Below are 144179 nucleotides of genomic sequence, written 5' to 3'. Positions count from 1 at the left end.
CATATGCTATATTCTTAGATACTTGATATGCCTACTCTTAGCATACTTAAAGAAGAATCAAGGAAAAAATAAAAGATTAACTAAAACATCAAGAGATCTGAATTTCCACTGAACTTGGCATTAAAGGCTAAGCAAACTGCTTCCATTATCAACACATTTTTCTTTCAATGGATTCAGGACAACCAAGAACTGATAATTCAGTCCCCAAGAGATGATGATTGTAGCATCTTTCTTCCAGCCATTCTTCCTCATGTGGCCCCCACATTCATCTCAGAGTCAGTTTTCACTGTTATTTCACATCATTATGTAGTCACCAACCTCATGTAGGATTTGTTCTTGACGTGCTGTTAGATTAAGCTTTCCCATAAAATTTGTCTGTCTTTCCTGCTCATTTCTTATGTTCTGGACTTAACAGCAGCAAAATAGATTTGAATCATTTACTGAAGTATAGGCAGAGCAGCGACTGTACGTCCATTGTCAATATTTCCGCACATACACCTACACTTCATGCACAAGGTTTTCACTCCTCAGTGAAAGAATTAACAACATCGTTTTATTAATGACATGATTTCTGGAAGGCCCTGCTTTTAAGCAACACAGTTGCTATACATTATTTAGGTTACACAACTTCTTTGATTTTTCTGATTACATCTGTATAGATTTCTTTCTCAGGCCTAGCATCCATAAACAAAGGATAAGTGATGTTTTCTTTTAAGAGTATTCTTATGTCAACACATATTCTTTATCAGCATCCCTAGAATTTTCTCTTATTTTCTGAAAACTAACTTGGAGCCTAATCTTTCTGGAATAGAACTGTCTTAAGGGTGGTGCATTATTTATAATTTTAATCTTTAAACCAACTGCTTTGCTCACAAAAACATATGACTCATTCTGAAAAGTATAAAAGAAAGCTGCCTGTAAGAAGTCCCATCCTCCAGATACATCTCCAATGAGGTACTAAAATTAGATTGTTAGCTGCACAGGGTGAGGACTTTCTCTTGTTTGTTCTCAAAAGCACCTAATAGATTCTGAATATTATGAAAATATTACTATGAAACAATAGGACTTAAAAAACCTGATGTACTTGGGAACACTCGCTGACACAACCACATACAAAACCAAGATATGAGTTACCAACTTAAGAGTGCCCAGCAGAAAACAGACTGCAGGGAATGGCAGAGGTATTGTCTATAAACCTGCCACCCCATTCAGAGTGATGCAAACTACTGAATTCTCTACCCACCCAAAAGATTTTCTTCTACTTGAAGTCCTCATCACAACCCACAGTCCCTCAAAAAGTTCAGTTAAAGAGCCATCAGCAAAGAGAATATTGTAACAGAAACAGAGCAGACTATGTTTGGTAAAACTAAGCTACTGATTAATCTCAGATGTTAGTTACAGAAAAGGTAGAAATCTATTGCCAGAATTCAGTGTCCTGTTCCTTCCTTTCACAGCAATGCCAAATGAGGTGCAAAAACCTGTCAGATGCACCAACACTTCAATGCTGTGCTTTAGGGGAGAGAAAGGTATATTTTCCTGTTGCTAACTGGAGATTAATAATGGCCCAGAGTACAGAAACTGATGACCCTTATTCTTTTAATGCCTAGATGTGCACCTTGTTTGTATATTCTACAAGGGTAAGAGTTAGTTGGTATGGAAAGATGCTTCTGTTTTCTCTTTCCGGGATCTTTGCAGGGATCTGCTCCCTGGCTGTTACTCAGGCTACACTTTGTGATGGGTTTAGTCTAAGCACCAGGTAGGATAAATAATGCCAATAATAGCAATCAATAGTGTAACCCTATGCCTAAATTAACTAAAAAACCATCTAAAGTATTATTTGCATACTAAGCCAGCACATAAAGCGCTAGTCCTTCTGATGTTAAATTGTCTTCTTTATGTCTTTATGTCTTTAGATTATATGAGGGCCACAGATTTCTTGCCTCTGGGTTTCCAACTCTTAACCCTAAGTATGGGTTTCATATATGCAAAACCACCCCCAAAGTATGAGACATTATCTCCTACTAACATCAAACCACTGCTTAAGCGTACAGTGTCTGTGTAATACAATACGGTGCTAAAATGACTAAAAAACGAAACAATTCCTAATCCAAGTATAGTTTTACCCCTCTATGTTTTTAACAGATAAAAGGGGCATGAAATTTTTCATACTGCTACCACAGCCCACTGTAACTCAGTTTTCGGACTCAATTTTCTGGGACTCATTCAAACCTTGAAAGAAAACATAAGATGCTAGGCACTTACTGGTACCAGACAACTTCTGGAGAAGATTTGGTTTCTGAAAGTTTTCAGAAACCTTTTTTCAGCTCCCACCACCCACTGATTCCGGAAGGACAACAGATTTTTCCTTCTTAGATTTCTCTTGTCTAACCCTATCTCTGAAGTCCCCCGATAACGTATATATTGATGTGTTGGATTGTTAAATCCTTGAAACCTAAACTCAGTCTTGTTTATAGCCAGAGACTAATCCCTTTATAAAAATAAAATACCTGGCTGTGGTTCGTGTCTGCCCATGCTCATTGGTTCTTAAAGCTGTAGATGACTAAATATTAGCTCCAGTCCACATCCTTATGCTAACCTCGATTATAAGAATAAGGCCAGTCTTTACAGTAAGTGACATGGGAAGCAACAGAAACACACAAATATCTGAAAACATAGATTGAAACTGAAACACATAAATTGAACATTAATGAAATACAGGGAAATGCTACTACTAAACTTATACTGAACATAGCCATAAATGAGGGTCCTAATAGCATGAACCCCCAAAGTGGAATTTTACTTTGGAGATCAATTACTACCAAAACATAAAAGATCCCCATCAGTCCTCGGCCCTCCTTTTAACCTTTTAGTACATGAGCTTCAGAACCAGAAGCCCTAACTCTGAGCCCAAATATATGCTTAGTAATATCAATATATCGATCAATCTCTAAAGTACATGGGAGTAAACAGGCCCTGCCAGACACCTTCCTAAACCCAAAAACCACAAAGCTGAATCACTAGTTATAATCTAAATGTAATTCAAACCATAAACTTAGTTTGAAGTCTAGAAGGGGGATGAATCATTTAAACAGAAAAAAAAAAAGTATCCTCACTACTGCCAGGTCTCTTTAACCCTTAGGGCTTTTAAAATCCTAGTTCTTGAAGACTCATCTTTTCAAAGTTTGACCTTGACCCCAACCTCAAGCATAGTCACACCTGAGGAAGGATATGGGGACTAATTCAGACCCTCAACCCTAACAGTAGCTTTTAATTATGGTAGTCCACACTGTGAAAAAGGATTGTTTAGGGGAGATAAAGAACTAAATGCCCTATCAGAATGGAGCTCCTGCCATTCATGCTCCCAGCTAGCTGTGCCCTTGAGAAACAGGTAATTAAGTGGACTTCCACTTTTAGATTTATAAAACCTAAAACTTGTAAGTTTTAACCTCGGACTTAATTATGGGTAAACAGGGACCAATGCCTAGAAATTTCCTCATACAGCAGAAAGACAATTAGATCATAAAAAACTAAAGCTGGTTATTTTCATTTTGCCTTGTTATTCCCTCAGCAGATCAGATTAAGATTCTGGCCTTTGTTGCAGATTATTCCTTTTCAGACTTGATCAGCACTGCAGAACCTGTGATGTACTATAGCCTTGATGAATAATTTACATTTTTGCAATCATTTTATTTGTTGGAAGAATCTTCCTGTTATATTTAAACTGCAAATGGACTGCTGTGTTCTTAGTGCCCTGTTTTGAGCTGCTGCAGTCACGCTGTGTGTGTGCAACTCTTGCAGGAGGATAGAGAAGAAAACTGATTTCTCAGAGGCAGAGTTCATTTTGAAAGCACTTAAAAGAGAACACAACTATATCCAAGGTCATTGAAACTGAAGGGCAAATGAGTATTTTTCCATTTTTTTATATCTTTACTTTTGACAAAGAAAAGGGGATTTATCATGCTGAGACAATCCACTCTGCCAAATACCCAGTTGCCTCTTATTCACTGTAGGTGTCTTTTACACAACAGAATCCTAATAGGCAGAAGCAAAGTACTGAACATTTCAGATGAATAATTCAGATTCTTGTAAAAACTATGAATGATCAAAACCAGGTGTTTACAATAAGAAGAAAAAAAGGTGGCTTCCACAGGCCTTTGGCAGCTTTAACTAAAGCTTTCTCTACTACCATTAATATACAGTATTCAATACTGACACGAGATTTTTTGTATATGAACTTATTATTTGACCTTCAAGACCTTCCTGTTGAATACACATCAAAAATATTACTGTTAATTTCTCAGTCTGTAGTCAAGTAACAGCAGAAAAGTTCCAAAAAAGAAAAAAAAAATCTTCTTGGAGAAGTATAAATTAACCACTACTTGTTGCTTTTACGTACCATTATGCTGATCTAGCAAGTCTTTCCCCCTTGAATATACACACTTAAGCAGTCCATTTTTGCTAGAATACATAGGAGGTGAAAGCTTGAGAATGTGTTAAAAGGATTATTTATAGTAGCCTGAGTGTGATGTCTAAGAAAGATGATTCTTCATGTTACAAGAAAATTACTTCATACCAAGTCTGAAAAAAAGAAAACCACCTCGCAATACTGTCTGACACCTTTTCACTGCTATTTTGCCAAAGCAAGGGTGTTATTCTTCAGTCATATAAAAAGTGGTGACTGTTTCTGGGAATCTTTATTAACAGTCCTGTAGGTGGTAATGAAATAACTGCAGTCTGAAAGAATTTTGTACATCTTTCATTCACAAATTAACCAGGAGTCAGTGCTAATTCACCTCCTACTGTTTAATTGGGATTCCATATATAACTTTTAAGCATAATTTCTTATGTTAAAACAGACATGTATAACTTCTTGCTTTACTAGTTTTACCTCTTTTTGCTGCTTGAAGCACAATATCTTTCTCATGTTCATTTTCCTTATTCTTATCATATGCCATCCTTCATATTAATCAAATCTTGCATGAAAATATTTTCTTCCTATAGTTGAATCTCTTGTTTTCTTCCTGTTGTTATTCAGTACGAGAATTAGTCCATACACTGTATTAATAAAAAAAAACACAACAAAACAAACAATATAGAATATAATTCGTTTTGTGAGACATTTTTGTGAGGCAGTAGTCACTTTTTAATCAGGCTATCTGGATCCAAATCAGATCCAAATGGTGTCCAGTTTGGGGCTCCCCAGTTCAAGAGGGACAGGGAACTGCTGGAGCGAGTCCAGCGAAGAGCAACTAAGATGATTAAGGGCTTGGAGCATCTGCCTTATGAGGAAAGGCTGAGAGAGCTGGGACTCTTTAGCCTGGAGAAGAGAAGGCTGAGGGGAGACCTTATTATGGCATACAAGTATCTAAAGGGTGGGTCGAAGGAGGATGGAGCCAGGCTCTTTTCAATGGTTCCCAGTGACAGGATGAGGGGTAATGGGCACAAGTTAGAACACAGGAAGTTCCGTTCAAATACGCGGAAAAACTTCTTTACGGTGAGGGTGACAGAGCACTGGCACAGGCTGCCCAGGGAGGTTGTGGAGTCCCCTTCTCTGGAGATTTTCAAGACCCGCCTGGATGCATTTCTGAGTAATGTGCTCTAGGCAATCCTGCTTTAGCAGGGGAGTTGGACTAGATGATCTCTAGAGGTCCCTTCCAACTCTGAAAATTCAGTGATTCCGTGATCAATAACCATATTACTATCCTCAAGTTATGACGGGAATAATTCACACACTAGGAAAGAACGAAAAGTTTAATATTTCTGATTTGGTAAGATCCTGTTCTGACAGACATTCTCTGAAAGATTTCTCCCTGTAACACTCTGTCATTAAAAGTCTGCCCTGTTGTATGAATCAGAACATGTATTCCACACAAAATGAGATTCCAGCCTAGTTCAAGTAGATCCATGCTCCAGCTTTGGGAGGAGGTCTTTCAGAGGGAATTGTTAGGACCAACTTAGAAATTTTATGACAGCTATGAAGTGATGGTCTTAGGGTCATAGCTCCAGAGGAAGTAAAGTTATGTACATTTGTTGATGTAAACATCCAACAGACCTTCTCCTCCTCCTCCTCTTCAAGATATACAGTAACGTCTGCAGCTGTGCTGAGTATAAAGCTCTTCTGGAATAAAAAGATGTCTCCTACTGGTTTTGATGGTACTGTAAAAATAACACAAATATGCAGATTCTATCCTTCATCTTCCACCTATCATTATCAGCTCATCTGTTATCACCATGTGGACAAATATAATTTCTAAGTCATATTTTTCTCTCTACTTTTACTTTTAAACAATTCTGTCAACTTTTTTAGAAATTGGAAATACAATAAATCTATATTTAACTGGATGATGCATGTGACCATCTGACCCCTATTACAGCAGCTTGCTACAGCGGAATTCATTGCAATACTACTGCTACTTATACTACGCATAAATCACAGAAAAGCAATGGTATTAATATTCCTTTGTCTTAAAATCAGCATATTTAAGTGCTCTTCAAAAGTAACTTTTTTTTTTTGCTATAATCAAATAAAATATGCCAATAAAATGTAGCCAGTTCTGGCATGGAAGAAAGTGACTGATTGTAGAAAGCAATAAAGGGACGTGTCCTTCGGTCAATTATCAGATACTCCAGAAGAATTAATTGTAATTAATTGTAATGCCCTTCCCACATTAGGGCTTCTACTTCCTCTACATCATTCTCCTTCCTTGCCCCTCCAAAACCATAAGCCTGGAAGCATGTCAGTCCTTCCTGCAACAACAAAAGTTTTCTGCACTTCTTCATAATTATTCATAGTAACTCATTTAATGAGACTTCCAGCACTCTCACTTAACTTTCAATTAAATTCCTTCTATGATTCCTTCTAGGTTAAACAGGTACACTAATCAATGGTTATTTATCAGACCAACACCACTCTAAATACATGCTTTTTTCTTTTCTTTTGACTTTCTTCACTCTTGCTCAGCTGTTTCTCTATGTAACTTCTGCTGGGACACCCCGACTGCTCTTATAATCACAGTTCTCACAGGGATTCAGATCGCTTAAAATGTAGCTTAATTTTATATGAAAATTACATTATATTTTTAGGATACTGATGGGTAGCAATGATGGGACTGAATGGGGATCAATGATGGGACTGAAAAGCAATGAGGCATCTGTCAGACCAGACCCAGATTAACACAATGACCATTTTCCAGAATTACATTTTCCGTGTGACCCCCAGTGGATATGAACACATCCCAAAGCCACTATCATAAATATGACTGACTGATGAGCATCCAAAAAAGCCAAGGCCTGAAAAGATGTAAGAATACAGCTGAGTCATGGGCATCAATGTAAGGAATTCATTAATTCAGAAATAAAAGATACTAATAATAGTACTGTAACTGTGATGATCTCAATAAAAAAGCAAAGCAGGGTTTGTAGGAAAAGGCTTATTTTTTCATCTTTTTTTTTTTTTTAATTCAATCAACTAATGAAGTTACGAAATACAGATAAGATTTTGGATACACCTGACAAGATTTAATGAGTGGTTTATGTTGCCTGAAACCCTTGCCAAATTAAATGACTGGTCAGTTGATACCTAACTGAAGCAACCAAGTATCAGACAAAAAGTAGTTATCACTTTCCAGTTGGAGTGGCTGACCACAATATTAGGTCCTGTATGTTGCTCCAAGATGAAGAAAAATGGTGGTGAAGTCAAGTATCTTTATTTACTCACCAAGAATATAATGAGTCCTGTTTCCCTAAGTGTGGCAGAAATAAAAATAAGCAAATGGAATATTTTGCATTATTCCTTTTTTTACAACTCCAAGTCCATTTCAGATGGAGCTCAACCCAAAAATGGTTGAGAGGTGTCCCCATCTCACCCTCCCCTATCCGTGCAGCTCCCTGCTTACTGTTTCACTGTTACTCTTATGGTCCTTTTTACTGGCACACAAACATTTGCAAAACATTAGCAAGTAAACTCTGTCCATCAAGAGTGCCCTGACTGTGTTCATATTTGAGCATACATCTTACTGCCTCCCAGAAACCATGACAATAATTTAAAGCAGGATTTTGAAGTCCCTCCCTGAAAATAAAGGGAAGACCAGCAGAAGGTGGTCGTGATACAAATCCCACTCTACTGTTGCCTGATCACACACTGTGAAGTGCCATCATAAATACCACTTAAATGCAGCTGTGACACTACAATTTAAAGGTGTCTTTTCATGTCCTGTTAATCCACTTATGGAATTATCCCATGCAGCATTACATGGAGGTTAGACCTACCTGCAGAAGTGGCTTAATAATATGCATGTTATGAAAAAAGAGATTTTTATGAAAGTATTTAACTGGCACTTCTGAAAATCCTGTTTTACCCTTTAGCATAAATGACTTGACTAAAACTCGGGCACTAAGCCTGTCACAGAACTGGAAATCAATCTGAACTCATTTTCTGCTCAAGTACCTTAATCTCCAAAAAAGCCTTCCTATTTCATCTTCAACCAGTCTTTCAAAAAGTATTTCTTCTATATTAATATTTAATTATGTATAAAAATGTACTATAAAGAAGAGCCATACAGAGATTTTCAAATGTATTTTTTTTCTGCACAGGGCACAGCATATTTATGCCAACTTCAGTTTTCATATATCACAAAAGTAAATGGAATCCATACAGGTTGGTAAAAATCCAGCACATGTTGTCAGATGCTGCTACCTAAAATTACATTGACCTGAAGGAAAAGAAACACTGTGCAGTATCAGTTTCTATTCAGAGCTTGTATAACTAATACTAAAGAAACTTTAATGACCACCTAACAGTCATTCAACTACAACAAACACACACTCCAAATGGAGATAGATAAGTGCAATTGAAATCCAGTAACTGCAGTTTGGGAACTCATCTCATCACTCAAACTTTGCAACCCCACATCACCTTTAACAATCCAAAACTTAATTCGTAAGAGAAATAAAACAATACAACCCTACCAAAATGAACATATCCCTAACACATAATAAATGTATCAGCCAATCATGACACCAATATTTTCAAGTTTTGTATGTAACTAATTGTCTTCATATGACTTAATTGAGTACTGACATGTTAACAGAAGCATGATAATAATTTTGAGCTTCTGCTACTTTTTATTTACTCCTTAATATATATATATTTTTACCTCAGGTGGCTAGCCAGTCTTAACTGGGAATCACAGCTGTATTGGCTGTGAAATTATGGAAGAGTCAACAAACCTCCTCCATATCATGGCTATCAAAGTACAGATATAATCAATAATGTAGTCTTAAATGTCTTGCTTGATCAAATAATAAATTAAGTTATGAGGATTTAAATACTTTTCTAGAAAACCAGCCTCATCATGTTGATCCTGTTTAGCTACTCTAAAAAGTACTTCTTCTGTAGGTTTTAAATATCCATCAACAGGTACCTTTCTTCTCAAACCACAGAGTTTCTTTATCAAGCTTATAGTCAGCTCCACTAAAGACAGTATTGAGGTTCTTGTTATAAGACGTGTAATATATATTTCCTTATGTGTATTACCTTGAATAAACTCCACAAAATCTCAGAGCTTCATGTTCCCTTTTCCACAGAGTAGAGTAATAACTACATCATGAGTAGGTTGGCAGTGGGTAGAGAACCTCAAATAGCAAATCAACACTATGTAAGTGCTCCCACTTAACACTTGTCTAAATAACTCCACAAACTTTTACAAAGATCATGTGTGTTCCTACAGCAATGAAAGAGCACTCTTTTATTCACTGGAATTGATTAACTGAAGTGTGGCTGTGATATGAAAGCAATTAGAAGTGTCCACAGTGCAGAAAGATTGAATGAAACTGCGTCTACTGCGATAAGACGTAAATTAGAATGAAAATCTAGCATAAAAATACTAAAGCTGCACAATCATTGGACAAAATGAGGAAAATATTCAAACATGTGTCTAAACTGACTCCGTTTCAGAGGTACCTATATTACTTTCCTTAAGATACTCAAGCTTATGCTTAAGCACTTTCCTCAATAGGGATCAATGTGTATTATATCATATTTATTTTTTTGGTACAACACAACTACTTTGGGATTCAAGTAATATCATAAGACAGAAGTATCAAAGTTCCCTGACCTTTAGGATAGCTTCTGTATAAAAAATCACCCCCAAACTCTGAGAGTCAGGACCATTACAAGATTCAATGGGAACCTCCATTAGCTCTGAGACGGAGTTGCAGATGCCCATTTCCAGCACCTTGAATCTAGAACCAGACCATTACAACAATTTACGTCTCTTTCATTCATTTTGATGCTTTATATATACTATATTTAATAAATTTGAGATTAGACCAAATTCTTTGATTTCTAGCCAATACCTTGGCAAAATTTCCATTCTGTTCAGGGAGAAGTACTATATATTCAGTGCAGAACTGGCAAATTACTTATGACTGCGTGAATTAGGTCTTAAAACTTTTTGGAAAAGATACACCATCAGTAGCAGATACTACTGCATAATTTTAGGCTATTGTCACCTAAGCTACATTTGACAAGAAAGAAAATACACTCACCATTTGCCTATAATGATTTTTTATTGCTATGCAATAATATCTAATGAATTCCAGATGCATTCAGGACAATTTGTTCATTTCACTCAGTAATCAAAATGTGTTTTGACTAGTAAGTCCCTATTTAGTTTTTTCTGTAATCATTTTTCTTAATGGGAGTATTTTCCAGATGTTGTGTTAGTCTAGTCATCTGGGACCTCTTCCAACTCATGTGGAAAGTTTGCTGTCATAAGCTGTCATTGGCGGTTTTGTTTAACAAGCTAATTAGTTAACCCCAGCATAGTTACAAAGCAATATATAAGGCATCTGAAACATCACTGAGAGCAGACATATTCTTTGTTAGGTAAGTATAATACCGATCTCTGCTCTGACGGCTTTGATCAAAGTGCTCTTCTTCAAAAGCCAACTGATGAACTAGAACAGAAAAAACAGACAAGTTTTCCTTTTGAAAGAAGATATACTTTTATCCTACATTTCCATTTGACATATTTAAACTCTAATATTTCAATGATAGATTATGGTTTATAAAATTATGTTGCTAAACAACTAATATTTTGACAGTATTTCTTTTACTTTATGTTTATATTCATCAGTATTATAACCTTAGAAACTGTTGTGCTGAAGTGCACCCATGTTAAAAGACTGTGACTGTAGTTTTCATGTAAAAGAATTCTGCAAAAAATTGCTTCTGTTATTTGCTAATAATGAATTTGCTTAGTCTTATTACAAAATTTTACAGCTAATTGGCTAATAACCAAGAGAGAATTTATGCTGTAATTCCAAATTAGCAATTTTTCCTTGAATAATTTTAGCATTAATTTTATATTGTTATTAAACTAGTATTATGTATGAAGATATGCACTGCAATTTTTTTAAAATTCTGAGCTAATAAGTTGAATTGCATGTAGTGATGTGAGATTATTCCTTTTTAGGGATGATGTCGTACCTGAAAGTAATGATCATATGGAACATACTTTGTGCATCCGTGGTGATCCTTTCACTGTCCTTGATTCAAGAAGTGTCTTCTGAAGGTACTGTAACATACAAAGTGGAAGGGAGGATGTCTAGAATATCTGACAAATACTAAGAATGCTTCAAATGCATCTTCATAAAAATACTAAGTTTTAGAACTTTATATTTATTCTGACAGGCATTATGATTTGGTTTTATCATCATTGAATATTTTCATAAACATATTTTGGTACAGCATGGTCTTTTTTTTGAGGAATAACATAAATATGAACATCATGCAAAATGTGTATGAACCTACTTCTTTTTCTGTAGACATATCTACAGATCCTGTTGCCCTCAGACTAACATATTTTCTCAAATTATTTGCAGTATGATTCAAGGAAGAATCTAAATTACAAGATCCACATAATTTGATTAGAAATATTTTATTACTTTAGGCTGAATGAAAGGAATGTCTATACTGTGCTAAGTGCTTTGCCATTAAATGCGCTGTTATTACCATCACTGAGGCAAATTTTGGCAATTATTTTTCTAATACTACAGAGTTTTATTTACTCTCAAAGCTCTGTAAATTATTTCTAACTAAAGTAGCACACTTATGAAGAAACAGAAGAACTTGCAGCCTGGCAAGTCCTGTGTTGTCACAGTTCTCAAGTAGCTATCAAGTTGCTATAGTGTTAACATTATGTGTTACTTGCTGGTAGAAAATAATTTATTACTACTTGATAGTAGAAGACATAACATTTGTATATCTGAGCAGTTTGTCAGGGCACAGCAGATGTCAGATTTGACCTGCAGGCAGAGCAGTCTGATACTGCACCCTCTGTAGTTGATGGGAGCCTTTCCGCTATTTTCAGCAACAATCAAGACTCTTGCCAACAGCAACTAGAACCATTTAGGTATTTTCCTTAGAAGTAACTTCATAACTTACAAGTCATAAACTTAAAACAAATAAATGAATGAAAAGGTGGTACTTTTTGGACTTACCTATATTTTCTTCCCATAAGGGAAGAAGGGTGCAATATATTGGCCACATATCCATACAGGAAGATGCCTAGCTTCTCTTTTCAGCTCCCCTATTAAGAGCCCGGTAACTTCTCCATTTACTCCCTAGTCCTCATTCGTTATCTGTAAAGAAGTGGTAATGAACATTATACCTAACTGCCAAAAATACACAATACACATAATTGTTTGTTATTCTATAGTCTTCCTTCATAGACACACACGTAGTGTGTGCTGTTAGAAGTTGTCTTTGTTGTTGTCTTGTGTTATACGTTATTTCTTGTTATTTTCTTGTTGTTCCTCAGTGTTTCAGCTGATTATCTTAACTCTGTTTTAGCTTGCTGATTGTTCAGCTTCTTTGTTTATATTTAGGGACGCTTCACTTGTGGTCCTGCATGTTTCATTTCCAGAAGAAGCTGTTTTAGCACGTTATGTTACATGAGATTTCACATAGGAAGGGAAGTTGTTCCAGGGTGAATATCTGATCTGGCAGTAGAGGGTAACAAACCGCTGCCAAGCTTGAATGTGTGCAGTTTGAAAGCAGACCTCCTGACGTCTTGCTGACCACCTGTAACCTGCACCATTTATTATTATCTAACATTTTATACAGGAGTCTAGCAGTAAAGCCATCATGGGATGAGTTTTTATGTTACTCTGCTAATAAGTAATCTCCTAATTAACAAACAGAAAGTAAATTATAGAAGATTCCAGGACTAGATCCCAGCTCTTCCTAACCTCAGAGCTGATATCAAATTTCTCTCTGACCTCAGGGAAAAAAATAATGTAGATGGCAGGGAGATTTTTTAAAACTGCAAATAAAAATGGCCCCAGGGACCTCTATTTATTATGACAGTGCTCACCAGTTTGCAAGCTAACCTGGTTTTATTTGGTTATTATATAGAATATTACAAAAAATAAAATAAGTCTGTCAGGTATGGCAGTGGGGGCACACATCTATAACCATATGTAGGGAGAATAAGTCTGCAAAACAATTTGCTGCCTGGCTGATATACTGCTTAAGGTAAATCTGCACGGGCTAGTTTTGATGCCAGAACTGTTGCGGCCATATTACTAAACCCGTCCTCAGGGATTCATTAACCTTCAGGAGAAACAGGATAAGTTATCCTCTAACCTGAGCACACTGCTGCCGGTCCTCAGGTTGGCTCAGAGTAAACCTCTGATGTGCATGCCTTCAGGTGGCGTACCAGGCCCACAGTTTCTGCAATACCAAGTGAAGAAACAGCATTCCATAAAAAAAAAAAAAAAAGATAAATCTTACTACTTTTTGCTGTTCAGCATTTCCTTATGTATCATTTTGGTTTGGCAATGTTTACACCAGTGTTGTGTGATTTTAGATTTATCAAGCTGTACAGGGAGATGTGGGGAAGGGTATTCTAGAGAGCATGACTGCCACTGTGATTTTAGCTGTCAACACTACATGGAGTGCTGCCCTGACTTCAAGAAAGTCTGCACAGTGGGTAAGTTCCCAAACACAGCCAGTTCCTATCGCCAAGACTTCCCCTCCTGTTTGCTCCAACTCCCTACCACACCAGTGTCTCTCCTCTGAATGTTTAAATGTCTCTTTTAATTCGCTGCGTCCTTGTTCTCTTCTCGTACATCTGTTGTTCTCCCCCCCAAAAACTCAGTGATAACTTCTCTCAACCCATTCAGAGAAAACTGTGCATCCACAGGTTATCACCGAGAAAAGGATTTTGCTTTTCAGAAGAGCAGAGGAGGCAAAAGTGGGGAAACAGCTTACCTACTGTTTGTTTTCTTCTCCTTAGTGCATTTGTAGTATACCTGTTTGTCTCTCGTACAAAAAATTGGTAAAAGCAAATTCAGGGTTTTCCAGGAAGAAATTCTGTGACATTCCAACTCAAATTTAAGAAGTATGGAGGCTGTAGGGGTTCATCCAAAGTCAGAAGATGTCCTTCCACAGATAGAAATTGACTCTGGATCAGAACCACATCAACAGCTTGATCAAAAAGATGCTTGGATGAGTATTCTTCTATATGCGTTATTTATACACAAAACTGTATAGTATAAATAAATACAGGTGTTTCAAACTGTTTTACTTAGAGTTAAAAAAAATAATCTTATGAATCACCAATGTCAAAAATATCAGTGTTTTAGATAACTGCAGTGTGTTACACTACACTGTAGTGCTAGTAAGATTACAGACGTAAGATAAGACTTCTCAGATCCAGCAACACAGGCCAAACGTTGTTCAAAACGCAGATGCAGTGCTTCATAAAACGTAAATTCTGACACACGCCAGAAACATTCGCACTTCAGTCTTCCCTGTCTTCATTTTGGCTTATGAGGGGACATCAACATTTTTCCTAATGGAAAGTACATACTGAGACATTTTAATTGTGTAGGCTATTTATTTATTTTGGGCCAGATTCTAAAGTTATTCTGGCATCTACATAACTTCTAATAAAATGTTTAAGGCTAGAGGAAGTCTTCCCCGTTCTACCCAAAATCACTGAATTCAGGCAACCACAGTAGGCACCATCCTTAAAGGATGAAGGCACTCTGACCAAGGACTGTTGTCCAGCTACTGTGTGATAAATGCTGACTAAATTAGAGAAATGCCAGACATTGTTTATGAATAAAAACTGCCCTAACATCATAAAATAAAAACAATCCCCATCTATGCATGCGGGATGAATCCACTGGCATCAACAGACTCACTCCATATATACACTGGTGAAGAGGTATTCAGAATTTGCCTATACAGTAACCTTAATTTTGCTAGAGAGTGATTTAATTATAAAATACGATTTTACGCTCTGTGTGCCACAAAGACAATGGATTCAATAGAGACATATGTACAGAAAAGATACAAGACAGGAACAACAAATCATATGATAAATTCTGGAAATACCAAGTGATAGTTAATTGCTGGTTCAATTCTGTGAAATGCTAAGCATCCTCAAAAAATACCCACTTCATGTTTAAGATAATCACTTCAATTTAACAGTTAACTAAGAACATATTAAAGGTATTACTGAATGTTAATAAATATTAGATTGTAATGTGAATGTTTAGGGTCAAATTTTGTCCTTGAAAAATACAGCAAGCATGTTTTGCTGAAGTCTGTAATAGCTGTGCATACAGTTTCCAAAACAATTTGGTCATTATTTGATATTAAACAGAAGAACTGTAGTGTCTGAAGTTGTCAGAAGTTAACCAATAATGAAATACTAAAAGTATGTGGTTATCAATCATGTCAAAACATGGTAGATACTCCTTTAGCAATAATACACATTGTGTATATAATAATTTAAGAACTGCATTAAATAGACTGACCTAACATTTCAAAAATAGTCACTATGTGAAACTTCATTAACTCATTCACACAATTAAGTTGCAGTATTTGCCCAGAGACACCAGGTACACTTGGTCATGACCTATTTAGGTAAATTATTGTTCAGAAATGTTTTGGTAGACACATCACTTTTGATGCAAAGTGGTACCCTGATGAATACCTTTTTGAAAACCCAACACAGAATTTAAATACTATTCTTGAGATAACTGCTATTTGATTAGGAAAATTGGAGCCATCTATGATGGGACCTAGCTAAAGTGAACTATGAGGTTGCATATTTTATCCCACTACAAATTGTAAATGGTCTCAATGTACTGCAATGGCAAAGTGCAGTTATGGTTGTACGGCCTGATCCAAACCCCACAATTATACAAACAAGTTCTGGATCAGACCAGAATAACCACCTGATTTTATGAAGCTGTTCTTTACATCAGCATAAGCAAATGACTCCACTGTAGAAAGGTCTCAGAGTTAGACATGAGCTAGCCAAAAATCCTAACTCTTTTGTTCTGCCTTATGCAGCAGTCTCCTGCAGAGGACGTTGCTTTGAAGCCTTTGAAAGAGGAAGAGAGTGTGACTGTGATGCAGACTGTGAAAGATATGGCAAATGTTGCCCAGACTACACAGCACAGTGTAAAGAGGGTAAGAAATTTCTTTATCGCTATATTTTTCCTAGAAATATTTAAATATAGATGGTTTGCATTATCATAAAACATTAACTGTGCAGGCTTCTTAGAACATACGAAGTTAGCTATGTTGAACAACCACCAAAACAAAAAATAACAAAACCTAATTTCAAAAATAAATTGGCCATTTTCTCAAGCATGAACACTTTACGGATGAATAAAGGTAAATATACTGGAAGCCATCACCAAGATATGAATTCTGAGGGTAAAGTTTTATTTTGCATTACCATCTTTTGGCACTAGCCATACTCTAATTTACTATGAGAACCGCCACCCAGAATAATATGTGTAAGCCCAGGGTTTGCATGTGCACTTCCACTCATGCTGTTTAATTTACATCAATAACAGAATTCAAGGACAGAAGCTGGGGGGAATGAACAACACATTGCAGTAAAAAGTATAGATCATCTTATGAAAAAAAGTAGTAATGAAGGAAGGTCCAAATCCCTTAAATTCCCCAACCCATCCAAAAGTAGATTATACCTATACCCTTCATTGGGATAGCACTACCTCCAGACCACATGCTTTGGGTTACTGCAGTCACTGGCAGCGTATATATAGAGAGATTTCCTAGATCCTCCACACCTCAAATCCAAAATGGGAAGAGCAGCCCAACGCAGAAACCCATTCTCTGGGGCGACAGGGAGGAATTGCAGGATCTGCCTGGTTAGAAGTAGTTACACATTCACACTGCAGAAAGAGGAATTTTAATGTATATTTAACCTTTAGGCTACATATTCAGTTCAGGGAAGGATTACTCTGACCCACAGTCACTTTTGTTTATTCTGTCTTTCACTGCAGAACCTAATGTTTTTTTTTCTTGTTGACCACTAAGGCACAGATATGGAGGAGCAGTTTCACCTTCACGCAGCTTTAATGACATCAGCTATTAAGTTCTAGTGTAGAAAACACCAACACAATATGTTTAATTTCATCATGTCCTTAAACTTTCTGCTGCTTTCGGACCTAAATTCATTTCTGTGAACGCACTTGGCAAATATGGCTTGGCGCTGGGTTGCTGCATTCACAAACCAGACAACCTCCAAGGCAGCGAACTTCCAAAGTCTGCAGTTTAACAAACAAGATGAGTTGCGGATTATCGTTTGGTTCCCATTACTAACCACTCCCAGTCCCCAAGTGCTGGTATAGCAGCTTGGTTTTGCTACTCCATTGCATAGTAATTTATATGGAAATAGACTCTGTATTTAGCATTTTTAACTGGATGTCTAGAAAAGAATAAATGTCTTGTGTGTCTTGAGGTGAATTTGCTGCCTTTGAGGTTACTTAATTCCTCCCTCTTTCTGCTGGAGGGGAACATGCATGAACGCTCACAAAAGAGAGTTAGCTCTTTCACTTGTTCTTCAGTTCAAATCTAATGAAAAGTTAACCAACCACTCCTAATCTTAGAGAGTTTCTTCTAGTATTTTACTTATTGGATTTGCTATTAATTTAAAAAAAAAAAAAAAACAACAACAACCAAACCACAGCAAAACCCAACAAAAAAATCCCTGAAATCCAGCCTACAACTGTACTCAGTATTTTGGTATTTCTCTATGTGTGAGTAACTGAGAAATCTGTTAAACCTTTTGGAAGAACGAAATAACTTAATGCCATGTAGTGAATTTTGATTTTGCTGTTTCTGCATATTCTGTATGATGAAGCTATGTTTACAATGTATATCTAGAGATCATTTTTGTCTTTCCTATCCTCCAGAAGCCCTATATCCCCAGAATACACAAGCACACACAGTTAAGGACCGGTTAAACATTTCCCACCCACCACTATTGACTCCTCTGAAAGCTGATTCAGCTCCCAAAGTGGTTTTATTCAACAATTACAATTTCTCTCTCTTTCTCAATAAAAGCTTCAGTATATAGTCCACCACCCAACCTCATTTGCTTTGAGTACTAGCTTGCTATGAACATAAATCCTTTGATACTACGGTCATCACCTTATGAGACAAAAAATACCAGTCCTTTTGTGAAATGCTTGTTACACATACCTATGGTAGTTACCAGCTCCTTTAGTTGGAGCAAAAAGATCCTGCAGGTACCCTGAGTTCCATCATGCTTTTTTTACAACTAACAATATCCTTCTACAAGGCTACACTAGTGGGAAAAGAGGGTCTCACTTCCAATTGTACAATTTGACCCCACAATAAATCAAAAAATATTTTCTGGCTCTTACTGGATGCAAGTGAAATTCCATGCAGTCTTCAGAGTTGGAAAATCTGAACACAGACCTCCAGTTTCTCCTAAAACTCGGCCTACTAGAACATAGTAGGCAGGAGTGGTGGGAAGGAAATGTTTAACCAGTCCTTAAGTGTTATACTTAGACCTTGCATTGTTTCTTTGGTCCATACCTATTTTGTAGCTTCTGTCTCTTTCAAGGAAACAATTGCTTTTAAGATGTCTCTCTGAAAGAATCAATTACGTGCAGATTTATCACACGTCTGAAGAACTAAAATATAGCAAAATCTTCAGGGGATTATCAAAGTAAATGCTTGGCTAATACAGTAGCTCTCAGAGATACACTATAATGGGATAGCCCCAAGACATCTGTAGCCAAAAAATAAGCTGAAAAAAAAAAAAAACCAGACAAATTTTCAGAATGTAGAGCTCCTCTCGGAATTTATCTTTTTCCCACCTCAAACTTCATGTTAGCAAAGAATGCTGCACCTCAGACTTCAAGAAAAAACATTTCTCCCGTCTATGATGAAACACATCAGGATTCAAAGCATATTTTTCTTCTTTCCCCTGAATAATAATTTAAAGAATTCTATAGAGTCAAAGGAACTTATATTTGTATGGAAGATGGTCATTGAAATTTTGTAATCCCTTTCTTGTAATACAGTTGACACCAAGCACCTATAAAGAAAAACATTCCTATTAACAGACTATTTTATTTCTTCCAGCACACAGAGAAAAGCCATCACCTAAGACTCCTCCACCAAACAAATCAACATCTAAAAGGTCATCCAAAAATGAGGAAAAGAAGCCAGAGGAAGTAACACAGCCCCATGAAGTTATGAAAGGTAAGAAAGCGTATGAATGAAACAGGATGGGTGTTACCTGAAGGAACATTAAAGACCATTTTCCTGCTCTGGAAATAGAAAGCCGATGTGAGACATTACCAGACAGTTACCAAGCTTGGAACTGCTCAGTTTATAAACTAATTACCTCACCTAGACCTCAGGATACTGACTTTTGAGAGATTACTTAACACAGATTTAGGAGTGTGGTGATGTCTCCTGCGTCTCTATTGGATTTTCACACACATCTTCCAAAAATATGTTACATGCCATTGTCAGTTTTGGACCAAATCCACAGCTGGAACAGGAAGGGTGTTGTATTTTGGGACAGTGATGAACTGGCAGGACCAGGACAGGAAAGTCTCCTAGCAGGTTTCTCTAGCTTTAATCAAGCCAGCCCACATGCAGCTTCAGAAAACACATATAACTTATTTTTCCTGAATGGAAAATATGTTGCTTTCCTATGTTCTTTGATATTTTGTTCCAGCATTTTAAGTGATAACTTGGGAGATCAGTTTGAATTTGAAACCTGAAGTAACAAGCATGAAAAGAGACTAAAAGTCAATTTTGGCCATATTTTAATCCTTACATTTTTCAATTTTTATTTTAAATTTGGAGTGGTTACCTTTCTGCTGTGGCAATTTCCTATTACAAAAATCCACATGGCAGGTCAAACGAAACAAAATTAAGGAAATTCAAATAACAATTAACAGGATCCCACTTGGCTTACAGTATTTCAGACACATTGGGTGGGAGGAAAACCTATTCTGTAACACACTGCTCATACTGCACTTTTTCTACAATACATTTACACAGGGATTATTTCTCACACTGCAGTATTCTAAGTTCTTCCAGTCTGATGGGAGAGACACTGCATTTGTGCTGCTGACAGTCACCAGGCCGTGACCATCAGTGTAGGCTCAGATCTTTTTATATCTGTAGATTTGTTCAAAAGCTGAACAACATGGCCCCAAACCACATGATGCTGCACTTGGTTTTTTCAGGTTTTCTAGAAACAAATGCCAATTCAGTTGTAATGGTAGACAGCAACACAGCAGGAATCATAGAAAAAAAAATCAAAACACAAAACCTACATGAAAACAGAATTAAATGGCAAAACTTCAGAGAGAAGACGCTTAGTGAGAGATTAAAATGCAGAAGCATTTACTGTTACTTTTTGCTGAATATAGCTATATTAACAATTTGACTCAAGTTAATGTAACTATATATACAAGTAAAGAGAGTCTTAAAGCCATAAATCACAAACAAGAATATCCAGGATATAAAAAGATACAGTAGGAGATGCAGGCAGGTGTCTGTATTCAGAAAGTTTGTTTCTCTCCCATTTCCCTACCTCTCTCCTTCAAGTCCAGGTCATTGGTAGGGGCTATGTTATAATTAAGGTCAGAGGAATAAATAAAAAGAACAGACCAAGAAGGAAAGTGTCTTATTAGAAGGACTATATTTAATACTGTGGTTCCCTTTCCATGAAAACGGATGGAAACACCAGGTAGCCTCACCTACAAACACCAAACTAAAATCTGCCATGCTGTACTTGAAGTTGTGACAAGTTAGCCAAAAGGATTACTACAACGTAGCTAAGCTACTGCAACATCCCATGCAGAAAAAAGGAATTCACATTTAACCCAGTCCAGCTTAGTTTGGCTATTCTAAATTATTTATGGTTTTACCTTTACATGAGTCCATAAACTCACACTTATCAATTTAACTTAGGTTTCCACATATCCTCCCCCCCCCCCCCCCGCTTAAAAAAATGTTTTAACTACATTAAAGCTAATTAAGTGCTATTTTACACAGACTCTCCCACCACCCCCAAACCTGAAAACACAACTCCAGAGCCACCAACAACAAAGGCAGACTCTCCCACCACCCCCAAACCTGAAGAGGCAACCCTTGATGCCACAGAGGCACCGATGACAGAGGCAGACTCTCCCACCACCGCTAAGGTTGAAGATATAACCCCTGAGGTCACAGAGGAACCAGTGACTGAAGAAGACACTCCCACCACCCCAAAAGCAGAAGAGCCAACCCCAGAAGCCACAGAGGCACCAACGACCAAGGCAGGCCCTCCGACCACCCCCAAAGCTGAAGAGCCAACACTTGAAGCCACAGAGACACCAATGATGGAGACTGATTCTCCAACCAAACCCACAGAAGATGAAGAGAAAACTGGTGTGCCCACAGAGGCACCAACAACCAAGGCAGATTCTCCCACCACTCCTAAACTTGAAGACACAACCCCAGAGGCCACAGATGCACCAACAACCAAGGCTGACTCTCCAACTACTCCAAAACTGGAAGACACAACCCCAGAGGCCACAGAGGCACCAACAATCAAGGCTGACTCTCCCACTACTCCCAAACCTGAAGACACAACCCCAGAGGCCACAGAGGCACCAACAACCATGTCTGACTCTCCCACCACCCCCAAACCTGAAGACACAACCCCAGAGGCCACAGAGGCACCAACAACTAAGGCAGACTCTCCCACTACCCCCAAACCTGAAGACACAACCCCAGAGGCCACAGAGGCACAAACGACCAAGGCAGACTCTCCCACCACCCCCAAACCTGAAGACACAACCCCAGAGGCCACAGAGGCACCAACAACTAAGGCAGACTCTCCCACTACCCCCAAACCTGAAGACACAACCCCAGAGGCCACAGAGGCACCAACGACCAAGGCAGACTCCCCCACTACCCCCAAACCTGAAGACACAACCCCTGAGGCCACAGAGGCACCAACGACCAAGGCAGACTCCCCCACTACCTCCAAACCTGAAGACACAACCCCTGAGGCACCAACGACCATGGCTGACTCTCCCACCACCCCCAAACCTGAAGACACAACCCCAGAGGCCACAGAGGCACCAACAACCATGGCTGACTCTCCCACCACCCCCAAACCTGAAGACACAACCCCTGAGGCCACAGAGGCACCAACAACTAAGGCAGACTCTCCCACTACCCCCAAACCTGAAGACACAACCCCTGAGGCACCAACGACCATGGCTGACTCTCCCACCACCCCCAAACCTGAAGACACAACCCCAGAGGCCACAGAGGCACCAACAACTAAGGCAGACTCTCCCACTACCCCCAAACCTGAAGACACAACCCCAGAGGCCACAGAGGCACCAACAACTAAGGCAGACTCTCCCACTACCCCCAAACCTGAAGACACAACCCCTGAGGCACCAACGACCATGGCTGACTCTCCCACCACCCCCAAACGTGAAGACACAACCCCAGAGGCCACAGAGGCACCAACAACTAAGGCAGACTCTCCCACTACCCCCAAACCTGAAGACACAACCCCAGAGGCCACAGAGGCACCAACGACCAAGGCAGACTCCCCCACTACCCCCAAACCTGAAGACACAACCCCTGAGGCCACAGAGGCACCAACGACCAAGGCAGACTCCCCCACTACCTCCAAACCTGAAGACACAACCCCTGAGGCACCAACGACCATGGCTGACTCTCCCACCACCCCCAAACCTGAAGACACAACCCCTGAGGCCACAGAGGCACCAACGACCATGGCTGACTCTCCCACCACCCCCAAACCTGAAGACACAACCCCTCAGGCACCAACGACCATGGCTGACTCTCCCACCACCCCCAAACCTGAAGACACAACCCCTGAGGCACCAACAACCAAGGCAGACTCTCCAACTACTCCCAAACCTGAAGACACAACCCCTGAGGCACCAACGACCATGGCTGACTCTCCCACCACCCCCAAACCTGAAGACACAACCCCTGAGGCACCAACAACCAAGGCAGACTCTCCAACTACTCCCAAACCTGAAGACACAACCCCTGAGGCACCAACGACCATGGCTGACTCTCCCACCACCCCCAAACCTGAAGACACAACTCCTGAGGCACCAACAACCAAGGCAGACTCTCCAACTACTCCCAAACCTGAAGACACAACCCCTGAGGCACCAACAACCAAGGCAGACTCTCCCACCACTCCTAAACCTGAAGACACAACCCCTGAGGCACCAACAACCAAGGCAGACTCTCCAACTACTCCCAAACCTGAAGACACAACCCCTGAGGCACCAACAACCAAGGCAGACTCTCCAACTACTCCCAAACCTGAAGACACAACCCCTGAGGCACCAACAACCAAGGCAGACTCTCCAACTACTCCCAAACCTGAAGACACAACCCCTGAGGCACCAACAACCAAGGCAGACTCTCCAACTACTCCCAAACCTGAAGACACAACCCCTGAGGCCACAGAGGCACCAACAACCAAGGCAGACTCTCCAACTACTCCCAAACCTGAAGACACAACCCCTGAGGCACCAACAACCAAGGCAGACTCTCCAACTACTCCCAAACCTGAAGACACAACCGCAGTGGCCACAGTGGCACCAACAACCATGGCTGACTCTCCCACCACCCCCAAACCTGAAGACATAACCCCAGAGGCCACAGAGGCACCGATATCCAAGGCTGACTCTCCCACTACCCCCAAAGCTGAAGACACAACCCCAGAAGCACCAACAACCAAGGCAGAATCTACTACTGTCTCTGGATTAGTAACGACTGCTGAAGAAGACACAACCACTCAAAGCACTGAGGCACTCACAACAACTAGAAAGGAAACAGCCATACTTGAAGCAGACATAACAGTTTCAGAACCAACATCAGAAAAGAAAATTACAACTCCTGCACCTGAAGTAGCAACCAGCACAACTGCAAAAGACACAAGTATAGCAGGACAAAGGACAGTGGCAACTGCAGCTAGTATTACTGAGATTGCAACAACAACTGACAAAAAAGACAAAACAGCTAAAGCTGTTACTGTTCCTATAACCGAAGAGCCGACAACTAAAATAGAGACAACCACAGTGAACAAAGGGATAACAACACCCAAGAAAGACAAAACAACTGTGCTTAAAGACATTTTAACAAGTATGAAAGACACAATTACTGTAACTACAGTGATAACACCTAAACCAGTTGACTCCAGTAAGGACGATATTCCAAATACAACTCCTACAGCCAAGCAAGCTGCCACTACAGCAGCTGAGTCAGAAGCAACTACTGCAGACAAAAAGACTGCAACAACAGCTGCAGAAGAAGAAGTAACCCCAGATAAACAAGACAAAACTCCCATACCAAAAGAGACTTTAACAGCTAAAAAAGAAGAAAGCTCTGTGAGAACAGCAACTGTAACAACAGCAGCTGCAGCAGCTACAACTCCTATGCCCAAGCCCGCTGTGTTGACAGTAACTGCCAAAACAGATTCAACTCCTAAACCCAGGGAGACTGTGACAACAACTAGAGACACAACTATGGAAACTAAGCAGACTGTAACAGCAGCAGCTAAAGAGAGCACAAGTACTACTTGTGGTGTTGTAGAGACAGTAACAGCTGGTGAAAAAGAGGTAACGACCATCAAAGAAACTGAAAAAGAAATGGAAGATGCCACTGAGCAGGCCCCTAATACTGACAACAGAGAGGAAACTACAGTTACCAGAGAGGCCACTACAAGACCTAAAAAAGACACGATAGAAGAAATGTTTATTGTTTCTAAAGGGACATCCAAGCCAACTATACACTTCCAGGAGGTTACCGACACGAGAGATGAGCCTCGTCCATCTGACCCTGAAACTCTACCAGTAAAAGAAGAGCCTGAGATAATCAACAAGCCTTTAATACAAACTGCGGAATTGCCAATTTTAACTGGAGAAACACAAGGTAATTGCATTCCAGTAGGTACAAAAGCACGAGTAACTCAACCAGAGGGCATAACAGAACACGTGAGTAAAGGACATGCAAGACCTTTCTATCTGGTGCCAGAAGAATGTGGCACTCTTGTCTGGGTGGTCAACTATGACCTGAATACTGGTACCTGTTTTCAATTATGGTGTTATAGAAATTCTCCATGTAGTTTAGAGTGTGATCCTGTTTCAGTAATTTGTTTCAGTAATTGGTTCAGCTGAAAAACATTTGCTGTTAAGTTCTGTGGAAGATGCAAACACAAAAAGTCAAGGACAAAGAAGATACATTTCTAAGTCCCACGAAAGCATTGCTAGGGAGTCAGGCTGAATATCCACCTTTACTCATGGTACCTAACCTGTCACATACAAAAAATGACACATAAGACAGACAAGAAGTCTTTTCCATGTGTTCTCTTTCATTTGTGCTATCTGCCACAACACTTTTCATGTCCTCACAGTTTATTTTAATCCAATATAGCCCCTAAGTTCTTGGGCAATTTTTTAATCATATATTGGCATATATTTTGGAAAAAAAAAAAAAAGTTTTTTAGATAGAAAATACTTGGGGTTTTATCCAAAACTTATTCATCCTTTCTTTATACTTCAATAAAAATAAATGTAAATGCTTTTTTTAAGAGATAAGGAGGGGGAGGGGAACCCACTAGAGCAGCCTGGAGAAACATCAAGTAAACATCCCGGAGCACTAAGAAATTAAATGAGGAACATGGCATACAATGCATTTATAGGTCTTTTTCTGAATTACAGGTACGCAGGTAAGCAACAAGTGGTGATATCTCTACCTAGTCAGGTAAACTGGTGGTCTTGCACTTCAGGAACCAAAACATGAAAGCCAAATTTCCAATAATCTCTCTCAAACGAGTTATTAAACCCTTTGCATGACAAGTGGCAGGCAGAGAGGCCTGAAGGAGCACCCTGAGCATCGCCCAGCACAAGCGACCACATTAACCAGCCGCAGTGCTGCCGGCGGCGGGCAGGGGGGAGACCGCGCTTTCTGGTGAATGTTAAACCCGAACCACCCGTGTTTTGCAGCCGAGAAGGACCTGTGCAGTGGGAAGCCGGCAGACGGCATGGTGGCCCTGCAGAACGGCACCCTGGCCGTCTTCCGAGGTAGGCCACCCCCGGATCTCCCCTTCCGCCCTCGCTGCCCTCACCTGCCCCGGCCCGGCCTGCCTCTGGCCCCACCAAGCGACACCCAAGCCCGGTGGCCTGCCCGCCTGGCCCGAAGGCCTGGCTGCGCCTCAGGGGTGCCGCCGGGGTGGGAGCCGCCTGTTACCCCCTCAGCCATGTCCTGAGGGCAGGAGCGAGGAAAGACGGGAGGAGCATCCTCATTTCCAGCGCCTTTCTCCCTGCCTCTGTCTATCCATTGGGCCACACGCGTTTCACCGTGTCTCCTTCCCGCCGTGCAGGTCACTACTACTGGCTGCTGAACGGCAGGAGCCCGCCGACGACCAGCCCCCGTCGCATCAGCGATGGCTGGGGCATCCCATCCCCCATCAACGCCGTCTTCTCCCGGTGCAACTGCGATGGCAAGACCTTCTTCATCAAGGTGGGGAACCCTCCCTCTGGGCAGCGAGCGTGGCAGGCAGCCGGGAGGGTGTGTGAGGCAGGTCAGCTTAAAGAAAGGTCCAGGTTTTGGAATGCAGCCTCTCAGCGTCACTTACGGAAGGGGAGCATTGTTGTGTTGCTCATTTTATAGAAAGAAAACAGCATTTTCAAACAGCGTGGTGGGTTTGAAACTCTGTGGGTGAAGTTCAGTGTCTCTTCCCCAGCCTCCCCTCCCATGCCTTGAGAGCATGCTTCTCAGGAAAAACTTCAGTTCAGTGTTTTTTCCCCCTGTGATTAGCTAGGTAGTATTTACATGAGCCACACTTCAAAAAACCCCGGCTGTTTAAAATACGGGTATTTTAGCATGTCTTTCCCCTGCCCAACCATGGCTCAAAATTGTTCCTAATCCTATTTCCATTCCTGGAAGATGATGATAATGAACTGCAAACACTTCATTAAAGACATTATATGGTTATTTCCCAATTAATCATTCAGCCCTGGAGTTCAAGCAGCTTTTTCTACTTGTGAAAATGTAGAGATTTATCAACGCCTTGTTCAGTAACCACTCTTACAGTTCATTTCTAAGGTAACCCATCCGTATTCAAAGGCAGTGTTAGAAGACTGCAGGAAGTATTTGATGAAGTTGTAATATTTTTTTCCTGGTTTAATGGATGTAGGAGGAGTGCTTCCAGTCAGTTTTGCGATGTCGTTATCAAAATGCCAGTGTTATAATTATTTTTCAGGTCTGCATTGAAGCTGAATTATCAAGAATGAACTTCCTCTAAAGCTTAACTCTTCCTTAAATCATTAGGGTCCTCTGTACTGGCGTTTCACTAATGGTGTTATGGATAAAGGCTATCCCAAACCTCTTGCAAACGGATTTGCAGGGCTAAGTGGGAAAATAGTAGCAACCCTGCCTGTGGCAAGATACAACAACAGACCGGAATCTGTTTATTTTATCAAAAAAGGTATGTCTCACACTTAAGAAGTTCACAGATGATAAAAAGGTGCTTGAATTGCCTTAGTCAGAAATAAAACAGTTTCTCTCGACTGGAAGATGTATTTCTTTCAAAAACAGAAACAAAGGATGTCAGAGTGTGCTAGGTGGTGAAAAAATAACCTGAACCTTAAAAATTTTGTATTATTACATTCATATCTTTAAGTGCATTTTAAAATAAATAAGACTGTAAGGGACAGAATCCAGCACTGTAACAGATTAAAGTAAGTTTTATCTGGTGGTAAAACTATTTTAGTCTCAAGTTAATTAGAGAAGGGAAGACTTTAATCTTACTAGTTTATAACTATATATGGAAATCTCTCTCCCTATTTCTTTGTATTTTGTATTAATGTAACTTCCTTATCTTATAAGAATGATGTACTGCCAACATAAGAATTGTTATCTGAATTTAAAAAACAGAGGTTAACGAAATGGAAATTATTTTCTGAACTCTAGCCCTCTTATCATGCAGCCTAAAATGGTAAGTCTTACCCTCTCCTTTATAAATAGGAATAACGGCAGCAAAAGCAGTTCCCCTGGAATTGTACTTACTACAATAGCTGTAATGAGATTGCAGGTGGTCTGCTCACTACATCTAGAAGCACATGTTGGATTTAGAGAGCAAGGCTTTTTTTTTTTTTTTTAATCTCAAAATGTAGGAATGGATATAAAAAGCTGAAGGCTGCCACAGTTGTAGATGTATTAAAATGATGCTATTGATTTCCTGCATGTAATACAGATATTAATGACATTTTCATATATGGTCGTTTGGGTTTTTGTTGTTTTTGTTGTTTTTTTGTGTTTTAACCAAATGAAACTAATGTCTGTTTTAGATGGCAACATGCAACAATATGTGTACAGACAAGAACCAGCCAAGAAATGTCAAAGAAGAACCCAGGTTACCATAAAATACCCAGCTTATGTCCCAAGACTTGTAATAAGGAGACGCTTTCAACGTGCAGTGAGAATGCCAACCATTATTCAGAATGTCAGAATCAACCCATATCCATCTGGTAACTTATGTTTATTCAGTTTCTTTTATACAACCATTTTAATTTTAGTAGTTTCTGAAACACAACATTCTGTTCCATTGTTTTAAAAATATAGTACTTTTAAAATTTTTTAATCCAATAGATCTTGCTTGCTGTAGATTACACAAAGAAATGATAGCGTACAGCAAACACACTATGACACCTCCTAACTTAAGTTTTCTTTTGCTTGCAGGAGTTTTGCGTAAGGAAATCAAAATGACTACCTACTGGAGAGGGCTCCCGAAAGTAATTCATTCAACTATATCACTACCCAACCACAATAAGCCAGATGGCTATGACTATTATGCCTTCTCTTACAGTAAGTTAAAGCTAATGCAAGTTACTATGTATCTCAAAAGACTAAGGGATGGGGAAAGAAAGAAGCCCATGTATCTCAGAGCTTTCCAAAGCATGAGGCTACCACTTGGGATTCTGCAAGACTAATTTTAAGCACTACTAAAAAGTCCTGAGAATTAAAATGTTGCCTGCAATCGAGAGATGTTTCTATTAAAGAAATCAAGAGTTACAGGACAACTAGCAGCAATGAGGTACACTGATTCAAGCGAGCCAGTTGTGGAATACGTTGCTGTAAGAGTTCAGGCTTATAAAGTGATAAAAAAACCTGACACTTAAATGCAGAATTATATTAATGATAGGTTGAAATCCTTGGACCACTGCACATTGATAAGTTTTTTCACTGGCTTCCATAGAACTGTTTCTGATAAAACAAAACCCTCTAGCCAGGATCATGCAAAAGCATTCCTCAGAATTTTCTGGATTATTCAGAAAAAATGACTCTTTAAGAACTATCCGTATCCAAACACAGGATACTGAAGTAAGTCTCTGCCAGTGTGACCTAATTCCTAACCTTAACGTAGGACAATTCACACTTGGGGACCAGAGAGTTCCCACTTTTGCAATCAGTGCAGGATTGTTTTGTTTCATTTCCAAATTCTTAAAACTATTTTTGTGTTCTAGCAGTATAAAAGTATTCTTCCCTACTCCCTGTTCTTGGGACAGTTTTAATTATTAGCAGTACTGTAAAACTTAGCTCCAAAAGAAGGACATGTAAAAGATAAAGTTGAGGACTCTCAACTCCATGTATGTATGTATATATGTGGAATGAAAAATCTGTTATTTATGCCTAAATGAAATCAAAAGGAGGCTTTAACTTCAAGATTCTTTCCATGTACTAAATGTAGTTTTTGAATTTTAATTCTGACATATCTTCATTTCAGATCGGTACTACAGTTTGGACATCGGCAAAAGAATAGCAAGACCTGTTACTGCTCTCACAGGAAAGACTGTATCCAAAGACTGGTACAACTGTCCTAGCAAGTGATGCACAGCAGAGGATTTTTAAAAAACGATGCCATTTGAATGTTGACATTTTGTCTAATTTTATTAATAAGGACATTGAAATGTGTGCACACAAATCTAAGTATAAAATGCTGCTTTAAGCTCTGGCTTCATTACACTAAAGCAACCACAGGCAAACTGGCACTTTTGTATACACAACTGTAATTACTTTACAGGTCATTTAACTAATATTTCCTCTGTTCAGGCCTCCTCTGCCTCCCATTGCATGAGTTACACCTGCGTTGGGAAAGAAAACAAATGCATTAATAGACATCCTTTTCATCCTTTTAATCAACCATTGGTACATGTGATACTTCATCCTTCTGTAAGGAATTGCTACTGCAGTGGAGCACTTCCTTTCTGATAAAACTCAAGCTCCCCCTCCCTCCCCTAGAGGCTGGTGATACAGATACATTATACTTCTGTCGTTTAAAAAAAGTTGTTGACTTGTGATCCTATCTCAGACTCTATGCCAAAAGAACAAGTATAGCATTCTTACACCTCCTCCCTTTTTTTTTTTTTGTCCTTTAAAATACCAGATACTTGTAACTTCAATGCTTGTATCAAATCTTCTACAACGTTAAAATAATGCCAACAATACAATTCATCTGTGGATTTTTCTTAATACCAAAGCTGGAAAGAATAATTTATTGTCATGGTTTAACTCTATATTACATTACAAAAACCTGTTATACTTCCATAAACTTTTTTTTTTTTTTAAATCAGTCTAAGAAATAGTGAGATAATAACTGGAATTCCTACGTACCAAATGGGAAACTGATATGTAATGTTAAAACCAAAGATTTCTACACTTATGTCCTAACATTATTTTTTAAATCCTCTTTTAAAACTTTGCTTAGTTTAGGATCTACCCTCTCTCTACTGGTAAGAACCAAGTGCTACATAAGAAGAAAGTCTGCCTAGCTAAAACATGCTCAAACTAACGCACTAAAGCAAAACTACAGAGCTCTTAGGGTAACATATTGAAAGATAGGGCAGGGATGCTGTATTATTTAATGTCACACAAGCAATCACATGCTTATAAAGTAGTATTTCATATATGGTCCCCACAGGAAGAAAGTACTAAAAACATTTTTTAAAGAGTCTCAATTTGAGCAACCATGAACACTTACCCCTTTGTCTGTTGAACTGACGACCACGAACACCAGTTCTTAAAGTTGGTGGCTGAAGTCTGACACGTCGAAATGGCTTAGGCTGATTACTGCTTGTGTCTGTGAAGGAGTGGAAATGCAAGAAAGAATGCCTGTGTCTAGTACAGTTTCTCAGTGTTAATGTTTACATGATTTGATATCTATTATGCTCTTGAATTTACTTTAAAATTATGAAGGTGCATCCTTATTTCATTGACATCTCTGATACAAATAAAAGCCTCACAACAAGTTTGGGACTTCTCTCATCACTTGTGCTAGCTTGTAAATTGGTAACTCAACAGTGATTTACTTACTGTTCTTTGCCAATTTAATTGAATGAAAAAATATTTTTAAATCTTATATCAAACATAACAGTGGATAGAATTACCATAGTATCAGTAACTGTTGCTCCTTGAAGCATTATTCTTACTATGGCCTACGGTTATTGCAGTACAAGTAAAAATTGATGTCTATAGTCTTAATGGCAAAAAAAAAATGTGGCCTTGCTCAATGAGTTCCATCTTATTTTGTGTATCTTGGCTATCAGCAGTGCATGACGCTGGTCCAGAAAGTTCCCACGTGTAATGAAATGGTACGAAACAACTGTTTCCAGCAATTAACCCATACCTGCAGATGAACTAGAAGGAGGATCTTGACTAGTAGAAGGAAGATCTGACTCATCAGATGCTTGAACAGATTCTTCTTCTTGCTGGCTATCAATTTCTAGGCCTGCTTCTGAAGTAATTCTAGAAGAGAATGAAGGGAAGGAAAAATATCCAAGTTTATTCACATAATGTCAAAAAGCTCAGGAAAAGAAGCATTATCTTGGAGCAGAAAGATTTGTATGCAAACGTCTTTACCCAGAAACTTGCACAGGTTTTACTCTGTTTTGTTGTGTCCCGCCTGCCCCAATCATGAGAGATTTATCTGGCTTTCAGAAAAATAACCATGTAATTTCCTTGATATGCAGCCCAACTCCAGATGCATATCCAACATATTGTCTTTCACAGGTCATAGAAGCTATTTGACAAAAATAATTAAAAAACTTAATGTGATAGTGCATATGCTTAGGCAGTGGAAGAATTAAGTGGAGGGATCACCACTGACTGGTTATGCCTAAAGATCACTCATTGGTGCAATAGCATAGTCATTTGGACTCTATCTTCAAAAGATAGAAACCAAAAAGCATTATAGGGCTGGAAAAATATTAAACTTTCAATGTAGTTTAACTGCAGATCTCTTTTTGGTATACATTTTATTTACTTCAATTAGTATATAAAAACTGTTAGGAGACCGTAACTAAAACTCAAATTGTGGGAACCATCTGTTCTCTATTAGCAAGAGTGACTCGCTCTGCTATCAAGCTAAAAGCCTGTTCCAAACTACAGATTGTTCTGTGAACCATTTAGTTCCTCTATGGGTATATTTCTAAAGGTTAGATGGTTCTGTAACAAACAAATTTGAGACCTTAACGTGAGAATACCCACCCTATGCTCTACCTACTCATAGGCAGACTATTGCAGTCCAAGTTGTTGCTCCATCAAGAAAAACATGTGGCATATTTAACTCACAGCAGTAACATTTAATTTTCTTACTACCAGATCTCCTATGCCTAGCAATCAGTACATAAATTGTGAACTATGCATCTTTTACTATTATGGAACCAATAAAAATTAAGGTAAACGATAGCATAGAACGATTATCTATCCCCTTGTAGATTTGTAATGTATTTGGTCATAATAAAAAATAAAGCAACTATTATAAGTATTAAATATTGCACTTGCAAAGTAGAAAACAAAATCATTTGTCTACCAAATTTTTTTAAGAACTGCTTATTCCCCCCCCTTGTGCTACATCTTTCGTACTTGCACTGCCTTAACTGAATAACTTCTTTGTAGATGCTTGCTTTGTAACAAGGAGTGATTTTCTCTATTAGCAAACAGGAAAGCTTTAGCCTTTATTCTCCAAAACCCACTGGGGCCTTTACCATCAGTATTTGACTAGTACAGAACCCTTTGCACTCTGAAAAAATACAGAAATCTTTTTTTTGTGTGTGACTTTTATATTACCTGTGTTAAATGAGAAGGAGAAAGTCAGAAGAAAAATCTTTGGTTTTAGACAAAAAGGTCAGATTGTACTTCACAAAATTACTAAATCCTATTTGAGCTGTCCTTTCTACAAGAACAGGTTAAATCGAAAATGAATCGCAGACACATTTGGATGAAAACAAGTCATTAAAACTAACATGAAATCTAGCTCTAGTGAACCAAACAAGTCACAGTTTACCCTTCAGATTCTGCCTCTGCAAAAACTTCATCCCCATCATCACCAGCTCCAGCCTCTGTAGTGGTGGACAGATTGCCAGTAGATGTTGTAACCATGGGAACAGACTGAGAAGCATGCTCTGAAGCGTCAGCTGATGCACTTTCAGTAAAAACTGTCACTGTACAGGAAAGGCAGTTTAATAAACATAGAGTTAGTTTCAATTTCCTAGAGAAAATTTATGGAAATCTTTGGCACGTAGGGGAAAGGGCTACTGGAATACTCCTGATGTAGCAATAAGCACTATAACAATAATAATAAAATTCTTTCCTGGAAAGTCAAGGTTTCCAGATCTTACTTTAGCCCGCAAATTTCTTGCCACTTACCTGGTGCTGCTACTTGTAATGGTGTTGTTGGAACGCTACGACCACCTGATTCTTCCTCATGAGCAAGGAATAGTGGAGTTTCATACATTCCTAAACCTGCAACACAAAGTTTTAGCAACAATTAAAATAACCAGCTAAAAACCAGATTAACTGCTGTCTTCTCTCTGTACACTTGATGAAATCCAGTGATTTGTACTTAAATATGGAGATTTTTGTTGTTTTAAGTTGTTTTGACTTACTGCCAGAGCTAATTATAATTTATTGAAAGGTAAAACCTTGACGAAAATATTATTGCTTGTTTTACTTTCATCCTTTTCTTACACTATTACTTTGCTGTGAGCTTTCTTCAAAGAATAGCATACTGTTCCATGGTGGCAGGGATGCAGGGGAAAGGGACTGATTCAGGAACAACAAAGACAACATTATGCAAATTTCCTGGCCATCTCTTAGCAGGTAAGGAGATATCCCAAAGTTTTCTTTGCATTTGATGTTCCCCCCTATTATTTTACTACAGCTACAATCAACAGTAAAATTAAAGTTAAAAGCCATTCCTTCAATATTTAATTTCTCCTTAAATGAAGTTTCTTGTGCCTGGCAGGCAATTTGTCCTACACAAAATGTCAGTTTCTCTGGTCCACAAGCCTGTTGTTCCCACCCACAGAAGCATCATACTCGTTAAATCATATTACAAATAGAAGTACTGCATCTTGAAGGAAACACCTTTTTACTTTCTGTTAAGTCTCTCTCTGCTGACAATTATTTAAGAGTTGCGGGTTTCCACACTTTAATGAGTACTCGAAGTAGAACTGCATTTTATTGACTGCATTATTTGTTTTTCATTCGAACTACCATGGAAAAGAAAGTACAGAAGTTTACCTCCTTGGGATGCAAGCTGACCAAGATCAGAGTGACTTGAGCTAGTTTGTGGCATATCTTCAGGGGGTCCAAATCTGAATCTAGGAACTCCAGCTACCTGGGGGGAACTATCAAAATCAAGATTTAAGGAATTCTGCAATTTTTCCAATGCTCAGGCGTGGGGAGGGTTGAAGAAGAAAAAAAGATAACTTTCTGACCAAAACAAGAGAATAAATTATGCATGAGACAAAATAAACTAATACTGACCATAAAAACCAGCTAAACTACTGCTAATTAAATAGCAATTACTTTTTCAAACTTATTTGGACTACATCTGAAATCTGTAAAACAGTCCTGAAGAGAATATTCTTTACTTTATTCTTTAACTTTCAGAGCACTGGAACAGGCTGCCCAGGGAGGTTGTGGAGTCTCCTTCTCTGGAGACATTCAAAACTCGCCTGGACGCCTTCCTGTGCAACCTCATCTAGGTGCTCCTGCTCCGACAGGGGGATTGGACTAGATGATCTTTTGAGGTCCCTTCCAATCCCTAGCATACTGTGATACATTATTCATTCTATGAATTCTCACAGTTTTAAGTGGATTGCGGAACATGTCCAGAACCATCCCAGATCTGAAAACAGAGATAACTTTTCCTACTTTTATTGTTAACAATTGGGGGGGGGAGGGGGGAGGATGGCGGAGAGAAAGGAATTGAAACAGAAGAACCTATTTTTTTTGATCAATTTCCTAAGTCAGTATGTTACAATACATTTGAGATTATCTGCTTCCTAATTTGCTGGTACGTTTCATGATACGCAGTTCAAACAACAATTACTTATTTGTAGATGCAGTCATCTATCACACTACTTAACATGTTTTATCATGTTACTCCAATCACAAGTTCATTTCATTTGAATTTATCTTTGTTACAATGAAAAATGGGAAGAAATAGATGTCTCATTTTCTTTTTTTTCTTTACATCTACTCACTGAATGGCTTCTGCAAATCCATCTGTACGATGTGGAACTACAAGAGTTGGTGTGCTTGGAACTGTTCTGTCCTCATCATCAAAGAAGTGCTGCTGCTGGAAAAAAACAGATTGATATGAGAGCCTACAATGTCTTTCCAGTTTCTATCAAAACGAGTTCAAGGTTGGTTTGCTTCTTCCAGATTGTCCAGCAAAACAAAGATACATTTAGTTCCAACAAAATTCTTGTCTAATTTCAGACTTCTGAATCTGAGCTCGTTAGATAGATCGTCTGTACAGGCAATAAAACAACCCAAATAAAACCAAAATAAAAACCATACACTTGCAGGGCACCCATCTTTCAAAGGATTTTTAAACATCTACTCCATGAGATCATTCCACCATGAAAGTGCCACACCTCCCTGTTGACTACAAAGGAATCTTAGGGTGATGTATTCATAAACAGATAGGAATCATCTGTCTTAATCTGGACTGCTGCAATGTACCTAGCATATGGGGTTTTTCAAAATGTTAATCTGTTCCCTATAGACTTGTGTTCTCTGTTCCTGCATTGCCTACAAAGCCAGAAGCCTCAGCTCCCTCTTCCCTCGCCCTCCATGAGTCACTGTCTTCATCTCCCTGTGTTTCTCCCGTATCTTTCAAACCTTTCTCTCTGTAGTACCCGTAAGGTCCCTCCCATGTGCTTAGTTACTGTGCAGGCAAAAAGCAGTAAAGTACTGAGCCCAGCTCCAACAAGAAATTGAGTAGCACATACATGTAAGCCAATCAGAATCAACAAATCTGAGCTGATGCCTTTGATCTCAAAAAAGATACTTTTTTTAGTCAGTCTCTCTCCCCTCCCTCACTGAACTTGCATTCATTCTGTCAAATACAGCTGAAGTTGACTAAAGGCTTCAAAATTAGCTGAAAAAGACAGACAGAAAGCATAAATTAGCCTTGTTCCTTTAGAATGAGGCTGAGAACGTTTTATTGATTTTTCCCGTAACATATCCACATTAAAAGACTGATTCTAAAAACAAGTAATTGAAACTGCCTTGGACAAAACCAATTTAATCTCTTTTGAAGAGCTTTACCTTCCTGGGACTTGTCTAGTATTTGCCTTCCATTAGTACAGAAACTAACAGGACTAAGATATTATCTGCAAGGCTACAGCCACCATCCCACCCCTGAAGTCAGTAGCTAGACTTGTTTAAAAAAAAAAAACCAAACACCCAAACAAAAACACGCCAAGAGTTATCAACATTCCCTCAATGCAGACTTTTAGTAGGAGACTTTTGTGTACTTACCATCCCACCTATACCAGGAGTCAGCTGAAGTCCACGCCCCACCGACTGTCTTCGAGTCATCTGGATTCTCTTCAGAGTAAAATAAAAATAGTGTGAATGCTTTCCTGGTATTCTAATAACATACAATTGTTCAATAAGAGCCAAGGATAGTAGCTAAACTAGTAAGCTAACAATTACATGCCAGTGTACAACACTGCTCAGTACAGCATCATCCCTTCTTAAAGAATAGACCATGGCAGCAGCTAAGCCACATCTCGTATCTGCTGCCTGGTCTAACCATGAAAGAGAACCATGTGGGTTTAAATTCTGGGTAAGTAACATTACTATTTTACTCAACTTTCTACTGAGGACAGAAAACTTGAACGCAGAAATATTGTGGCCCCACGCCTTAGAGCAAATTAATGGTAAAGGATAATTTCAGTCAGGATATTTTTGCAAAATTCAGCTTGTGATGTTTTAATTTACAAAACCTATAGGTCTACATCAAAAAATCATGGGCTGTGAATCAGTGAATCATAATCACTGACTGTGAAAGGTTTAGCTTAGAAAATGAATGGCAACATTCCTCTGCCCAATCTGCATTGGGGTAGAGACTAATAAAAACCCCTGCCAATCTGCCTGAGTTACAACCTGACAAACAGTCACCGAAGAATTTCAAGACAAAAATCCATCACAAGTGCCTTACTGCTTTTAATGTTCCCTGTCCAGCCATAATCTGCAGGATGAGACACGTTAAGTCAGTTTGCTCAGCTACCATTTTTAGGATTCTAAATAGATGTCACCTATTTTTACAATAGGCAGAGCACCTAAGTTTTATTTAGAAGAAGTCATACCGTTTTTGGGTTTTTTTTTTTTTTTTAAAGTGTTCTGAAACACTAGAGAGAGTTTATACCTGTACTGGGGGACCCAGTTCTTGAGGAGGAGCATGAATAGTTAGTCGTGGGGGCAGTGGATGTGGTGGTCTGCGTGGTGACTGTGGGGGGCGAGGGGTCTGTCTCTCTGAGGCAGACGATGGCTGCTGTTCTCTTGAATTTTCATGAGGAAAAGTGGACTCCGCAGCACTTGTACTCCCTTCTCCTAAAACATACGGAAGTATAAAGGACTAAATACATGCTCTCCCAGCTGAGTTAAAAACATGAAGGCAAATCTTCAAATTCTGCTACCACATTAACACAGACATTTTTACTGTTGCAAGAGTGAGGACAGGTCAGTACTGTTATTTAAAATTACTTAAAATAAGACTTGTGCAAGCTATGAAGCACTGAAAACACCAGCACTGAAACAAACTTTTGATTATTCAAGTGCTGATTTAGAGAGAGGAGATTAATCTACTGAGCCATCAACAGCAGTTTTCACAGCAACCAGAGCTTGAAGTGTTTTCAAAGAATTGCAGAATATACCCAGAAAAGAACACTTCAAAAGAACCTACATTTCAGGTTAAAATGGTCGTTAGTGCATATTTTAACACATGCAAACCAGCTTCTACATTTTCCCCTTTACAAACATAGACTTTGAAGAAACATGGAATAACCATACCACTGTTTTGAGAATCTGCTGCCCTCTGGTTGCTTTCACCTCCTCCCATGCTTTCCTCAGTTTCTGTTCCGGGATCTGTACCATCAGCACCCTAAAAAACCACATAAACATAATATGACTTAGCACTAAACAACTTACAGGCCGTAAAGAGAATATAAAAGCAGCAAAAAAGCATTCACAAAGTAAACAAAGTAAAATATATTAAAATCTTAAATTATTTCTGTAAATATATACAGTCAGGTAAACATATAGAAGTATGAAATTTCAGATGTTTTGCATATCTGTATATATACAAACGTGAACAATGTAGCCATCATGATTTAATAGTAATAGACAATGAAATATAAAGCTTCTGAAGAAACTGCCTTACTAGCTCTGCAACTACAGTATTTGTTGCTGGCTCTTGTACTTTGCATTTTCATTCAGCCATCTGAAACATTCAAAGTTGGCTTTTATTTTGAAAACACCAGTTATAACAGAAGTTACCAGCAATCTCAATTTTCTGGGATGAATTCATACTAAGATTTTCTCTTTCAAGTATTTAAAACTCTGCAGATTCATTACAATACCAATTTATTCCAAGAAATATAACAAGCTATTAACAAAGGTAAGGTACAAATCTCACCTCAGCATCATCGGCTTCATATCCATCATTGCCATCAGCACTACCAGTTCCTTCATTACTGTCATCACCTTCATCTCCCATCCCTGTGTCTTCATCATCATCCTCATCTTCCTCTTCCTCATCCTCATAGTCCTATGATATGACCATAAAAAAGCCTTAAAGAAGTGCAGGAAGGATAGTGGAATAATTTCCATTCTTGAAGTGGTACATTTCACTTTGTGTTACATAGACCACCTCTGTCTGTGGATCTCTTTCTGAAGATGTTCAGCATTTATAATCCACAAAGTAGATGTATGTATTTTTTGATTGCTGTGGTAAGTTACCTTGGCTGGTTGCCAGACCCCGACCCAGCCACTCCCTCCCTCTTCAACAGGACAAGGGTAGAAAATAAGATGGAAAAGCTTGAGGGTCAAGATAAAGCCAGGCAGATCACTTACCAATTACTGTTACAGGTAAAACAGATTTAACTCATATTAAATTAATTTATTTTGTTGCCAATTAAAAATGGAGTTGGATGGCGAGAAACTGACAAAACTATAACACCTTCCACCCACCCCCTTCTTCTTCCCAGGCTCAACTTCACTCCCTCTTTCCCAGCTCCTCCTCTTCCTTCCCCACCCCAAGCAGGGCAGAGGGGACAAGGAATGGGAGACTGTGGTCAGTCCATAACAGTTTCTTTCTGCTGGTCCTTCCTCATGCTTTTTCCCCTGCTCCAGTGTGAGTCCTCTCCATAGACTGCAGTCCTTCAAGAACTAGTCCAGTGGGTCCTTCCTACTGAAGGGCTGCCATCCATCAGGATAAACCTGCTCCTGCATTGGCTCCTCTTCGTGGGCCACAGTTCCTGCCAGTAGAGCCTACTCCACCATGGGCTGCAGTTTCCTCCAGGGAATATCCTCCTCTCCACAGGCTGCAGGGAAATACCCGGTCTGTTGTGGACTACAGAACTATCTGCTCCAATGCCTGGAGCACTTCCTCCTCCTCCTCCTTATTCTTCTTTGACTTTTGTGTTCTCAGGATTGTTTCTCACATTTTTTTTTCCCCTCCTCACACTAACACTGCCATGCAGCGTTTTGCCCTTTCTTATATACGTATTCACTAGCTGATGGGCTCAGCTGTGTCCTGCAGTGGGGCCACTGTGGAAGCAGCTGGAACAGACTTTTCCCAGCACAGGGCAGCCCCCAGCCTCTCCTCAGAGGCCACCCTTGTATGTCGAATAGTCACAGATAATCTAGAGGCACTGTGGAATTTTATGACTTCAAATATATCAAGCTGAATTAGCAAGTATCTTTAAAACACTAGAATCTCAGGCTACATAAATACAGCAAAAATAAAAATAAAAATTGATTAAGTCAGTCCTGCCAGGTGAGCTTTACATGTGATCACAGACAAAATCATAAATAAAGTAGTTCATAAACAAAGTAATTCCATATACATACTTCCTGCTCGCCTTCATTTTCTTCATCATCATCATCTTCATCATCACTATCAATTACAATGACATCATCTCTCTTGGACTGACCATCCTGAGAGGATGAAGTATTTTGTTGATCTGACTGAAGAGGTCCAAGATCTATTGGGATAGACTGGGAAGTTTCTTCACTATCCTCCATAGGAGTGTACTCTCCCTGTGTGACACCCTATAAAAGATAAAAGTAAATTACCAGAAGGAACAAAATGAAATGCAGCATATACAATTCTTAAAATGCTCTTCAGAGAGTTTTTATAAGAGTTTCCTGTTTCCACTCCTAGCTCTCAACCTCAACCAAATGGAGAGCTGCTCTGCAACAAGTATTTTGTCCTTCACTTCCAAATCTGATTTGGGATGGGTGCCATCATTAGGGATACTTTACTCATGTATGATGCATTTGAATGCACATCAATAAAAAGCTGCTATCTAATTGCTTACCCATCTATTTCAGATAACCACGGAGGTATCACCAACACCTGCACAATAAGCAAATGCAGATACACTGAGCATTGTTGACAGCTAAGGACGCACTCTGCCCTTACTTCACATCCAGCCAGAACAATTGCCTGGTTACTCAGAGGCACCCTCTGAACACTCCACCAATACTGCAGTTACTGTCAGTGCACAAGACTGCTGATGGGACAACAAGAAGAGAAACAGAAACAGACTTTGATGCTTAAAAAAGAAACACTAGTTATTGCTGTTTATTAATACCTAACTAATATAGGAGAGGACAAAAGAGAATGCTACAGATGATTGTCACCAATCAATCAATCACAGACAACTAAAAGTCTCCCCAGGATCAAGGAACAACCGTCTCTCTGTTCTAAGCATGAACTCTGAGCTGCTGGTTTAGAGTTCTTTTGGTCTGGAGGAACAGTGATGCAATTCACATGATAGCCAGACACAGATCAATTAAATAGTTCTCTTTCCGTTCAGCATGTATGTACATTCAAAATATTTGAACTAAACCTGGCAAGTATGACTAGAAGTGTTCAGAAAAATATGCATCAGGGAGAGTCCTCAAAACCTCTTTTGAAAAAAAAAAAAAAAAAAAAAAAAAAAAAAATCGGGACTCTACCACATATATTCTGCAACATTCAAGACTTCTGGTTTAGGTACGATAACTAGGTTCTCTTATTTTCTGAACATGCCACTTTAATGGTCCAGCAGAGGGCTGTCTAGCAGCAGAATTCAAGTAACCACACTGAGTACTACAACTGTTAAAGAACATTTAAAGATACCTGTGGAATAGAAAGCACACAGCTGGGATTTAATGGGGAGATAAATGTTTGTCAGACCTTTTAAACATGTAAAGGTTATGAGGGAAAAAATGACTGACTAAAGACTCAGTGCCCACCAATGCTTCAAGAAAATAGATTCCACAACTCAACAGGAGGTTTTGCCAAGTTAGAGAATTACTGTAACTTTTGCTCATTTCTGAGGTAAGAGGAGATTAAATTAATGGTTTTCACTTGTATTTGGCTTTCCTAACACAGCTAAAATGGGCATTTTACAGAACTAGAACAAAACCAACTTCTTTTTCCTTTATCGTATCATGACCTAACACTAAGCTTGCTCAAGGATTTGTCAAATCTTTCTGTAAAAGAAAAGCCAGAAAGCCAAGAGAAGTACAGAAAACTCAGTCCTCTACATCTCAGTTTCACTACAGAAAAACTGGGGTTAAGGACACTAGGATTTCTAAAACAACATACGGAATCACAATTCAAAATTGCAAAGCTTCATTAACATTCTGAATGTTACTTATATAGGTATATACAGAGTGCAATAAAAATTGGGTACCTATCCTTGAACATTACAAGTCTAAACTTTAAAAGGTTATAAGTGGTTACCACTGGAAACCTGCAGGATTTGATTTGAGATTTCACTTCTAAAAATATTGAGAGCTGGGCAGGGGGAGGGGAGGAGAAGACAGCTATTTCTCCTGAGATGAAAATTTTCTTCTTTTCAAATATGCTTACTTCTCCAATTGAGTCTTGCGAGTCTTGATTGTATGTTTGAGCTTCTACCTCACCATCAGTGCTCTCTTCTGCTGTTACTTCCTCCTGAAAGAGCATATATTTTTCTTGTTTAAAACACATCATTAGCCCTAAAGTTTGGTTCTTTACCGTGTTTGAGATTTTTTTTACTTTTTAAAAAAATTATCTTTTCCACAAAGATCATGGGCTACGTTTTGTTCCCCTTTCACTATTATTCCTTAGCTCTGCTTTTATCTAGCACCCCATCGCTCTGCTCTGGAGAAATACAACTTTCCCATTGCATTCCACTGGACCTCAGTGTCTCTAAATATTTTCATAACCAAAACACAAACCCTCAAGGTTTCCCATTCCACCTCCATCCTCTCAGCTAATTAAGTGACAATGTTCTTATACAATCTTACCCTTTTCTGGACATCCCAAATTCCTCACACCAATACTTCATATGCATCTCCTGTAAGCTTTTCCATGGAACTCATCTTTGCTTCCCTGCCATCTCCTCAAGTACACTGTATTTTATTCCAGAATAACCAAAGATAATGACCTTCCAGACCACACTGAAAAATGTTTTAACTTCCTCCTCCTCAATGCTAGGACACAGGCCCTTTCTCTTCCATCCTACAGTTCACTAAGATTTGCATCATTCATTGCAAGCGTTATAACTTCTGCCTCTTATGATACCCAAACATAACTGCTTCCTCCCTGACAGATTATAAAGTCACATTAAGAATTAACTGACTTGCTCTGAAGTAATATACTTGCTCTTTCCATTAAAATCTTCCAAAGGGACAAAGTAGTCCCAAAGTAGAACATTTTATGTTCTTGCAAACCTCAGGTCCAACTCTCTGTATGCTTCTCAGTTTCTTTGGAAGTGGTACATCCACTGTTTCCTCTGAAATTTGGTCTGAATTTTCCACAGTGTTATCCTCCTCTTCCTCTCGTGGACGTTTAGACAGTGAAGAACTTGGGGTAGCTGAAACTTAAAAGAGCCTCTCAGTTATTTTCAGAACAACAAATGCACAAAAAAGAAAATCAAAAGGTTTGGTATTTTACTCTGGAAGACTGCAGTGAATGATAACAGAATGAGAGAATCACCTTGTGCCGTTTCCTAGTACGTGAAAACATCAGCCTCTTGTTACAAGTCTTATACTCTTGGACCTGTATGCACAACCTAACTGACATAAAATGTAAGCTTTAGGGCACAACTGAAATATTTTTTGCAACATCTTTGCTTTTGACAAGTACACCTAAAAGTTTAACAGCTGGGAAACAAAAAAAAGCAGTTTACAAAAGTGTATTTTGGGAAATAAACATTCTACACCAAAATCTACACTATGTAGGGCAAACAGATGTGCAACAGTGTATCACACTGAGTGGCTTTAGAGTTCTCTATATTTTACATTCCAACTTAAGCAGCTTACTCACAACTCCTAAAATTAATATTGCTCCAACAGCACCATAGAAACAGGGGCAGCAAGGTTTAATGTATTAAACCCCAGTACTGCTCTTGAATAGATAAACAAACATGTGAGTTTTTCTTTGCTACTTTAAGGAATGAGTGACACAGCATTCCAGAGATACCATTTCTGAAGGTTTAAGAAAGCAGCCTAACCTCAGAAGTTTGTAAAACAGGCAATAAACTAAGGGGGGGGGGGGAGGAAAGAAAGAGCCAATTCTTTTGCTGAAGTTAGGCCTGGTTTGACAAGGGTCCAAATGGAGCTACTTAAAAGGAACTACTCAAAAAGGTAGGCCTATAAATAAAACCAACCTGTGCCAAACACTGCTGTAGAAGTGGAGGGCCTCTCTATTTGAGAGCTCTGTACAACTTCTACAATGGTAGGGGATGGCTCTTGATTAGCGGGCTCAATCTGAGGATGACTTTGCTGAGTGGGCTGCACAAAAGCAGTCGCTTGCGTCTGCTGCTGAACAGTCAAGATGGGCTGAGAGAGAGATGTCTGAACATTGGGACTGGTGGAACGCACAGACCCACTAGTGCTTCCAAAGACTGGAACATGCTCCACAGGTCCTTCTGATTGCATAGCTGAAAGGCAAACAGCAGCACATTCAACTCTCTTCATATTATCTAATGCAGTTCACATTCTCCTTTTCAGAATGCCCTAAATAAGCTGATTCAATGTTTTGCAGACTGAGTTAACATTGCTTATACCCATCTTCAGTTGAGGAATCATGAATTTTGTTGCAACAGAAGTAGTCATAAACATGCAATATTGAAAGACAATAAAACTTTTTGAGGTACTTTCAAATTAGTAATTCCCAAGATTTCAAAGCAAAGGTAGCATTTGTGTTTACTGTAGGTCCTTATACTATACTAAAACGCTTACCTTCCTGAGTCTCCACCTGCGTTGTAGGCATAACTGTAGCTGTTGGAGTAGTGGTAGGATTAGTGACTGTAGCAGGAGTAACCATTGGACGGATACTGGCTCTTGGAGTAGACTTATTCCCAGCTATTGCAGCAGCAGTCACTTTACTTGGAGTTGACACAACAGGAGTTGGTTTAATATTTGCTGTTGGTGGATCTGAAGTGCTAGCACTGAAAAACAGGATGTTGGTTTCATCATGGTAGTACAGAAAGCAGATTTTAAAAATACTAAATGCAAATATATCATCATCACTGGAAATAATAATTTTTAAAGGTTTAAAATTTAAAAGTCTGACAAGGGCATAATTGTCTTCCAAAACTTGTTTATAGTTAAAAAAAAGAAAAAAGAAACCCACTATGCCATCAGTAGCATTTTGTCCAGCTTAGAGGTTCGACAGGTTTCTTCAAAGGTAATCAACTAGAAATCTGTAAGCAGATCTAAAGGAGTAGTGCGTAGCTTGTACTGTTAGCTGTGCTGGGTCTTTGTTCCAGTGAGTAAATACATCCTACGCTAAAACTAACTGATTTACTCAACATCACATCTTGGTTGAGACAAGAATAAGCCAAATTTTAAGAGTCATTTTTTAAAGCCTTCCTTTCAAAAGGATGCTGTCATAAAAAGTGAAAGGGAGTTTGTCATCTAAACTTAGTAATACAGTAGTATTTCCCATTTTAGAGCTTAGTCATTTGACTATTTTTTCTGTTGTTAGAATTACTGTCTGTTTAGTCCATTTCTCATTTTTGAGATTCTTGCACAAAGAGGCTCCCTCCACAAAACCAAAAAGGTTAAAGGTAACAATCAAAACTATACAACTTCAAGAACCTTGAAGTCTGAAAACATTTGAAAAATCTTTTGTGTTTCCTGGATACCATGTTCCTGGTAGTTAGTATGACAATATAAAAACTTAAAAGCTTTATTGATTAACTGTAGCTGAGAAAACAGGAGGATCATATTACATCAATCAGTATATTCAAAGGTGCTTAAGAAAAATTGTGAAAAGCCAGTGGTTTACTAAAAAGAAGAGCAACTAGATAAAGACAAAACCAAGAAACACCAATCACAGAAATTCCGCAAAACCCCCAAACCGTTCAACTCACATTCCTCTTTCACCTGAAGCTGGAGTAGACTTGAGTGAGATTTGCCTCTGCTGTTCTGGGACCTATCAAGTAAGAAACAGTATCATGCCACATACACACAAAAAAGAGCAAGCAATTTGGTAAATTACTTTAGCAGACAGATCTCTTTATTAACACTAGTTTCTCTAAAAGACTTGTTAAAGTATCTAGTCAGACCCCATGATTATTGAAAATTCTCCAAAACAAATCATGTGTAAACCAATTCAGTAATTTCTCAGGTATCTTCTGAAGCTACTGACACAATACAAGTTAGAACCCATTACACTGAATACATGGATAAAAATACAAAAATAGAGAGCAGAGTGCAAACAGTTCACTGGCTGATTCACAGTCCGTGATATAACTGTAGACTTGTTAGCACTGGGAATTCTGACTATGTCAGGAAATAAGTTTTAAATTAAGTTCTGAATTCTTACTAAAGCCAACTTGTATATTTCCAAAACCAGCAAACAGTGGGACTTGAATAGCGCACAGTTTCATAGATTCAGACTGGCTTGCACTGGCAGGGACCTTAAAGATCATCTGGTTCCAACCCCCCCCCGCCATGGGCAGTGACACCTTCCACTAGACCTGGTTACTTAATGTCGCATCCAACCTGGCCTTGAACGCTTCCAGGGATGGGGCTTCCACAACTTCCCTAGGCAACCTGTGACAGTATCTCACCACCCTCATTGTAAAGAACATCTTCCCATTAATATAAAAATCTAAATCTACCCTCTTTCAGTTTTAAACCATTACACCTCATCCTATCACTACACTGCCTGATAAAGAATCCCTCCCCTTCCTTCCTGTAAGCCCCCTCTATGTACTGAAAAGCTGCTATAAGGTGTCCCCAGAGCCTTCTCTTCTCCAGGCTCAACAATCCCAACTCTCTCAGCCTGTCCACATAGGAGAGGTGCTCCAGCCCTCTGATGATCTTCATGGCCCTCCTCTGGACTTGATCCACCAGGTCCATGTCCTTCTTATGTTGGGGGCTCCAGAGCTGGATGCACTACTCCAGGTGGGGTCTCACCAGAGTAGAGTAAAGGGGCAGAATCACCTCCCTTGACCTGCTGGCCACACTTGTTTTGATGCAGCCCAGGATATGGTTGGAGTTCTGGGCTGCGAGTGCACATTGCTGGGTCATATTGAGCTTCTCTTTAACCAACACCCCCAAGTCCTTCTCCTCTGGGCTGCTCTCAAATCCATTCTCTGCCTGGCCTGTATTTGTGCTTCAGATTGTCCCAACCCACGTGCAGGACCTTGCACTTGGCCTTGTTGAAATGCATGAGGTTCGCACAGTCCTACCTCTCAAGCCTGTCCACATCCCTTGATGGCATTGCTTCCCTCCAGCGTTTTGACTGCACCACACAGCTTACTGTCACCAGCAAACTTGCTGAGGGTGCACTCAATCCCACTTGTCCATGTTGCCAACAAAGATGTTAAACAGCACTGGTCCCAGTACTGACCCCTGAGGAATGCCACTCATCATTGGTCTCCACTCCAACACCGAACTGTTGACCTCAACTCTTTGAGTGCAACCATCCAGCTAATTCCTTATCCACCGAGTAATCCATCCATCAAATCCATGTCTCTCCAATTCAGAAACAAGGATTTCATGTGAGACAGTGTCAAACACTTTGCACACGTTCAGGTAGGCAATGTCAGTTGCTCTTCCCTTATCCACCAATGTCATAATCCTATTGTAGAAAGCCACCAAATTTGTCAGGCACAATTTGCCCTTAGTGAAGCCATGCTGGCTGTCACCGATCACTTCCTTATTTTCCATGTCTTAGCAGAGTTTCCAGGAGAATCTGCTCTGTGATCTTGCCAGGCACAGAGGTGAGACTGACTGGCCTGTAGTTCCTCCGGTCTTCCTTTTATTCCTTTTTAAAAAACTGGGGCTGTTTGCCCTTTCCCACTCAGCAGGAACTTCACTGGACTGCCATGACTTCTCAAACATAGATGGATAGTGGCACGGCAACTTCATCCATAAATTCTCTCAGGATCCACAGATGTTACCTCTTCAGGTCCTATGGATTTGTACACCTTCAGGCTCCTGAAATGGTCTTGAACCTGGTCCTCTCCTACAGCGGGTGGTTCCTCATGCTCCCAGACCCTGCCTTTGCCTTCTGTGACTTGAGCAGTGTGACTAGAGCCCTTGCCAGTGAAGACCAAGGCAAAAAAGTCACTGAGTACCTCAGCCTTGTCCACATCCTGGGTGACCAAGTCTCCTATTTCCTTCCAGAGAGGGCCCACATTTTCCCTAGTCTTCCTTTTATCACTCACATACCTATAGAAGCTTTTCTTGACATCCCTGGCCAGATTTAATTCTACTTGGTCTTTAGCTTTCCTAACCTGATCCCTGGCTGCTCAGACAATTTTTCTGTATTCCTCCCAAGATACCTGTCCTTGCTTCCACCCTCTGTAGGCTTCCTGTTTGAGTTTGTCCAGGAGCTCCTTGTTCATCCATGCAGGCCTCCTAGCATTTTTGGCCAACTTCATCTTTGTTGGGATGCATCGATCCTGAGCTTGGAGGAGGTGATCCTTGAATATTAACCAGCTTTCTTGGGCCCCTCTTCCCTCTAGGGCTTTGTAACCTGGTACTCTGCCAAGCAGATCCCTGAAGAGACCAAAGTCTGCTCTCCTGAAGTCCAGGGTAGAGAGCTTACTGTGTGTCCTCCTTGCTGCCCTGAGGATCTTGAATTCCATCATTTCATGGTCACCACAGCCAGGGCTGCCCTTGAGCCTCATATTCCCCACCAGCTCCTCCTTGTTGGTGAGAAGAAGGTCCAGCATGACACCTCTTCTCATTGGCTCCTCTATCAGTTAGAGATGGAAGTTTTAATCAACGCATTCCAGGAACCTCCTGGATGACTTGCTGTGTTGTCCCTCCAACAGATATCAGGGTAGTTGAAGTCCCCCATGAGGACCAGGACTTGCGAATGTGAAACTGCTCCTATCTGTCTCTCCCACTCAGTCTTCCTGGTTGGATGGCCTGTAGCAGACCCTCACTGTAACATCACCTGCCCCTGCCCTCCCTTTAATCCTGACCCATAAGCTCTTGGTCAGGTCATACACCCCCAGGCAGAGCTCCAGGCACTCCAGCTGGTCATTGACATAGAGGGCAACACCCCCTCCTCGCCTCCCCTGCCTGTCCTTCCTATGAGCCCGTATCCTTCTATTACAACACCCCAATCATAGAAACCATACCACCATACCTCCGTGATGCCAAAAAGATCATAGCCCGGCAGGCACGCATGTCTCTTAACTCCTCCTGTTTATTCCCCATGCTATGTGTGTTTGCGTAGAGACATTTAAGTTAGGCCCCCAAGGAAGATGACTTACTGGCTGGAGTGGCTGGAATTCCTTTGTGCACTCCATGTGCTCTCATGCTGACTTGTGATCCTTCTCTCCAGGCTCTGGGCATCTGTTGCTGGCATTGGCATCAAACTCGTAGGAGTGGCATGGTTTGAGGTTCCCCTTCCCTAGCAACTTTAGTTTAAAGCCCTCTTCACAAGCTTGGCAAGCCTATGACCAAAAGATGCTCTTCCCCTTCTCTGACAGATGGACCCCATTGGCCCCCAGTAGACCTGGTTTCTCAGAATGAGTCCCATGGTCTAAGTAGCCAAACCCCTGGCTGTGGCACCAGTCCTGTAACCATTTGCCAACTCAACAGATTCGAGCGGCCCTTTCAAACTCCCTCCCTTTGACTGGGAGGTTTGATGACAGAACTACCTGCATTCCAGAGTCCTTTACCACTGCTCCAAGGGCTCTATAATCTTTCTTGATACTCCTCAGACTGCCCCTGGCTGTATCACTGGTACCCATGTGAATCAACAGCAGTGGACAATAGTCAGTGTACTAGGCTTGTAGTACTGTACACAGCTTGGTAGTCTCTCAGAGACATCCCTGATACGAGCCCCCGGTAAGCAGCACACCCCTCTAGAGAGTGCATCAGGTTGGCAAATGGGTGTTTCCATACCTTTCAGAAGAGAGTTGCTTACTACCTGTCGCTTTCTCTTAATTGGACTGGTTGCTATATGGAGAGCAGATTGGGCTGCCTTACTCAGCTCCAGCATCCTCTCCTGATGTTACTGGTCCTTCCTCATCAGTCTGCAGAGCAGCGAAGTGGTTCTGCGAGGGCACCTCACGCTTCAGGGGAAGTCTCTTCCCCATGATGGTCCTTGCCATTGCAAGCTTCTTTTCTTCTGCATTACTGGCCACCCTCCCTTCTGTGTGTGCCAGTGGGAGAGTTTTTGGTCATTTGGCTGTGGGTCCATTGCACATTGCACTTGGAACCAGCTATCTAACACCTTCTCAGTCTCCACATTGCTACTCAGCCTCTTCACTGCCTCCTGCAGCTCAGCCACCTGGCTGCAGGAGGTTCACCACCTGGGCAAGCAAGTTTGCTGCCTATCCTTGCCCCACAAGAAAGGCTGAGGCACTTCCTGCAGACTGAGGTCTGCACTGCAGCCTCTCCCTTCAGCAGCTCCACCTGGGTGGAGGCATTGGCCACTGCTGGGGTAGATGGTGCAGAACTCCCAGCCAGAGGTGCAGCCTTTGCCCTCCAACAAGTGCCCTCCATTCTACCTTGAGGGTCAGGTAGGATGAGTACCCTTGACTTCTGCAGATGGTTACAGAATGATGCCTGGTTGCTGGATTACGTGTCCTTCAAGTCTCACACTCGGCCAGTGGAATGCCCCTCCTTTGAAGAGGCACCCTTCCTGCATGCCCTGCCATGCAAACTGACACGCTGCACCCTGGCTGACGCACCATGCTCTGTTCGCCCGCTCTGTTCGCAGCGCTCAGTTTGTTGGGCTCATAGGGTTTTTTTAATTTTTTTTTTTTTAAAGTGTAGGAATCCTATGACAAGAACTTCCACCTGCTATTTAGGATGTTTAGAAAAAACATCTTCACATAAAGTAGTCCCAAGTATTAACTACTACTGTATACACAAACCCAAACCAAGTTGGACAATGGTGCTCATACTGACAGCTGTTGTTCCTGTTCAGTCATGAGACATGCAAGCTATTTGTTTCCTCTCTCACAGCTAGCGAAAAGGATTTTGTACCTTATTTGTAGACTCTGGTGGCTCGTCTCGCTGTTCATGGTGTCGCTCTTGCTGCTCTCTAAGCTCTCTTTCCAGACGGCATATTCGACCTTCATACTGTGATTTCAGTGCACTCATCCGCACCTCCAATTCAGTCTTCTGCTCTTCTAATGAATTGCTCTTTTGCTTCCACTCTTCATTTTCTTTTGTTAGCTGTTCTTTTGTACCTAATTGAACAGGAAAGAATCCAGTCTTACCACTGTAAAGCTGCGTACTAAGTTTGCATGCTGAATGCTTGTCTGTCTTTATAGGTCACTGAAGTATTTTGAAAACTTAAAAATGTTGAGCTATTGATAGAGCTCTTAGAGGTAATTCTCACTTTCACAGGCCATTTTTCCAATTAAAAATATCTAATAAGTATTTATAAATAAAAATTTAAATTAGAAAGTAATCACAAAAGAACAGGATGTTTTCAGCAAGCTCTCCATTTCTCTCACCACCACCATTCCTCTCAACATCAACTAAAAGCAGAGGAAGCAATACATTTTGCACCTGTACACTTAGGGGAGGGAAGAAGGGGAGAATTACCCGAGTTGTTAGTAAAGTCAGTCTGCTCTAATCAACAAAAGGATCACCTTAGTTGGCTAAACCTAAGCAAAACTTCCCCACCCTCCACGTACAGCTAGTTATATACTCTTATCATCTTCTGAAAGACTACAATTTAAGTTTTAGAACAATTCCTGTAACGTCTAATCCAGAAAAAAACTTTTAAGTAAAATAAGAAGTAGGCCGTATTTTCCCAAGTATCCTATCTACATGCTTTTCCATAGGAATAATCAAAAACCCAAACAGAAGACGACACCTTAAGGACAGAAAAAAATATTACAATACCAGCTAATTGTGCAATTTTCTGCTTGGCTGCAAGCAAGGTCTTCCTAGTTTTCTCTTCTTTCTCAGTGATCTGTTGCCTGAGCTGTTCTTCCTGTGTAGTCTTCTCCTGCAGATCTTGATGCAAACGAGTAAGCTCCGATTGTAGCTGTGTTATCTGCTCCTGAAGATTTCTAACTTCAGTTTCCTTTTCTGCTACAGTCTAGAGGGAGAGAGAGATTGCAGCTACTGGCCATGACCAGCTACTGTGGCAAATATATAGTCTTAACAAATTCCAAGGACCTAGTATTAGCTGGCCACTGTATTAAGGTTAAAAAGCTTCTAATCAACAACAGAGGAATTCAGTCCTCTCTAAATGCAATAGTTGAGAGAACAGCATTCTCTTTCCCACTTTGTTATTCCAACAGTGTGAGACACACTAGACACTGGGTTTAAACCAGGTTTAAGTTCCCTCTTTCCCAATGAGGTAAAGACACAAATAGGTCACTTCACATATTTCTGTGCATATGTGCACACATGCACACACAAACACACCCTCACAATCTTCATAGTTATGTATTTCAGATTGTACTACAGTAGAGTACTCTGAAATAGATCGCTGTTCTTACCTTTTGTAAGCTTTCAACCTGAGTCTCCAAAGTCTTTGTCTTCACTTCAGCTTGACTGAGGGTGTCTTTCAGCTCTTGAACTTCCTGGACAGAAACCTGTTCTTCTTGTTGTTCTACTAAAGACTGAGTTGATGCTTCAGCAACCATCTGAAATACGTCAAGGGACATCAGGCTAAAGGGTACTATCTGATTAGTATGTCACTGCTTTCACAAGTTGCTTCTGTGTGCAAACTAATCTTTTAAAAAGTTCTGGGCAAAACCCAGGAATTCTAATGAACTCTGAAGTTCTGTTAAGAATGGTGCAAAGTATTAAGTGATATGCAGCTCATGTTTTGTGGCAGTTTGAGCTAATGGCAGAATAAATAATGTAATTTTCTGCTTTTCTCTTCACACGGAAGTATTCACACAGTATTATATCAAGGGAACGTGAAAATCACTAGTTAGGTTGTACATGACTCTAGATGAAAACAAACTTTTTTACAGAATTTCTTTGCAAACAAAGAAAAAGCGTATCTACCTTATCATGCTGTGCTTTCAGCTCCTCATATTGAGTCTTGTACCTGCGCCCAATTTTCTTGACCTGTGTGATAGTTTTCACTTTTTCTTGTATGTCAGCCACTTTAGCATCTAGTTCTTTCTGCAAATTATCCTTTTCCGTTCTTATTTTAGTTACTTCATCCTTCAGGCTCTGAACAAGATTCTGGCTTGTAGTCAAGGATGCATTAGTTCTAAATAACAAGAGATTGGAGGAAGATGCAAATGAGATGTTTGAAATAATTAATAAATTTCAAAGTTGCTCATTTATGTAATATCACAAGCATTATCTGTCGTGAATTATGTTTTCTAGGATTTTGCAATACAAATGGGCATTTGTAGAATACAAATTATTCTACAATACATTAAATTAGGGTCAGCTAAAAGACCACTTGCAAAACAATTCTCACTTCCTCTTACCTGTGTATTATCAAGCTACAGCAGGAATACCAAAGGTTTCATAGTTACATGGAGACAGTTAAGAAATTACATTTCCAGATGCAGCTTTATTTAAATATTTTGCTTTGCACAACATTTTTACTAATTGACTTATACCACACCTGGCTATTTCTGCTTTAAGCCTGCCCGTTTCTTCACTCATTTGTTGTATACGCTTGGTGTTTGCCTCCTTCTCTGAAAGCAGCTTCCGATACTCTTCGAGGTCAGTGTCCTTTTGTTGACTCAATAAATGCTGAAAGGTTGAGAAAATAGTTTACATTTTTCTAAGATGATTATACAGTTATATCCAGAAAATCTCTTTGAATTGGAGCTACTGCTTTTGCATTTTGAATTGGAATGCCTATGAATTAGAATTGCCTATTTTGAAGCTGCATAAACAATGCTTTGTAATTCAAATACATTTCTTAGTTTGTTGTTGTTTTTAAGAACAGTTAGAACTTTTTTTTAGTTCTCCCCAGCCCCTAAAACATCTTCTTTGAAAACATGCATTCCCAACCTGAGTCCGGGCTTTCCAGCGTTTAACATCTTCCTCCAACAGCTTTTTCTCTGCTTGCAACATTCCACTTTTCTCACTCAGTTCAGCATTAGACTCCTGTAGAGGCAAAATGTCTGCCTCAAGCTTGCGTACCTGAAAAAACACAACTGGGGATTAAACTCTCTGGATCTTATGAGACTGAAGGAAGTGGAATATGTTAGGCCTTGAACAATGATGGTATGAGAGACAGAGAGAGCAAAACAAACACCCTTGAGCAGTCTTGATATAGCTTCTTTGCCAACTCTCTGCCTTCCAGTGGCCAGCTGGGGGCATGGAGAGGGACAAGGAGCAAGACCAGGATATGATCCTACAGAGAGAAAAAAAAAAAATACAGGCACGACTTCACAAGCTTAGATTCTCACTCTTTGTACTTTGGTACAGAAAACAGATTATTAATTACATGGTAGAAGCCAAGCAACACTGCACTGGATTCCATTAAAATAACCGGCATGTAGAAATGTAATGAGGCATGTATCTCCCTCTCAAAGTCTTATTAAAGCTGTGATCTGCTTTATACGTATTCCTCTGCCATTTTTCACTTATCTGCTGATAGTATCTTTGTTACTGGATAAATGCCGATTTTTAGTTTCATTTAAGTGAAACTGAACTTTAAACTTTCCAATGTTCTAGGTGGACCAATGTCTTCTAAAATTCTAAGTGGAAAGTTTCCTCAGTTGTGTATGATGTAAAGGAATAATCACCATCTAAATCATGTATATATTGCAATTAGCAGTGGTATATCCAGACACACTAACTCATCAGCTTGAATATCTAAAAAAATTTATATGAACCTCAGTACTAACCTTTGCTTGAATTTGTTGTAGCTCTTGTTCTAGCCTCTCCTTCTCTTCTCTTAGCATCTTGTTGGTTTCTATCAGTACATTCATGGTTTCAGTTTTTTTCATTAATTCTTCATGCTGTGCAATGGTTTTTGCTGTTACCTTTTGAAAAGATTTAACTCAGTCATTTGTTTTGCTTGTACACGCATATACACTTGGATCTGGCGTAACACCATCTTGGAAAGCTATCGTGGCATTCATTATCTCACATGTACATCCAAAACAAGTAAATATACTTAAGAACTGGGAGATGGGGAAAAGAATTGAGAGAAGAAGTTAGTTTTCTTTTCCCTATTTATGTGATTCTGGAATTGCCACACCGCTCAACAGGACTCAGAACAAAATCCTCCATTTGGCTATAGAGCAACCTCAGTTTAAAAGCTCCCGATTCTTCCAAAACTTCATTTTTGGGCACAGGCAGCAAAGACCAAGAATCAAAACCAGCCCTCTCTGCTTATTGAAATCATAAGCAATAATATAGAGCCATACCTGCACCTTCTCTCTCTCAGCATTGAGACTGTCCTGCAGTTCCTGGAGTTCCCTTTCCAGGTGCTCCACTCTCTGACGGTAACGCAAGCTCTCCACCTGGGCCACCTCAAATCTAGTTTCTGCAATCTCCTTTTCTCGACGTATAAATCTGCAATAAGAAAATGAACAACACCATGTCAATGAAAATGCAAGAGAAAGCATTTTAAGTTAGAGCATATTATATATATATCTGAAGGCCTACTGAGCACAGAAATAGGTTCAAGAAAGATCAAAAAGAAAATCCTACACAAAAATCCTTGAAAATCTACATAAACCCCCTAAACCACAATGAGAAAAAAATCCCCTCTATGAAACTTTCTTGCCAATCATATTTGCTAAAATCTGATTTAGCTTCCTTTCATAATCGTCTGACAGTTTTTCCTAGGAGTAGAAAGAAATGTCCTCTTAGTTACTAATGTAGAACAACCACCTCCTATCTAGCAAAAAAGCACTTAAAACACTGAAATTTTATGTATTATCCTTCAAATAAAAAGTAACACAGAACTATTTAATTTGGCCACTGAATTTATAATCACTGAGGGAAAGAGCCCAGGGCTAAATTTACCTAAGAATTTCTAAGATTTGTTCCTGGGATTTGCCTTCCTCATTGAGAGAAACATTCACTGCAGTTGGCATGGCTTCTTTCATAGAGGTCACCATCTTATCACTCAGACTTTCCAGCTGTTCATGTAATAATCGATTTTGTTTTTCCAAGTCTTCACAGCGGGATGCAAGTTTTGAAGCTTCATCCTACAAAAAAAATTGTTCAATGACTGAGTTCTGTGAAGGCTGGTAACTGAAAAAGACCACTGAAACAACAACAACAAAAAATAAAAATCAATCATACCTTGATCATTCTCTCTCTCTCTTCCCAGGAGGCTTTGCACTCTAACAATTCGGATTCAGCTTTCTGAGCAGCTTCCTCTAGCTGCTGCCTTACCGCTGTGTTCTTGGCAACTTGTTCTTTAATAGCCTGTAGTGCTTCAACATCAGCAGCATGGAGCATTAATTCCCTTTCATACTTATTTTGAGCTTCTGAAGCCATCTTTGCCTGCAGAAAAAAATACATTCTATTACCTTTAATGTTATATGTTTGACGTGTACAAAGAGCTTCTCAAGTTCTAGACAAAATCAGTGACCACTAATCAAAAAGAAAACCACTAGCCAAAACCTTTGCGATTCTCAAATACAAAATAGAAATGGATAAGCTTAGAATGATTCCCTTAAAGAAATTACTATTTTCAAGAAAAATTAGAATTTGAAATAACTGTCTTTGAGTGGCTAGAAGGACACACTCTCTGTAGTTACTCTACAATCAGATCTCTTGCTGTAGATTCTACACGGATATGAGGCAGGTATTACTCTAAGAAGATCCACTAGCTACTTCTACATGTGATTGAGCAAAGACATTTACTGCATGAAGTTGAAAAGCTAAGGACAGACTATAGTCATAGTATTAGCTGGAAAAAAAAAAAAAAAAAGGAAATGCTTATCTATTAAATTTTGGGTTGGATTAAACTACAGCCAAATTTTTTTCTACATGCTTTACACCAACCAATTTTGCTGGAATTCTCACCTGCAGAAAAGTAGATTCTCTTTAAAAAACAGCTGGTAACAAGACAATCATATCAGGTGCTGCTAAATATCACACAGCCCCAATTTTAAAAGATGACAATTATGTTTCAGGTTAGAAAGATATTTTCCCCATTGTCTTGTTGAGCGAGTTCAGTTTTCTTTTTTGCTCCCCACTCAGGACAATGAGGTAGCAATTCATAAAAACACTTAATTACGTTCCCCAATCATTTTTTTACATAATGAAACAGACCCTAGAAACAGTAATCCATTGCTTCTCTTGCCTCCACAAGTCTCTGATTAGCAGAGACTAAAACTAACAATTAAAAACTAAAATTAAGTTTACTACCTCTGGCTAAAATAGACAAACACTATAACCATACTTGTTCCTGGCAATCACGTCTTGCTTGTTGTTCATTATTTAGAGCTGTGCTGGCTCTCTGAAGAGCTTCCTGAACTTCTGATTGCACGGTTGACAGACTCTTCTTTAGTTCCGATAGCTGTAGTGTTGGGGTAGGGGGATGGGACAACGATAACAAAAAAACAAAACCAAGACTAAGAGGCAAAGTAGTTTACAGAGTATTGAACACAGCAAGGCTTTGAATGTAGACAGCTGCAAATAATGTAGAACCAAAGGGCGAATTATTTGTTTGTTAATACTAATTTTAATCTAAAAAGAAATACTTTCAAGATCTTGACTAATATACAGACTTGACTTAATATACAGAGCTCTTTCCTGGTAAAAACATATTACTGTTCTTTCAGTCAGTCCTGCAGTAATTCTAGTTGCAGTCATCTTGTTTGTTTCAACCCCAATAAGAGCCCAAATATAAACCAGACAAATAAGGGCACAGACCACTCTGGTTTTAAAATATATGCAATGCTACAAATTTGGTTTGGCTCATGTTCCAAAAAAGGTTTTCTGAAACTTTTCTCAAAGGCTTTTACTCATGTTTGTCTGCAAACAGTGCTCAAAGTTCATGAAGATACGGCTTTAAACACACAATCACCCTAACAAAGTGATAAGGTTAATGCAATACTCGTGTCTGGAAACCTCTCAAATATAGTTAGCCTTTCATACATCCTGAAAGATTTTGATTTGGACACTACTATACTGTGAAAACAAACTGAAGTTTAGGGAATTATGTAAAAGCACATTCTTGTGGACTCTCTACAAGGGAGTTTAAGTGAAGGGGCTTTCAGTGCATACCTGCTGTTCCATGTTCTCCACAGCTTTACGCTTCTCCTCTTGCAGTTCTTGCTTTTCTTTCTCTGACTCCATCAGCTTCTTTTCCAGCTGTGCTTGATATTCTGAAGACTCCTTCAGACGAGCTTCAACTGTTGCACGAACTTCCTCTGTTACCTTCATTAAAATCCATCATAAGAGATCTATTTTTTTTCCATTTAAATATGGTATTCTGATGTGAAAGCAGCATTTTATTAACATTTTAAAGCCAGAATAGGTATTCTCAGCATCTCATTTAGAACAATACTGAAAACGTTGAAAATTACAAATAGCATTGAAAATATTTTTTTCTTTTTTTTCCATTTAAAGCTGCAATACCTCATGAAGTACATCTAAGAGAAATTTTAGGCAACTGCACTCAAGTGTGTAGTAGGCAGCATATCTTTTTATTACACGCTAGTCTGCAATATTGTTAAAGGATATCAAGCCACAACAAAGTTTTTACAGTAACGGAACACCGGCAGGCAGAGAATCTGGACACCAAACAGCACCCCATCATCTACTGGACGCTGTAACTTCAGTAGAAAATGAGAATTCTGTTTTGATATGCTGCACAGCTTGAAAAAACAGGAATCATTCTCTATTAACATGGAGTATGTTAATAGAAAATGTCATACTCCCAGTATGACACACTGGGAGGTTGTTCTTAAGCTTTTCCCATGAATATCACATAAAGAGTGTTCTTTTGCAGCACTGAAGATCTTACTGATACAGAAGGTGTGAATTTTTTTTTTTTGATTGAGAGCTAATTAATATTTTTAACCATTGATCACAGGGTTAAAAGAGTTTTTAAAAAGTCAATTCCTATCTTTCAAAGGAAGACATTGGCAGAGTACAGCTTTGAGTCAAATTTACATTTCAACATTTTAAAAATATGCTGCAAAAAGGTTTAGTATTTCCATGATTAAAAGTGTTTTTAATAAAATTGCCTAATTACATTATATTCTAATGCCTTCTAACATACCTTTATTTTTTTTATAATTCCTCCCATATTCCTACAGATTACAGTACAAAAAAAAAAAAAAAACAAACCATCTTTCATTTTGTTTCTGTTTTTGCTCTAATAAACAATGGTAACTACTTACTTGTTTTTCCTTATTAAGGGATTCCTCTAGACTAAGAACCATGGCCCTGTATTGTTCCACATTACTAGAACTAGTCTTGAGTCTTTCTCTCAGGTCATTAACTTGTTCATCAGCTTGCCTTAATCGACTTACAAGATCATCCACATCTTCATTTGTACTAGGCTGACCTAGAGTATTAAAACACATTCATTAACCCATGATGTTTAATTCAATTTTTTAAATCACTGTTCTGTTGAAAGACTGAAGTCTTTTTAGCATAATAATGTGGAAAAACCAATCACCCTCAGAAAGCTTCCCTAAATAAAATTGTCAGTCCCAACCAATGGTGTCTTGCAATAAACGTTGATTCAGACAAAAAAAAAATTGGCTATTTAAAAATAAGCAACCTAAAAGACTTACGTTCTTTCAAATAAAAATAAAAGGGATCCTTTAATAAGTTTGTCTTTGTTTTTCCTTTTGGCAAAGACTGCTTGGACATTAATTTTACTTTAAGAAATCGTCCTGGTTATCGTTTGTTTGAATATGTGATTGTAATAATGAAGAGGCTTGTTATTTAGTGTACTGTCCTCCTAACTCTAAATTATCATGAATTATGAATTTTACCATTCTTCAGACAGTAACTTTTAACATAAATTTGATGTAGAAAAATATCTTACCTTTCCCTGGAGCCCTCTGTGATGACTGAGATGCTAGCTGAGCCTCTGTATTGTTAAGCTGCTGTTTCAACATCGCAGCTTCTTTCTGGGCATTCTTTAAAAGTTCCTTTGTGTTAATGTGACGGTTTGTCTCAGTCTCAAGTTGCCTCTTAAGATCCAGGATATGAACCTGAACAGACAAGGTTCTTAAACTTGCAATTATTCACAAATGGCACAAAGACCAAATACATTCATAAGTTTCACATCTAAAAAATCACGCACTGCAAGCTGGCAGAAGCCACGCAACTGTGGTTTTATTTTCACTAAAACAAGTTTAGCATATTTATAATTATACTTACCTCTTGATTTTTGGTAAGGGAATGTCTTTGTTCCACCTCACTTTCTAGTTTCTTCTTCAGCTGAGATATCTCTCGCTCAAGCTTTTCTATCTGATTATTGAGTCTTTGTTTTGTTTCTGTCTCAGACCTCTCCAGTATTCCCTGATAAAAGAGCATAATGCACTAAGCTTACAATACGCTTTTTTCTGAATTACAGCAGCACTTTGCACAAAGTTGTCACAACAGTCCTCCCATCCACAAAATAATTACTGCAGGGAACAAGCAGTAACAGAAAATTAAGAAGAGTAGCACTTACAATGTATAACTTAGTTTTGAATTATTTTTTTTTTAATATTGATACAATAAGTATTATTAGGGGAAAATTTATTATTTATGCAGTCTAAATCCAGGGATTAAAAAAACCCAAAAGATCTACTACAGAAATAGAATTCAGTCACATGACAAAATGTGCAAACTTAAATATTTATACTGTAAGAGTTAATATACCTTAGAATAGAAGATATAGAAGTAAATATACCTTAAAAGAATAGGAAAATAAACTACCAAGGCAAGCGCTAGTAAATTTTGCTATCATAAAAATTAACACACAGGGTTTTTTTCCCTTTCACTTTGTTTCACGTATTTCGTTTCCATTTTATTGTGAAAACCCTCCTCAAAATTCTCGGGACTTTGCCCAGGTAAATAATAGACTATACTAATTCAGGACAGGAATAACAGACTTGGTTAAACAAGTCACTGAAGTATTTTATGTTCAGTGTCAATTTGTAACAGGAAAAAAAATCCACTTTAAGACCCATCAAAATCAACTTACACAGTCATGGGAGTGGGTGTTTATTGAAAATTCTGAAAGACAGACCAGACTTAGACATAAGAATAATGCCACCTACCTGAATAGTTCGCAAATTAGTAAGCAGCAAATTCTGTCCTCTTTGTTCAACTAGTAAAGACTCACGTTGCTGAGTCAAACGCACATCTGACATCTTCAAGATATCTTTCTCTTTTTTTAAGTTTTCTGCTCTCACCTTTAAGACAGCAAATAATAAAAAGAACTTTGTTATCAATCCCAAATTTGTCAATTAATTTTAATTTGGGCAGTAATATTTTTATGATCGGCTAATATTGTTTTTTAAAAAAAGCTTTGAAGACTACAGATTGTAAATTAAAATTCATGCAAATTAAACCAAGAACAGTAAGAACACAACTGTGACTAATCATATTTTTTTTTCTTTGTAAATTGAAACACTTTCAGAATGGCGTTCCATCTTCACTCAGTACTGGCAATATTTTGTGGAATGTTACAAGTGTACACGTCAAATATACACGCATACAAGCTTTTACGAATTTAATACCTGATCCACTCAAAAAGCCTGTGACAAGTTCTTACAGTTTTCCAGAGAATCATAAGAAAAACTCTTGTGCTAACTTGGAATATCTAGAAGTATAACACACTGTATTACTAACCTCTGCCACTGCCAGTTTTTCATTAGCTCCCCTGAGGTCTTGAGTCATAGTGTTAATTATCTGCTCTTGCTTCTGAGTTGTTGCTGTGAGTTTCTGGGTTCTTTCATGCAGAGATGTTATTTCTCGACGATAGCCTTCAACATTATCCTGCAGCATTTCATAACTTCACATGGAACAAAAAAGTAAAGTATATATTTGCCACATTAAATTGTTCAATTGCAAGATGTATATGTACACAGATATATGTTTCATGTTCTTGTGCGCAAATTTTCATATATGTGGCTCTCTCAACTAGAGGGTATATTCTTGATCCCACCTTCCCTATTTCCTTTGTGTTCTTTAACAGAATAGACAATATTAATGTTTAACTGGCAAATCTTCCTGAGCAAACGGTATCATGCAGTCAACATGATTTTATTGACAGAGAACACATACATAAGGCAATGAAATTAAATAGCTGATTTACCGTTTGGAGGCAAACTCCAGCTGTGTGGATATCTTTGCATTTTGTGACCTCAAGTCTGTGACCTGCTCCTGAAGCTTTTCATTTTGTTCATTCAGCAACTTGTCATTCTCTGCCTTTTCTTTCTTGTAGTTCTCAAAAACTTCCTGCAACTACATCAAAGAACAAATGTTAAAAGGGCTTACAAAAGTAAAATGAAATAGTGTTTCTACAGCATTTATTGAAAAGTATACCTGCTTCAGCGCAGCCTTAGCCTCCACGGTCTCCACTGACTCAGTCATTGACACTGGAGCAGGAGTTGACATGGCTTGAGGTAAACTTGGGCGCTTTGGAGTAGATGTAAGAGAAATCTCCTCTGGTAATATACCTGAAGCTAAAAGAATATAAAGGGGATTTTTAAAGGCAACAAGCGAATGAACGCTTGCCAAAGCAGAAGATCATATAACCACACTGAAATACTGCTAAAAGAACAATACTATATTGCTAGGGAAGTCTTGGGCACTCCTGAGGAAGTGAATGATTATCTATTGATACCTAAATATGCTACTAGAACACATGTAGTCACTGCTACACAACAGTCATTATGCAGCAAGTTACTACACTGTAAAAGTAGCATCACGTGTCTAAATCCAAATTCGTGGGTTTTCCAGTGAGTAAAGGTGAAAGTTGACTACGAGATTAACAGAAGTTACTAATATCATTACAGCACCATTACTGAAAGCTTATAACAAATGACAGTTTTCATTTTTTTCAATGGCACAGAAATGTGAAGCTTACCTTGCAAAGGAATGATAGCTCCTGTGGTCTGTGCTAACAATATGCGGAACATATCACGCTGACGAACTATAGACTCAACAAGCTGCAACTGATGATGACGCGATTCACGCAGTTTTTCTAGCTCATTGAGAGCTTCCTCAAGCTGACTCTGAAGCTCAGAAATTCTGAAACCAACAAGTGTTTTTCAGTAACATACACAGCGAGGCACACCATGATGACACAACCTTTACATTTTGTCACAAGTCTTGGTGTGCATTTATTGCACCTTTGGAAGTTAAGCACCACTGAGGCTTTTGAGCAAACTTATAGGAAAATTGGTCTTTGGGCTTGCCACTGTAGATGACAAAGAAAGTAGGCCTCTTCCATGAAAATCAGAACAGAGGTAATTCTATTCATGTGAATGACTTCAAACAAGAGTCAATAGCATGAACAGAGAATCAAGCTAAGAACTTTTAATACAGAATTACATTTTCTGTCGGCTTCACAGCTAGTGAATTAGATATGCAAATATTCAATTTTTTGTTCCGCTAACAGGAATGAAAACTTAATCTTTATTTTTCAAAAAAACAGCTCTGTTGTGTGAAATCACATTCACTAAAAGACAGACAATTATTTTTACTCAATGTCACAAGTTTGAAAGATTTTCACAGACATGTATTCTGACTACAAAAGGCTAGCATTCCAGTGTGTACTCTCATACCTCTGTGTGCCTCTGGATTGAGAAAGTTTGTTTAGGAAGAATTTTTGGAAGATATTATTTACATCAGCTGAATAAAAAATGATGAAAAGGAATTACAAGATATATAGCTATACAGCCGTTTCAATCTAAAAACTGAAGGCAATGTTCCTTAATAACAATTTGCCTTTATGAATTACATAGCTGCTCATGAGCATATGTAAAATTACATATACATATGTACATTTACATATAAATATGCACACAATTACCAACAATCAGAAGCAAAAAAAATGAAGAGTGAATAAATCCCTGTTACTACTTAGTATAAACAGTTTGCTAGAAGGAACAGATAATTACTTAGATGATGTTGTTTCTTGCTCCTCTTTTTCTCTAGCCTCTCCCAGCTCCCGGAGAGCCACCAAGAGACGCTGATTCTGCTGCTGAAGTTCTTCAATGTTTCTGTAAGAGACTAGATGTTGAGATATCACTTCAGAAGAGCTACTGATGTCAGCAGAGCTCACTTCTTCATCACGAATCACATGATTGCCTCTAGCTTCTTCAAGTTCCATTAAAAGCACACGAATCTGAAAGAGAAATTTCTAGTGTAAGGCTTGCAAACAGATTCAAAAGTTCACTCTGAAAAACAATATATTAGAAATAAACTACTTGGAAATTAAGTAAAATTTTTCCTACAACATACAAACTATTACAATCAAAAAATCATTGTAAGATAATTACTTTATAGAAAAAACAGTTTGACAAAAGGAAGCCAGACAAAAATCAGATAGATACTCTGTGCTCACTTCTGCAAAGAGATCATAGGACATTCCAATCAAACAAATACAGAATTTACATATATATGAGTTTTCCATGTTAGATGTTTAATATTATCCTGAAGCGCATCACTCCTATCCAGCTAGACTTACTCTAATTTTGTAAGCAGAAATGTAAATTTCACGTTGTCCTGTGGAGAAGCTTTTAACATCACTAAGGCTCTTATGACAACCAAAATCTACATGACTGTGTCTGAACACAGCTTTCAAGTAAACTTCAGAAATACAGCACCATATTAATAAATAAATTGCAAACAGCACATTTAACCATAACGACATTTGTTCTACCTGCTGTGAAAGGTCTTTTACTTGTATTTCCAGTCTCTGATTTTCTCTTTCAAGAAGAGATGCATGTTTATTGGCTTTATCAGCATCCTCCTGCAATCGTTGGATTTCCTGCAAGCATACAAACATTAAGAAACACATAGCAAATAAACTCAGACACATTTCTTTCCAGACAGACAATATAATTTAGAGAGACATGCCTTGTGAATTAAACTGTGTTTACTTCTTTCAAGTTACAATACAAAGGTTAAACTCCACATATTTAGGAATCAAAACCCACACTCTTTCATGCTTTCTTAGTGTATGTATTAAAATTAATGGCAAGTGGGCACTGATGTCCAATTTTTATTAAGAACTCTGAAAAGCGTTGTTTCTGTAAAATACTGCGCACAGTCCAATAAATCACAAGCTAGAAAGTACAACAGATATTTTCCCACAATAAAAGTTGACTAAAAGATCCATTTTATACATTTAGTAACAGTCATTAGGATTAAGGAATTAAAAATTCTTTTTTTTCCCCGTAATTTTACATGCTCTTTTACTTATACCGACCTTCATAGCTTGTTCAAGCTTTGCAGACAGACTAGCAACAGCTTTCTGGGAACGCTCAAATTCTTCACGCTGACGCTTTAAGATTGGTGCTTTGGCTTCTACTTCCTGCACTATTTCATCCAAGTATTTATTGATTCTCTTATTCTCCAGCTTTTCCAAAAGCAATTGATCCTGAGTTTCTACATATGCATTGTACAGCTGTAAGAAAAGGTTTGGGTTTGGTTTGGTTGGTTGGTTGTTTTTTTTTTTAATATGTCTGTCCAGATGCATCAAAGAACCACTGGTAATTCATACCTTAAGGTGGTATGATTTTATACAACTATAAACTAATTAATTCAGAAAAATGTGGTTTACAATGGCAAAGCAGTTGTTTTTATTAATTTAAAAATGGCAAACTTTTATAGTGCCACTGTATTCAAGAATTTTATGTAAAATGGACAAACTGCAAGCAAGTTTAAGACAACAGAAATATAAAACTAGTATTGCAAAAGAAAGCAGCAAGCATGGAAGAAAGTAATTTAATGGGTGCACAGAAAGCCCAAATGTGAAAATTATAATTGCATAAATAGAAGTGTAAAAATATCCGAGATGTATGACCTATCATTATGTTAATTTTTTCTGCAAGTATAAGACAAATGTGCAGCGGTACAGATAAAAAAAATTATGTAAATAAGCAAATAAAAAAGCTCAGCTCCTGCCAAAAATGCATACAGAAAACGAGTTTATGTGCACAAAAAACCAACCAAACATATTTCAGAAAAAGAACCAAAAGACCCTACAAATGTTTTCATCTACTAAAAAAACCTTTAAGGTATGTTGAAGAAAAACCAATAACTTCACTAGTAAAGTCTGTCTCAAATGCAGGAAAAGATTTCATTGACTTCAGCCAGGCATTACATCAAGTCAAAAACAGTGAATGAAGTCTGCACCCTTGTATTATTAACGTATTTCTGTTGGCATTTCAAAAGCATTGAAATTGAAGAGTTTCTTCTCACTTACCTCAGTTAATTTCATTCCAGGCTTGACTACTTTAGCTACTGCTGCAGCAGTGGGAGACATAGCTGCTAGTTCCTCCTCAGACAATATGGCTCCTGAAGACACAATCCCACCAATTACCATTAAAAAGCTGCAATAATTCCCATCATAAATATTCTTCATTAATATAAAGAATGTCTTCACATACCCTTGTGCTTTATAACTACTGTATTTTAAACTACTGTTTTAAGTCTTTAAAGTTAGTGGTTTAAGAGTTTTCTGTAATCTATATTTATACATATACGCATGCAGTGACTGGTATTATATACAATATTCCATGTCATACATTATAAAGGTCTCAGACTAGTTTAATTTGAAACGCTGAAAAGCTTTTGCTATTAGACTCTTAAAATTTAGATAATTTCTGAACGTAAGTAATTGAAACAGCAGATTTCTTAGTAAAGAGCTGGAGGTTTACAGTGGCAAAACACTTGTTTACTTTCATTAAATTAGCATAGGGAGATAGCAAATATACTTCACGTCTCTCTGTTACTTCCTGATATACTCTTTCCCTTAGAAAATACCTATATATAGCAAATAGACTCTCCTTCTGAACAAAAAAAATGACAGAACTAAACCAGTAAATATTGAGAAGGATTTAATGTTAAACAGAAATTAAGGACAGAGATTTGCTTACCATTTTTTTTTTTTCTTAAGAGGAAAATAAGAATAGTTTCTCAACCCTACTCCCCTCTCCAGAAATGCACTAAAAGCATGATGATTCAGCCTTAAGGAAATGTTTCTCCTCTCTTTCTTTGAAAATGTAAGTCAGATTAACAAAAAAACTTCAAAAACATTTTGATACAAATGCATTTCCTGGTGGGGGAAAAAATATACTTCATATATACATATATATATAAAGCATATCTTCATATATTTATATGAAAATGCTTCTAAAACTCATGGTTAGAAATGACCAAAGATAAATGCAGTTACTTCCTATAGAAATTCAGCATAGTATTTTCATGAAAGGCTACTTATGATAGAAAGCCTGAGGCTTTATGTATTTTAGTTCCCAATGTTACTTCTACCTTTACGCTTTGTAGCAGACAGTAAATCATTAGCATTCTCCAGCTCCTTTTCCAGTTTATTGATCTTCTCCCTCAGTTCTTTTTCCATTACAGCTTTTGACTCTTCCACCTCAGCCAAATGCTCCTGCGTTGCTTTATTAGCTAAAATTAAATGAGACAACCAGTTTTTTTTTTGTTGTGGTTTTATTTTTTTCTTTTAAAAATACTAAAATTTACATATGTACCTTAAATTTTACTTTATGTGATCTGCAGAAGCTCATGCTGATAAGAAAACTCAGTAGCATGACAGAAGCATGAACTGCTACCTATCACCTTTGCTTAGAAAAGGACTGAAATATGAACTGTGCTCTCATCGGTGAAAAGGAATCCAAAACGAGAAACTAAAATGAAGACATATCTTGCAAAATTAGACCTTATCAAAATCCAAAGTAAAATTCCAGGTATATTTGAAGATAGTTCTCCCATGCATACACTCTCCCAAGTAAATTCAACTAGTCATGTAAAATTTTTGTTACAAAGTGACTGATGTTTCCACCATCCCAAAAGCCTAATGAAGATCCTTTCATAAATGCTCAGTACCTATTTTTCAGTGTATCAAGATAGTTACAAAGGAGTATAACTGTTCTTTTCCATTTGACATTTCTCACTCACAGCTTACCTTCACCCGCCTCCTTCAGGAGCTTGTGCAGCTCTTCTACTGCTCCTGTCAGTTCATTGCTCTTTGCCTCTGAGTCATCAGCAGCACTCTAAATAAAAGCATTTTATATAACCTTTTATTATATAGTAATAGCAACTATATTTTTATAAGAAATTTAACAAAAATCATAAACATGCAGTTTTTGAATAAAATGCTAAAAGATACACCTAAACTGGACAATTCTCTTTCCGCTTGGATTAAGTCTCACTTTGATGTCAACTGCCCATCTGAGAGTAAGAAGTGTCAGATGCTGATTTGATAATCCAAATAAAATGTATGCCCTTTAGATGCTTTATAGCTGTTGCTGGCTTTGTTCCTTCTATTCACTGAAGAAAATTTCGAGAAATTTTGAACACTAAATTTTAATAATTCTAAAAAACGTGGTATTATTAGGGAATGTTATATAAACAGTTTATGTTTCTTTGCTTCCAGGTAGAGATCTCACAAGTGCAAGACTGTACAGTACATCAGCAATTCTGCAAGGCAATTAGAGATAACCGAAATAAAGTTGATTCAATTTTCGCTAATCAGTGATGTTTCAAAACAAGCTCCCATGGGAGGGCACTCAATCTTGATGCTTTTAGTATTGAGTCAGACAAATATGTCAGCAGTTACAAGTACATAGCGAATCCTACGTTACGAAGACGACAAAACATTGAGCCCCTTCAAACCAATGATTCTATAATAAAAGCATGAATGAATAGGAGTAAAAAAAAAACCACAAAACAAAACCAAATTAAAAAGTAAATGCATTATGCTGCTGAAAAGTTAGCTATTGTCTTGCTGTTCAATGAAGGGACATCAGTTTACATCTAATCAGACAAAATATTAATGTAGAACTCAAGCATTCTACCCCACTTAATTCTATGTGGGTTTTCATGCAAGAAAACTCAGGAAACAGAACTCATTAACCTGTGAATCTAATATACGTAAACTAAAGACTAATCAGTTGTCCTCTTTAGCTGACTTTGTCTCAGTCAATACGCTACAGGGTATTTTTCACTCTTTGAGCTGAAAAAACAAACAACAGTACTTGTTTAGATGGTGGTATTTGACACAATAGATGACATTTAGCCGTGTCTTAAGCAGATCACTAACACTTGCAGTTATTTGAAATGAACTTCTACGAACCAAGCATAGAAAAAATCTCCTGTGCAGTCGCCATTTTACATATGAACACTTACCTCCCAATACAATGTCGTAAGACATAACCACATTCATACAGTATGAAGCCTCAAAATAGTAAGCATAAAATTACTATTTTAATCCCCGTTTTGCTTAATCTACAAAATGATCCAAGCAACATAAGATTTCAAATGCTGCCTAAGATAACAGCAAAGAATATGTTTTGAATGTTTCATAATGTTTTGCAATGGAAGTTAGTCTTTCCCACATTGCATACTTTGTGGAGAAAAACAACCCAAAACCAAAACACCTGGCCTGCATTAAATTTAAGGCTAAGATTGAACCCCAAGGAATACTGATAAATGCCTTTGACAGAATCAATAAACTCACCTTATACAAGTTGGATAATTTTATGTGGGCATTCAGTTCATTGTGGAATCTTTCCTCCATACTAGCTTGCTGTTCTTTTGCCTAGTAAATTAAAGAAGAGACAGCGTGGGGGAACGTTCCACAATTTCTATTTCATACATTTTGGTTTTTAACAGTAATGCAGCTGTAATGCTGTTACACATATACTTCAAGTTGTCTTACCTCCTTCAGTTTATTCAAAAGATCTTCGACATGCTTCTGAAGATTTTCATTTGACTGTTTTAAGCTGTTTACCTGTTCCTCCATTCTGGAAACCTGTTCAAAGAATAAATGAGAACACCATGTATAAATTGGTCTTTCAAAGAGCAAAAATGGTTACATTTTCTATCAGTCTTTACTCGCATGCATTCAGCTACATGAAAAAGCAAGTCCCCAGATTACTCTAATTATGTATAACCAAATAAACTCACAAGTCTTGGTTCTGCCATGTGCCGCAGAAAACGTGACCAATTGTCACAGCTAAAGAAACTGCTCAGGTAGCCAAACAGAAACTCACTGAAGCTAAGTGTTTTCAAAATACTGCCACTGATTCTGCCATGTATTTTGCTACAGGAAAACAAAAATATCATCACCCCGCTCCACAAACAATGTGGAGAAGGATCTGCCTGTTGCCCTTATTAAGAATTCTATTCCCATGAATTTTAATACCATTATACACTTCTGTTATCAGCAACTCCAAAATTTCTACCTTATAGTTAAAATCTTTGACTTTTTTGTTTTAGATAACAGTAACTATACATATTCCTTAAAAATCACAAGCTAAAAAAGAACACCTCCTTATTGATTGCAAAACCTACTTTTTTAAAATTTTTAACTGCATTGGAGTAATAAAGTACTTGACTTTGTTTAATACAGTTAATCAAGAGGTATAATTTATAAGCAATGGCAAAAGCACTCAGTAATTACACTACCTCCTCCTTCTTGTTCTCCAGATTACACTTAAGTTCCAAGATTTCATTGCCTTTCTCCCTTGCAGTATGTAGAAGTTCATCCGTTTTGGCTTTCAGCTCAGTGTTCAGCCACGTGTTTTGATTCTGTAATAGTTCTTTTTCTTGCTCCAACCTTTTCTCACGGTACTAAAAAGAAAATTGCGTAGTGAAATTGTACTTGTTCCACAGAAAATAAGGCAGCTAATCAAAGTACTATGATCAGAGTAAAAGTAACACAAATGTACCATAATTTGGTAAATAGCACCAAATGACAGGCAGTGTGTCTTATTACATTGGCAATACTAACTTACTGTCTCAAACTACAAAGAACTTCTTGAAACTTGAATTAATTTCCTCAAAGTTTATGTTAGTTGGGAACATTAACTAGATTAATATCTAGTTAAAAGAAATAAATTGAAGCACTTTTCCCTCTTCTCCTTTCCTCCTCTCTCTCAGTTCTTTATGGAGTTTCTTCCCAGAGAAATTGTGCAGGTTCACAAATAATTATTTTTCTCTTTTCTACCTGACTTCATGGATCTGGAGTCCTTCTCCCTACTGGGTAGAAGCAGCCACAGTTGCCATCAATGAAGCTTCAACATGCTTGCCCAACTTGATGCCCCCTTGCCTTCTAAAAGTGTATGTCTCACTTCAAGTCACAGCCACCAATTTTATAACATAATTTGTTATAAGTAACAGGAGTACACTTGACCTACTTTCAAAGTAAAAAATGACAAAATGATGATCACATGACACGTAAACAACTGCTCATTTGAACATTAACATATACTATACTATGCACATAAAATACTACTCACCTTTATGGAAACATCTGATGTTTGAAGTTCATCCAACTTTAACTGAAGTTTCACCTTTTCTGTGTTTGCTTCTGTAAGCTTTTCATTTAAGCGTTTAACATCCTCTGGAGGAGGGAAACCAGTCTTTAAAAAAGCTAATTGTAGAACTGTCAATTTTAATTACTCAGCTTAACTAAATTGCAAAGAATGAGAACAGACAAGATATAAAGTATGTAATTGTATATTGTGCAATAAGATATTGTATAATGTATGATTTTGTATCTACAAAACCAAGCATCGAACTGCTGTGTTTTTCTGCAATTAGCATGTTCCTGCCTTGTTTCCTCTTCTCTAAATACTGTTTCCTGCTAATCCATTTTTCAGTGCTGCCTATACAAACTGGATACTCTACACCAGTTCAATTATTCAAGCATGTCCTTTACTTAGCAAAATCATGTGAAGTATTTTGTTAATACGTTCTTGGCTATACCGTTTAAATGTTCAACTTCCTGAGATCGCCTTTCACTTGTTCGAACCAAATCTCTCTTTTCAGCTTCCAGTTCTTCTTTTTCTCTACATAAATGGCTCTGAAAAAGAAATGCAAAAGAGCAATAAAAAAGTGTGATCAGCTTTCTATAACAGTTTATAGTCACTATTTACACTTACAATCACAGAGAAGCATGCTAAACAACAATAAGTTACCCCAGCCAACTATAGTGACTGAAAACTGGGATAAGAGGCTTTTATAGAGGCTGTATCAGTCTAAATTACATAGTATGAAAGCATGGCTGCTTCCTAGTTTTCTGTCATGTTAGGATATATAATTCAAACAAATGCAGATTAAAGTACCTCTTTTTTCTAATGCCTAATAGCCAACACATTTCAGTTAATGTTTTTTTCCCCTCATAGATGACTCTGATACTAACATCTAGCTGGCCCTTTGTGCCAAAACACGTAAGGCCACTATCATACAAGATTAGACTGCAAAGATGAGAGAATTATCACACAGATTTCAAGACTGTCATACTGAATAGGTAGTTTTCATGCCTTTGCTTTTCAGCTGGCATAGAGAGGTCCAGAGTGCCCAGAGACTCACTCTGGTTCTAGTTGTATTTGAATGAAGATCAGAGTGAAAATCATTGAACTTAGAGGCAATGAAACAAACTAAAGGCCTAACAGAAATCCAAAACAAAGAACAAGATCTGTTCAAAAATGCATTTATTTTAAATATTCTTTGGAAGACAGCTTTGATAGTTAAGACTTCATTGAAACAGTGTTATTTGGTTAAATAAAACATATAACAGGGTAACCAAAGAATGAACACATACAAAAAATCAAAATCAAATAAAAGTCAACAGTCTTGCATTATTTATAGGCTACAGTGCTACCTCTGTCTTCTAAGATGTCAATACAAACCACTTCAGTTAGGCCCAGGTAAGCCCCTCTGGGAAAACTATCAGATCAATCTTCTCATTGTGGATAAAACCATCTAATAATAATGTTTTGGTCTCCTGCTCCAAAATTAGTGTTCTACTGGACCAGTCAGCCTAAGTGACTCATCCTGCAACCCCATGACTTTCGAGCATAATGCAAGGAAAACTGTGCCAGAGTACAGTAAAGGATGGGGGAAGAATAGAATTCCTCTTTACACCTTTATTCAATTTTTGAGGTTCGGCTTAAGTCACTTCAGAATAGGTTTCAGCTAGAATGAAACAATCTAGCCAAACAAAATAAAAGCATCTGCTCTGACATATGTTCAACTGTAATTCAGTTTGCTAAACTGACACCAGCATTTCCTTAAAAAACCCACACAATTTTCCTGTACAGCCAGCCACACAGACATGCAAATATGTACATCAATACATATGTGTATGGATACTGATACAGTCCATTTTGGAAATTGATTGCATTCTTTATTGCAATGAATCAAACAAACCAAAGTCTTTCAAATTATCGTCAAGTTCTTCCAGTACCTGGATGGCTGCATTACGATCCTGAGCAGCTTCAAGTTCTTTATTTTTCTCATTCAGTGACTTCAACTGTTCATCTGTTGGATGAGAATAAAGAGTAGTGAGGTATCTCACTGCAACATAATGACAGAATTCACTTTCCAAATGCAATTAACCCTAAATTTGCCTTAATGACACAAAGAAAAAAAAAAAAGGGAAGAAAAAAAAAGAGAAAGAAGAATTCAAGACTTCACTATGGATGGACTAGGCAGCATTGCAGCAAATTAATGCAATCCTTAGAGCAGACGCATTTATTAAGATCAACACATAAACCACTGTATTGCTTTCTGATTTTGTAGTAATGGTAAGTTTTTTGTTCCATTAGAACAAAAATTCCATTTCAAAAAAGCAGATTTGAGCACAAGAGTAAAGCATCTCTCTACTTGCATAAATAACAAATGTAGTTGATTGATGGATTTTCAACCCCTATTAAAAAACTTAAAGCATTTCAGCATTACCTTGGACTAAAAAATGAATATCCTATCCAATCTTAAGAATGTGCAGTTATACTTACGAAGTTTTTTAAGCTCCTCACGGAGAGTTTGACATTCTTGTGTCTCATTTACAAGTCTCTCCTGACTTTGAGCCAGACGCTTTTCTACTTCAAAGTACTGTTGTTCTGCAAAATAACAACGCTATCTCAGTTTCACTTAATAAACATTCCTTTTTCTTTCTCACCTTTATCAAGGATCTTTATTAATGGACATCTTTATTAAACAATGGTATTTATAAAGAAAAATATCTAAAAATATTAAGAGTAGAGCAGAATTTGAAGAAAAAAAAGTCTTTTTGAAGGCAAAAAGATGCATTTCCACATTGAATTAACATTGTTTAAAATACTTTGTTAGCCTGGCAAGTGATGTTTCCAGAAACAACCTATAAAAGAACAGTCTAATCTTTAACATTTTGATGTAGTCAGAGAACGTTGTATCAGCACAGTTATGAAGTGTGGTCTCAGTTACATCAACTTAAAACTTCTTTTACCTGCAGCATATTTCTACACACGTACAATAAAAATCCACATAGCCCCTGGTATCAAGAGATTTGATTTAGAAAATTTGTAATGAACAATTCCTAAAATATGCTCTGTCCTGCGTATCCCATAACACCGAAAAAAGGAATTAGATCTAAATTTTGGTTATCTGAAACAGTAACTGTGTCATAGAGCTTAACAGTAAAATACTTAGTAAAAGCAGAATTAATCTCACTCTCAGACATAGTGAGCTTCTAAAGAAGTAGTGAGTGATTTTTCCTTATCTTATGGTTCCTACCATATCTTACAATTTCAAATAATGCTGCCCCTCCAGCCACATATGAGGAAAAGGGACCTGAAAGAGACTAACCTGCTAAAATTTGTGGCTTAATTTAATTTACAGTACACTTTATGAATTTACTTTGGTAAGATTTTTATAGACAGAAAGTTTGAAGAAAACGCGGAAATAAAGTTTACATAAGTATGTCACCTATCTAATAAATTAACTCATATTCACAACTCCACCCAGTGCTTACATTCATCTACACTCTTTTCTCATTTCTACTCCAGTTCTCTACTGGCATTATTTTTCTGTGATCAAGTAATCTCCAAATCAATACAAAAGCATCGATTCTATCAGGAGCATTTTACAGAAATGTTATGGTCTTCAACATGGAATTTAACAGAAAAACTATAAACCTAAGACTATTTGAGAGCTGGGTAATCAAATTATTATTTCTCTTCCAGGCAAGAATCAAAGCAGACTGAAGCATATGAGTGTTTGTTAAAAATCTGTTGAAAAGCTGTTCTTTAAGCCCATTTTGAATGCAGTTTTAACCCTGATTAGTCCTTTGCAAAAGCAAAGAAAAATCAGACTCCTTTTGCCAAGCAAAAGCGAAGAAAAAAACCCCTACCACGTCTCAAACGAAGGGCCCCTTCCCAGCACACGGACACATCCCCGGCCTCAGGACCCCTTCCCAGGCAGAGGGCGCACACACCCACCGCACAAACTCCATGTCACCCTCTGAAAGCGTTTTGAAGACAACAACGACCCGTCAGGCCCAGCCCTACCGCCGCCGCTCCGCTCATCAGGGGGAACCACAACCTTACTGCTCACTAAAAACGCACCGGGGAAGGGGGGCGGGGGACACCCATCCCTACCCCAGCCTACCCGTCCCCAGCCGAGCCTGCCTGGTCACCGAGACGAGCGGATACCGCTCAACCCTTGGGCAGCGCAGGGCCCTCCACACGGAGCACCCCGGGGCCTGCCCCGTTCCCGCTGCCCCTCACCTCCGTTCCCCTCCTCCCAGCTTCCCTCTCCCCAGACTCACCGCTGTCCACCTTGAAGCGCTCATGTCTGGCTCGGAGCCCGTCGATCTCGCTCTGCTGATCGGCCAGGAAGCGTTCCAGCTTCCCCTGCACCGGCTTGGGCAGCTTGGAGAGCTCGGCCCGCTCCAGGACCTGCTGCAGCACGGCCGCCATCTTGGAAGCAGCCCAGAGCGGCGTTGCGCTTTCCGGCCTACCGCCACCGGCCGCGGCGCGCCTGACTGCGCAGGCGTCACAGTGCCGCATGCGCAAGAGGGTGGGCCGGACCCCGCGGAATCATAGGAAACGTAGTTTTCCAGAAAGAGAGCAGCGCGCCTCAGAGCACTTCCGTTTCCGGTGGGGTACCGCTTTCCGCCATGTTGAGTGAGGCTATAGTTGCTGGTTGAGGCGTGAAAGCCGCTGAAATCGCCATAGGAGTCCCGAATGCCTCCCCTCGAAGCTCACCACCAAGCCTCTGTCTTTTCCAAGGCGTGCTGTGCCGCCGGGAGACGCAGAGGGAGGCGTTACGGCTTCCGCCACTCAAAGCATGGCGGTGCTGGCTCTGCGTTCTCCCTCGACGAGCCCTTTTCCCGCGCTCGGGCCTGGAGGGCGTGAGGAGGCGGTGGGTTGGTGTGCGTCATCCCCCTGTGCCGGGGCACGAGCGGCGCCTGCTGGTGACGCGTGCATTGGCCACCTCAGTGCTCGGCTGAGGCGACGGAGGCGGCACTGAGGTGGCCGTGGCTGAGCGTGGGGACCCGGTGGTGGTTGCGCTCGTCAGGTTAGTGCGGGGAGCGCTGGGGGTGGTCCGCGCCCCGAGGCGGTGGGAGAGCTGTGGGGGAGCGACCGCCGAGCTGTGGGCCGGGTGCAGGTGCAGGTGCAGGTGGGTGCAGGTGCAGGTGGGTGCAGAGGTGCTTTTGTGTGGGTCGAGGGGAGGGGAGGGGAGGGGAGGTGGGTGACGGCCGTCCTCCTCACCCCGGCCCTGAGCTTCAGCTCCGCCATCCCTGTGCAGCTCTCTCCAGCAGACACCTTTGCGGGGACTCGGAATGCCCTTTGCTTTCTCCCCATGTGCTCTTTAGCTTCAGCGTTTTCATCGTTTTTTGTGAAAGCCCTCAAAGCCGTTTTCAGAATAGGCCTGCATGGGAGGGAGGAGTGTCTGTGGCAGTCTCCATGTCCTGGGTTCTGGATTCATGTGGCTGCTGATGGGACCTGTAAAGGTGGCCTTTAGGATGCTCTCTACTTTTAATGACTTGGGAATTGGAAAGAAAATTGTGCACAGTGTGTTTAAGTACAAGTATGGATTTTAAAAAATCCCTCAAAGAGGAGTGTGAACGCAAAAATTGAACACTTTACATTGAGGTCTCTGATGGAACATGATGCAGCAAGAAATTGTTGCTTGGAGACATGTTTTTCCTAGCATTTGCTTGCATGACTTGCTATGTCATTTCAGTCACAGGTATTTAAAATAGTTTTCTTTCAAAAGACGATCATGTACTATTTCCTCTACTATGGACAGTTATATTTTTCATAAAAAAGCACTTGCAGATCATAAAGCTACTTAACTAACTTTTATTGACAGATAAAGTATTAACCTGTTCAGGATCTTTTATATGACACTCATGTAACCAGTGTATTATATATACTTTCTTTGACTTTGTGTTACTTGTTTTGTAGGTTGAAACTGCAATACTCAGTCCTAAACCTGCAGCAATGGGTAGAACTTACTTTGTTGAGGAAGCTATTGGGCAGTATCTTTCAGACCTCAGCACAAAATTAAAGCCTTATGTCACTGGCCTGTTAATAGGACAGGTAAGTGTGTAATATCTGAAGTCTGTTCCATTCACTCATGTTAATAGGGGAAAATTCTCTTGGCCTTAATCATCTGCGATGTCTATTATAAACATCACGTTGAGCTTGTATAAAGCAGGAGGGTGGTAATATGACCAGAAGGGACTTCTGTAAAAGGTTTGTAGCGTCAACCAACTACTCAAGTCTTTTTAAATTGTTTTGTGAAAGATACGACACACAGAAATTAATATCGTAAAGATAAAACTTGTCACTGAACAAAGCTTTAAGGCAAAGGCAGATTTATGAAGTAATTATATTTGTAACAGATTACTATAGAGTTTAACAATACCTACTGTAAAGCAGACCTTACTATATTAAACATTATATTCTTAGATTTGATATCAACTTCATGGTATATTTTGTTATATTGATGTTTTTGAAAGTGTTCCCTGCCAAGAGACTATGTAATTCACGCTGTTCGAACGCCTCCAAAGGAAGAGCAGAAGGACGACAACATCAGTCCTTCAAAACTGGCATCTGTTGATGAAGAATGGATAACTACTCATGCTACTCAGGTAGCACAGTAGGCGTTAATGAAGGGGTGGGGGGAACAGAAAGGAAATGTCTTACAAAAACTGTCTCATCAGTTGTGTAATACCAAGCCTTTTTCTCAAAGAACCTTCTGAACCACACCAGGCACAGATATTTTAAAACAAAATATCTGTATTGTTTTCAAAGTTTATATCAAGTTACATGGATGCTAGATCTATGGTTCCTATTAATACATGTTCATTTTTATTTTTAAGGTTTCTAGAATGCTTCCTGGAGGCTTATTAGTTCTTGGTGTATTTATTATAGCAACTCCAGAACTGTCAAAAGATAGTCAAAATGCTTTGCGCAGGGTAAGTAGACTTCCTGGTGGAAAGACAAAATTATCTTTAGGTGTGTAGCAGAATAGTTTTCTATCATTGTCTTGAGTATAATGGTTGTTTTGTTGCTTTATTTCTAAGAGCATGAATGTTCTGGTTTGCTGTATGATTTTAAGACTGAAACCTCAGAAATCGCTGTCCTTTGGAACTGTACCACAGCTTGTATTTGCTACCTTTCTGTTTCTTGTGATGTTTGTTACTGCAGTAGCAAATCTTACTGTATTTACTGAAAGTGGACATTAAGGAAAACATCCTCAAGGTGTATATTAAGCTAAGTCCTTGTGGCACAATTGTTAGCGTTTTTTTGTCTGAATGAATTGTTGAGATTAGAGATGTTTATAATAGTGAAATATCTGAAATTCTGATTCCTTTGAAAAGAATATCTTATATAGAACTAGTGGTATTTGGCTTAGGTGTGTGGGTTTATATTTAAAAACTACTTAGGACATGCTACTGTCTGATAGACTTAAAATGCATTTTTGTTACTGTATTGGGGCATCTAGTGCCACATTTAGTTTCTGTCCTGTAGATGTAGGTTCATTTTATCATTTTCATAAGGTAAGCAGAGTAAGTGATCTAAACATGGGTAGGTTTTGAAGCCTAAGATCCAAGATTCAGTTTTGGCAGTGCAATGCAATCACATCTCTGTTGTGATTACTGAAACCAGTATCCAGCAAAAAGAGGTGAGCTGTGTCCAGGTCATTAGTGATTTCTGAATTAATTTATATTTTTTAATTGGTAGCTGTTTTGCACAGCTGTCTTTCCAGATCCTCAACCTATAAGCATAAAGGTGTAATATTTTTGTAGGGAGAAAAAGCATACAAGTTGAATATGTGAATTTGTGTTGCTTGGTTCATTTTATAAGGAAGCAGAATTAAGATTTTTGCAAGCAACTTTCACTGCCTTTGTATCTTTGTTGAATGTTCTTTTAACATGACATTTGGGTAGCATGTAAGCTGTATTTCCCACTTCTGCGTAATTATGATATCATTTGGACTTAAAACTTTAGTGCAAGACTATTTTCTAGAAATTACTATGCATTATTTGTGTGGAAAAATCTGTAATACTTTTTTCATCTTTAGCTAATCTTCTCAGTGGAAAAGTCTTTGACTAAAAGAAGGCTCTGGAAACCTGCTGAGGAGGAGGTCCCAGACAGAGCAGCTCTTCAAATTTGTTCTGCTACAAAAAAGTATCCTTTATAAGCAAGGTTTAATGGTAGATTGGGATGAGGAAGTTGTTTGAATTCAGGTAGGCATAGATTAGTAAATTGAAATCATGAAGTTATCATGATATAAATCATTAGCAAGACTATTGACCCTCTTATCCTTGCAAAATTTCCATTATTTCTTACTGTTAGGTTTGTGTGTGTACTGGCATCAGATTGTGCCTTCCCCCTTGTGCATACATTGAAGACATCTAAAGTACTGTATAGCTTCTTGAGCTTGCTGTTACCAATGATACTTACATGGAAGTGGGCAAGTAGTGGCATGTGGGATCTCTACTAATGCTGCAGAAGAAAGCTGGGTCTGTTGATAATGAGATAATACAGGGAGAGAAAGCAAGGCTTTTCCTTAGAGAGGTGAGAGAGACAAGGACAAATTGCAAATTGGCGTGTTGGTGGTTCTCCCTGTAAATACCTATTGATCTTAGTGTATTTGTAAGACATGGGACAGCATCTCTATGGTAGTTAGAGCTTATAGTCAAATGTTTTTCCACTTTTTTACCCTAATGAAAGGTGAGAACTTTCTTCAGAGCATAAATTAGCTCAACAAAGTAGTTAAGAACAAGGTCATTCTGAATTGTTCTTGTTCAGTATTTTTTGCTTTTCACTGGATCTTTTTCTTTAAGTAGCAAAGAGTAGTTTGCCGAACCTATGATGTGCGAGATCCAAAGGTAAGCACGTCATCCTGTGTGTCATATACAGCTTTTAATGCATGACAAGTAACGTTTCAAAAAAAAAATAATCTCTTGAGTTATACAGTGTTTTGTCTAGATGCTTTATTGCTTATTTCTGCTCTCAGAGTTCAGCTAAACCAGCAGATTGGAAATATCAGAGTGCTTTGTCGGCTTCCTGGTTAGCTTTGGACTGCACAGTAAATGTTAATATTCACATTCCGCTTCTTGCTACTTCACCTAGCCATGACTTGGAGAAGAATACTAAGGTAACTAACCAGCTGTACCAGTTTTGTAGTTGGTCTCTACACTACTTTTTCTGTTGAAAATTAATGTGACAGGAAGATTTGAATCGTGTGAGTAGAGGAGTAAAACTAATTGGTGGAGGATGTTTGGCAGTTATCCCTCTTTTAAATGTAGTTTGAAGTTACTATGAAGCATTCGTAGTATGAAAAATGTGGATCGCTTTCCTTCTGCTATGCTTAGTCTTGGCAGTTTCCTTTGCTCAAATTTATTTAGCAATTGTCATGAGTATTCCAACTAAAGGCTCCTCTGCTTCACCTAGTGAAAGGTTACATCCAATTAGAACAGGAGTATGGGATGCTTTTAATATGAATGGACTTTCAACTGGCTGCATATCTACAAAAATCAAATCCCTGGGGTAGCACTTAAATATTTTGAAATGCTTGGGTTTTAGTGGGTATACTCTGAACGTGTTTGTTTTAAGATTTAGCTTTGGAAAAACATATAGATGGGGTTTTCAGAGACTTTAAAACTCTCTTGGAGTAACGGTTGAAATATGTATTTCTATAATTTTCAGCATGATACTGTCCAACTCCTTTAGCAAAATTCTCTTTACTGATATGAGATTTTTGTGTTTCCACTTTTTTTAAAGAATGGATTAAATCGATGGTCAAAACAAATAGAAGACAGTGTTTTTCTGATCAATGGACAAGTTAAAGATGATGATACAGAACTACTGGAAGGGCAGGTGAGTACTGAACAACAAGGAATTGAAATCTAATAGATGTGTAGTTAGAACCTCCAGTGTGATAAAGCATTGGCTGAGATGTACAGTATTTTTTGATCTAATCGGCATATTTCAGGTAACTAATACACAGGACTGCTTGTGTTCCCATCTTCATTGCTGCAAATTGCCTCTTCTTCCTCTGGCAACGTGAACACAATAATTAGATGTGAAGTCTAACTGAAAATTTTTCTATATGCTGTCTCCTCACTAAGGAACATGAATAAGGTGTGAATATAGGTGATCAGATTTCTAAGACTTACGTATGTCTAAATGTTTAATAAGGAATGGAAACACATGTGTTTGGCTGATTCATTCATCTCTTCTGTCAGTTGTGTATTTATATTCTCATGGCTGTTTTCTGTGTGCCATTTTTCTCTCTTAAAAGCTATGAACGAGGGCACATTTTGTACCAGAGTGAGGAGATTTTGATTCAGGGAGATTTTTTTTTTTCCTGTTTCATGACACATGGAATTTTTTTCCCCTCAGAAAAAGTTAAGAGGAAATACTCAATCCAGCACTCAGTTTTCTAATGTCAAAGTTCTGACACAGCTGGTAAGTATTTACTGGTTTGTAAAGTATAATCCCTCTGATATCTTATAAAATAGAAGGAAAAATAAAAAAATATTCTGAATTACTGTCTAGAAATCCAGTTTATTTTGTCGCAAGACTTTTTATTCCCCCATGGATATTATCTGTGAAACTGTGGACAGATCTGCGTATTTTGAGTCTTTGGGATTTCTTTTCCTGTGGCAATTGCATTGTCTAAGAATTGCACAGTACAGCTGCAAGGAAAATTTGAAAAACTAGTTATAGAAATGAAATCCCGCAAACTTAATTCATTTGCTAGGAGGACACCAGTTAGTATCTGTATACGTTGATTTCAAGGTAACTTTGCATCTTTCTGAAGTTAGCATCACCCCCATGCTTCAACTTCCCATGGTTAGCTATGGACATTTACTTGAATGCTTTTGTTAGAAGTTCAGTCACTAGTTGTGGATTAAGGTACAGATTCTGTGAGCTGAATCATAATCTGAAGCTGTTGGGTCTATGTCAGAAGTTTCCTCTCTACGAGAAGATATGCTGACTTGAAGCCTGAATTACATGCCCTAGACTAGGTCCTAAAGTCCAGTTGTGTCCAGGCATTGTTTTGTGGCTTCTTGCACAGCACAGGCCATCCTGTTTCGTCAAGTAGTTCTTGGTTTCTCTAAAGTTATGTTCAGCAAAACTTTTAGGAATGTTACATTTTGTTGATGCATTGTTCCAATGGCTAACTGCTTCAGAGAAAGGATTATTTTTTTTTTTTTGTTTTAGCAGAAGTAGTTTATGCAGTTCTTAGAAGTTATGCATCCCCATGTTTCCAGGTGTTGTCTTAGAGTGCTTCATACAGCACACTCATGGCTTAAGTAATTAGGGCAAATATTTCTAGGCAACAGTTTGATACAGTTCTAAATGTGACCTGATTTGTAATTGAGTACTGACTGATGGGATGACTCTCAGGATACCGTAGGTTATGCTGACTATACAGTAAATGTACAAACTTCACTGTTAAAAAAAAAAAAAAAAAATATTGACAAGATTTCTAGATTGCAATACTACTATCAGCCACAAACCAGTTGCCTGGAAAGTTTTAGAAGTCTTATAGACACAAATATTTAAATTGCAAGAAATGGAACATCTGGAAAAGTAAATACATTTTCCATAATGGAAAAGGAGAGAGGTTTTCAGTCTTAACTAACAAAACTACAAAAAAAAAAAGTAGAGTTATAAATTATGAGGGAAAACAGGTTATATGTACACATCTTAAAGTATGCTATTAATTTCCTAGTTCTGTTTTTTGTTACTCATGCTGCAAGTGCCTTGGTAACAAGATAAAATTGAAACATGTTTATTTTTCAGTCCCAGGGTTCAAGTCATAGATCAGCAGCTACAGTCCAGGTCTGCAGTGGTTCCATAAATCTCAAAGGTGCTGTGAAATGCAGAGCCTACATACATAACAACAAGCCAAAAGTTAAAGAAGCTATTCAGGTAGTGAAAAGGATGTTAGTTCATCAGAAACATTTTTCTGAAATACATGAAATTTGTCATACTGTTTTTTCTCTGCCAAAATGACATGGTTTAAACTGGGGGCAAAATGTTCATCCCCTTGAACATAGGGATTGTTTTAGAAACCATCTGTGCGTGTATGTGGTGGATTCAGGTTTTTTTTCACTTCTGGCAGATATGTCTCCTGTTGCTAAGGCTGTTCTCTGGTGAATCTGGTGAATGCACAAATTGTCAAAGTGATTAGACTTTGAAGAATTTTCTTAAAATTAAGAAAAGGTTACAGACTAAGTTTTTTATGTGTATAGGGAAAATATAGATTTATTTGTTCAGTGAGTTCGCCCCTGCCATTGAGTCTATGCCTTACGATTATTTTTGTTTGTTTTTAATAGTAGCATCTAGAAGTTGTCAGTTGTTATTCTAACAATACTAGAATTTTCCTCAGCTTTTCATTTTTGTTCAGTTTGTTTCTAATTTTAATTCTTTTGATGTTAGCTTCTCTTTATTGGACTTCTTAAAATTCTCTTTAGAGTTTTTATTTTCTTGGAAAAACTATTATTTCAACATGTGTTAAAGCTATGAGGGACTTTTATTGTTTCTTACTAGTCAAAAGCTTTGCAAATGGCTTTTATATTACTGATGTTTTCGCTTTGTCCTTACAGGCTTTGAAAAGAGACATAATAAACACATTGAGTGATCGGTGTGAAATACTATATGAAGATCTGATTATAAATGAAGGACCTCACAAAAAAAGTAGGAATCAAAAAAAAAACAAAAACAAACAAACAAAAAAAAAAAACCAAACCAAACAACCCAACAACAAAACACCAGCTTACGTTTGCAGTGAATGTTGGTTCTTTTAGAAAATTCTGGTGTTGTACTGAAGTTCCAGTATGGTTAGAGCAGAATTAAAAGCAAATGGCATGATTTCTGTTTGGCAGCCTTTACTTGATCTTAAATCCTAAGAATTCTTGTCAAGTTAAGATATGTTTGTTTTTCGGCATTGCAGCTTTCACACCAAGTTTGTATTTAGTTCTTATGACCACAAAACGCAATTTCAGCTTCTTTCTCACTGATCAGGAATTTTGTAATTGTTAAAAATTCTGTAGTTAAAACTTCTGTCACTGAACTTCTAACTGTAATTTGCCCATTTTAATTATTTTTTTTTAATTACTCTATGTTATTCCTATTCATATTAAAGTATGCTAAAGTTCAGTAGGATTAAAAGAACCAGCTGGACATAGGTGATATACAAACATGGAAGCCTATTTGGCAAGTGCTAGTGGGCATGAGCTCTGAAGTTCAATAGTTCGTCTCCATTTAGTTAGATATGGCATTGTATGTGGTGATTATGATGTGAAGAAGTATCCTGATTTTTATTTTTTTGTTTTTTATTTTTTAACTAACTGTACAAATATATCATTTGTGTTGTCTCTGCCCCCTGCACTGACTTCTCTTCATCAAATACTATTTTACCAGCTTTGTGTCTTTAAAGAAATAGATATTTCAGCACCATGAATAATTGCTGAATTGCATTAGCTTGAATTTAGCAGAGCACCATGCAGTGGCCAGAACACAATGCAAATTGATCTAATGAAACTAAAACTGCCTGTCATGATTATATTAAAAACTTCGGGGGTATATGCTGAGACCAGATCGCCTAGCTCATGCTGGGTGCATCTTTAAACTTCTTTCAGTCAGTGCAATGGTATCAAGTTATCTTCTTCTTGTTGTGTTGTTTGTTGTTTTTTGTTTGTTTTTTTTTTTTAAACCAAATATTATTAGTTAATTGAAATAGCAATTTGAAGATCTCATATAAAGAAAAGCCTTTTAAAAGATACTGTCTTTGGTAGTGATTTTAGGAAAAATAGAAAAGAAATTGAAACATGTTGATTGTTTAAGGAAAAACGATTCATGTTCAGGTCTACCATTTACTTTAGGATAATGTGGTTCACTTTGGTGTTAGCCAACTTTATCCAACCTGCGTGATTTAAACTTGCTGTTCAATTGCATGCAGTTTTCAGTTTCCTCTTTAGGTGGCACCCGTACTGTGTGGCTTTATGGCATAAAGCAGCCAAATGTTTGCAGTCCTTTGTGGTGTTGAAATCATGTGCTGTTCTGTGTAAACTCTTATCTGCAGTCTTTCCCAGAGTATTTTTGCTAGTAATTTTAAACATGAAAAAAGGTCTGTTTAGCATTTTATGGTCTGTTTTGGAGGTCTCTCGGATATTTCTTGAGAGACTAATGTAAGAATGTAGATTGGTGTAATAGCAGCCCAAACTCATAAAACATTAACAACTAAACAAGCCATGCCTGAAAACAGGATTTTTACATGGAAACCTTTAGCCGTTCTTTTGCAATAGCTTTATCTTATGGTTAGAGATTAATGAGGAATCTTATCACAACTGTCAAGGCTTTTATTTGGATGGTATATTTCCCTCTTTTCTTTTAGATTTTGAGAGGGAATATCATGTCTTACCTCAAAGACTGTTTGTCCCTGTTGCTGGATCCAGTGTGATGTTCAGTGATTACAAGTTTGGTGATGAGGCCGACGGAGAAATTCAGGAACGTTTTGTTGAGATGTTGGATCAGTCTGTGCAAGCTGAAGATATCCATATAGCAGAGGAAATTAACACAGGTAAATACAGTATCTCAGAGCAGGATAGAATGCATCACGGATTACGAAAATGTTGACTGGTTTAAGAGCTGAGTAGTTCTGATACTACTTAGAATAAATTAGAATAGGAAGTTGAGAGCTTTAGTAAAATCTACTGTTTTTTCACTAAATATTAAAAAAAATATGTATATAGTCTAATGTGTCTTTCAGAAAGTGCTCATGTTAACCTAACTCTCAGAAATACAAAGTACCTTTCTTTGTTCTAATTTATGTATCAAATGCAGTACACGAAACTGAAGTTTTGTGATTCACCCAAAATGGAAAGAAAATTGAGAGAGCTTTTCATTTTCTACTGAATGTCTTAAAGTTCATGATCTGATTATGAGACTGTTATATTCCTTTTAATACAAATGTTTTGCTATAATTTAGTTAGTGACTTTCTTTTTCTGAATATTTCTGGTTTCTGTTGTTTTGTTCCCCTCCCCCCCACCCCTGCACAGCTCTGATTTTAATGTAGGAGCTAAATCTGTAGTTTAAATCCATCTCAGTAATACTTCCTGTGATCTCATGGAAGAGATTTTTTTTCTTCCCTTTTTTCTCTCATCAGTGTGAATATAAGCTACAGGTTACAGTTTTATATTATTTTTTTTTTTTTAAATAACACTAATTCTCAGATAGGAACTTTTAAAGACTTTTTGATGTTGGCATTTAGGGACAAAAAATGAAAAATGTAGCCACGAGCTTGCTGTGTAGCGTGAACTGTGACTACTGATACTCTACTTGACCTACTTGTGTACCTGGAGGGTTTTCTGAGTTTCTTAATTTCAGAGCTAACTTAAATTCTTATATCTTTCTAAAGTAATCAATTTTCCCAGGTTTTAACTAAACCTGTTAGCAGTGAATCTGACTGATTATCTTGAGAAGTAAAAGGTCTACACAGCTCAAGAACCTCAAGAAAAACAGGAAAGCCAATAAAAATCTCTCTTGCATTATAAGAGTAACTTTAATAATCTTAAAGCAAATTATTATTTGACAGTGAGGTGGATTGAGAGTTGGCTGCGGGACAGAACTCAGAGGGTTGTGATCAGCGGCACAGAGTCTAGTTGGAGGCCTGTAACCAGTGGTGTCCCCCAGGGGTCAATACTTGGTCCAATTTTGTTTAATATATTCATTAATGACCTGGATGAGGGGACAGAGTGTATCCTCAGCAAGTTTGCTGATGATACCAAACTGGGTGGGGTGGCTGACACCCCAGAGGGCCGTGCTGCCATCCAGCGCGACCTGGACAGGCTGGAGAGCTGGGCAGAGAAGAACCTAATGAGGTTCAACAAAACCAAGTGCAAGGTCCTGCACCTGGGGAGGAAGAATGCTAGGCACCAGTACAGGTTAGGGGCGGACCTGCTGGGAAGTAGCTTGGAGGAGAAGGATCTGGGGGTTGTGGTAGACAGTAAATTATCCATGGCCCAGCAATGTGCCCTTGTCGCCAAAAAGGCCAATGGAATCCTGGGCTGCATAGGGAAGAGTGTGGCCAGTAGGTCGAGGGAGGTCATTCTCCCCCTCTACTCGGCACTGGTGAGGCCACAACTGGAATACTGTGTCCAGTTTTGGGCTCCCCAGTTCAAGAGGGACAGGGAACTGCTGGAGCGAGTCCAGCGAAGGGCAACTAAGATGATTAAGGGCTTGGAGCATCTCCCTTATGAGGAAAGGCTGAGAGAGCTGGGACTCTTTAGCCTGGAGAAGAGAAGGCTGAGGGGAGACCTTATTATGGCATACAAGTATCTAAAGGGTGGGTTGAAGGAGGATGGAGCCAGGCTCTTTTCAATGGTTCCAAGTGACAGGACGAGGGGCAATGGGCACAAGTTAGAACACAGGAAGTTCCGTTCAAATACACGGAAACAGTTCTTTACGGTGAGGGTGACAGAGCACTGGAACAGGCTGCCCAGGGAGGTTGTGGAGTCCCCTTCTCTGGAGATTTTCAAGACCCGCCTGGATGCAGTCCTGAGTAATGTGCTCTAGGCAATCCTGCTTTAGCAGGGGAGTTGGACTAGATGATCTCTAGAGGTCCCTTCCAACTCTGATAATTCTGTGATTCTGTGATTATTGAGCTTTAAAGAATTAGTATAACTTAGGAAAGCAAATTAATACTGTAGCAGTGGAGATAGGTATGGGAGGGAGAGATGATTGTTTAACTTTATTGTGTATGTAAGAATGTATAATCTGGAGGTAGGAAGAAAGCACAATTAAACTAACAGCAATGCATCACAAAGATTTGATTCTTGTAGCTTGCTGGTTATAGAGTTCAGTGTGTGGGATTTCTTTTTATTTTTTTTTAATGTAAATTAAAGTAAGTGCATAGCAGTGGAAAGGGAAAAACATACAAAGAGGGTTTCAGAAAAAACCTGAGACTGGCCTTGTCCCATTAGACACCATAAGGTTTGCCCATAGAATGGGTTCTGTTAATAGAGATGATAGTAATAGTGCTATCAGCATAACGCTGATTGATTCTGTTAATTATTGTTATGGCATTATTAACTTGTGATTTATTAAAATCACAAGTTATTTGTATACTCTTATTGAAGCCAGAAAGGCTGTTTTAGAAATTAGACTTGTTAAGTTAAAAAAAAAAAGAAGTGTTCTGCCTTGTAAGAAAAAGCATTAAGTTTGCAATTTGATTTTTATTAGTGCTTTGGTATGAAGTGTCTAGGTATAGCTCTAAACATGTTTTTGTGACCTAATGAGAGTTTGAGGTTTCCCCTGTGTAAAGGCTTTTTCAGTGTGTCATTCCAATTTGGGTAGCATTTGTTGTTTCTCAAAGCTTAGCACTATCTTTATTAATAATAATGAATATTCAGTAATGGAATAAAAATTGGTTTGTAGTTAATTTTAACATCAGCCTTTCTCTCTCTATCAAAATTCCTGTGGTCTTAGGGACCATCCTTGAATTAACTGGAAATGCTATCCATAGTGAATTTCTGCGGAAAGTTTGCTGATAAGAAGAATTGTTTAAAATTCAAGAATGTGAGCTGGCTTTTCAAATAATTTCTTTTGTATGTTGCTCTTTAAAATAAGCACTTGAGAAGAAGAGGATCTAATCAGTATAGCCAAAAGATTTATTTTTAGGCAGCTTTTAGTCAAAACATATGAAATAAAGGAATTTTGAGAAGGTCGGTTTTATGTGCTTACTTAGTACAGCCTCTGCTGCTGTCTCCTACGGTTTTATTCTCTTGATTCCATGTACAGCTCTCCAGTGAGGTCACTACTGGGTCATGCTTTAAAATTGTTACATGGAAAATAGAAAGTAAAACCTGACCTATTTATAACCGAGAGATAAAAATAGCTCTAACACTGTAGTTTCAGGGTATTTAGTGCTTTAACACAAACAATTGAAAGCTTTGCATTTATGATTGGCTTTACTAAATCCCTGTTCCTCCTTGGTGCAGGAGGTGGGGGTGGTGTGTTAAATACCCTGAGTGGATAAACATAAATAAGACTGCAGTAGTGGTAATCACTTCCCTATCTTTGTTAGCAAATTGAAGAATTAATGAAAAATTAAGGATTCATGTAATTGGTACTAGAAAGCATCTGCTTTTGGAAACGCTGTGTGTGATTCGTACTACAGCTGCTTCAAATGCAGGTTTTTCATAACTTAATGGTATAAATGCCTTTGGTAACTAAATAGCTCAAGGGTGTTTCTTTCTTTTTTCATTTTTCCTCTTTCTTTTTTTTTTTCCCCCTGAGGAAGCAAGCGTTGCTGGCTTGATCTGTAGCTTCAAAAGTTACCTTCAGAAAAGTGCAACAGTTCTTATAAAGGTGCAAAGAAACAAAGTTAGAGGGCACAAACCATCCTACTTGCTGATCAAAACTAAAGCAGAAAGAAACCTGCAGGATCTAGGCTTCAAAGGTGACCCAAGAAATGTGGTCAGCTTCTCTAGAAGTGATGTGTTATTTTAGGGAATTGAAATCTCTTATTAAGTAGTTTGGAGAGAATGTGGTGGTCTTACTGTGCTAGTTAAGGTACTTACTTAAAAAGCTGTCTTGCAACAATTAATAATTCATTTGCTCTAGTTGAAGGTTTCTGCTCATATTTTAAGCAGAGTAGGGTGTGCTTTCCTTTGTATAGAAAAAATAATCATGAAACTACGGATTCATTGTGTACCAGTGGGCTTCAGAGATAGGTGGTAATTTCTCTTCAAAAAAGCACCCCTTGCATTGAAATTTTGTGTTGTTATTTTATTTTATATGTATGTGCAGATTGCAGAGAGATGTCAAAGCAATGTTTGTTTAATGTATGTGTGTGTATATCTATATATCTTGCTATCCAGTTAAGTTTCATATTGGACAGTTATTAATTGCTCTGCTGTAATGCATCCTATACGAAGTCAGTGGGTTCAGGGATAAAAAATGGCAAAAGAAGGTCCTAAATGTCTAGCTTTTGTGTAACAACAGATCTTGTGCAAGTTTGACTTAAGATTTTGAAGACAATCATGCACATGACTCATCTCAGATGACAGAAACAACCGTTCTGATCACACATTTAGATTATACATTTCCCCCATAGCTAATGATATGATAGAGAAAGTACTTTTCCATGAATCATTTTTCATATGAATCATACAAGGGATGTGCCTTATTACTCAACTATATAATTTGTAATTTATAGGTGATTGACAACTCCACTCTGGAAATGGGAGATCTGTTTTTGTTTAGATCAGTATTCCATGGACTGCTAAAACTTCATATCTGGTACTGCTGTGGGTTTTTCTTTGTCATCTTCTGAACAAGAACAATCTGTTAGTTCTTTTTTTTTTTTTTTTCTTAGCATGCCCATTCTGTTCTGTCCAGATCTCTCTGCAATAGCACAAACACTTTCTCTTACTGTTTACTTGTCCAGAAGATATCTGCTGTAGTAGCTACTGAATTGTCATCAGAACTTTTGACAAGTGATGCCTTAGCAAATTATCCTGGGGACAGGAAAGCAAATTGAAGACCTTTGGCACAGCACCATCAAGTAGCCTTATCACTGAACTGTGTAGTCTGAAGCATGCTTGCTCTGTGTGAGACAAATGAACACGTTCAGCTAGAAGACTCAAGATTAATCCCCTTCTTTCTGTTCTCCCCCTCTCTAACAAGCTGGATATAGCCAAGTGACTAGGAAAATCTTTGGAAAGGAAATAGATATGGGTTTGAGTCCCATCGGTCTGGAAATAGTCAAGCTCTCTCACATCCTGTCTGAGCAGTCCTAAGGATTTAGTAATTGTTCCAAAGGAGAATGTGTCCTCTATGTCTGCTCTGAAAATGTATTTTTAAGGGATCTTCAAAAAGGAATTTCTGTGCTTTGGAAAAAAGTGTTTATGGCTGTTGGGTAGGGAAATGATGCTGGGCTCACTCTTTTAGTGGCAACGGTGTTTGCATGTAGCCTGAACAAATGGCTTTTAAGTGAAAACTTTGATCTTGGAAGGTGATTAATGGTTGATTTTGGTGGTTCCCTCTCAGATCAGGCAAATTCTCCCCAGGTTACATAAAGGGGGTTGGATATGTTGTTCTGGAAGCAGGGTGTGGAAAATGAGTTTTAGAAGAGGAACTCCTTCACAAATGTATATTTTGTCTTAATTTTTACTCTTCCAGCCATATAGAATAGCGTAGTACTATACTGTTGCTACTGTACCATTTCTACTGCAATATACTGTTGTTTTTTTTCTTACCATAAATGTACTATATATAAAGTTGATATTAAGTTCTTGGCCTTTTGCATTAATTCAACTGTAGAACACAAATGTTAGCTTTTCACCTAGTATTTACTTCTTCACTTGATTTCCATGCAGTTGAAATTTGTCCAGTTACTGACAACATGGATGACACACAACAGAATCAAGTGACCAAAGCAACGTTGCTGTTGAAACTTCAACAAAATATAGGTATGTTACTTCCCTGATTTTGCTATGGCAATCCAGAAACTATAATGGGCTCTTTCAGTATTGTTAAATTCCACAGTATTATTAATAAACTGATGAGATTAATGAAATACCTTTTTAAAATGAGTGCCCATTTCGGTGTTGTGGATGCAGAGTGTTTCTGGGGAAGAAAGAACCACAGCCCACTGTTGGTACAAAACCAGTATTTGCATTCGTTCAGCCTACAAGTCAATACAAAAGGCTCACATGGCTTTATTTCTTTTTTGGAGAGCCACCAGTTCTATAATTCTATACTTAAAAAAACCCAACATAATTGAATGACTTTGTCAAGTAGGCATCCATAAATCTGCTAGTGAATCACTAATCTTCTGAAGCTGACAAATACATACGGGCTTGGGTGTTAATTGTCAGCCTCAATAATTCAGGGAACATCAGCCACAAAACTCTTCTTTCAAATGCAACATCTCCATGATACTCCTTCTCCCAGGTCTCATGTAGCTGTCTGCACTTAGTACAATTCTTTTGCTGTGAGCTTTGACTGTCTTTTTTCATTAAAATACAGTTACGTTTTAGTCAACAAAACAGTAACTTCTGTTTTCTACTAATTCTTAGAAGTAGAACATGGTAACTGGAAGATTAAAGAGTAGTAGCAGTAAATATGTGTTTACTTTGAATGTAAAAATATTTTCCCTTGAATCATCACTCAGGTGTTGTGGGTTTTTTGTGTATTGTCGTCTTAACTGCATTAGTAACAAGCATGTTAATCAATAGGCAAATGACTGTTGTGCTACAAAGTAGATGCAGTGCCACACAGAAAAGAAAAAACTTGAAAGCTTTTGTTTCTTAAAGCTTAAAATTTTTGTTAATTTTCCAAGTCTGATTCCTAGAATTAATCAGTAGTGCAGGGACATGGCTAAGGTACTACAGAAGTATGCAGTCAACTGGATTTCTGGAAGGATCCTACTCTGATTAGAAATGCCAGGTGGAGCTTTTATAATTTAATTACCTGACATAGTAGTTTTAGATTTAGGCGTAGCAGTGGTAGATATTTTCTGGGGTGGCTCTTATTGTTTCTCCTTCTGCTTGTCATTCACCTTGACCCTGCCCTCCACACCCTAGCTGCTGATGACTATGCCGCCCTTGCCACTCGCTGAATGCATTTCCTTTGTTGTTTTAGGTGTGGTAATAGCAGCTGCTGTTGCAGTCTTTGCATCGATCTTCTCTTTCAATTACTTCAGTGATTAAACTCAAGCAACCGGAGCTTCATGGAAGTATTGGCCAGTTACAAGATGGAAACATCTAGGTTTAATATATTAGTAATTAAGAATTGTTGCCTAAATAGCGCCAGTTAGATGTGCAATATAAATTGTAATGATAGGTTCAGTTACCTTGTTCCAGCATGCACATACTATACCAAGTAGAGTCATGCGGTTACAATATCAAGTAGAAGGTGAATCAAGTTTACAAGAAACTAACCCTGTCACTCTGTATAAATAAATGACTATTAATTTGTAGAAATATCCCTTAAACAAATGTAGAACCTTCATTTTCTTCCTACTTGCTGTTTTAATGCAAAATGCTACTACTGGTGTTTTTCAGACTAGGATAGTTACCTGGTATGACGAGTCTTGCTTTAAGTGTTCCTTTGCTAAGAGAAATCTCATCTTGTTAAAGTTTATCGGGGGAAAAGTTATATTTAATGAAGCCAACATTTCACCATATGCATTGTTTTAGGTAATATTGGTTAACTACCATAATAGGTATACAAATAGTTTCTAGTAGTTTAAAGACTAGTCCAATTCAGCCTGTAAATAGCTTAGTTTAAGACCTGTTGAACCCAGAAACCAATAAAATGTGTAGAATTTTTGAGATGTGTTTATGCCACCTTTTACTCGGTGGCTTTTGATGAGGATTTCTCTGTCCAGCTCTGATTCAATCATTATTCTCTTGGAATATTAACTATTTCAGCAAGAGCTACATCTAGGCAGCCCTTGTGGATTATCTTGTAGATAAATGCAGTTTGCCAAAATTATTTGCTAATCAGGATTTTTAGACTATAAACATAGCTTTCCCTGTTAGGCAATAACATTATTGTTTAGTTGCCCTGAGGAGAGCAGAAGGAGGGAAGAATTCTAGCAAGGTTAATAAAAATAGATTGTGTATGAAATGTGATGTTCACTTGGATCTGAACTACAATAGAAAAGAATTTCAGATTTTAGGGCATTTTAAAACCACTTCAAATTTCTTTTTTTGTATGAAGGCACTGGAACACTAAGAATAAATATAGTTCTAAAGCATAATTAAGGATGTACTGGAATACTTTTAATAAAAGGCAACTATGAGAAAGATGTCTCAAATACCATTGCCTCATCTGTGTATTCTGTTTTTACATGTTTGGAAAAAGACCTGCTTTTAGTATTGTAACTGTATTTTGAAACATAGTGTTGATCTTCTGTGCTCAGTATTGCTCAAGTAGGGCCTCTCAGAGGAAAGTGAATGTTGTAATGTAATGGAGGCGCTGTTTTCAGCTAAGTCCTTCAACTGCCATGTGTTTTATAGATGCTTGTTATTCTGTGCAAACGGGTGGAATCAATAGGCAAAACGGCATTATGCAGAAGCAGTTGATTCCGGAGGAAGTCGAGTGCTATCCAGAAAATGAGATGAATTTTTTAACATGCTTCAAAATATGGTTGGTTTAAAAATTGCTCTGCTAAAGTCTCTATTAGAAGGAGGAGCAGGGCAGTAATGAGAAGAAAGAAATTTGTCTTTTGCCCGTTCTCGTGTCTCTTTTTTTGTTTGTTTGGTTTGTTTTTTTTGGGGGGGTATGCTTTTGGAGGTAAAATACAAAACGGTTATTCTGTAGTTGCCTGTTCCTTGAAACTAAACCATCGAAGTGAAGTGCAAAATTTGAGATGCTAAATATCTTACACCAGAGAAGAAAACTCATGAAATGCTCTTCTGATAGTTCTTCTTGTTTAGCACTTGTGGTGTAAGAAGTAGAGATTGTTTGGAGGTATTATTCCATGGATCCCCTAGCATAGAATTCTTTTTCTTCTCCCACTGCAAGCTTATTCAATGTTTAGTAAATCATCCTTTTCTTTATGGTGTAACTACAGACAGTGAAATTAATCCTTCAACTTATAACTAACTAGGTATCAAGGATCTGTGGAAGTGTATTTTCATAGAATCATAGAATGGTTTAGGTTGGAAAGGACCTTGAAGATCGAGTTCCAACCCTCCTGCCATAGACAGGGACACCTCCCACTAGACCAGGTTGCCCAAGGCCACGTCCAGCCTGGCCTTGAACACCTCCAGGGATGGGGCCTCCACAACCTCTCTGGGCAATTTTCCGGTTTAAGGTTGAAAGAAGGCAAAGAAAGAAGTTGCTTTGCATGAGATTTGTGCTTTAATACAGGAGACTGCATTTAACCACCATCTGTGTAATAAGTAATGTAACCCTGTCAAAGAAAAAATAAGTAGTTTGACTTATATCTACAGGTTGAGACTTCCAGCCATGAGGAAATAGTGGATGTAGAAGAAAGCAGGTTCTTGCTAGTCTAAGAGTTACAGAACTGATCAACAGGAGATGTCATTGTCCTCCTGCTTCCCATCCTTTTTCTACTGTTAGCTGTTGATAATGTAAGAAAAGACGTTCTTTTAGAAAAACAAAAAGATGCATGTAAGGGGAAAAAAAAAGAAGAAAAAAAAAAAAAGGAAAGCAACCTTTTATAAGTATTTCTAAAATGCTGCTTAGTTTTTGCTCAGGTTTCATATAGATATATCCTTTTCCTGCTACCTATATACCCTTCTGAATCTTTCAGTTTGTGAAAACACCATCGTGGCTGAAACTGAGCTTTGTTAACTCATATACAGGACTGCAAATAGATTTTTATTTTAATATGTAAGAGTCTAGAGGAATAGTTGGGACTTCCACATCTGAAAATCTGGCTCTTCTAAGTGTAGTTCTAAAATTGATGTTACGGAATAATTTTACAGAAACCTTATTTTCTGTGCTATGTAGTTTTAAAATGTAGTTTTAAAAAGCCTCAGTGATGAGATTTATAATTCCTCGTGTATGAGGGGTAGCATTCGGCATGCCAGTAACATACATGCATCTACTAGAGCTTCTGTTCTTCGTTTGATCAGCAGTGACACCACTGATAATTGGTTCCCTTCTCTCCTCCATTTTTGTCTGCATCAGAATATTTGAGGACACTCAGGGTCTCTGTGACTCTGAGTCAAAAGGAAGAGTAACTGTAGCTGAGGGTAGCAGGAAGGCTGCTCCCATGTGCTTATTAAAGCATTTACTTTTTGTTATTCAAGTATTTTCAACAGTAGTTCAATATTTGAGTCAAGTCTTGCTTTTTGTTTTTAAGGGTTTTTTTTTCTGCAGAAATATAGATGACTGCTGTGATCAGAGCTTTATTTGCAACTTTATTAGTCATGAGCTTCTGTTGAGGCTTGGTGTTATATGTGTGTTTTCTTTTTCTTTGTTTTTTTTAAATTACAGGTTGAAGGAAATCCTGCTTAAGCATGCTTAATCTGTCTCATAAATTGGAGTGTCATCTTATTTCTTACAACTAGCTATAAATGTAGTTTCTGTGATGGTGGTTGTTCGTTAGGGTGTTGGTTTTTTTTTTTTTTTTTGCTTTCAGCCTGGTTTCTCTAAGAAGTGAAGCTTACGTGATCAAGCTAATAACTTTTGAACCAAGTTTGGCAAAGAAGGAAAGTTCTCAAGAATGTTAAGTTCCCACTAGTTATGTGGAGTTTTTTTGGTGTGTAGAGGACATAAATTTTCCAAGCCTCTTCTTTAAAACTTCTCATCAAAAAATACAAGACAAATATTGTCCTGCTGCTCAAAGAGCTGGTTATTCTTGTAATAGAAGAGAATTCATTATTTCCTACATAACCTGCTATAAGATCATGAGACTTTCATAATGTTAGGTGTGTCTGCAAATGGTAGCTTTCTGAAGAGCTGACCTACTGATACAAATGAAATGTTAAAGTGAAGGTGATTTTAGCTGAGGGGTAAACATCATGCTTCTGTAAGTGGAAAAAAGACTGCTCTAAGCAGGGAAAAGCTTTATTCCACCTGGAGTTCTGTCAGAAAAACTTATGACTTGCATTCAGAAATTTACAACACAGAAATCATAGCATTTTGCGAAGATGCTATTTGAATTCTTGGTGGAATAAAATCATGAATTGTTTTACAGGTTGAAGAAGATTGTACATTGTTAAGGTATGATAAGGAAATTAATTCGTATTGCCTAGTGTATAACGAGGTGAGGTTTCTAGTGCTCTGTTAAAATATTAATCCATGGCAAAACAATATTGAAAGTAGACATACAGAAGCATTTTGATAGTCCGTAAAGTTGGACAAACAAAAAAGATAGATTTTCTTTTTTTTTTTTTTTTTTACCATTACTTAAAACAAGGCATAAATTGTGTTTAAGTCACAGTAATGTTTTGCAGGGTTATATTTCCCAAATCTTTTGGAGTAGAATTGTTTTGTTGGGCAGATCTGTTGGAAAGCTGTGTAACTTGCATCTACCCCTGTGAATTTTCCATGTGAATGAAAAGTGGAGAAAAAACATGTTTAAAAGAGTGATAAGAATCTGCTTTTAATGCGTGGGTTACATCACTGCAGCAATAGTTGGTTGGTACTGGCCACTCAGTTCTGATCCATGTGCAGAATTTCACAGGGAGACGTTTTTGTGGTAGGATCCTGACCACAAAATATGAAGCTCCCACTCCAAAGTGAGCAAAAAGTGAAATTATCATATCAAATAAAAACTGGTAAGTTGTATGAGTACTGAAATTAGTCCTTAACATTTTGATTATCTCAAATGTTATCAGCAAAATTGTGTGCGGTTAAGATACAGATATTTCTGTCCTCAGAGTAAGACATGGGTATTTCTATCCTCAGAGTACAATTAAGCTTTCAGTTTTGCTGGTCTGCAATGAAGTCATTGAAATGTTGCTAATGTTTTGTCGTCTTGTGTCAGAACTGGAGGATGTGGATTTTTTTACACCTACAGAGAGACAGAGGAAGGTTTATAGTGAGTTTGCCCTGTGTCGTCTTCTCAGATGAATTGTTAAATTGTAGTTCTCAGCAGCATCCCTTTAGCGAAACTTAAGACTTTAAGTTTAGTAAATGTCTAGTGAGTGCTTACTAATATTTCACATGTTTTTAAGGTTACGGTTATACACTACTAATATATTTCACACTTCCAATGGCAAGTTTTGAGAGCTGTTAAGCTTTATTCAGAGTTATTACATAAGCACAATATACTTTTTCAGTAACTCACAGACATTTTAAATATTACTGTTCAAAATATGGAGCAACAATGAACTGAAAATAGCTGATAATGTGTCTGTGTTAGCTGTTTGGATGACAAACTTAGAGAAGTGATAAGCTAACCTCTTTATTTTCATGAATATTGAAAGTTAAGTGCAGAAGCATAAAATAACGTCCTAGATACCTAAGCTATTTAGGATTGCAAGGACATCAGGCTATTTGTTTATCTTTAAAACTGTTGGATGAAATTTTGTTCCTACTGAAGTTGGTAGAAGTGAATCTGAGGAGCCAGGACTCGCTGTAATTCCAGAGCACGGAGATGGCTTTTGTGTATGCAAAGGGATGGATCAGTCCTGTTCCTGATGAAATTAAGTTCTTGTTGTGCTTAGTGGAGACACGCATGGGCCCTCAATTTTTAATTTTTTTTTCCTCAATTTCTTAGAGATCGCCAGCATAATCTCCTGCTCTTCCTACTACTTGTGGCTGATGCAGAAGTAATTATATACAGGACTGCTAGTTGTATGTGTTTTAAGTAAAATTCACATACTAACAGTTAAGCAATGTTTTTTTATATATATATATATATATATATATGTATCTTACAAGTAAGTTAGCAAAGACAGCCTTCTCTAAATGAGATGGGTGTTACTGGGATTGATTCACAACATACTGAAGAGGAAAGGGAGACAGTGAGGACTATGGCTTTCTAATTATTCAATGTCTTGCTCATCCGTGTTCCCATTTCCCAGTCCTGGAAGCTCCCTTTCAGGTAGCAGCCCATACTCATTTAGGAAAGACTCCACATCCACAGCAAAAAACTCCTCATTGAATTGTTCAGAAATGCTAATGAAATTGCTCAGAAGCTCCCCACCCTTATAGACAAGTAGAGTGGGAAGCACTTCATTTGAGAAGCGGTCTCCAGCCCCCGTGTCGGAGGCCTTGATCTTGCAGAACTTCACAGTGGCGTACTCAGCCGCCAGGCAGGTCAAGCTGTTGTTAAGAGCATCGCAGCCCTTGATGCCATCTTCGTAAATGTGGACAATGACAGTGGTAGTTTTATGTTCTTTCTCGATGGCTTCCAGGAACTGTTCCCCGTTCTGCAGCTCACACAGGTAACCGTATTTTGGACCAAAACTCAGCCTCTGGTGCATATCCTGCATGCAGCGCTTGCGGTACTTTTGTAGACAACTTTCATCTTCTTGCTCATCATGAATTAATTCATACTCCTGCATGCTCATCTGTGAATATTGAGAGAATATTATATTAATAAGTGGTAGTCTATTGGCACTGAAACAGGAAGAGACTAAGTTGTTTTCTAAAGAACATCACAATGAAAGTTTAGGCAGAAGTGCAGTCACTTCCTACAGTGGCTTTGGAAGGTGTCTTTAAGAGACGGGTGAAGATCCTGTCTCAACACTTGCATGTCAACTTGATCGTCTTGAAGACAGTTGCCATATTTGAAAAAAGAACTTCTGGATATTCCAGAGTTGGTGGGAATTTTGCCAGTGACTGTAGTGGGGTTAAAGTTTAATTCTTGGGGGTTTTGGGGTTTTGGGTCCCCCCCTTTCAGAACTGATAAATGGTAATGAGTGACGTTCAGGCTCAGAGCTCTATCCTGACTAGTAGGATTTTAAACACGTTAAAAATTTTCCATTGCCTTTACCAAGGATAGAGCATTAAGGCAAGGAAGGGAGGAAGAAAGGTCAAGTTCTGTGTTGTGTGATATGTTGTTGTGAAACATACTGCTTGTCTTACTGAAGTGAGATTTTGCTTGAGAGGACTAAATAGATGGTGGGACATGCATTTGTTCTCTCTGTATTGTGTGAGCTCTGCTAAGTTGCAAAGGAGTTGAGTCTGGCAAATTCAGGATTTTCTGGCTTATAACCAATATGTTTTACATAGAATCAAAATTAATTTATTTTGCTTTTCTTCTCTTACCTTACGGCAGAATCTCTCTCTGGTGTCTTTATCATCTTTACTGAAAGATCTGTGTGGTGAAGACATTTGTCTAAGAATTTCTTTCTTGCTCAAGGATAAGGAGTCTCTATCTTCACTTTCTAATTTAAACTTCCTCCAGTCATTGATCACACCTTTGGGCCCTAAGAGAGATGAAGTTAGATGAGAAACTGGCTGCCACAAGAAGCTGTATTAAGAAGTTTCTGCTCTTTGCTGATTTGTCCTTCTGTGCTGCAGTTTATCTCTTTGCCCCTCTTCATTACAGAACATGCTCTAAGAGTGCTGAAAACAAGAGCTTTGGGACCAATGTGTTACATTAGCTTCCAAAAGAAAGAAAGAGTTTCTTTTCTAACCTGGATCACTTTGGTGGTCTGGTTTCTATCAGAATCCTGTAAAAGGATCTTGGTGAACTACGTGAGTAGTTAACAAGGATGAGGATATCGAAACCTGTTAAAACTCACATGTTGGCCAAAGCTACTGTTTTGTAGAAGTATGTTTGCATTTCTCTATAGACGGTGTATTTGAATATATAACATGGTTAAGGACTCGAGTAAAACAGAATAGAGGATATTTGAGATTTTTTTTTTTTTAAGCCCATACATGTTCCACTGCAAGAGTAACCTGCGAGGAAAATGCTATGATAATTCTGATTGTAATGCAGTTCTTGGTCTTTGGAGGTGGTTGATTAAAGCAGTTAAACTTTGAAATGGGGGAAAAAAAATTCATTTCAAAATTCCAGTGGTGTTTTTCAAAATGAAACATTTTAATCTGCATCTTAGATTGTAAAGCAAAAACAAGGAATATTTTAGTGTGTTCAGAGTTTATTTCTATGGAAAATTTAGAACAGGCTAGGTAAGCAGCTCTCCCTCTCATGAGAGAGATGAGGTGTTGCCCGTTGCCAAGGCTCTGTTTTGGATTAAATTTCAACATCTTGAAGTATTGGCTAAAGGCTTTACACCCTTTGGTGGAAAGGGAAGGGGACCTGATCTTTTGTAAACAAGATTCCAAAGCAAGAATTAGCCTGAACCTCTTGGCATAGCGATACCGGTACAGTAGCCTGATTCCCAAAACTATTTTGAAGCCTAGGTGTGGATGCAGTGCCCTACATTTCGGTCCCTAAAAGAATATATGTATATAATAATCTTAGCCAGCAGCAGCAAGGCTGGTTCAGAAAGAACACCAGAAAGAGTTATGACAAGAGTTACATTTATTATAGCACAAAGAAAAAGAAGCTCTTGAAGAACAGGGAGGGAACGATTGCCATATAGTTACCTATTGGTGGGGTGGGATGAAGTGATACCTGTCTTTAGAGCTGAATACAATGTCAGTACTCATAAAAATCATGGTGATTGAGTGCTGGATTAAAAAGAATTGTGATTCTGAGCAAGGATGCTTTTAAAGCTTTTAAATGCTATGCTGTGTTTGCCAAAAGGATTTATAGGTTCGCTTTTAGCACTGAATGTTCCTTCTATAAGAAGGAAAAAATAATGCAGCCTTTATAGTGAAACCTTATAATCTAGTTCTAGCGTGTGTTTTTTGTTGCTCTTTTGTTTTCTCCTGTTTTCCCCAGAAGAAAGGCCATTGTTCATGACTGAAGCAATAAACCAACAAGACCTACCGGCATTGTGCTATTGCTGTTGGTGGCTTCTTCAGTTGACTTCTGCGTTTGCCATTTGCTTCAGGTATGAGGAGAATTGGTATAAAGATCAGTTTGGTGTTACCTGCCCTTCCGTGAGGAGTGTCACTTAGTCCAAAATACATTCTCGTTGGCTTTGGAGCCTATGTTTCTGTGCAAGGGATTTGGCAAACCAGTTGGACCTACTTGAAGTCTGGGCTTCCCTAGTGAACAGGGACAGTTCGGCTTATTTTTAGAAAAAAAAAAAAATGCAGTTAGTTTCCTTGCCTGTGTGTGTCGCCTGTCCTTCAAAATCTTCTTCGAAGCTGGTGTTGGCATTTTCTTCCATTTTGGTGGTTGGAGTTGGAGATGCTGCAAGTTCAAAAAGGAGAACGGTTAATAGCAGGATAGAAAAGGGATAAGCTTACAGCAGGTATGGTGCAGTGTGTAATTTCCTGCAGCTGTTAGGTATCAGTGAAGATCAAAATACACGTGATAATTGTAGAGCTTCTCATCGTCTCAAAAAGCAATTAGCATATATGTCAGTCTCTTTAAAAAGATGTCTGGCCAGATTCTTACTGAAAGTGCCTGGGCAGGGGTTTCTTAATTTTACTGTTCCTTCTCAGTCATTGGAGAATATTGGGAACATGGTGCGAAATAGTGGTTGTAAAACTTTCTGCAATGGGAATGCTTAGTGAGTTTTGTTTTTTATTTATAATCCCCCTTGGAATCGGGAACATATTAATTTTCCAAGTGCTGTAAGTATTTATTTTTAAGGGTTGCCTGAACTGCTAATTTCTCATACAGAAGACGGAGCCAAGTATTTGAACCTGTTGGGCAAGAGACCTCTGAACATCCTGGAGTTAGACTGCTTGTACTGGTTGGGCCATGTTTGTTACAAAACAGAAAAAATTACGGGGGTTATAAATCAAAATAACTTTCCTGTTCCACCCGTTCTATAAATAAAGAAACCCAAGGAGCCAGATGGCAATCGCAGGGCACTGCAATACAGCAGTACTCAAGCAACACCCTTTTTATCTTTTATGGTGGAGTTTTTGAGGAGTGAAGTAGAACCACTGTTCTTTGAGGCAAGAGGAGAAGGTTCCTTTCCTGTATTCCCATCGACAAGGTGAGACCAATTGAGTGGTCCTGGAGCATTACAGTGCAGCAGGGTTTGGCCAGAGCATCGAACTGTCAAGGCCAGGCTGATGTTCTGCTTGTTCCTGAAAGTCACAGTAAATCTTCTTGGAGTCCTGCAGCTTTCTTGAGAAGATCAATTATCTATTTCAGGAGGATATACTGGGGGAGAAAAGTACTGATTCTTCACACGCATTTTTACTACACTGCTGATAAACATCTACATAGCCCTCTGCGTGAGCTCTGTCACCACATAGTACTGAGTCTTTTCTCATGTTGCACATCAGTCACAAGTTTCCTTTTAGTAAAAAACCGTAATTCTAATATGATAAAGTGTCACTTCACAGGAGTCTTAAGACAGATGATTTGAGTGCTCCCATATAGTTTAGACTAGTTTTAGCTGTTTAGATGTTAAGGTAAGCTTTATTTGACTTCACAGTAAATCACATTTTCAAGCAAATGCTAAGATGTTATCATGCCATGAATGCCATTTAAAAGTCGCTGGTGTGTTAGACTAGAGTGATGTTAGTGCTGTAGCATGTGTGCACAGGAGGAATTCCGAAATACAAATATGAAGCTAATCCCTTCTCACATAGGCAAAACTAAAAATCTTTGCCATATCAGGGATGGACAGCTATGTGGATATGCTGGGTCAAAGTCTTGTCATTCCTGTGACTTAGGTGGACATCTACAAAAAGCTTGTCTGTCAGCTGATGCTGAGGACTTGCTTTGTTCCATGAGGAAAGAAGGGTGTCTGTTCTCTGTATGCTTTGCTGTTTCATAGCTTTTAGCCCCGAAAGGCACTGAAAATACAGGATATGAAACTTAAGCAGTCTGTTGCAGGCTTGAACCAGAAAACTGACCACACTTTTGGTGAAACATTAGAGACAGGAACTGATTGCTTAACAAATGAAAGCTCTCCGTAAAGTTTATGCTACTGATCTGTTGTACCTAATAAATCTGAAAAGATTAGATGAATCATAACATCACGGAAAGCTGGATTTCACCATTCTTCTGCAGCATGGCATGAGGCAACAATCCTGACGATGCACAGGCTGGTAAGCTGACCATAGACCTGGGAGTGGGAAACTCCTAAAACTTAATCCTGGCCCTGCGACTGAGTCAGGCGGTGAGCCTGGAGCAAGTCACGCAAACTGTTCTCTTTTCTGCTTAGTTGAGTTATAAATATTTATTATTCTTATCTTTGCACTGTGAGAATCAGGCTGTCCAAGCCAGGTGTTTCCCAATTAGGCACCTGAGGACAAGGGCATATGAACATGTAACTGCAAGGTGATCTGTGGGAAGCTCGGTTATAGGATGAGTTGGCTCTCCTGCAGTACTTACTCTTCCTTTCAAGAAAGTGCAATGGAAAAAGGTGTAAGCTATTGCATTTAGTGTGTGGGCAAAAAATCACCAGGGTAGGATATTCTCCCACATCCTTGTGAAGGGTTTAGACAGTTTTGGTGGTTGTGTTTTTTTGTTGCTGATTGTTTCGGTTTGGATTTTTTTGGGGGTGGTGGTGTTCTGTTATATGCTGGGCATGCAGCATTTTCCAATGTTAGGTTCCTGGTATTTGGAGAAATGTGGGTGCTACCAGCCCTGGAGCATGTTGTGCAAGTTGCCTCCATGAGGAAATGTCAATATGTAATGCTGAGGCAGTAAAGCTGAGAAAGTAAACATAGTGTAACAGAGCAGTTGGTAACTACCCATCATAAGATGTCTCAGATCTAAAGTTTGCTATCTCCCCCGCTGTACAGGTGCACTGAAATCAGTTGTGCCTGTTAGTGGGGACAACTAGAGCCATCCTCTGTGTGAGACAGCAGCTCTTGTAAGAGCAGCTGCACTTTGCAACCCCCCTCTCCCACCTCGGACAGACCACAGGACTCCTGTTCATGCACCCAGCTGCAAGTCGGTCCTAATTAGTTGACTGACAGTGCTGTCTTTTAGAAAATTGTTAAGGTTGTCTGTTAATACAACCCCCTTACACCTGAGTCAGCCTGAGAGCATCGTGGAGCACAGAGGTCAGAGGTGGCACCTAGCTGCGTGGGGATGGTTGCATTCAATAGCTATGGGCTTGCATGCTGGAGAATGTACATCCCTGGCCATTGCAACCAGCTCTTATAGAATCCTTACTGCTTTAAATCTTTTTTTTTTTTTTTTTTTTTCCATGTAAACGTGCAGTCTCATAATCCTGCTAAGTACTTGCTCAGAATAAGATCACACGATGAGACCAGAATATCCTGAGAGGGTAATCAAGTCAAACAGCGATGCGGGATGATGTACGGTGGTGGTAAAGTGATAATAAATTTCATCACTAAAGCTATTTGTGTCTGTTAGTTCTGAGGAAGTAGTGACAGACCTTTCAGGACACCAGCTGCATTGCTACTGATCTCAAGTTTTCCTTTTGTACCATTTTAACAGCATGTGATGTGCCAGATGAACAGCAATTCTTGTGGGGAAAAAATTGCAGACTTAGAAGATATACTGCATTTTCATTAGCTTTCGTCGTTGACTTTGACAAATGAAAGTGGCTCCTGATGTTTTTGTTTGAAAAGTGCAAATGGGGGGAAAAAATTTTCCTTATCAGGTCTGTAGATTATCAATGTATTAGACCATTTTTTTTTAATGCATATAGTGACTTCACATACGTATCTTAGGAGGCTGATCGTTGTATAACTTCCTTACTCTCCTGTCTTTATGTCAGACTTTCTGAGTGAAGAAAGCAAAAATTACGATTTCTTCATAGAGGAGATTTGAGACCTTTCTGTGTCCCAAAAGTCACTTCTTCAGCAAGAAAAAAGATCAAACTCTAAGTACATGCCTGGAGCTACCATTTAATTTCTATGAGCTTTGGATCTGTTGTACCTCCAGAATAGCAGTTCCTATTACTGATGCTCATCCTTCTGTTGTCATTAGACCAGATGGGCCAGCCTCACTACAGGGTAGAAATGAACGTTTAATAAAGTGTTGCCTTTTAGCCAATATGAAAGAATGCTTTATACTTAGTAATAAATATTTTGTGCCTTTGGCCTTTACAGAGAGTTTTCTGTTTAGCCAAAATGACAATTTTTTTTAAACTATTTTCTCTTATGCATATTGAATTTCTGAGGCAGCTCAGGAAGGAAGCACTGTACCTGTGTATTTGTAATGAAGGCTTATTTATCCCTTGCTATATATTGCATCTGTAAATACAAAAATTGTGTCTTCTAGTGGTAAATTACAGTTACAGAAGAAAGGGAAGTTAAAAAAAAAAATAATCTCGAAACAAAGGGTAAAAGGCAAGATGCACTCTGTAAAGGACAAAGCCAATAAATAAAACTAGATTTCTAAAGTAAGAGCTTTTGCTACTAGTCCAATAAGTAAACATGAGAAATATTTTTCTCAAAATATAAACATGCTCTGGGCAAAAATTTGCTGCTCTCCATATGTGCAAATCCTGCTGAAAATGCTGTTCTGTGTCTGGATTTACGTAAGGCTATAAATCAGCAGCGTGCCGCTTATCCCCAGTAATCGCTGAGACATTGCTTATGAACTGGGAAGTATGACATTCTGGGGACTCATGGAAACAGACGAGTGAAAAGTAAAGGATCTTTGTCAGTGACATGTGATTGCATATTTATGTTTTGAGCTATGTGTGGGTGATTGGTCAGCCGGTACGTGTGCCTGGCGAGTCCTCTTAGCTCTTTCCTCTTGGGAAAAGGTCCGAATTTTAACATATTTCCCTCTACCCAAGCGCTAATTTGAATTTTGCTTCTCCCCCTGTTTTTCCTGGTTTCCATTTGCAGAATACCTTCCCTGTTTATTCTTGTCCCCTCTGTCAAATGATAGTGGCCACCAAACTTACCTGGAGGATGGGCAGCTTCTTAAGGAAGCAAGCCAAGAGAAGGAGCAGCTATGGATTTAAATGTTCAGATGGATGGAATTTGGGGGAATTGGAATTGGGTAAAGTAACATGGAACCGGAACAAGGCATCATTCACCCCTGCCGAGGCAGTGGGAATGTCCCAGTGTAGCAGAATCAAGCGAGTCCTCTCTGTGTGAGGCTCTGCACCTACTCTGGGGAGGGTAGGTGTCCTCCTCTGCTAGCAACAGTGACAGATGTCCAAGGACCCTAATCCAGAGCTCATCAATGCCATTGCAGCCTTCTCAGTGCGAGAGATGAACTCAGGGATTGTTTTGCTTCAGCCATTTTGTATGTTGACGACACAAGCAAGGCTATGTACAGCCATTTTGTGTGTTGATGGCACAAGAAAAACAACTCCATAAAAGGAGGAAAATGTGAATCGAGTTTGTGATAGGCTAACTGGTCATGAAGATTGTGCGCTCTAAAGTACCAAACCAATGGGAAAAGAGGACAGGATCAGGGGAGTACATAAATACCTGAAGTTTTGTAACTAAGAGTGCTCTTTTTGAGATGCATCCAACTCAGCTGACTCGTTTATTTTGATCTTGAATAAATTTTTATCTTTGCTTTGAAGACTTTGTCCTCTTTACACTTTTATCCATGCACGAGTGTTTCTCACGTCAGTAACTTCAGTGTGCTGCAGGGTGTCATCTCCAGCACTGAGCAGAAATGGTTGAATGTGTATTTGCATGGTTCACACGTGTGTGCTTCAGGCCTGACCATGATCTGTTTCATAGCTACTACATTTCCAACAGACCCTTCATTTTTCATGCTGTGTTCTGTATATTGTGTAGTTCTTGCTGTTAGCCAAAACGCATGTTCTCTGAATAAGAGACTGGGCGGGGGGTTGGAGCACATCAGTATCATATGAACCAAGTGCTTTTCAGCTGGTCCCTTTTAAAAACAAACAAAGAAAAAAAAGGGGTGGGAAAGAAGCAAGAGCGCTATCCATCTTCGGTCCTGCATGCATTTAGATTTGCGAGTGGCATTAGCATCATTACGTAAGCAAAATCAATGTCAAGGTTGGAGGTCAGAATTTCAGACCCATTGCCAGAGCGTTGCAGGGGGAGCTGAAAGCTGTAAGCTGTGACCTGCTCCTGATGACAACTGTCAGGCACCAAGCCACATCTCCGCTAGTCGAGAACACAGAGTACCTGCAACTCCCTTTGCATTCAGAGACAATCAGGTCCCTTACATGAAGGTGGGTAAATACAGATTTAAGAGCCAGGCTTCAGAGCTGCAGTCACCTGCTTTGACCACTTGCACTGGCATTGTATTACCCAAATGTGCAAAGATAGGCTTATTATACAGATAAATGGAAATTTCCTGGGCTTACCTAAAGGAAGACCATGGTGTATCGTGTAGTGATTAGATCACTGTGCTTGGGGAAAAAACATAATTTCAAAACACCGGAACAGGACTATATTTGCTTAAAGGAGAAATCATACAATAGGAAGAAAATATAAACCAGAATGAATTGACGTAGAAAGCTGTCGGCTTCGCTGCAAGTCACTGTGACTGATGAGAGGGTTATGGGATTGGATTATTTGTTCTATCCGCTTTAGGAGAGTTACGCTGCTCTTTATTTGTGAGGTGGATACATTTTAAATAGATGCAGTCCAATGCTTCATTTATCCCTAAGGCTTTGCCAATTAGGAAATTCCCTATGTGACTACCCTGGCTTCAGCACTGTGTTTCAAAATTTGGTCTATAGTTATGCACCAGAAATTATGCATCTTTTATGAAGTGCACATTTATTTCTGGATTTCACTCTGAAATAGGAAATTAGCTCAACATTGTTCATATCAATCAGCTTCACTTCTACCACAGTACCACTGTGTTTTGTATGGAAAGGCAGAATGCAGATACTTGAAAACAGGACTTGATTTATTATTTCAGAAAAAAACATTAGTTGACATTCATAATGTTAAGTTGCAATTATTACTCAAAATATTTTATTTGAAAAAGCTTAATTTTGTATAGTAAATGGTGAATGTCTTTTGAAACTCAGGATTCGAATATTTGGAGCATGTTACATCTGCTGGAGCAGTTACATAGTTGTTACTATTGTGATGAATTCATCCTTTTTCTTTTTTTTTATTCTGTCAGGAAACCTATTAGTCATTTAAATTATTCAATTTAAATTATTTACTTCTTATTTAAATAAACTTGGATATATCAAGTGGGGTGGAAGAGGAGGATGGTTGGATGCTAATAAAATGTCTATTTGAAGCGAAAGCAGAACAGCCGGCGTTTTCAAATGCAGATATTTAAGGGCACGAACCTCAATCCATGTTTAACCTTGATGCCTGGCCTGATTTGTCAGATGGATTGAGCATTTCAACATGGTACTCTGAAAGCCAGGACAGAGTTTTCAGTTGATTTTTAAGTGCCTATTTAATTTCTGAACTCTAAGTAAACATCTGTATACCTGCTAGAATTGACATGTCCTTCAGAGTTTTGATTGGAGTTTATTGCTGTAATTAGCAAAGGCATGATGAACGGCAGAAGCCCAGAGGAGAGATCTTATAATTGTTTTTCCAAGCTCAAGAGATGTTTGGTGGTGCATATAATCCCTATAATTAGTCAAAAATCACTTATGTCAGAGCCATAACTTTAGAAGTGACTGGAGGCAGGCGTTTAGAGAGGTTGATGGCCAGCATTTTATGGAAAAGGGAAGAAACTTAAATTTGTTGTGAGGTTAATTAAAGATCTAGAAGTAGTAGTATCCTGTAGGGACTTTAAACAGACTCTCACTGCTCCTTTCCATGAAAAAAAAAAAAAATTTAAAAATGGTGCCTGCAGGGGAGGGCTGGGAGGAATCAAAAGTTGTGAAGCTGGGTGAACATCCACTGTCTTAGGATAGGGCTTGACCAAGAATGCCTCCTAAGGCCCTGGATATTCAAAAAATTTCTCACAGAAAACAGTTAGCAAAATAGGTTTGTCTCAGAAATGACAATATTTAATTCTAGACTGGGTTGGTTGGTTTTTTTCTTAGCTTGGTTGAAGTTTTTTTCAAATGTGTATTTGTAACTGTAAAAGTAAATCACTAGGAATTCTTACTCTTGCTTTCTTGATATCTACGCAGTTTTATCATTATCTGCAAAAAGCAGGCTTGACCTAGCCAACAGGTTCCCTGTAAATGCAGGGTCTACAGTCTTTCTCTCAAATTTGAGAGAATTAAGCAATTTAAAAAAAAAAAAAGTTCATGACAGCTTTCAAATTCATGTATTCTTCATTCCTGGCTTTCTCTGAGAATTAATATGCATCCTCTGAGACGCGTGAAGATTTTGTTTGCTGCTTTCCCATCATTTGAAAAGTTATATTATTTTCCAATTCTGACACTCTAACACTGAATTAGTACCTTTCTCTGCAGCTGGACCTACTCACCCCGGTTGGACAGAGTGCTGCATCTCATGCTTTGGGCAAGCTATGGCAGTAGCTCTTGACAGGGAGTATTTATTACCTTCTTGGCAGTTTCATTACATTTACATATGTCTTGCGGTGATGATTCAAGAGTAAAGTACAAGTAAGCCTGTGCTACGGTAAGGAAAAGGACATCGATGAAGGAGGTATCTTCAACCTGCGCTCTCAAGAATTCCTTGTGTCTTCCAGACTGCTGCCTTGAAACTGTTGTGTAGGATTGGCGGAGCCAAGCACGTAGATAGGGCTCGCTTGTGACTATGAGGTGCTTGCTGTTCTTCCATTCCCTTTCTTACCCTTCTGGTAAAGTATCCTGAGACTCCACCAAACACATCTCCATGTTTTAGAAGAGTTGACAGTGTCAGTTGTTCACATCATCTTGTTACAGGCATGTAACTTAAGGCATCAACAAGCTGTTTTTTCTCAACTTTATCTAGTCAATGTGTAGAGGTAAGCCCTCCAGGTGGCTTTGCAGAAAATGAGTCTCTATTGCCTTTTTCAACTGGAGAGACTACCTGTGTAACGTAGATGATTGGGTTAGGCTGGTGTGAATCTCCCATCCTCCTGTCTGTTACACTATCAAGTGGATATTAATTCTGTATTCAGCCGCTCTTTTAATGTGGGAAGAGGCACTACCTAAAGGTGGGATGGTTCTACGGTTCTGGGATCTCTCCTCCCAGCTATCCACTAATGTTTCTTATGGGTGCAGAAATATGAATAAAAAAAAGTTGATCTTCACTCCTGACACACTAACGCAATAGCTGCATGTGCAGCTATTGGATGCAGAATTGTTCTTCCTTTACAGAGCAGAAAGTGAAACTTGCTAGTTTGGGGGTTAATTTCCATATTTTTCTTAAATGGGAAGATTCATATGTAAAAGTGGTATATCTGTATTTGTCAAAGGCAGCAAATACATTGTGAGGAGGGTGCAGGCAATCTTGATTCAGGTCAGTATATCCAAAATAAAACAGAAAAATTTCCTCTGTTGAAATGTAAAGCTATTACCAGCAGGATGTGTTACAAAATAATTTTTTTTTTTTTTTACTTCACCATTTACCAAAAAATGCAGTAAATGTTTATAAAGTAATTGATTAAATGATGGACGTCCAAGTCCTGTTCCAACCAGCTGCAACTTCACGGTGTGTGCTGCAGGGTTGCCTGGCCCCCTTGCTTGCGGTGTCAGAAATAACGTCATCTCCACTGTATGATCCTGACATTCGTGTGGCAACTACAAATGCATGAAGTAAAAGCAATAGTAGGAATTATTTCTCACGTTACCTTTATTAATCAGAAGATGAAAGCCAAAGCGGACAATATCGTGTGGTCACAGAGAGCCGTGGAGAGCCGTAGCTCTTGCAGCGGCTATGTTAGATCCCGGGCTTCCCTGTTTATCCCTTTCCTGCACAGATCTTTTAAACCATCTGTATCGTTCTAGAGGCTTCATGTTTTGCTTTGGATCCCGTGATTTACTCTTAACAGTGAAGTTTCACCAGCTAAATTGTAAACAGCTTTACATGGGGCTTGTAAAATGGCATAAAATTAGAACTAATTTTTTTGCTTCCTTTGCAGACTGAAGCCAAGCAAACTGGGGGTGCAGTTATGCAGCAACTGAAGCATTTACAGCAGTTTCTCTGAATGTGTAAATAAATGTCACAATTTGGAGAAAAAGCCGATGGCTTAAAACACATACTTTTCCTATCCTGCTCCCAAACATAGCTCAGATAAATAGCATAGCAAATCCTTTTGCTGGGACTTGCTTTTATTTATGTGGTAACCGCAGTGCAAATTCTGGGCCAGTTTCCTGTGTACAGTTAGTTGTTTCTAAGACTCCTTCACAGGGACTACCATGGCTCTATCCTGAAATCAACTCCATGTATTTTAGCCTTCCCTACGGTCAGGCTACAGCTGTATCACCTCATAAGAAGCCAGCCTGGCTGCAGCCATCTAACAGGGATCTTTTCTTGAAGGCTTCTAACATTCATCTGAGCACAAGAAAAGAGCATCAGCAGAAAAGGACTTGTTGTAACAAGCAGCAGGATGTACCAGGAACCTTGTTTGCTTAGGGGAGAGTAGGGGAAAAGAAGGGGAAGGGAAAAAGGAAAACGAAGGGAACAAAATGATCTTATCAGAAAAGATCTTACTGTAAATGCCTCTGATTCATTTCATCCCCTTCATATGTGCACAGCAGCACGATGTGCACGCTGATACAGCGCTCGAATGCCAGTTTACCTCCTAGGGATAGAATTTGGAGCAAAGCCCAGGTGAAGCATTACTGTCACCCGCGTGATGTGAAAATGCTTATGCAAAACCCGAGAAATAACAGCATGACAGATACTGTGGTCCCAGGTGTGGGCAAAGATACCTAAATTCCTTTGGTTCCTCAGTGCTAATATTAAGGGTAAATGGAAAATATACTCAACGGCACGGGTTTCTAGTGAATAAAATAGGTAATGAGTGAAAGTGTCTGAACACAATGTTCCTTATATTGTAGGAAGCTGCTGCAGGATTTAGGTACCTTCTGCAAAGTGTCGGAGTCACCCTGTCTCATTGCTATTATGGCTGACGTGATAAGATAAGCCAGGTCCTGACCTCTTCTGTTTGCAGCAGCTGGCCATAGAATTACGAGACGTAAGAACAAGAGATACTGAAGGTGTTCTGACGGTGTTTTTTTCTCCTCCCTCCAGATATATTTATGCAGCAGAGTGTTAAACCCAAGCCACTGGAGGAATCAGACTCTGCAGCTGTGGAATTAGCTGCAGCAGACAGGGGAAGTGGATGGAGTAGCAGCCATATGCAGTGTGCTGTATTTAGGGGAGGAATTCTGTGAGCATTAGAAGTAATGAAATCTGAGTTTTCTAGGATTTTTTTTCTAATGATTTTGGTGTCTAAAAGCTTTTTGCTGTGTCTTCAGCACTTAAAGGGGCTCTATTTGTGGATTGTCCAGCATTAAAGAATAAGATGTGAATGCATGTGAGAGCACTCGCTTTCCCTTTGGAAGAATTATATTCAGATACAAAACCAGAGAGTATCATAAATCAGAGAGAAAACATGCGATTTCAGATTAGCATTATGTCAGTTATTTGGATTTACATGGTAAATGACTGTTACAGCATTAACTGTCCCAATAGAACAGTTCAAATGTGAATCAGTTTGCAAGAGCCTCATTTATTGATGTGTTCCAACAAGCTCTCTAAAGAAAATCAAATTAAAATACATTTAACTATTTAACAATCGATAAACACTAGGTTGAGCTGTATGAGAGCAAATCTATATTAATTCCTATATTTTAAATATTTTAGTACAGTCTTGGATGATGCATCAACAGTCATACTAAACAGAAGAGTGTCATAAAATGATGAAGTCCTAAAATGACTGGTACTGTATTTTAAATAAATAGCCACTTCCTAAAAAGATTTATTAAGTCGTCTAAGTAAGATCTGAATAAGCGCATTCTATTGTTTTGTTTACTATAGGTTGTGGATTACTGACAACTTGGTTCAGTGGCCTGAAACCCTTTTTGGATGGACTATAGGACTTACTTAACTAATCTTGAGAGGATACAGGCATGGGTAATGGGAACAAAAACTTGCATTCGTTGGGAGAGGCAGTCTACTGAAAAGCAAGGAGTGCCTGCTGGTGGCTGTACCGTGGGCACCGAGGAAGTGCCCAAGGTCGAAAGGCTCTGTGTTTAGACCTTGGATGGTCGATGGCTGGCATGTTTCCTCATCTGATATAGCCTGACTTCTGCTAACTCTTTCTGAGGGTTTACTTCATCCTGTTTGGCTTAAGTCTTAGCAAGTTATTTTTAGCTAGGCTGTATTTTCAAATGTGCTTCTTGCCTGCCACCAAATGCGATATGTAGCAAAATAAACCTGGACAGCATTCAACGTGCAAGAGAATGAAGGTGAGCAGTTGCCAAATGCAACCTCCTGGGATCTCTTCTCAAGAAAGAAATGAGTTTTGTATGTCACAAGGGTTCAAAGGACCATTGAACTTAATGGTCAACAGCATTGATTTGCTTGGATTGACTTAAAATTTTCAGTGAAGGCATTTCATAATTGTGTGCTTTCAAAGAGGTGAGATCCAAGGCTTTATCTCATAATTTCTTTCAAAACAGTCTCGTTCAATTTATTTAAAAATTTCAAAGGCCTTCCTGAAGGGATTTCTGAGAAAAGGAATAGCTAGTATCTTTACTGCTTTAATCATAGACAGCATCCCCACTATGAGGAGAAATGGGAATGTGTGGTTATCTTTGGGTACCACTGGAGGCAGCTATTTTAATAGGATTCCAGCAATTATGAAGGATAGGGCTCAGAATAGCAATTATTTTATTTGATATTTTGTGTCAAAATGACAAGACTTTATTATAACATGTTTTCCTCTCAAATTAAGATAAATATTTAATTCCATGCAAAGCAACTCTCCTTAAGATAGTGCATAAATGGAATAATTTAAAATATTTTAATTATGATGTCATATTCTGAATGACTGTTATACTACTGAAATGGGAAGGATATGCAAATAGAAACAAATTTAATTTCAAGCTGACATTTGAATTTATTACTTCAATGTTTTAAAAACAAAGATTCAGCTTTTGTGGACATTCTCATCAACACTGAAACAATTACCACAAAAAAAAAGGTCAGTGAAATAGTTTTTGGTAAGAACAACTTTGATAATATGTTTTCACTTGGCTCTGTGCAAGACCTGTCAGGCAGCAGTGTTCTGTGAGACTGAGAAAGACCAAGAACTGAATCTGCCAGCCAGCGTGGTTGAATTTAGGCTGAAGTCACTGCTGCTGTTACAGTTCACAGAGCCTTATTTGGACGGCTGGCTTAGGTAACAAGAATGGTAATTTGGAAATTTCTTGGAGTTTTTTAAGGCAGCAGGTACTTTGCTCGGAGCAGCTGAGGTGGCTCATTAAAGCTTAGCTTAGCTCTCTCTGCAGGTATCACCCTTCCCACAACGTTGCCATCCCTTCCTCTGATTGAACGCATTGAGAAGAACTGTATGACATTTGCTCGCTGTGTTTTAACGCCTTTTCCTGCTTCCTCTTCTTTTATCTGTGGCTGTTAAGAGTGGAAAGGGTTCTGGGTCATCAAAAACAGTTTCTTCTTTTGACAGGCAAATATGGAGCTATTTTTCAGGCTTATCATACTTCCTCTAATTGTTGTTGCCCTCATCTTGCATGTCTGTCCAAAATGAAAATGCCAATGAAAAATTGAAATGTTATATTTCAGCTAAAGAAAATGAATTAATACAAAAGGTGGCATTAATTCAAAAACTCTTTCACTTAGAATAGTTGAAAAGGATTTTTTTGTTTTGATTTGATTTTTGTTCCCTTATCCAGAAAGTGCTATTCCCCTAATTTCTGCCAAATCTGCTCATACCTGGCATTTGGTAGACCACACTTTGTTTCATTTTATGTTCTTCTACTCATAGTTCTTTGATATCTTCCTTCCAGTAAGCAGAAGAATAAGAATTGCTTTATACTTGGATACTGATTGTGAAAATTGCTCTACAGTTCTCACTTGAACTCCATAGACATTGAACGTTAAAGGCAAAAACTGTGGTGTATGTTCATCGTACTGTAAGAGAGTTCTCTGTGTTGTTTTATAGCATATTCCAGCTTACATTTAAATCAGTGAAAAACGTTTCACTGTATTGGGAATCAGGCTAAATATTTGTGCTCATTCAAGGAATTCAGAATTAAGGTTATAATTCAGTTTAACTATGGTTAGGCTTATGACTTAAAATGAAGCCTATTATGTAGTTTAAGATGGGATGGCACTGAAAGCTAGTTAACAGACTCTCCAGCTGAGCTCCTGGATTCATTTTGCCATGTTAAACATACCAAGCCATGGAGGCAACCTGATTTTCCTTTCCTCTCCTTGCTCACAGGTGTCTAACCAGAGTGCTGGTTAGGTTTTCTGTCCACAGGTAGCTTGTGCAATATGGGTTTGTTATTCTGGTTTTATACCACTGGCTATCTGAAAGTGGTCTAAGAAGACAATAGGTCTAAAAGACAGGGTGGAAATTTAAGGGTGATGTAGATTTTTCATAAGTTCTTGCGTCTTTTGCATTTAAGACTATTCTGAAGTTGCACGGCTTTTGCATATAGTGAGAATCTCACTCTCCTGTAACCGTAGTTGCACAACTGATCTGTCTAATCTCTGTAATTGAATATTCAATATTCAATATTTATTGAAAATTATTTCCCAACTGAGGCGGGGCTACTGATTGTATCAGTCAGGCCCTTTTTTCTGAATTGGTGCTCTCTTTGCTCTTTTATTTTGGAGGCATGGAAGGGTACAGGGACGTCCTTTAATAATGTAATTCACCCAGACTTTGCAGTTGAGATGGGGATAATGAACAGATGGCATCATGAGCATTTTGAAGATGTAAAATACCTGTAGGGTTTTTGCACTTTGTAAATTAGGGATAAGGGAACCCTGTGATGGCTTCAAGATCCACTGCTGCTAGTGATGAATTCACTTTATCACCAGATAACAGTAGTGCATATACTGTTGTATATCAATCATCTTTAGCTATGCAATTTGCTCTCAAGTTATATTATTTTGATTGCTATCTTTCATTCCCTAATGTGTTTCCCCATGATTTTAGCTGTGCTGTAATTAGAATTGCTAGGATTAAACATTAATATTTATAGCAGAGATCAGCTTAAAATCCTATTCTGAAATAGGATGAAGTATTCACGTATAATTGTAGCAATCTGGTATATATCAGCTGTAGAAGAGTGACTTTATGTTGAAACTGTTCCCTCCTGTCAAAAAAGTTTCAGGTACTTGCAGAAAGCTTGTAAAGCTGTTGATTGCAAAGATCATATTGTTTGTGTAAGCAGGCTGGAAGCAAGAACCCAAAGTGTAATTTTGCCCTGAGGTTTCTTCACCACTTAGACCTGTACAGTTCACAACATGCTCTTTTTCTGGGGATCTCAGCTGTAGAAAGCAATCTCTCAGCATCAAAAAATGGAGGTGTAGTGGGCTGTTATATATACTAAGTTTTCTTTGTTTGCTCATGTTATGGTTATTTTCTAAGGATTGACACATAGATATATATATCAAATAGGGCTATTCTTATGCCCCCTGCCAAATCCAAATCTGAGTACAAATGACAAAGACGTGCCACTGACAACAGAAAAATGCTGATAGGTAAGTAATGTAGTCCCTGCATCTCCACTGAACCGTGGACCTGATGATTTTTTCCATTGCTGTCGGTGGCAGATTGCCCTCAAAGTAGGTAGGCTCACCAGCTAGACAGGGACATTTTCTTCATCTTTTCATGTAACACATCATTTATATCTGTAGTTACATCCTTGCAACCTGCCTAAAATTAATGCCGTCACACCAGCTGCATAGTGAAATTTCTTGTCCAATACATTTGGTTTATTATTCGTTCACACCAATATTTGTACTTGCGAAAACATTATTTTGCAAGAAAACAATTCTAAGCCTGAAATTAGATACCCAGGTAAGAAGGAGTAATTCTAAAGTTAGGATTTAGAGTTTCCTGGAGGTTCTGAAAACGATGGACTCAGACATGAAAATTTTCTGGGGATTATTCCAGACATTTGAACCCTTCATTCACCCTTCACCAGAGCACACAACTTCATCCCAGTACAGGCAGAAGACATGACGTGTTTATATTCTCTTCCAGATCCTTATATACAGGTTAGTAGTCAAAGATAGGTTACAAAAAAGCAGAAATCCCATTTAGAATTAAATCAATGACAAAACCAAATAAAGAGAGCTAGGATTCCATGCAAGGAATATAAAAATTCTATTAAATTAGACATAGGTGTCACTTCTGATAGTCTGGGCACTGTCAGCAGCTCACGGGTCAGATTTCTAGTATATTTCCTATTCCCTAAAATTACTCCGTCTGAAGTGGAGCACCACTTACTGCCCATCCTAGAGCAAACCCTGTATTTATTGAAAGCATGCATAATGACAACTTTCATAGCTTGTTATTCTCAGCTTAATCAAAACAGCCTGCCAAATCAATAACTGGAAATCTGGCATTAGTTTTTATCTCAACAGCTACATTTCAGCCTGAAGCCAAAGGTGAGGTTCTTCTGAGAGATTGTATCAGTATCTATCAGAATGCTTAATACGCGGCTAATAAATTTTAGCAGCTGTAGCCATCTTTGAAACACCATATTTTATTCCCATACTAAAATAAAACTTGAAAGGCAATTGTCGTACAAATCACTACCTGAGAGGCTTGGTTGCTCAGCTCCGCTTTTTCCGAGCGCTGGCAAATGTCCTTGGTGGTTTCCAGGAGAGGAGCTGGATTACAACTGACCACAGATAGACCTGGTCTCAGATTTACATCTCTGTGTAATGATGACCCTTGCAGAAATAGCTTTGTACAGTTAATAGGATTATCAAAAGGGAATTAGAAAATTCTGTTTATTAGTTTGAGCCAATGAAGTTGCAGACTGCATAGAGGTTTAAAGGATTTAGTACATGGATATAATTGGGAAGGGAGAAAAACAACTGAGCCTGAAGAGGAGATACAGATGGCACCTTGGTATTGCAGAGCAAGGTGTATTTAAAATGCTGAAGATATACAGATGGATTATAAGCATGGTATAAGAACCCGCTACTGTACGCAGGAAAGCTACCCTTACAACCCTGATGGCTTTTAAAATATTTCTGAATTGTGATAGGACTCCTATTTATAGAAAGGATAAAACTATCCATGGAAATGATGCTAATATTTAAATAAATCACCTAGACATACCTAGCTACTCATTAATTAAAAAAATTAAGTACTTACAGAGTGCAAATGAAAAAAGGAGACAGAATTTTATTCTATGGAATATGATAAATGTCGTATGTGGCATTAAGGTTAAATTCAGCGCAGCTTTAAATGGAAGACTTGTATTTAAACAGCTGCAGCTGTGGCTCTTACATGTAGTTGGATTCTTTGCAACCAAGAAGGTCCCATCTCTCACCCACACTGTGGCTCAGACAGTGGCTCTGTGGAAATACTGACAAGTAATGAATGCCAATAGAGGTGGGCAAGGGAGGGGACCCTGGCTTCGGTGTCCATGCCCATGCATCTCCTGGTGAAGCAGTGTAGAAATGACCCAAGTGCAGTGAGATACCTTAATTGAGAGTCCTCCTCCCCTTGAGCTCCCGTCTCATTTTGGTTGTGCAGTCAAGGAGAACTGGGAAATGCTGCCACTGATGCCCCATGAGATGCTGGGAACTGCTGTGCCTGAAGTGATTTGCTCTCTCTTGCAGCGCGTTTCTTTTGGAGTTCTTCCTCTCTACTCAAAACCTGACTTAGCTGGTGGGTTTATCCTACTGTAAATTTCATAATGTCTGCTGGGATAAAGCTAATCTAAAAAATTAGTGTGAACTGCATTCCTTTTATGGGCATGCAGTTTCAGCCCATTGTTAACTTTCAGCTCTTTCAAAGTGCTTATGCAGCAATAATGGAGATGATAGTTTATTGTTGCACCAAAACCAGCAAATTTGACCCAGTTAAAATAAACATATGTAGAGGAAGAACATGCTACATAGGTGCAACATGAGGGCTATTGCCCCGTGCATATAGTGAGCAAGACTTGCAGGGTACCAAGAGCTTTTGGAAACCTGGCTCTGGAGGGGTCATTGGAGTGGCTGTCTGGTAGCTTAGGTTAACTGAGGTTTTGTGTAATTTGTGACTAACACTAGTGATATGGTAATTACCAGTTTTCAGTCAACTACCAGTCCTGTTTTTATCAGCCCAGCAGTGACCCTTGATAAAACTGAAAGCTCACCAGAGGTCTGAGTCCTCATTAGGACCAGCTTTCATGAATCCCCATCCTCCTGAGCCCAGAAAGGCACAAAAGAAGACTCCACCTTCTTGCAATGGAGGAGACTGAATTAAGAAACATTTAAACAAATTGGATGTGATCAAGTCCATGGGACATGGGGTGCACCCACGATTGCTGAGGGAGATGGCCCATGTCATTGTGAGGCCACTGTTATTTATCTCAGCACTGGAGAGGCACATCTGGATAGCTGTGTCCAGTCATAGGTTCCCCAGTACAGGAGAGATGTGGGCTTACTGGAGTGAGTCCAGTGAAGGGCCACAAAGATGATTAAGGGATTGGAGCATCTGTTGTATGAAGAGAGGCCAAAAGAGTTGGGAGTGCTCAGCCTGGAGAGGAGAAGGCTCAAGGGGATCTTATAAATGTTAATGAATATCTGATGGGTGGTTATAAAAAAGAGAGAGAAAGACTCTGGGAAGTTGTGCCCAGTGACAGGACAAGAGGCAATGGACATGAACTGAAACACAGGAAATTCCTATGAACATAAGAAAATGCTTTTTTATCATGAAGATGGTTGAATACTGGCAAAGGACAGATTATGAGTACGCCCTTGGAGATACTGAAAACCCAGCTGGCCAGTCCTGGGCATCCTGCTCTAGCTGACCCTGCTTGAGCAGTGGGGTTGGACTTGGATGATCTCCAACTTCAGCTAGTCTGTGATTAATTATTTAAGTTGTTAACAATGTAACAGTTGTTTAAGGATCAGTTGCAAATTATTGAAAAATGGGATGACTGTTTCCTTAGAAATAAGATTGCAGAGAAGGATAAGAGAAAGCAGTTTTCCCCTGTATCGATAAACTCAATTTCATATTAAAGGTTGGTTTATCCTCCAAAATAACATCATAAATGTGTTGGGGACCTGCCAAAATTCTTCACTTGAGATTATTCCAATGAAAGAAAAAGCTATGCATTATTGTAGTTTTTTCTATATCTCAAAATCTAAGTTGCAGACAGCTGAAAGAGTGGCTCTGTATTTGGTATAGCTGCCAAGTGTGGAATGCAGGAATGTTGCTCAGGAAGAAATGCCCTCATGCTGGAACTGCTACCCTAGGTTTGATGGGGTATTATCATGGTAACAGCAGCGCCAGGAGTAAGGGTCGCAGCTCGCCAAGCATTGTGCCCCAATTTAAAAATAAACACGATTTTGAGAAGCTGAAATGATAGTGTTTCCTTTTAAAACTGGACATTCCACTTCAGTGACCTTCCCCCCCCAACTTCTAGCAGTTATGTAAAAGTTTATAAACATTTGTTCTTTGTTTGTTTGCCTGTTTTTGTTTCCTGCTTGACTGTGTCTCTATTTGCTAAGCCTGCCCTGAGCTATTTCCTACCTGACATGCACTAGCTGTCAGAGATTTCAGATGCTTCATTTCTTTCGATTCCTTATGCAATATTTAAATGTCTTTTATGAGATAATTGTTAATTTTAATGGAAGATCCCATTAAGTTGGGAAGCCCGTTGATTACTAGTGTTATTTTGTAATAGTTTTATGTCTAATGATGAAGGATTTGTACTTGCAAGAATATTTATAAAATTACAGTTGTTCATCATTGGCTTAAAAAGCCCTTTGTTGCAAAAAGATGGATTAAATCTTGACACAGAAACTGATCCTAAACCAATTAGGAAAACTCCATTTGTTTGCATCCTTGTCATTAACTTAAGGAAGATTAAAATAAAGAGCAGGAAGAAGAGCAACGTGTTTCCCATGTCCTGTTCGTCACGGAGCTGTAGTGTTTTGCCCTGTTGGAGCTCTGAGGCATAGCAAACCTTTAAATTTTGGCCTATTTAATTATTTTTTCACTGAAGAGTTCAGAACAGCCTTCTGCAACTAGGTGATAGTACTGAAGGTGCTGGGGGGATAGACCAAGACCTGTCTGTTCTCACACTGTTGGGATAAGACTTGTCCCATCTTCCTGCTGCCATGCACCACCGTTTCATATTTTTGCATTTTGTGACATAGCTTATGTCTTGTTTTTTCCCCTGATGTGGCCCAAGTGTCCATCACAGAGAGAGGGATGGTTCTGCACCTGCTGGCAGTGCCTTGATTTGAAACGGGATGAGGAGAAGCCATATTCCCAACTGACCATCCTCTGGCACCATAACATCTGCTCCATCATCCTGGTTGCCCATCCTTACATCTTTTGTGTGACCCTGGGGCCAGGGCTGGACCACCGTCACATCCTTGGCAAGGAAGATCTCAAATGTTGGCATGGAGTTGAGACGCCAGTGTTTCCTTATCATCTTGCAGACTCAGGACCACCTGCAGTGCATGAGGTTGCAGTTGGGAGTCGTTCAAGCATTGGGTGTGTGTTTTTGTGAGTCATTCCTTCAGTATTGATAGTGCTTCGTATGTTGGATGCAGTCTATTTACAGGCAAAAATCTGTTCCGCTGAAGGATGACATTTTGGTGAGGGATGTATCTGCTTCTAAAGTTCCGTATTGCATCCAGAGAAAGGATCCTTATCCTTATCCTTATCCTTATCCTTATCCTTATCCTTATCCTTATCCTTATCCTTATCCTTATCCTTATCCTTGTCCTTCCTCAGCATAATGATTTTGTCTTACAGAGAGGGGCACAAAACTTTCTGAAATTTTTTTGGAAACACGTTTGGCTTTTCTTTATTAAATCTATTTTGCACAATTACATGTTGCCTGTAGAGGTCGGTGTTTGCCTTTGAAAAGGAAGAGAGCTGTATGCCTGAAGCACTGTAAAATCTGTCACATAACACGCAGCTAGCTTTCATATCTGCTTCTACCCATTTCCCTGGGTTAATAATGTTACACTGATCTCTTTTCAGGTTCTAAAGATGCGACTGAAAAGGAAAATGTTAGTATGTATTTTGGTACATCATTAGGTTTTGCTATCTTTAACATATTTCAAAAGATCAAACGTATTTCAAAAAAAACCCATCAACTTGACATTTCATAAAATATTTGCATATCTAAAAGAGGAATACAGAGGACTATTCAGAGTGAGAACTATATCTGTAGTTATCATCTTACATATATTTTATGCAGTCATTTGCTGGTTTGTAGAACAAAACGCTCCTTCTTTACCCTGAGACCTATCTAACCATTATTTGTCAATAATAGCAACAATTGTGGCTGTATAAGAGTAATTACATGAACTCATTGCCTGACATTATGGAAAATACTTTGGGAAATAAAGTCTGTAGAGTAGTTTTGAGTGAGTGCTGAGTGAGGAAAGGATAAAAGTAGTCACTCAAAATACCATGATTGCAGGCTGTATTTTGTAAGGACTTCTCAAGTGTTCTTTAAATGAACCGTAGCTAGTGTTACCTAAACACTTTTAAAAAATATTACTTTGAATCAGTTTCTGTAAGCTTTCACATGGAAAGCGAGGTGAGAATTGTGTGGATTGCACCACCCTTAGTTATCTCCTCAACTGTATTTGTAAACTACCCTTAGGCTGTGTTCATTGCAGTTTACTTAACTGTCTACGTGCTTTTTAAGCAGAAATGTTATATGAATTTGTAGGTTGGATGAAAATCTTAGATTACCATATCAAGACATGGAAACTTAGTTTACTAAAATAAGCATTCCTTAGCTTCATTGAGTGTGATGGTTGGAAATGGTTTTGATTAGTATGCCTGGCTGCAAAATAAGTTGAATTATTGTCTTTCACACTTGTTGATAAAAGAAAACCTACCATTAATAGTTCTGTGTGTTCCTTTAATTAAGTTGGCTTAATCCCTCTTCAAAGAGTGACCATTTTTCTACAAAAAATCAAACCAATTTAATTCAATAGTACCCCATTCATTGTGAAGTTTATATGAGTGATAGATTATTAATGAAATGTTTGCAGAAAGCACGGTGCAACTGGTGCTTTTGGAAATGTGTTAGTGGAAATGTTCCGCTGAAAGTGATTATACATTTGTTCTGACATTCTTTTTCCCTTCTTAGAAAGTGTTTTCCCTCCTTAAGTGTTTTGGCAGTGGGGTGAGGGGTTCTCATAGTGTTGAAATACTGTGTTCGCACACAAGTGTGTGTCCTTTTTTTCTTTTTAAATGAACTGCATAGGACAATGCTATTCATTACTTTCTCAATTTATGTCTAGGCAAATGAAGATCGCTTCTTTCTTCTTTTAAAGCTGTAGCCAGAAGGGTGCAGTCTTACCTAAAGCATAGTAACGTTCCCTTCACCCCTTAGTTTCTGCTGGCTTGGTGTATGTAGGCAGCAAATTCTTTCACCAGAACAATGGGTAAAGGGTGAGGCTGGGAACTGTTCAACGACGCACTTGCAGTCTCTATACTAATTAGTTGCCACGTAATAAGACTTTCCTGTCTCTTTCATTACTGGTGGTAGCCTTTGCATGCTAAAAATGAATGACAATTTGGAGTCAGATGAAGCAATTCTCCTGTTGTCTTCTCGTAGTGATTTGCCATATATTGTTTTTCCAAAACAGTGATATATGTTGCTCATATTGCCACTCCTCAATATGATCAAAGAGTGGTTTGGGTTAGAGGTGACTTTAAAGACCATCTAGTTCCAGCCTTCGTGCCATGGGCAGGGACATCTTTCACTAGATCACGTTGCTCAAAGGCCTGTTCAACCTGACCTTGAATGCTTCCAGTGAGTGGACATCCACAACTTCTCTGGATGACCTGTTCCAGTGTCTGACCACCCTCACAGTTAATAATTTCTTCTTAATATCTAATCTAAATCTACCTTCCTTCAGTTTAAAACCATCACCTCTTTTCCTGTCACTACAGACCTTGCTAAAATCTCTCTCCATCTTTCTTCTAAGCCCCCTTTAGTTGTTGAAAGGCTGCAATAAGATCTCTCCAGAGCTTTCTCTTCTCCAGGCTAAACAACCCCAAATCTCTCAGCCTTTCTTTATGGGGGAGGTTTTCCAACTGTCTCCCCATTTATGTGGTTGCCTCTGGACTGGCTGTAACAGGTCCGTGTCCTTCTTGTGGTGGGGACTCCAGACCTGGATACAGTACTTTAGCCGGGGTTCCACCAGAGCAGAGTAGAGGGGGAGCATCCCTCAGCCTACTGGCCATGCTTCTTTTGATGCAGCCGAGGATACAATTGGTTTTCTGGGCTGCAAGCACACATTGCCAACTCATGTCCAATTTGCCAGCCCACCAATATCCCCAAGTCCTTCTCTGCAGGGCTCCTCTCAATCCATTCATCCCCCAGCCTGTACTGATATTGGGGATTGCCCTGACCCAGGTGCAGGACCTTGCACTTGGCCTGTTGAACTTCATGAGGTTTGCACGGGCCCACGTCTCAAGCCTGTCCAGGGCCCTCTGGATGGCATTCCTTCCCCTGAGCAAATCAACTGCACCACTTGTTTTGGTGTCATCCACAAACTTGCTGAGGGTGCACCCAATCTCACTGTCTATTTTGTTGATGAAGATATTAAATAGTACTGGTCCCAGTATGGACCCTTGAGGGATACCATTTGTTACTGGCTTCCATTTGGACATTGAGCCATTGACTGGAACTCTTTGGATGTGGTCATCCAGCCTATTCTTTATCCATCAAATAGCCCATCCATCAAGCCCATATCTCTCCAATATAGAGACCACAATGTTGTTGTGGGCCTGTGTCTAAGTCCTTGCAGAAGTCAAGACAGATCACATCAATTCCTCTTCCCTTATCCAGCAATGCAGTCATTCCATCATAAAAGGCCATCAAATTAGTCCGGTGTGATTTGCCCTTAATGAAGCCATGCTGACTGTCTCCAATCACCCCACTGCCTTCCATATGTCTTAATATATCTTCCAGGAGGATGGGTTCCATAATCTTACTGGGCACAGAGGCGAGGCTGAGTGGTTGGTAGTTCCCAGAGTCCTCCTTTTTAGAAATGGGTGTGATGTTTCTCTTTTTCCAGTCACTAGGGACTTTGCCTGATTGCCATGAGTTTTCAAATATGATGGAGAGTAACTTAGCAACTACATCTGCCAGTTTCCTCAGGACCCTGGGGTGCATCTCATCGGGTCCCATGAATTTGTATATGTTCAGGTTCCTCACATGGTCTTGAACATGATCAATATGGTATCATCAAGGATGTTATCAACTTGGCAGTCCCTCTGCATTTGCCATGGACTAGGTGTAAAGCATGCATTCCATAAATCTGTTCCAAACATGTGCAGTACGCTTAAAATATTTTGACAGAGAAAACGGTCAGGTTCAAAACTTAATCTAGTAAACTGATCTGTCAGTCACCCCATTATTCAAAAGCTTTCAGCAGTCAAGTGCAGACAGCTTGCACATGTTTGTTTTCCTTCCCAGGGATTAACCAGAGCTCCATGCATGGTTCAGTGAAGGCTTTAAAAGCAAATAGGAAGTTTTCCCCTAACAGAGACCAGGCAACGCAGGTAATCTCATGTACCTATTGATTTACCGTGTAGTCAGTTGTTAAAATGACAGCTAGCTGCAGGCGGTAAGTAAGTGGATGTGTGAATACAGGATGTCACAGTTCCTGGTCCAAAGGGTTTGCAACCGAAACAGCTGGTTCTTGGTGCCAGGCTACCTGGCTCCCCTTGCTTTAGATGGTGTCTCCAAGAATCAGAGTACGTGTGGGTCTCATGGTACAGAGCCACACTGGCTGTACAGTAAGTCCCCCGCTGAGCAATGGCACTGAGACCCCAGAAAATGTCTTTTGGACCTCTCTCCTATTTGCCTGTTTTGAAGAAAACCCAAACAAACCGTTTCTAACAGCAAGAAAAGTGCAGTGCTTGCTGGTCTCCTTAAACGCCTCCTCAGATTTCTCTCCAATGGCCAGCTGCTCCTCCAAAGTTTATTTAAAGTTGAATGCCATAGGCAGCAGTGAAACTCTAATTGCCTGTGATAATGTTGTGAGGTTTTTGCAGTTTATCTAGGGCATCTTCTTGGCAGATCTTCAGAGAATATACCACCAGAATGTCAGACTGCTTGTGCTGGCTCTCTGTGTGCAGGGGCCAGGTGGGAGGTCTGTGTACAAGGGCTATGGGAAGAACATGGAAAAAGTAAATTATTATAAAGCCAGGGGGAAGGGAAAAAAACCCCACCCCAAACCAGAAGTGACTGGGACAGACACAGAAAGGAGGTGCGCAGTTATTCATAGGTTCTGATAAAATGCTGGACGTCATAAAGTGATGCAGACCCAAGCCTGCCTGCTGAATTTTGAGCAAAATGGGGAAATAAGCTGGTGATACACACAGGTATTTAATCAGCATATAATCACAGAAAGATATTTGGAAGGAAAACTTTGTTGGTCATCAGGTCCAGCCCCCTGCGTCATGGAAGAGTTTAATTATACTAAGCCACTCCTCCTGAGATAGAGGCCAACTAGTCATTATGTCCAGCAGAGATGTTTCTTGGCAGCTTGCTTCACTGTCCATGTCTCAGAAATAAAAGCACTGCAGCATAATGTTGTTAAACTCTGGGAAATGACAGTAAAAAATGGCATAATTTGGGCTTCAGGGTTATTGCTTCTCAGTAACTTCTGCCTAAGTATTTTCAGTGGATAAGTAAACTTGTAATATTGTTTCCTGAACAGGAATCCTGGAAAATGTTCTCTGGGAGAGTTGAAATTCTGTCTGGGGTGTGCTTTTCCTGTCTTAGCTTTTTGCTAAAGAATCTCTGGCTCAGACGCATATGTCATTTTATGTTGTCATATATATATGTATGTATGTATCACCTGCATATATTAATGTTCCACAAACATATTAAACATAGCAGAGTACGAGTTCTTGAGTTGTTTCTGATTCCTTGGAGGAATTGAAAAATTACAATAAATGTTTAATTCATTGAAAATTACTTTTCCAATCAATATTTGCCCTTTTGTTGCAGTGAGTTATCTGAACAGGTTATGCCTTATTCATGCGCAATCCTAGATACATTTTTGCAAAGAATTGTGCTTTTAGGCCCTTTGTGCACACTTGGCTTTAAGATCCAAATTTCTTTCCTGTGCATATGATTGAGTAAGCAAATCTGATTCCTCTTTGATTGGGTGAATGTAACTTCCCCGTTGGGAAGATGCAGCACAGGGCATGTTCACTGGCTGATGCCAACAAACTTCTGGCAACAGGAGCGTAGTGAGGCATCACCTGTGCCCAGCATCATGGTGCTGGTACAACTTGTTTCTATGAAAAGAAACAGAAAAAAGGCACATAAAGCTTTCCAACTGCATATGCTCCACAAGGTTCTGCAGTGAAGGACATGAAGAATAACCATGTTCAAATTATTAATTTTTCTTAGTTCAAATAACCATACGCCTCTTCTGGATTTTTGAATCTGTTATGGCAAATACCAGGCATTTTTCTGTGTGCTTAGGTTCTCTGCTTTTGGATTATGAAATTAGTGCAGATTGAGTAAATGTTAAAGATACATACTGGCCCTGGATCATACTTTCCAAATTATGTTTTTATATATCATTTCAAGATAATACTGATCGATTGATCTATTACATTCAACGGAAGTGTTTGAAGTGTTTTTTACCCACACTATGGTCAAAACAGAAGCCTTAGAGCATCAAGACCTTAAAAACGAAAGCTAAGCGTGTTGGTTTATCAATTAATTTTTCATTGTCTCAGCAGAGAAGAACTTAAAACATCTTAGGAAAGGTAATAAAAAAAAATCTTTCTTTTTTAACACACTATGTTCTCATGAATAGACACGGATTTCCTCAAAATACTTTTTTACTTGATTGTGTCACCTAAGCTTTCTTAGCAATCATAGTAACATTTCACGGTGCTTTTGGGCTAGTGATGGCTGTCTGATGGATTTATGGCATTTCTTAGACATATTGTGAAGTGACATTAGATGAAAATCAACACTTTCATCTGCAAAATCTCTTATTGGATCTTGGCCTCTAGGTCTTGTTTTTCTGTATCTAGAGGGTTTTAAAAAGGAGTAGTTGGATGCAGTCCCTACCAACTGGAGAGAAGAAAATAAAGGTGTACCTACACAGACAGTAACATCTCTGAACTTGCTCAGAACAGGTAAGTTTGAACCTGCTCAGATTAACTTAGGCACAAGGTTATGGCCAACTCCTGTATATCGTATAGTCAAAGAAAGGAGTTTGGATCTATCTGTACCTGTCAGCTGTACTGTAAGTAGGATTCACAAATCACTCCTGCTGTCATTGTAGTCCATTGTGAAGCACCGGACGGAGTCTATGGGAGCAAGCAGAGTCCAGATGATTTCGAACAAACCGAAGTGGGTAGTGTAAGAGAGGGTGTTTTGCACCCGGGCCCGGGATTTATGCTAGTGCTTTATTACATATACCTTTTACAAATATTTGTGTGGCCTCAGGCTCATTATAATTTCTTCCAAGCCATACTTGTCTCATGATGGTGAAGAGGTAGGACTTGGGATGATGGAACCATTAAGATATATAGATGAGAAGCATTATGTGTTCCTTATGAGACATATTTGAAAAGAAGTGTTCAGCAGTCACCGGTTTTAACTTAGCCTGGGTTACCACTTACGCCAGCTCACAATCTGATCCAATGTTGCTTGTTGCTAAGGATGTTTCTGAACCTTTGATTGGTGACAACCATCCTGCTAAAAAGTGATTTGTGACACCAGCAAATCAGACTTCAGTCTTAGGTTGTGCAAATACTTTCCTACATGAATTGTGAGAAAACAATATAAAATATATTTTATATATGTATATAATATGTAATGAAAGATGCAGTAAACCTGAAGAGAAATATTTTTTTTCTGTGTTAAAGCTGAGGAAGAAGAGAGGATTTTCAGAGATATGTTATTGAACTAAAACAGTGTTGTAAATTAAGAGTTTCTAGGCCTGACATTGACTTGCACTTTTTCATTTTATGCTAAACTGCATTTCAGTCTTCCAGCTTGAAGCAGCAAGTGGATTAGTGCAACACTGGTATTATGAGACTCCTACATCTGCCTCTGTTGCAGACAATCACAAGAGGCTCAACTACCATGAGGACTGTGCAAGTCATTTATTGTAATCTTGGTAATGTGTTAATGATAATCTTCTGCTTGCATCAATAAGCTCTTACCTTGTTTTGCTTAAGTAACCTTCCCCTCCTTACAAAAGGATTTTTTTTTTTTTTAGATTCCTAGTTATCATCTCTGGCTTAAGCCCTTCTGCAGGTGTTTAGTTCACCCATACCAGAGTCTCCTGCAAGACTGAGGTTTAAAAGTAGTTGTTGCTCAAGACATGACAGTACAAACACAGTCTGGAGCAAGGTGATGTGCTAACTTTGCTTTCTAAGGATAAAGGACAAATCAGGAGGTTCCATGGTATAAACTTAAGCTTCAAGCAGGTTTCCTTCATTTATGTTCTATTTTCCCTTCCTGTAGCACATCATTGTTGTGTTTTAGGCTGGGCTGGCCGCTAAACGAATGACAGATGCTTTCTTTAACTTCTCTCTCCCTTCCCAGAAGAAAAGGGAGAGAGAATCTTATAAGAAAGAGACTTATGGGTTGAAAATGAACTAAACTAATGAAATATTAATAATAAAAAGCAAAGGTAAAAATATCAATAAGAAAATAATGAAATATATACAACATCTACAAAACTGTATCAAGGTCCCAGGATGATGGTCACATCACTGGCAGGTACAGGGAAAGTCCCAGACTGGACTCCGCAATGGACAGGAACTGGATTCTGGATAGAGATCAAAGGCAGATGAACAGACAGAGTCGTCTTCAGATGTTGGCCATTGAAGAAAGAGCTGACCCTTTGATCCCTCAGCTTTTATACTGAGCATGAGGCAGATGGGATGGAATACCCTGTTGGTCAGTTTTCGGTCACCTCTTCTGTCTGCTCCTCCCCGCAGGTGGGACCCCTCTACACTTTTATGCTTCTGACCCTCCAACGGGGCAAATAACAAAGTTAGCCAACTTTGGTTGTTACAGCAATAAGTATAAGCAGGGGTGTCTCTGCATACCATTCCTTGGTATTAACTATAAACATCAAATGTTATCTGCTAGAAGCAGACACAGTCTGGAAAATCTGCCATTAATTTCGGAGAGTGAGTTAGTTAGTTAGTTAGCTACTTAACTGAGAAATAAGATTACTGAAATTAAAATTCGTTCTGCTTTACCTCAAACCAAGACACACGTCAGCGTCCAAATTCCCAATTTTGCACCATCCAAGGGAACTCTTGCCATCTATTAAGTTTTGGTATAATAGCAGAGTTGGAGATGGAGGAGAGACTTGGCTGATAGCCTTTGCATTAGCATCCAGACATCTGTAGTTGACAGCTCCCGAGTTCCTGGTCTGGTCCCACTATCTGCCTGCATTCAGTACTCTCTCAGCCCTCTACTGCTACTCTAGGCAGTAGAACCTAGTCATCTATACTTTGTGCTATCTTTGTTGAGCAAGACAAAAAAATTTTCATGTTCTAGTTTGTGAATTGTGGCTCTGCTCTTTTCTGAGAGAAAACTTCTTGCAGACTTTCTTGGGGTTAATTGTTTCTCGTCAGAGTGGTAAAGCTTCTGGGTAGGTTTTCTCCCCTTCACAAGGGACTTGAATGTTTCTTTTACTGAGCCCTTTTTGACATTTCTTTTTTTCACAACAGCAAAAACTATAGGGAAAAATTTATGTTTGGAGAAGACAATTTGGGAATTTATTCATGAAATGTTGGAGCACAAGAAGTTATTTCAGTTAGAATGAGAAGTTGGCACAACAATCAGATATGCTGGATGTTATCTTGTGTAAATGTGTTGGGTTTAATCTAAGAGAAAATGAGGCAAGATAATTAAGTTTTGCTTCGGGAATTCAAAGTGCATGGTTCTTTGTAGAAAGCACAATAATTGATCAAGAGGTAACACTAAGACTTGGATCAGTCCAAGCAATCTCAGCATAGTCTTTGGCTTTGCTCAAGTACCGCTAAAGTAATGGGCTAATTGTCTTGATTTGAGTCACTGTTATGTTAAGATTCATAAACTTAAACAGATATGAACAGACTATAAATAGTCCCCTGGCCTTTTCTGATTTCTTTGGGTATTTATATTACCTCATTTGACTTTCGAAAGAGTTCCTTTGTTGAACCTGCCAATCATTGCCTGAGGAAGAGGATTCTTGCCTAGTCTGGCATGGTGTTAATGGCACTGAGCCCAACAGTGCTATAATCTGGCAGATTCCAAATTTTAAGGGAAAGAGATTGCTTTCTTTGTGTCCTGGGGCTTTCACTTTCTCTGTTATTTGAACTAATGCATTTCTTAAATCATACTTGTGTTGGCTCTGATTCTTGCCTGATTTATGTGATGTTAACATGTCTGTGCTGAAGGCTCTTTCCTTTTTCCATAAACCTCTAAGGGTTTGCTTTGGATCTTTGCTGTACCAGCCCTGTACCCTAATCAAAATTATGGTTTACAATATTGCAGTTCTAAAAACATTTATGTAAAATAATACAAAACCAGCTACTTTATTTTCACTGGCTATGCAGGATGCATGCAGCTGTTAGCTTTTCTATGTGAGAATTAATCTGTGTGACTGTCTCTCACAAAGTTTTATTTCCTGAACAGTGGGATTGGTGGGAGTTGCATGTTCCTCTGCTTAGAAATCCTCCTCTGTGCCATTTCAGCAGGCTGTGTTCAGCTGCAGAATATATCAAGACATTTTATTGAGATGAACAGTTACACGCTGGATCTAAGGAAAGAGAATGATTTGAACTAAATTTCTGAACATACCCTTGGTTACCTAACTTCTTTAAAAATCTGTGGTCATACATACCAAGAATGTTTTACAGACTTTTATAAATTGACCTGTCAATATCTGACAGAGGTCCTTCTAACGTGACTTCCTGAAGAGGTTTTAGAAATGCATATTGGAATCAGTCTTGGCACGATCCATTATCAATTGAGTTATAAAGCATCCATGGAAATGTTGAGAAATATTGTTGTAGTCATTATCTTTTTGTCAATAATGATTGCTTGGCTAATCACCCTGAGCATTTCAATCTCAGTTTCTCCTCCACAAGAAAAAGGTGCTTACTATCCAGCAGGAGGGAAATGGTCTGGAGGGATTTAGTTTTCATATGTACTTAGCACAATAGTTTCCTGGTTCACCAGTGACATCCTCTAGCAAAATAAAATGCTTTTAAAGCTGAGAGAAAAATCCAGGGTGTAAATGGCAAGAATTCTTTTTGCTTATATTTTTGTGGCTTTGATATTGCCAGGTTGGATCAGATCTCCGTATCTTTTGCCCAGAGAGCTTAAAATACAAATAGACAAGATAGAAGGACGTATACGGTCAAGACTCTCGTTTAGCTTGGAGTAGGATCCCCATGTGTCATGGCATTAGTCTCTTTTGGCAACCTTTCACGTGACACTGACTTGCTCAGGAAAAATTGGACCCCTGCCCATCTGAAGATTAAGGTATTAAGAGGAGTTGCCTTTTAAAATTTCTGTGCTGTGTATGATCTATGTAGCTGTGTGTGTTGTTTGTAAGTCAAGAACCTGAAAACTATGACATAAGTGACAGGAATTCGCTTGTAAAATGGCAGTCTGGTTGGGACATACCAAAGAATATGAGATGCACGTGTAATATTGGTGCTGAGTGCCCATTGAAGTCCACTGGTCTTGCCACCTAACTCCCTTAGCCTCCTTTGAGAAACCCCAGTCTGCGTAACTGAATGGGTGCATTAAAAGTTCACTGTCATCAACTGCTAGATGAGACAGGAATGTGCTTAATGCCTCATGTCATTGATCTCTTACAATAAATAGTAGTTCATGAGATACAGCTGGCCTCCAGAGTACCTGAAATAAACTAAATACATTCAGAGAATGTATCTCACCAGGATATGCACTTGTATTTTTCTATGGGAAGGAGAAGTTGAATATGTAAAACATTGTACAGCCATGCTGGGATGCTCTGGATGGAGAAATCCAGGGAGGTAGGGGTTTATTGTCGCACTGTTCCCTTATTACACATTTACCAGGAGCAAGAGGAAAGTGTCAAGTCAGATTTCATCTACTTTCACAGTTATGATCAACAGACTTCTGAAGAGCATGTCAGCTGAACAGGAGGTATCAGCATCACCTTGGACTGAGTGTGGTGATAGCCTGCAAATGATTTACTGAAGGAGCTACGTGGAGACAGAAAACTGTGTAAACTTTTGGTTTATGTGAAACAGTGAACATTTTTGTCTGAAGACAAATATCGATGAGATTATGTTGCAGAAATGTAGTCCTTACAAGTAATGGGACTTCTAAGTAACAAGTGAAAGCTAGCTAATGAGGAAATACTGTGCAGATGATGCAAGTCCCTCAAAGGAAGGTGAAAGGGAAATGAAGGCTTAAGGTGAAATGAACGAATCTTGCTCTTTCCAGGTGCCATAAAGAATCATAGTTTTACAAGCAATTCGAAATAGGTTAACTGCTTTAAAAAGACATCATCTTCCTCCTCCATTCTCCTTCCGTCTTGGCAATAGATAGAGATGCTGCAAGGGAACACCTGCTGCTTGCAATGATCTCCGACAGCCCCTGGGGTCGCTGGTAACTGGCTTAAATTATAGCAGGATGCTGTGAGTTATGTTACACGACTGAACAGGCACATCTGGCCTGGGCTTAGGGGACCATGAAGATGGCTTAAAGCTTCTTCTGTGTTACTCCTCTCCAAGTTAAATACATTGCACAGCTGTTACTGAAGACTGCGGTCATTATCTTTTCCTGTATTTTTTCTGTCTTTAGAGTTTGTTGTGTAGTTTCATAAAATGAAATAGTTGAAGCAAGGGCTTGTTGGAAGGAGACTTTCTCTCAGTTTTACTGACCTTCTCCTAACCTCACTGGTAGGGTTTGAGAATCTTTTCCACACTGGTAGATAAAACTATCTAGTAATGGAAAAAAACCTCATTACCATGTTCCAGTGGTTTAAGTCTGAACTCCTTCCAGCCCTGTATTTTGGCTTCTCTCTACTGCAGCAGGAAAACAAGTAGATGAAGGAAGTAGAACTGGCTGTCTTCTCCAGTTTTAAGGCTTTTTCTGTATACACTTGCATATTTCAACAGGTTGTTCCAATATAAATATTTAAAGAAAAAGGACGGAAACCCCAAACTGGAGTGGATAGCAGTTTCCAGAGCTGCTTCAGAGAACGTCTGTGTCAGGAAAGCTCTTGTCTGTGAAGGGGGACGGTACAGCGTGTTATCGAAAGATAGAAGATAATTGCTAGGCAAAATCATAAACCAGTCTGGCCCTCACGTCTGCTGTTCTGATACCCAGACAGTAGGAAAACAGGCCTGGTGTCAGACTGTGGGGGGTGATGGAGAAGGGGTGGGAGGAAACCCGCAAAACCGCAGTCCTTCCTCCATGCTCCTCAAAATGTCAAACGCCAGAGCGGTTTTTCCTTGCCTTTCTGTACCACACGCATACAGCTGTGCAAAGATGTGAGTACCTTAGAGCACATCACAGCACAGTCATGCCTGCGTGGCTCGTCTGCCTGGCTGTGATGCATCGGGCTGCAGTTAGTAATGGAGAGAGTGGGGACAAGGAGGGGACAGTCATGTCTGCAGCATCTTCCCCCGGGTGGCCCTCCCGGCTGAGCCTGTCAAGGGTTTTAAAGTTGCCTGAACTATTATAAACTCTGAGGGGAAGAGTTACTTTCCAGATAGAAAATTAGAAACAGTTAGTCCAATAATTCTTGTACATTAACATTGGAGCAGATATTGCCAATGATCAACAAAGGACGTTGATGTAACTTTATACTTACAGCTGAGGAGTACAGTGATAAAGAAACTTTCTCCTTTGCTCACTTGTGAAGCCTCGGCAGAGTGGTTTAGGAATTCAGTGCAAGGAAAAATAGCAATTTCTATTTTTGTTTTCTTCTTATTGACCTGCTATGACTTCAGTCGCTGAAATAAAGAAACACTTATTCTCTGAAAATATCTTTTGTTTTGTTTTTGTTTTCTTTTTGAAGAAAAAGTGCTTTAATCTCCTAGGTTAGGTGAGTGTGAGTAAAATTGAGTATCTTCAGAAAATTCAATGCGACAATCTTAGCTATGAATCCAGTCTTGCATGCCAGATGGATTGCTGAAGAAACATTATGATATGTGTTTAATTCTCTTTTTTTGCCTGCTCTAGTAGGCTAATTGTGAACTTCTGAAACTGAAACAATATCTTTTTTTTTTTTTTTTTTTCCTGCTGGAAACCCCCTTATCCAATCTATGCTTGCTATATTATTTGTTCCAATCTATACTCTGTGTGGACTTCACAGGTCCTGTCTCCATAGAGCTGGGCAGAAGAGAGGCATGGTTCAGGAAGGTAATTGAAACTTGAAAAAAGAGCTTTTTTGAGTCAAAGTAGCACCTTCAATGGTTTTTGTTGAAATGAAAACATTAAAAAGTGATTTTGGCTTAACTCAGTGCCATATGATGATGTCTTATTTAATTTTGAGATCACTGATGCCTTTGGATAATCTTTTAATTTTAATTTTAACCAAATTAAAAAAAAAAAAAAAACAAAACCAAAACAAAATCAAAGATGTTGCTGTGTTGTTATTAACTGAAAGTTTTCAGTTAATAATGTCCAAATGGTTCTGAACTTTCTAACTCCTTTCCCTCACCAAGTGAAAATAATTGACAAACCCAAAATTCTGGGCATTTTTAAATCCTCACCTCAACCTAAAGTTATTTTATATTTTGCTTCTCAGGGGAAACTGAGGAGGGTGGAATTCACGTTGTCATGCATGCAGTCTATGAATGCTTTTTTGGCCCAACCTTGTTCTGTATTGACTTTCTTTTAATCTGGTCTGACATTTGAGGTCTGACCTTCTCTGAGGAGAGCTGCTGGCTGCTGTGCCCAAGAGGCACTGGGAAGAAGGAGGGAGTCACGTATGTCTGCGTTATGTGCCCAGACCTTCTGGATGACCGATGGTTGAACTGTGAGAGTCACATCTCCCTGAGCTGCATGAGCCTGAGTTGCAGGTCCAATTCAGCCCAAAATGGATGGAATTTTGATGAGATCAGTGAAATTATGCAGATTTGCAGGAGATACGACTGTACTCCATAGACTAAGAGACACTGTCTCATAAGTAAATCAATTCACAATGGTCGTTAGACCACCAATTATGAATTTGTTTGTATGGAGCCAGTGATTGATGCAGTTACCTTGGATGTTTTGGTAAGACAGTTGTTTGCAAGAGCTGGCTGCCGACTGTTGTTTTATTACATCATGCAAAAAAGGTGCGATCCGTATTTTCGTGTCATGATACTAAACAACCAGTCTTTGTTGCACAAGTAGGCACTTTAAAATATGTGGGTTCAGGATGGTATAAGCCAAGCACGTTTAGAGTGATTGCTTGTTTCTGACAAAAGCGATTCTCTAAATTCTCCTTCCCTACTATGAAATCAGTGGTATTAGCAGGGAAAGTGGTAAATCATTTCTCTTCAGGCGTAGGTGCCATTAGTTAGCTATGCCGTCCCTACCATCAGCATGCCTCTTCACTTCCCTGCATCTTGCTGGCCAGCACAAAGTTTCCCCATGGTGGTAAGTCAATGTCTACCTGTACTCTGTTCCAGGCTTGAAATGAAAGGATTTACCATTTTAAATGCCAAGTGGGGCTTGCAAAAACTCTAGGCCTTGTTATTCACTACGTTTACTATTTAACATCATCCCGAGGAGTAAAATATGTTGCCTAATGTTTAGGAGGAGATTCTGCTGTGTAAAGATGACTTCTTCAGTTATTCTTTCTTCCTTTGTCCCCTTATTTTCCTACCAGACTAATCATTATGGTGTCAAAGCACCTCTTCAGCAATGGAGCTCTGAAACCTGGTGAATGTGTCACAGTCATTTGCTGATCTATATGATGGTTTGGGTTTCTTCTTCTTGCTAGCTGCAGTGCTTTTCTTCACAGTGTGTCCTTTAGCGTGATATGAATGCACGTAGCCACTTAACGGTGAAAAAATGAATCACAACCTATTGTATTTTTTTACTCATTTTGTTTTTTTTCCAGGTTACTGATTCATTCAAGCAGAACAAATTTCCATGGTAAAATTTAAGGTGTCAAAATATCCAGCCCAAGAACTCAATGCTTGATTGTCTTGGCTGCTGTAATTTCCTTTTACAAATGTTTTGACTGGAAACAATGATGGTGGACCAAAAACTGATGACTCATTTCCAGAGAACGGGGACTTTCTTGAATTCTTGGAATTAGCAGGGTGATATGTAAAGTATCTCTCCAAATTTTCAAAAGGGTCTAGTGTGAACAAGCCATTAACAGGTGTTAAAGAGGATAGCTTTTAACTCATTAATTTCAGAGGAGCATATATCTGGAGGCAGAAGAGGACATAACGAGCATGTGGATTTTACTGTAGTAGTGATTAATAAAATAGATTGAGTTAACGTGATGATTGGTGTTCATGTATGGACCACTCAGTCCAACATGTTTGTCTTACTGTGTCACAGCAGATAATTTGTTCCCTGTTCAGCAATAGTTCTAGTAAATGTTTTACTGTTGCTCATTTTGCTTTATAAATTACCTACCAAGTGATGTTCTTAAAAAATAATTAATTTCTAAATATGTGATAACAGAAGGGTAGCTGATGGAGAGGCAGGGGAAAATCTCTTATGCAATGTTTGATGCAGTTAATTTTAATCCATGTGTGCCTTAACATTTTCATGATCAGATTTCTGACTGCCCGGAGACATGTTTCACAGTTCCAAGTCCGAGTCTTGTTAGTCCCACAGGGATGTAAATGGACAACCTCTGATGCCTCCTAGTTGTGTCTCCTGTGGCCCAATCACTTTCTGGCTTTTGCAATGTAAGCCTTAATGGCTAATAGATGTCCCTTAGGACTTCCAGGTCTAACTTTTTTCTTAGTTTTAAGCATAGCTAGTTGAGGTACACCTTAATAAAACTTAATATATTAATAAATTTAAGTTATTTATTCCTTTTGATTTCATACCTCTTTTTCATTTTTGGGGGTGGGTGTTTGTTTATAGTCAAGGCAGGATGAACAAGGTCCATCAATAATCACAATTATCATCAGGAAGATTACAAACATAAGGCAGGTGCTTCTGTTCTTCTTTTCCAACCCTGTGTTCCTAACCTGAAACCTGACCTCAGTCACAGCTTACAGTAACAAATGAAATCTTAAGCTCAAAGTGCCAAGTTTTCTTTTATTACCTACTACCTGTTCTGTGTTAAGGTATTTTATGCATTATGAGTGTAATCTATTTGAAATGATTTACAGTAATTTAATAGAATACTTCCAAACAAATAATTAATTGCCAAGACTAACCTTTGATTACCCTTTATCAAAGGCTATGGTAATATGTCTGAAACCAAATGAAACAGTAATTCTTCATTGCTGCTGGGATGTCTCTACCTGATTTAGAAAATATTACTCAGGTGTAGCTGTAACCCTCTTCTAGCTTCCAGCTTTCAGTTCCGAGGCTGAAATATCCCCAAATTACACAAACTGTCCATTTGCCTTTTTATCAGTACATAGGTGAATGTCTTGTGGGTGTACTGCTGCCTCTTCCTGCATGCAGGGCAAGGGAAACTGATAACATGGTGGCATCTTCAGGCGTCTTCTATAGGTATGAAGCTCTGCATCAGCTTTATGGATCATGTTGCTCCCCTAATGTTTTACCCAAGGTGAGTAAGACAGCGGGGCAGCATTTTTGAGCTCAGTGGCCCATGCCTGGAAATCCCTGCACTACAGTCCTGATTGAATGGGTCCTACTCACACAGGAAACCTGGATTTAATCACTCTTTGTTTCCCAAAGTATGTGTTTAATTTTCTGAAATGTCAGCCAGAGTGCTGTTTGCTATTATGAAAATAAGACGAAGATAAATCTGTTTCTCCTAATAATTTCAGTCTGCATCAGATTTCATTTCTTGAAATTCTTCTAATCTCCACTTGACTTTGCACAAGAGAACTAGTAAAGTAGCCTTCTTGCTGGTTTTAAGGTTGGTTCTCAGTCTAAACTTCAGCCAGTTTAACAAATTTTGTTTTATTGTTCTTAAAATCCTAATGCAACTTTGGTAACTGTGATCAGTGAGTTTTCTAGGTGTCTGTACAGATGCCTCAAACAACACCCATAAAAAGGAAAATTCCTGTTCTGACTAGCCTTTGCAATTGAACAGTAACAAAGAGAAGAAATCCAAGATTATAGGAATTTGCACTAGTTGCTTGTATAAGTTTATTTGATTTTGAACAATCCTTCTCATTTTAATCCTTGCTTAAAGACAGAACATGCCCTGCGAAACCGCACTCTGGTGGTTTTTTTTTTCTTTTCCTTATCCTGTGATTGAATTGTTCCATAATTGCGGCTATTTGAATCTGAAACTCAAATTAGAAGAACTAGAAAGAGAGGGAATGTGGGACAAGACATTAATAAAGCAGTGTGATGAATTCAATGTTCATCTCCCTGTGTAAATCAGAAGAATTTATACTCGAATCCCTTCCCTGAAATATAGCAAATCCCATTTTAGTATGAGACCAAATGACTCCAATTATATTTTTCACTGAGGAAAGGTTGCAAAGTGCATTTAAGCAACTCTGGCTGTAAACCTGTTTCCCCGAATATTTATTTTAATGTCCATCTTACTATAGATATTTAATATTGTAATCACGAATCTTTTTTCAGGTATTAGAGAGCTGCTGTCTGCAATCGATGTTACTCTGACTGCTGCTGTTTGCAATAGCTATTTTGTTTGTAGGTATTTGGGACACCTGTACCTGGAGGGTTTTCTGTGTAAAGTCAGCAAACCTGCTGTATCCTTAAGATCTGGCAACCCGTAGATACCAGCTCACCTGAGCAGAAACTTCCTCCTGTCATGACTTGTATATATATATATAATCTTGTCTCAGTTTCCTGGCAATGTAACTTAAAATGAACCTCGCTGCTTCGTATTTCATCAGCCATTGCTCCGTGACTCTCTGCCTTCCTTATGGCCCATGTGTATATACATGGTAGAGACCTCACAGCCTGAAAGCAGCAGCTAATGAGGCCAGCTCGAGCATCTTTACTTTGTCTTGAAACACCAATGAGGAAACAACATTGAGAAGTATTCCTATTTGTTTTGATAATTTCGTGATAAAATTTCAGAGGGAGGTTGTTAACGTGCTCCCCGCAGGCATGCAGAATTGATTCTGAAGGAAATCTTGAGAGAAATGAGATTATTTTCATCTTAAAACTCTGACCCAGGGCTTTCCCCGTGCGTCACCAAGAGCAGGTTTCACTACAGCTGCCTTTATTCCTCCTTTGTTTTCACTGGGAATTCTTTAATGCCAAATGTCATTCACATTTGTAAAACATAGAGAACTGTGATCAAATTTTGATTCACCTGCTGCTAATCTATTTGCAGTTGTCTTAAATTATAGAATATTTTTAACAGTAGATTTTTTTTTCATGTATGTTTCTGCTATTGCTATATGATGTCTATATAGGGTATTTAATAACATCTTGAGGAAATACCAAATAAAATTTTTAAATTTGCTTCTTTGGTAGCACTTTTCTTGTCTGCTTCATGAAACTGATGGAAATTGTTGGAAGTACTTACCTGAAAGCTGAATAGTTATTAGTGGCTTCACAATTAGACTGAGATTGGAAGTCTTTAATAGAAGAAATTAAGAATCAACTTCTCTTACCAATAATTATTCTAATGTTGTCTAAAGGACTGTTGATATGATTCAATATGGCATTTCCTAGCATAATCTGCTGAAATAAGTCCTTCATTTAATTGTTTTACCCGGTAAAAGAAGAAAATAATATTTTCTTTTTTAACTCTCCTAAGTTAAGATCTTTTGAATCAGCCTTCTGGCAAGTTTTCTATGGTAGAGATCCCACTGGGCTGAGTATGAGTGAATTCACATACTGAGTATGCGTTCACACACTGACTATTCATCAGTCAGCAAAAACAAACATTTTCTCTTGATTTTTAATGTATATTTTGCCTTCGATTGCTGAAGTATTTTGGATGGACTCACTCTGACCTTGTTCACCAGAGGTTAATCCTGACCAAGTGCTGCTGGAGCACTGTGCTGTGGTCTTACTGATTCTGCTCCATAGTTAAGGAAGTTCTTTGTGGGAAACAGAGATGAGAAAACCTCATTTTCTTTCAGTGAGGTAGTGTATTGTGATCAAAATTACAGCATTTCGTCTTTCAGAGTTTATTCAGTTTTCCACATGTTGATAGCAAAGCCCATTTTTCTTTGTTCAAACTTATTAAAAACAAAGTCCTTTGTGAGATTCAGTTCCTGGTACCAGGCCAATTTTTTTGGTGGAGTCATGAAGATGTACTGTTCAAATTTTCTATTCAATTTATGGCAATCCTTTGCTTAACTTAAATTTTAAAACATTTAAAAAATTATTATTTTCTAGCCATAATTCTTCATAAACCAAAATCTCTTTTCTATCATCTGTAAAATTCTCAAAGAAGTTTTCTTCTTCATGGCTCGTTCCCAGGAAGGGTGAAGTCTGTACACCAAAACAACCCAAAGCTGTAAGAGGGGAAAATGTGGAAAAATACTTCACATATGTCAATGAGATTTGGGACTGAGGTTTTCTGCCTCAAACAGAGACATAAGTATAATTTCTGAGGAGATATATTCTTTTATTATACCTTGCCATATGTGAATTAAAATGAACTTCAAATTCATTTCTTTATAATGAAGAAATTTATTTCATTTATGGTTTTATTTTATTTATTTAGTTTATATTCATTTTATTTTGCTTACTTTTGAGGTGGCAACTTTCACACAAAGTTGTGGGTTTGGAATATCAGCCTTAACTCCATTTCAACTTAATTTCTGTCTGGTGTGAAAAGTTTTATATTTTATGACTTTCTCTTTTCATTTGTGAGAGTTACATTTCTGCTATGCATTTCTAGACAGTATTTGCAGCTGGAAACAGATTCTGTTTTGTTAACAATATATCAGTATATTGATTCCAAATTGGTTGAAAATCTCTGAATCAAAAGGAAAAGAAAAATAAAGTCTTTATTGGAAAAGGCTGTAATTTTTAGATTGATTCCAAGAAAAATAAAATAATAATCTGAATAAGCAATTGTGTAATTGCCAGACAGGAAAGAAAGGGATTAGGAAGAAAGAAACTCTTCAGAAGGATGGAAAAAAATAGACTTTTAAGACAAAATATTTGTGTGATCACCTTAATTCTCCACTAATAAAACAATTCTTATTAGCTTATAAATATGAAAATGGTTGGAAAAGTTAAATGCAAACAGAAGAATTAAGAGATATGGTGATAAAGCTTGAACAGGGGTATCCTTGTGCTAACTCAACATCTAAAAACAATGATGTTAATAAATAGTTTGACTGCATGAATTCTGAGGATTTTAATTACAAATCTATTCTCTATTGGCTCCTTGCCTATAAACAGAAGGGGGTTAGAGCAGAGGAGTTTTGTGTGCCGAATAAAATTCTGAAGCTGTTTATACTTCAGAGGCAATACTTGCCCCAAAGGTTTTTCATTTTGCTATTTTTAGTTGCTTGCAGTTCATTTCAAGAGGTAGACCTTGCATTACAAAAGCAGTATTAATAGAAATATTCCTTCATTTCTTAATTAATGTGTGGTTTGAGCTAGCATCAATTATAACAATTTTATGAGTTTTTTTTCTCATGAAACAGAAGTAATTGTAATAGAGGAAGATTAAATCTTGGGCAGGTTGTTTTGCAAAGAAGTTACTTTTAGTAGTTTCCCCTGAAGAACTTTAAAGTTCCATTGGGATGAACTCCTGTTTTAAAAATGCAAACCAGAAGTTGTTTGATCGTGATGACATTAAGTCAATGAGTCAAGGGCAGAACACTGCTTCCAGGTGGATATTTGGAGGA

At 38.7% G+C, this 144179-nt stretch overlaps 3 protein-coding genes across 4 annotated transcripts; 1 reads left to right on the top strand and 2 right to left on the bottom strand.

The window, feature by feature from the left end:
* Positions 1–30315: 30315 nt before the first annotated feature.
* On the bottom strand, positions 30316–76236 carry TPR (translocated promoter region, nuclear basket protein; the record flags this gene model as incomplete). Its single annotated transcript, XM_082483833.1, has 51 exons — positions 30316–30528; positions 31425–31523; positions 32070–32188; positions 33729–33885; positions 34091–34186; positions 34967–35073; positions 35935–36029; positions 37220–37288; positions 38112–38296; positions 38756–38846; positions 39381–39512; positions 40817–41017; positions 42831–42914; positions 43676–43824; positions 44614–44886; positions 45188–45396; positions 46324–46385; positions 51416–51621; positions 52286–52484; positions 52891–53037; positions 53408–53618; positions 53985–54115; positions 54380–54511; positions 55222–55359; positions 55747–55894; positions 56351–56535; positions 56633–56836; positions 57741–57857; positions 58568–58720; positions 59689–59855; positions 60345–60513; positions 60683–60823; positions 61570–61704; positions 62144–62306; positions 62610–62758; positions 62840–62979; positions 63384–63547; positions 64420–64646; positions 65184–65291; positions 65733–65930; positions 66732–66823; positions 67799–67939; positions 68457–68544; positions 70011–70091; positions 70212–70304; positions 70961–71125; positions 71794–71897; positions 72263–72359; positions 73746–73819; positions 74296–74400; positions 76086–76236. The coding sequence occupies 51 exons, from the start codon at positions 76234–76236 to the stop codon at positions 30473–30475; spliced, it is 7107 nt and encodes a 2368-aa protein (XP_082339959.1). The 3' UTR covers positions 30316–30472.
* Positions 76237–76769: 533 nt separating this feature from the next.
* ODR4 (odr-4 GPCR localization factor homolog) lies at positions 76770–94616 on the top strand. Of its 2 annotated transcripts, XM_082484376.1 has the most exons (14): positions 76770–76837; positions 77731–77865; positions 78288–78419; positions 78651–78746; positions 79856–79962; positions 80630–80666; positions 80795–80935; positions 81562–81657; positions 82183–82248; positions 83593–83721; positions 84399–84489; positions 86189–86374; positions 92176–92268; positions 93443–94616. In XM_082484376.1, exons 2-14 carry the CDS (start codon positions 77767–77769, stop codon positions 93508–93510), a joined length of 1341 nt encoding a protein of 446 aa, XP_082340502.1. In that variant the 5' UTR covers positions 76770–76837; positions 77731–77766; the 3' UTR covers positions 93511–94616. The 2 variants fall into 2 exon arrangements, with proteins under 2 accessions (XP_082340502.1, XP_082340503.1); XM_082484377.1 differs by lacking the exon at positions 76770–76837 and having other exon boundaries at positions 77637–77865.
* A 4657-nt stretch (positions 94617–99273) lies between these two features.
* Positions 99274–102483, bottom strand: PDC (phosducin; the record flags this gene model as incomplete). The annotated part of the gene is made up of 3 exons (XM_082483517.1): positions 99274–99801; positions 100502–100662; positions 102423–102483. 3 exons carry the CDS (start codon positions 102481–102483, stop codon positions 99274–99276), a joined length of 750 nt encoding a protein of 249 aa, XP_082339643.1.
* Between the last annotated feature and the right edge of the window lie 41696 nt (positions 102484–144179).

This window comes from Vanellus vanellus (genome assembly GCF_965231255.1).
Source record: "Vanellus vanellus genome assembly, chromosome: 5".
Classification (NCBI taxonomy): Eukaryota; Metazoa; Chordata; class Aves; order Charadriiformes; family Charadriidae; genus Vanellus; species Vanellus vanellus.
Note: the sequence above shows the minus strand (reverse complement) of the source record. Positions and strands in the feature narration are given on the sequence as shown.

Excerpts from the sequence above, each read along its gene's own strand:
- ODR4 (XM_082484376.1), top strand. The coding sequence starts at position 77,767 with ATGGGTAGAACTTACTTTGTTGAGGAAGCTATTGGGCAGTATCTTTCA. Across the intron at positions 81,658-82,182 it reads CAGAACTACTGGAAGGGCAG|AAAAAGTTAAGAGGAAATAC; the intron begins GTGAGTACTGAA and ends TTTTCCCCTCAG. Across the intron at positions 83,722-84,398 it reads AAGTTAAAGAAGCTATTCAG|GCTTTGAAAAGAGACATAAT; the intron begins GTAGTGAAAAGG and ends TTGTCCTTACAG.